The sequence below is a fragment of the Salarias fasciatus genome, chromosome 9 (genome assembly GCF_902148845.1).
Source record: "Salarias fasciatus chromosome 9, fSalaFa1.1, whole genome shotgun sequence".
NCBI lineage: Eukaryota > Metazoa > Chordata > Actinopteri > Blenniiformes > Blenniidae > Salarias > Salarias fasciatus.
Genome location: NC_043753.1, coordinates 4,093,054 through 4,237,232, shown reverse-complemented (window position 1 = coordinate 4,237,232; position 144,179 = coordinate 4,093,054). Strand labels below are relative to the sequence as shown.

General features: G+C 43.7%; 1 protein-coding gene and 2 long non-coding RNA genes across 6 annotated transcripts in view; all 3 read left to right on the top strand.

Moving 5' to 3' along the window:
- The first annotated feature begins 40,256 nt into the window (after window positions 1-40,256).
- On the top strand, window positions 40,257-79,901 carry LOC115393996 (uncharacterized). 2 transcript variants are annotated; one of them, XR_003931993.1, is made up of 3 exons: window positions 40,257-40,298; window positions 64,983-65,165; window positions 79,849-79,901. It is a non-coding gene; the product is annotated as an uncharacterized LOC115393996 (long non-coding RNA). The 2 variants fall into 2 exon arrangements; XR_003931992.1 differs by lacking the exon at window positions 79,849-79,901 and adding an exon at window positions 77,404-77,452.
- A 7,249-nt stretch (window positions 79,902-87,150) lies between these two features.
- LOC115393995 (uncharacterized) lies at window positions 87,151-91,058 on the top strand. The gene is made up of 4 exons (XR_003931991.1): window positions 87,151-87,331; window positions 88,140-88,230; window positions 90,725-90,835; window positions 91,005-91,058. It is a non-coding gene; the product is annotated as an uncharacterized LOC115393995 (long non-coding RNA).
- A 41,069-nt stretch (window positions 91,059-132,127) lies between these two features.
- LOC115393948 (uncharacterized) overlaps window positions 132,128-144,179 on the top strand; it is a 12,941-nt gene continuing 889 nt past the window's right edge. The window contains exons 1-10 of one of the 3 annotated variants that reach the window (XM_030099060.1): window positions 134,795-135,112; window positions 142,778-142,837; window positions 142,959-143,006; window positions 143,093-143,245; window positions 143,330-143,398; window positions 143,495-143,563; window positions 143,649-143,714; window positions 143,808-143,852; window positions 143,956-144,066; window positions 144,154-144,179. The exon at window positions 144,154-144,179 is cut by the window's right edge and continues 40 nt beyond it. In XM_030099060.1, coding sequence (XP_029954920.1) covers window positions 135,040-135,112; window positions 142,778-142,837; window positions 142,959-143,006; window positions 143,093-143,245; window positions 143,330-143,398; window positions 143,495-143,563; window positions 143,649-143,714; window positions 143,808-143,852; window positions 143,956-144,066; window positions 144,154-144,179 — 720 coding nt within the window. In that variant the 5' untranslated portion in view covers window positions 134,795-135,039. Of the gene's footprint in view, window positions 132,175-134,565; window positions 134,745-134,794; window positions 135,113-140,080; window positions 142,883-142,958; window positions 143,007-143,092; window positions 143,246-143,329; window positions 143,399-143,494; window positions 143,564-143,648; window positions 143,715-143,807; window positions 143,853-143,955; window positions 144,067-144,153 lie in introns of those variants that run through there. The other 2 variants (XM_030099061.1, XM_030099062.1) reach the window with 2 other exon arrangements.

The following is a 144,179-nucleotide window of genomic DNA, read 5'->3' as shown; positions in this document are numbered from 1 at the left end:
TTGGGTTTTTTAGCTAACAGAAAATATCGTGTATAAGAAAATGAAGACAAAAAAGCATTTTCCAGTAAGAAGAACCCAAGTTCTGATTCACACATTGCTCTCCAAGGAAACTGTTATATTTTTTTTATTCACACACAAAGCAACTTCCATCCATCGGAGTTTGATATACTGTAAAATAAAAAACAAAGAAAAAAAACAAAAAACAGAAAGGAAAATTGTACGTAGCCCAATGTAGTGTAAATGAAGCTGGAGTTTCACAGCTCACTTCTTCACTGGTCCCCCTCCTCACCCTCCTGACTGTCCTCCTCACCTTCATTCAAACACATCCATGTCTGGTATTCATGGTACTGAAGTGTGTTTTTGACTAATTTTGACAGCTGAACAGATGATTTTGCAGGTGGTGACTGATACAATGAAATCATGCCGATATGTTTTGGAGAGAACAACCATTAGACTGAGAATCGATCAATCAGTTTAGATCGACATGACATATTCACTTGGGAATTGTGCTAAATCTATCCTTACTGTGTTTAATCATTTGCAAAGATTTTCTGAGACATTGAGACATGTACTAAGACATTTTAAATGTGATGACATGAATGAAAAATGCCATTCTGTTGTGAGCAGTTACAGGGTAGTTTGGAGATTAGTCCATGTTGTTTTGAAAATGTAATTTTGGTTTTAAGAAATGAGCCAAACCAGTGGAGAAAAACTGTAAATGAAGCTCAAGTTTCAGAGCTCACTTCTTCACTGACCACCCTCCTCACCCTCATGCAAACAGATCCATGTCTGGTATTCATGTTATCGCAGTGTGTTCTGGACTCATTTTGACAGTTGAACAGATGATTTTGCAGGTGATGACTGATATAATGAAATGATGCTGATATGTTTTGGAGAGAACAAGACTGAGAATCAGTCAATCAGTTTAGATCAACATGTCTATTCACTTGTTGAATTGAGCCTTACTGTGCTTAATCAGTTGCAAAGATGTTGTGGGACATCAAGACATGTACTAAGACATTTCCAATGGGATTAAATGAGAAACACCATTCTGTTGTGAGCAGTTGAAGAGCAGTTTGGAGATTTGTTCTTGTTGTTTTGAGAATGTAATTTCTGTTTCAGAAAATCAGAGAAACCAATGGAAAAGTCTGTAATATCTTCAAGTGACATGAAGTTGATCTCTTTACTTTCTGTTTCACACTGCATCCAAAACACAGGATCTTATTCTGATAGGATGATCTGTGTCTCACACTTCCTGCACTGTGAGGCTGTGATTTCAAAGAAACACTGAGGAGGAGGAGCAGCTGCTCAACAGTCCAACCAGGAAACAAGAAGAGAAGAACTGAGGGAGTTCAGACTCTCAACTTCCAGTCGACTGTCAGATGAGGAGGAGCAGGTGAGAGTTTGTCCAACGTTTGTCTTCTAATGTCAAAATGTCAAAGTGTTGAGATCAAAAGCGACTCTGTGTTCGTGTGTGAAAATTGATCCAATGTGACCTGAACCAGCTCTGTCAGTTTTTACTCATGAGAAAAGTGTTAACCTTCAAAGTAGAGACTGTGTGAACCTCCATAACTGACACTGGAAGCTGGTTCCACATGAGAGGAGTCTGATCGCTGACAGTGAGTCTTCAACAGGTTTCACAGCTTTGTTCTTGTTGCTGGTTTCTCTCTCAGCCTGACTGAAGATGAGTGATGTGGGTGAAGAGGAGGACAGAGCAGAGTCTGTGGACAGGGAAGAGACGCCAGCTGCTCCTGCAGAGTCCAGGTACAGAATCCACAAAGACACCAAACACAAGAAGAGATGCAGCTCTCAGTGTTTCTGTTGGCTCAAAGTGAGCTTCACTCATTGGACGAAGTGGATGATATCAAGAAGATCTATGAATGTCTAGAAAATATTGGACTGACAGTCAACATGGAGGCTCTGATCACGGCAACACAAGAACAAACACTGAGCTCAAGAGCCACAGAGGAAAGAGTCGACCAGAGTAGATCAGATCCAAGGAGCAGCTGTGAAAAGATGCTCCACAGACAGTCTGGAACACAGTGGAGTTTTCTAAATGAAAGAAATACAACAAAACAAAGCAGTTCAGAGTCTTAGGACTGAAGGACACTGAGTTGTTGGTTATTTGACATATTAATAAACATCACAGAGAAAACCAGAGGGAGTCAGGATCTGGATCTCAACACCAAATAATCAGTAATCATGGACTTACCATGAGATGTTAGAATAAAACGATACGTCGGTTGTTGTGATGGAGAGTGAAGGCAAAGTGGGACCGGAGGAGGACCGGAGAACTGTGTCCTCTGCAAACTTCACCAGGAGACATCTGGGTTGTGTGGATCTGCACTCATTGGTCTGAATGAAGAGCAGGAAGGAGGCAACCCTGGGTGGAGCCTGTGGAGGTGGTGAGGACGTCAGAGAGGTTATTGTTAATCTGGACCTGCTGGGTTCTGTTAGTGAGAAAGTCCAGGATCCAGAGTGTGAGCTGGCTGCACATGTTGGAGTTCAGGTGAAGTCTTTCTGCAAGGATGTGGGGCTGCAGAGTGTTGGAGGCAGAGGAGAAGTCAGCAAACAGGAGCCTGGCAGGTGTGTCAGGAAGCTCCAGGTGTTTCTGGATGGTGTGGATGATGAAGGCTTTGGCATCATCATCACCTTTGTGTCTTTGATCAGCAAACTGGAGCGGGTCTGGCTGCCAGTCGGTCATGGAGAGAATGTGTTGTTAGACGAGCCTCTCCATGGCTTTCATCACCTGGGAGGTTAATGCAATGGGCTGGAGGTCATTCAAGGTCATGGGAGGGCTCACCTTGGGAACTGGGATGATGGTGGAGAGTTTCCACCACTTGGGGACAATTCCAGTGGAGATGGAGGCCTGGAACAGGTTCTGGAAAACACCCCCGAGCTGGTCGGCACAGAGTCTGAGAACCAGTCCACTGATGATGTCACCACCAGGTGCACTGTTGACCTTTGACCTCCTCAGAGCCTCCATGATGTCAGTGAGGAAGACATGAAGACGCAACAGAGTTAACACAGAGACTAAAAAGAGAGGAAATCTTCAGGTCTCTGGGAAGAAAATCTGTTCTGTGAAAAGCAGAAAGTAGTTGGGAGTAACTGGATGTGAGCCGAGGATTGAATATCTTTGTGTCCTGTTCTCCGCTGTGTTTTTACCTGATGGCTGCTCGTGTGCTGACAAACCCAGCTTCATCAATGTGCTCTGTTGCTGCAAAGAAATGTCTGTGTGGTCAAGATGGTATTGGTTTAGCTGTATTCTGTTTTGGTGTCTGATTTCTAGAAGGAATTTATTGAAAAATGGGTAAAAAAAACAATTATAGAAGAATTTGTGTTGAATGTAAAAAGAGAAAACGCTGTTATTGAGTGATGTGATATTTTAGCGCTGGAGTTTACACAGCAGCTATGATGGATGTGTCCGAAGAAGCTGATATTTATGAGAAAATGATTGAGGTTGTCCTGCTAATGCAGGATGTTTTTGTTTCTTATCACAGTTGTGGCTCCAGCGTGAGCTCACACTCAACACACTGAGCTCTCAGCTCTGCCTCACTGCCTCCGTTCACAGAGTCCCTTAATGAAGTCAAGACTGGACTTACACACAAGTTTCACCTTTTTTTGTTTGGGGGGGGGGGCTTCACTTTCATCTTCATTGTTTCATTGTAAGTCTTTCGCTGCCAGCTGGTTTCAGATCAGCCAAACCCTCAATTTTGACTCATGTTTCAAAACTCAGAATATTTGAGTTCCAGGATTGTGTAAACACTGAAACTATCACATGAAAGAGTAAACTCTCTTCTTTCATTAGAAAAACAGCTGGTTTGTACCTTTCAGTGTTCTTTAGTAATCATCAGTACAACATCGGGTGGTTTCACCAAAAACACGTCTCTCTGAGCAAAAAATGGAGAAAACAAGTTTTTTTCTGAAAAACACATTTGAAGTAAAACAGTGACTCTGTTGGTCATATTTTTTGATCTCGGGACGCTTCAATCATCTGAACAATAGTTTCCTTCTATAAAACAAGGAAACACCACAGAAAAGGAATTTGACAGCAAAATAATCATTTATTCACAGATATACATGACAAAAGTGTCACAACTTTTCAGTTTTTCATGTATGTGTTGGGATTTACATTTGGTTATTACTAATAAAAGCGTAAAAGTATGGATTACCACAGGTAGTTAATTACTTTTCGGAATTTTTATTAAATTTGAGTAAAATGTTATTTATTGGTTAATAACTTCAGATCATGTGCGTGTTTTTGTTTGTTTGTTTGTTTACAGAAGCAGACACACAGCAGAGTCTTCAGGATCCAGCAGGTTGTCTCTGAAGAGGGACTGGTCCAAACGTTTTCCACCAGACTTCAGTGTTGAACCTGGACCTTCAGACACAAAGTAAGAAACTCTTTGTTTCCTGTTGTTTCCTCCAAACCAGAGTGAGAGATGTTTTGCTGACGTTCAGATTCAGTTCTTTATTCTGAATCAGTGTGAGAGTTGAAGCTGGATCTCTGTGTCTCTGCTGTGTGTCGTGTTGCTCAGAGTAAATGTTTCTTGGTGTCCACAGAGAGAAGAAGAGCAGTGATGTCTGTGAGGAGCAGCAGGACCAGGGTTCTTCATCAGGACTGCAGCAGCTTCTAGAAGAACATAAGAAGAGTCTGAGGAGGAGATGTGAACGTGTGACTGAAGGAAGTGATGAAGCAGGAGGAGGAAGCCTCCTCAACAGGATCTACACTGAGCTCCACATCACAGAGGGACTCAGTGAGGAGCTTCAGAGGGAACCTGAGCTGAAGCAGCTGGAGACAGCTTCCAGGAAGGAGAGCCTCCATCACACTGCCATCAGGGTTCAGGACATCTTCAAAGCCTCGGCCCAGCAGCTCAGACACATCCGAGTGGTTGTGACCAGCGGCGTGGCCGGCAGCGGAAAAACCTTCTCGGTGCACAAGTTCACTCTGGACTGGGCCGAGGGCCTGGAGAACCAGGATGTCAGTGTGCTGGTTGTTCTCTCCTTCAGGGAGCTGAACCTGATCAGAGAGCGGCCGTACAGTCTTCTCACGCTGCTCCATGTTTTCCATCCGGCGCTCCAGAAGCTGACGGCAGAGGAGCTGGCTGTCTGCAAGCTGCTGTTCATCTTTGACGGTCTGGATGAAAGCAGACTTTCTCTGGACTTCAGCAGCAAACGGCGGCTGGTTGACGTCTCCCAGCAGTCTTCAGTCGGCCTGCTGCTCACTAACCTCATCCGGGGGGATCTGCTGCCCTCGGCTCGGGTCTGGATCACTTCCAGACCTGCAGCGGCCAATCAGATCCCTCCATCATGTGTGGACAGACTGACAGAAGTGCGAGGCTTCACTGACGCCCAGAAGGAGGAGTACTTCAGGAGGAGGCTGAGTGACGAGGAGCTGAGCAGCAGAATCATCTCCCACATCCAGACCTCCAGGAGCCTCCACATCATGTGTGGAATCCCAGTCTTCTGCTGGATCACTGCTACAGTTCTGGAGCACATGTTGAGCAGCGAGCAGAGAGGAGAGCTGCCCCAGACCCTGACTGACATGTACTCCCACTTTGTGCTGGTTCAGACACACAGGAAGAAGCTCAAGTACCATGAAGGACCTGAGACGGGTCCACAGGGGCTGACGGAGGCTGACAGGGAGCTTCTTCTGAAGCTGGGCAGGATGGCCTTGGAACATCTGGAGAAAGGAAACATCCTGTTCTACCAAGAAGACCTGGAGCAGTGTGGTCTGGATGTGACTGAGGCCTCGCTGTTCTCTGGAGTTTGTACTCAGATCTTCAAAAGAGAGTCTGTGATCTTCCAGAAAGCCGTCTACAGCTTCGTCCATCTGAGTGTTCAGGAGTTTCTGGCTGCAGTCTTCATGTTCCACTGTTTCACCAACAGGAAGACAGACGGACTGAAGACCTTCCTGAGAGAGGACTGGGAGCAGGACTGGGAACCAACGACTTTCTGTGGAAAAGTGTTCAAGTTCTTTGGATTTGATGGTTCTTTCCCATCTCTGGATGAGTTCCTGAAGAAAGTCCTGCAGAAATCCCTCAGAAGTCAGAACGGCCACCTGGACCTGTTTGTCCGCTTCCTTCATGGCCTCTCTCTGAAATCCAACCAGAGACTCTTAGAAGGTCTGCTGGGTCGGACAGAGATCAGTCCAGAAACCATCCAGAGAGTCATCCAGAACCTGAAGGAGATCAACAGTGATGAAACGTCTCCTGACAGAAGCATCAACATCTTCCACTGTCTGATGGAGATGAAGGACCTCTCAGTACATCAGGACATCCAGAAGTTCCTGAAGTCAGAGAACAGATCAGAGAGACTCTCTGAGATCCACTGCTCAGCTCTGGCCTACATGCTGCAGATGTCAGACCAGGTCCTGGAGGAGTTTCACCTGAAGGAGTACAAGACATCAGAGGAGGGACGACGGAGACTGATCCCAGCTGTGAGGAACTGCAGGAAGGCTGAGTGAGTCCACATGTCATCATGATCAATGTCTCAGTGATGTTTGTAGAAAGTAGTTCCTGTAGTTCCTGTGTGGAGATGTTCCTCAATCAGGGCTCCATATTCAGGCCTGTCTGATCGTCCTGGAGAACAAAATATGTCGATCAGCTTGTTCAACCAGAGAAGTTGATCGTGCTGCAGAAGCTCCTGATGCTGTTTGGTTTAATAAGACCAGAAGACAAGCTGAACGTGCTGCCATGTCTTCTTCGTGTATTTCTGTGGTAGAGTTACAGCGCCACCTAAAGGCCTGGTGTGTGTACTGCATTGTTTTTAGTTTTCATGATGTCCTGTGGATGAAGATACATGTAACCCCAACATTGTTCATAGTGCAGGTGAATTTTGGATGAAAGTTTTTTTATTCCTTTTTTCCTGACTAGAAATGACTCAGGCTTCTTCCAGAAGTTAGTTAGATGATGTACAAGATGCTCTGTTGTGGGAAAAATATTTCTCAGCTTTAACTTGGATTTGAACAAAAAGTGACATGTCCAAAATTATCCGTCCCCTTCTCAATAATCAATATAAAATCTTTTCTTAGCTATTACAGCAATCAAACTCTTCCTGGAATTGCTGAGCAGCTTGTTGCATGTCTCCACTGGGTTTTTTCCTCCATTCATTTTCAGCAGTGAGCTCCAACTCTTTCTGTTTGGAGGGTCTTTCCATCACTCTGATCTTTAGCTTCTTCACAGAATCTCAGTTAGATTCCAGTCAGGACTCTGGTGGGCCGCTGCAAAACCTTCATGTTTTGGTCCTCTCACCATTTAATCACCACTTTTTACTGAGATTTCTGGGTTGTTTTTGTGTTGAAATGTCCACTGGACATTACTGACAGACCACCTCAACTTGGTTCGCCACTGAATTTCTGAAAAGAAACTCGAAAAACGACTAAAACTTGAAGAAACTCGCTTGTATGTGTGGAAGAAATCTGGGGAAATATGCCACGAAAAATCGCTAAACCTGGACAATTACTGTTTTGTTGATAATGGAGTAGGACTGTATTGATGGATTGGTTTGGATGGCAGTGATCACTACAGGTAGTCGGGTAAGGACTTGAAGGATGTCGAAAATTGGATCTTAATGTTATTTATTAAACATCTGTTGCCAATCATGGTATCTGCATGAAATGAAATAAAGAGAATAACGGTACATTATTTATCTCTGCACATATAAATAGAAACAAAGTGTACAGCATTAATTTCTATAAGAAAAATAAACTACTAACTAATCATGAACTAATCAGTTGTGCAAATAACGGAATTAAATGATAAAACAGACAGAAATGAAGTGATCACAAATCTACAGTGAAATAATGGATAAGGTGCATGAACGCAACTCTTTAAAGAGTGCAGGTCAAAAACAAGAATGATCCAGGATATGGACATGAATAATAAACAACACTCTAACCATTAAATGTCATGTATGCAATATACAGTGAAAGGAGAAAACATGCACTGATAATAACTCACATTTGTTCTGCAGCTAAGCCACAAATATAAACAAAATATTATTTCTGAACTGACATTAATATGTCTATCATCCATAACAGATAGCTCTAGCAGCTGAGCTCCCAAACGAGTGGCATACAATACAATACACACGTGAGATATGTTCATCACAGCAGTCTGCCCACTGCAGCTAACCATCTACAAACCGACTTCGGAGCAACAACAACCCAACTTCAAGACAACAACAACCCGAATTCAAGGCAAGAAACACAGCATGCTCACATTAAATAATTAAACTTACGTTCTTTGGACGCATGAAGGCACAGAAGGAAACTTATGATCACTTGAGGTAATTAACGTGAGGCAGAACGATCTCAACACCGAAGGAGCAGCTTCGGCGGAGGAGCCGACAGGTCTGCAGGGAGACTCACTGCGTGACGGTAATGCATGCTTCTGATTGGATGATTGTCGCGCACACCCCCTGTTCACGTGAAACCCATGCAGACCCCCTCAGAAATCTGCGCACAGGCCTTGAATGAAACTGTGGACACAGGATTCTGAGTGGCTCGCAATAAGAGTGCACATCAGGTGAATAAATCAGAGTCCATTTCTGAACAATCACCATCGAAAGCAAAAGAGCAAAACCCCACTGCTCCGACTGATGCTATCTATGATACTAAAGACAGCCGCGAAGAGGCTGATACTAGCGGACCATCAAATGCAGAGATACTGAATGCAATTCGTTCGCTGAAACAAGACCTCGGCGATCAGTCAACCGGAGTGTTGGAGGCTATTAATAGCATCAAGGGAGATCTGTTATCCCATTCGAGGAGAATTGGAGAAATGGAGGAGAGAATATCACAAGCCGAGGATGATGTCATCGCCTTACAACAGAGAGTTAAACAACTGGAAGGAACAACGGAGATGTTGCGCAACAAAATTCAAGAACAAGAAGACAGGGCAAGGCGCTCTAATCTGAGAATGGTAGGCCTCCCCGAAAAAGCAGAAGGCACTGATATGTGTCATTTTTTGGAAAATTGGCTTCCCAAGCTACTGGGTGACACTCTCACGCCACCCCCGGTGATTGAGCGGGCGCACCGGGTCGGTCAAGCTAACACGAGCCGGTCTACAGCGCCCAGACCGATAATCATCAAATTTCTGAACTATAAAGACCGTGAAAATACACTGAGAGTGGCCAGAAGACAAGGGGATGTGCGCTATAATAACCAACGGATCAGCTTTTTTCCGGACCTGTCAAGTGAAACCCGACAGCGACAACGCCTGTTCGATGGAGTAAAAGCAAGATTTCGTGCCCTAAACATTCGCTATACGGGCTGCTCTACCCAGCTCACCTGGTGATCACCCATGACAGCAGGCGCCTCATCTTCAGATCCGTCACCGAGGCAGAGGATTTCCTTCACAACATTGAATCCACCGACACCGCTTCTCCATGAGAGCACTCCAGTGCCGAGAACCAATGACTATAGGTAACTTCTGTAAACATCTCGGTTATTTATGATGGGAGAACTGTGTCTCGGACAAGCCTTTCTCTCTTTCTTCTCTTCTCTCTCTCTCTCTCTCCCACTCTCTCTCTCTCTCTCTCTCTCTCTTTCTCTCTCCCTCTATTTATAATAGAGAGGCATCTAATTTAAATTTATTTTTTTTGAAGAAGAAGATTGGATATATAAATAATTGTTTTGAAATGGGTTAGGAAAAGGGAAAAATTGTAAGACACTTGCTCGAGAGATATATACCCGTCGAACCTCCTCAAATTGTTATTAGATGTAAATACTGTGTTAAAAGGATAAAAGTTAGTTAAAAGGGTGGCCAGAGTTAACTGTTCTTTTTCCTTCCACCGGATTTACCTATTTAATTTTAAATTTATCTTTAAACTTATTTCTGGTTGAACTCAGTCTTTCTTTTATATTTCAGTGAGCCTTATGATGCTGTATTAGCTCAAGAACATCGTTGCTCCTCATTTTGTGGATCAAACGATGATCATAATCGGAGTCATTTACTCTTTTTGTAATTTACATGTACTTCGTTTTGGGAAGTACATGAGGGTTTTGTGGGAGGGAATAAGATCTCGGTATTATGCTCGTCATTGTGTTTCTTTTTTTTTTTTCTTCTTCTTTTTTTCCAAGATTTTCGGGCATTCTAAACTCAGTTTTTAAACAAAGATGACTACTAGATTAGAGTTAAAAATCTCGAGCTGGAACACAAGAGGGCTCAATAAACTGGTAAAACTAAAACAGGTAATGAATAGGATAAAACAAATGAAGACCAATATAATTTTCCTACAACAAACTCACTTGATAGAAAAAGATATAAATAGAGTTAAAAAAAGGTGGCCGGGGCAAGTGTATTCTGCTTTTTTTTCATCTCATGCCAGAGGAGCCATGATATTAATTCACAAATCAATCCCTTTTCAATTAAGAAAAAAGCACATAGACCCATCTGGAAGGTATGTTATACTGAATGGGACCATAATATCCACCCAAGTCAGTTTAATATGTGTATATGCTCCTAATGGTGATGACCCCTCTTTTTTTCCAAATCTCTTTCTTTACGTTTCACCCTATCCTGGTCAATACATAATTGGCGGTGATTTTAATTGTGTGTTAAATCCAGCACTGGATCGCTCAACGGGCATTGATACCTCCCATCAACAAACGAGAAAAATTATCAAAGAATATATGACTGATCTAAACTTAATTGATATTTGGCGAAATCTTAATCCTGATAAAAGAGACTATTCATGCTTTTCAAGCACACACAAGACATATTCTAGAATAGATTATTTTTTGATTTCAAATGGATTCTTATCAAAAATGCGAGGCATTTAAGGCCTACTTAAGAGGCGAGATTATAAGTTATACTGCACATAAAACCAAAATATATTATTCACAGCTTAACACTCTCGAACAAAAAGTTAAAGAACTGGAGCAGAGACTTCACCATCATGACAGCCCAGGGAAAAGACATGAACTTCTTTTATTAAAATCCCAGTATAATGAGATAACCACCAATAGAATAGCATCCAGTTTGATGTGGCTGAAACAATCATACTATGACCAGGGAGAGAAAGCTGGAAAGCTGCTAGCTTGGAGGTTGAAAAAGATACAAACTGATAGATCTATTAACTCAATTAAGCTACAAAATGGACAATTCCCAATTGATCCATCTGAAATAAACTCAGCTTTTAAAGAGTTTTATGAGGACTTATACAAATCTGAATACAGCTCACCAAACACCTCAAAAAAACAAAAGGACTTTCTCGATAAATTACATTTTCCAACACTAACTGAAAAAGCAAAAGTCGATCTAGATAAGGGTTTGAGTATTGAGGAACTATTTGAAGCAATGAAAGGTTTGAGCAGTGGTAAGGCACCTGGGCCTGATGGGCTGCCCATCGAATTGTATAAAACATTCGCTGGTAAACTATTGCCTCATCTCTTAGAGGTGTTTAATGAATCATATGAAAAAGGAATACTACCCCCATCTTTAAGAGCTGCTGTAATTTCCCTCCTTTTAAAGCCGAGCAAATGTCCCTTTGAGAGAACATCATATCGACCCATATCTTTAATATCTTGCGACACCAAAATACTGTGTAAGGCTCTGGCCAGACGTATAGAACCAATAATACCTAACCTAATTCTCAATGATCAGAATGGATTTGTTCTTGGCAGACAAGGTTTCCATAACACACGGAGGCTATTGAATGTTTTATACGCTAAACAAAATGCCAGAGACCATGCAATCCTGTCATTAGATGCTGAAAAGGCATTTGATAGAATTGAATGGAGCTACTTGTTTGATGTCTTAAAAAGATTTGGTTTTGGAGAAAAATATCTTAGATGGATTCAACTATTATATACCGATCCGGTAGCAGAAATTGTGACAAACAACCAAATTTCAGAACCCTTTAATCTCAGTCGATCTACTCGCCAAGGCTGCCCTATGAGCCCCTTATTATTTTTATTTGCTATTGAACCTTTAGCCATGGCAATTCGCCAGTCATCTGACATTACAGGCATGACTATTGGGAAAACAGAACACCGTTTATCTCTTTTTGCAGATGATATTATTTTGTTTTTAACACAGCTAAGTTCCTCACTAAAGGCCCTTAACCATTTACTGAAGACATTTAGAGAATTCTCGGGTTTCAAAATTAACAACAAAAAAAGTGCCTTGTTAATTCTGAACAGGGAAGAGAGAGAACGATCACAGGTCCACACTGAATTTACTAATGCCCCAGAGCCCCAGAGGGATTTATTTACTTGGGTATTAGAGTATCACCTACGATCGAAGATATAATATCAATCAATTATGACCCACTGGTTAAAGCGATAGAAGAATCTCTAGAGAAATGGAGCTTAATGCCCATCTCTATGATAGGACGTATAAATATTATAAAGATGTCTGTCCTGGCTAAGTTTTTATATCTTTTTCAGGCAATCCCGCTTCCTCTACCAGTCTCTTTTCTCTGTTCTTAAGAAAAACTTCACCCGCTTCATATGGAACAACAAACACCCTAGAATACGTATTTCTCTTCTCGACCTGCCCTATGAACGTGGCGGGCTTAAGTTACCCAACATGAAATTGTATTATTGGGCTGCCCAACTCAGAACAGCCATGTACTACTTTCTTACAATGGACATTCCAGCCTGGGTTCAGATAGAAAACAATGCAATAGAACTCCCACTGTCTCAATACCTCTACTCAGCACAAGCCAAGATACTCAAAAAACACACAGAGAATCCATTCCTTAAAAATACTCTAACAATATGGCATGAAGCCCACACATTTTTAGATGACACACCCAAACTTTCTTGTTTCACACCTATATGGGGAAATGAAAACTTTACCCCTGGGAGGTGTGATATGGGATTCAGACATTGGATGGAGAAAGGACTAAGCAAAATAAAAGATCTGTACGATGAGGGCACTTTAATGTCATTCACACAATTAAAAGAAAAATTTAATTTACCTAGGGAGCATCATTTTAAATATTTGCAATTAAGAAGCTATATATATTCCCAAATTAAAACAACCTCAGAACCCTTGTCATCAACCATTGAAGAAGTTATGGTTAAGCGCGTACATAATACTGGTCAAATTTCCACCCTTTACAGTCTGTTATTAGCAACTTCTAAAGAGAACTCTCTTCCCTGTCTATCTGCATGGAAAAATGATCTACAGTCAGATATCAGTGTGGAGGATTGGGAGGAAACTTGCCTTCTAGCCCAAAGTCAAACAATAAATACAAGATGTAAACTTTTACAATATAAATGGCTGCTTAGGACCTATATCACACCTGTTAAACTACATCACTTTAATCCAAGTATTCCTGATCACTGCATCAAATGTACGGATGAAGCTGGTACGCTGTTACACTGCATGTGGAGCTGCCAAAACCTGCAGATATTCTGGAAAGAGGTACTCAACTTAATCTCCGTATTTACAGGAAAGAATATTCCAGTTGAAGCTAAAATATGCCTTTTGCACATATACCCTGAAGATTTTCCAGCAACTGTAAAGGAACGTAAATTAATCAATTTTTGTTTGTTACAAGCTAAACGTGCAATTGCTTTGAAATGGAAGGAGGTCCAGAGACCTACATCTGACCAATGGTTCGCAGAGATGTCATCTAATTTGGCAATGGAAAAATTGACCTATATAGCCAGAGGAAAGGTGGAAGATTTTGACAAGTTGTGGTCTTCTTTCCAAGACTTCATGAAGGGCCATCATGTGTAAATACATAGAACTGGACAAGGACTGTGGTAATTGCTTTTATAGCGCCATAATATTCATCCATTTTTTAGTTCCGGAGTTGGACTACTGATGAACCAGAACCAAAGATGAAGATGGTGACCGAACTATGGACTTAGAATGCAATGATCGACACATTTGTATACATTGTTTATTGAAATATATGTATGTTGAATACTCTATGCATATACTGATTTAATCAATATTTTATTTACCGCAGATCTTATTTAGGGTGTTTTTTTTTTCTTTTCTTCTTTTCTTTCTTTTTGCCTTTTGTGCTTTTTGTCTTCTTGTGTTTTCGTTTTGTTTTTTGTTTTGTCTTGTTTGTTTTAGATTATTCTTGTGTTTTTTGTGTTGTGCCTTACTTGTTTGTTGTCTGTCTGTTTCTTAAAATGGAAAATTAATAAACAGATTGTGGAAAAAAAAAAAAAAAAATGTCCACTGGAGCCCATGGCCAGGTTCCTCTGCAGACTGTCTGGTGATGTTGTTCAGAATCTTAATGTGTTGCTCTTTTTTCATGGTGCAGTTCACTGTGATCAGGTTCCCTGGTCCACTGGCTGAACCCCCCAGAGCATTCAGTTCCCTCCACCATGTTTATCAGTGAGGAAGGTGTTCTTTGGCTTGAAAGTTTCTCCTTTTTTCCACCAAATGAAAGATAACTCATTGTGGCCAAACGATTTTGTTCACACAGGAGCTTCTGGTAGAAGAAAGTTTGCGACCCCGGCACCCTCGTCGGGCGCTAACTTTCTTGGGCTGGGTGGCCTGCAAAGTCTTCTGTGATTGGTCAGATTTCCCTGGTTTACCTCGGCATTCCCAGGTAAACCAGAGGTCATCAGAGGTCAGTCAAATGGAGCTGACTGAAGAGACCGTGCTTTATTAAATGAAGCACAAAGCTGCACAGTTTTCCAACAATCACTCAGAAAGTCACCTGAATTCTTCTTCATGATTATTTAACTGTCCATGTGTCGATTTGTAAATACTCATGACATGAATGAATTCACATTTGTCAGCATTATTTATGAATTAATTACTTGTACCTCGTTTTGTTTCACCAAATGTTATTAATGTTCAATGGAGAAGAGCCTCTTTTGGTTATTTATACATTGAAAATTAATTCTGGATTTGGATCGTGTTTGCAGACTGATTTTGTTTCATGGCTTTGATAACGATGTTTTTCAAAGATATTGGCTCTATTATATATTGCAATAGATACCACAAACACTTTATATCGCCTGAAAAAATGTAAAATACGCTTGTCAAATCTCATCCGCACATCTGTCAAAGAAATGAATGAACCAGAATTAACTACTGAACAACTGCTTGAACAGAGAGGGGAAGCCTGGTGGAGGAGAAGCCATTTATGTGGACACAAAACTAAAACTAATGCATAAAGTGGTGCGAAAAATCACAACAGCAAGGAAGTGTGTGAATGCATAACAGTTGAAATCTACATGGAAAAGAAAAGAAAGTGACAGTGAGCTGCATTTATGGATCACCAGGTTCTAATATATATAAATGACATCTTCAAGATCTCCACAACACTTCATTTTGATTTATTTGCTGATGATACAAATATATTTTGAACAGGGGAGAACCTGGAACAACTCACAAAGGAAATGTCAGAATTAGATCAGTTGAAAAAATGGTTTGATACAAATAAAGTATCATTAACTATTTTCATTTTGTTTGGTTCCTGTAAAGGGAACAAGGACATTCAAGTTGTCATAGAGGATGTAGAAGTGGAGAGGGTGAAGGAAATTAAATTTTTCGGGGTGATAATCGACCAAAGCATTGGCTCTAAACCTCACCTCTGCCAAGTTCAAGTCAGCAAGGAGCTGAAAATGTTCCTGTCAAGTCCTGTCAATGATCTGTCCTGAAGAAACGTGGCTCAGCACTGTGTGTCAGGCTCTGGATGCACTGATCATACTTGATGAAGATCAGAGCTCAGTGACGGTTTATATCTCTTCATGAGCTCTGATTATTAGAAGAATCCAGAAAATGACCACAGATGATCATTTTGATTGAAGACTTTTGATTTGAACATTTTTAAACCAGAGAAAGAAACACACACACACACACACACACACACACACACACACACACACACACACACACACACACACACACACAGTCTTGTATTTCTATCCTTGCGGGGACCGTCCATTGACTCCCATTCATGTCTAGCCCCTAACCCTGACCCTTACCCTAACCCTAACCCACACCACAACAAAGCCTAACCCTAAAGAAATGTTTTTGCTCTTTTACTTTTTTCAGTAACAACAACATGGTCAAGAAAACACTGTTTCTCCTACTTAGGACCGGAAAAAGGTCCCCACAAGGCACGTTGATCCACGTTTTGGTATCCTTGTGGGGACATTTGGCCCCGACAAGGATAGAAATACAAGAACACACACACACACACACACACACACACACACACACACACACACACACACACACACACACACACACACACACACACAGTATTGGATTCAAACCCACAACCTTCCTGCTCTGAGGCACTAACCTCTGCTCCACCTGCGGCCCGTCAGTCTTCACTGCTCCATGACTCCAGAACTCCATGTTCTCTCCTTCATGTCCACATGAAGCCAAAGTCAAACCAGAGAAGAAGATCTGAAGATCTGAAGCTCTGATGTCAAACAGTCCAACAAAGTGTCCTCTCTCATAACGTCCTGTCCTCTCTGTGTCTCATTACAGACTTCCTGACTGTGGACTCTCTGATTCTCACTGTGAAGTGATCTCCTCAGCTCTGAAGTCTGACCCCTCCCATCTGAAACATCTGGACCTGAATCAGAACAAGCTGCAGGATTCATCAGTGAAGATTCTGTGTTCTGGACTGGAGAGTCCAAACTGTAACCTGGAGGCTCTGAGGTCAGTTCACTGTCTGAAGTTAGAATCTGTTGAAGTCAAATGACTGAGAGGAGTTTAGGAGGATTCCAGATGTTGGAGGGACAGAGAGTGGACTGAGCTCTGCAGCATGTTAGTGATCAGCATGTTGATGAGAGCTCTTCTCCTCCTGGAGGCTTCAGCTGTTTGGACTTTACATTTCTAAACTCTTCCAGTCTGAACCTTCTTCAGCTCTCAATGACTTCAACATCAGACTTTGTCTGTAATCTCACTTCTTTCTCTCTTTATTCAGGTTGTGGGGCTGCAGTTTGTCAGAGATCAGCTGTTCTTCTCTGATCTCAGCTCTGAAGTCCAACCCCTCCCTCCTGAAACATCTGAAACATCTGAACCTGGGTTGGAACCAGCTGCAGGATTCAGGAGTTGAGCAGCTGTGTGGTTTTCTGGAGAGTCCACTCTGCAGTCTGGAGGATCTGTGGTCAGTTGACTGTTAATGTTGTAGAAGGAGAAATGTTTGTCAGCAGCTGTGATCTGAGACTCTGATCCTGCAGTGAGAGAGTGGACTGAGCTCAGCAGCAGGTTACTGATGTGTGTGTGAACATGAGGAGGTGTGTGACTGTTGTGTTGACGTCGATCAGTCAAACTTTATTTATCAAACACTTTTCACACTTTAAGCAGCACAAAGTGCTGAAAACAAGCTCCAACCATGACGAGACGACAACTAAACAAATGAAAACCGAAACAGAGAACCCATCCCTTCAACACTACATATGCAGACACACGCAATTACACACACACACACACACACACACACACACACACACACACACACACACACACACACACACACACACACACACTCCACACACTAACAGTAGAGAGATACGGCATGGCACTGAGATCGTAGAAAACAGCACGGTTTGGTGTCGTCCTCACTGGGAGGGGTCACAGGTCATGACTGCCGGGGGCGTCTGCACCCGAGGTGGGGAGCCCCCCAACCAGCCGGGCCAAAGGGCCCCATGGACAGAACCCCCAGCAGCAGAGCTGATACAGCCACCAGTGTGGAGGACCTCCTGAGGAAACACTGGGGTTAAAAAACTATAGAAAGGAAGAAAAAATAGGATAAGAAATCTAAATGAAGAAAAATAAAATAAAGTGAGCATTTAAAAGAGTTAAAATACATCAATAAGATAGATACGATGTAAAACCTGAAATCGTAAAATTAACTATAATTAACATCAAAAATACAGCAAAATAAACAGCAATAATATGAACTCGGAAGAATTTAAAAGGTCAATTAAAAGCCTGTTTAAAAGGTGAGTCTTTCACCTTCTGTTAAAACTCTCAGCAGTCTCTGCAGTCCTGAGCTTCTCCAGCAGGCTGTTCCACAGATGGAGGCCATCGTGGCTAAAAGCTGCCTCACTGTGAGTTTTTGTTCTTCTTCTGATGTGGATCAGAGGAGCTGCTGGAGGAGCTCAGGATCCACGAGGGTCGATGTGGTCAAAGCTGATCAGATCAATAAGATGGAGCAAGGCCGTTAAGACATTTGAAAAGTAGTTAAAGAAGCTTAAAATCCACCCTGAAGCAGACAGGGAGCCAATGCTACGACTTTAAAGCTGGTGTCATGTGGACCCGCCCTCTGGTCCTCATCAGCAGGTGTGGCTGAGTTTTGCATGAGGATGATGTGAGTGATGAAGATCCACAACAACAGAACAGCTCATTGATCAGGACACAGTAATGTGGAGCTGCTCATTTCTCCATCAACACATCTGGTTGGTTCCTCCTCATTGATTCTGCTGCTTTCTCTCTTTATTCAGGTTGAGGAGCTGCAGTTTGTCAGAGATCAGCTGTTCTTCTCTGGCCTCAGCTCTGAAGTCCAACCCCTCCCTCCTGAAAAATCTGAAACTTCTGGACCTGAGTGAGAACCAGCTGCAGGATTCAGGAGTTGAGCAGCTGTGTGGTTTTCTGGAGAGTCCACTCTGCAGTCTGGAGACTCTGAGGTCAGACTCCATGTTTAGTTTGTGTTGTGTGAAAGTTGTGTTGACACTGAGGTTCAGACATCAGGCTGATGTGAGAGTGATCCACTCTGAGGATCTCCAGGAAAAACTGAATCTTCTTCTCAGAGCTTCAGTCCTGTGACTGTGGCAGAGCCGTGTGCAGCTCCACATTTCAAAGCTTGGTAGAAGAAGAAAGGATCTGCAGTGGATCATTGACTGAACCTCTGACACGCTCCATGTTGACCTTCAGCTTTCAAAGCAGGCTGATCTCTCCTGGATCAAACTGTCACTGATCTCCCAGCTGGAGCTCCAAACGGTCACAGACTCTGCAAACTCTTGACTTGTTGGCTTTGTGTCCAGTCACCTCGGCTGTTGACACGTCCTCCACTGGACTCTGCTTCTGTTTGGTGTTCACATCAGTTCAGCTCTCCAAAAGAACAAAGATCAAATCAGTCAGAATCATTTTGTTTCATCTATTTTTATTGGTAAGCTCACTAAAATATGAGAATACAATAGAATGGTCTTTAGAAATTTCACAGCACATAGATTTACAGGTGCTCGTAGGACAGAGGGCTTTGCAAAAAGTGATGAGAGGTGTAAATAACAAATAAGAATAAGTGACAGTGCAAATCGTTAATAAAAATCGAAAATAAAAAAAAAAGAAAAGATCTAACTTTACTGACAACATAAATCTTAAAATATAACAGGAACTATAAAATATACTAACACATACATTTATGTTTTTCTTGCAGCAGAATGAGTGGTGTAATAGTGTCAGTGATTTCTTATGGGGGTTATAAAGTCACGCTGACTGCAGGATATTAAAATGTCCAGGATTGTTGCACATATTCTACACCAGGGGTTGGCAATTAGCGGCCCGCGGGCCAAATGTGGCCCGCCGAACCGTCCAATCTGGCCCGCGAGAGGATCCCAACACGCGCACGCACAAACGCATTAACGCACTCATTACCCCGGGCCCTCGAGCGGACGCACGCACCCCTGTGACTGTGAGAGTGCAAAATCTGTCATTGTGTTGCAATAGACAATCTTCGAGGGATGTGTTGTTTTGTTGTGGTTGCCGGTTTGTCACTGAAAAATAAAGAGGAGTGGCGCCTCGTCTGGTGAACAGAGAGCGCAAGTGAGTGCGCTGCACCGAGCTCACTGTGTGTTTATTCTCCAGTTAGTTTGAGTGTGTGTTTCACAAAGTCAATGTAATGACGCGATTGTCGCTCAACCTTGAGCGGCGGACGGTGAGCGATGACGCGGTGAGCGGCCAGCGGCGAGCGTTTCAAGGGAAAAATCCGCGCACCCGTCGACTTGCATTGCCACTCGCTGCCGCCCGCCGCTCCATTGCTTGTCGCTCGAGTTGAAATAATTGAACCTTTCAAGCGAATTGGCGCCAGGACAGCCTATCAGCGAGGAGGTCTTCACGGACGTGCTGACAGAGGGCAGCAGGGCTCCGACCACGCAGAACAGTTGGCATGATGCCAAGGCGAGCGGCGTGCGCGATCTCACTTGTTCACCGCTTCTGGTGGAAACCGGGTCAGCCTGAAGCAGCGCTGGAACCGGCCGTCCGGGCGCAGCTCCTGCAGAAGACGGTGGAACTCACCGAGCTCAGACCGCCTCCGGAGCGCAGCAGGCAGCCAGAGGCGATGCCGCCGCCTCGCCGCAGCCGGAGGTGACTTCCTCATGTCAGATACAGAGCAGCGACGGTGGCAGGCGGAGCATCTCAGTCTCTATTTGTAAAAGTACTACTCGTTTTCATAAACGTGCTGAACAGTAAAAACAGTATTAAAAACAAAAAAGAACAAAACCCGCACCATCGATCAGTATGCACACACACACACACGTCACACACACAGCCGGGTGCACACAGGACTGTGGGACAAACCTCAGAAGAATCCTGACCACTGCTGCTGTGCAGGAGATGGTGATGAGGAGGCTGTGATGTTTCAGCAGGATGTTCTGTGTTGCATATTCGTACCAGCGTGACGCGTCCCGCGAATGAATTCACACACCAGCGAAAAGTTTTGCTTGTAGCGCGGCGCGGTGTCATTTGTTGCACAAATGCAGTCGTGTTAAATGCGTCCAGTGCCCCCCCCCCCCCCCGCTCTCCAGTCCGCGGATGGACGCGCGCGCGAGCCGGAGATCCCTTGGCCCGCGATTGAAGTGCCCCCAAAAAAAGTGGCCCGCCACCAAATCTAATTGCCAACCCCTGTTCTACACAGTGGAGTTTTCCAGTCTGACAGCGGTGGGGATGAAGGACCTGCTCTTTCCGGCACTGAGGGTGTCTCAGTCGGCCGCTGGAGGAGCCGCTGAGCTCCTCTACCGTCCGGTGCAGTGCATTATGGCACTGACATGAAATCACATCTGTACACCTGTCCTTTTTTCAAGTTTTATATATCGAGCAAATTGAAATTGAATAAACTCAAAATAAAACACAAACAAAAAATGTGCAATAAAAAGTGTCAAACATGGCCATAAGAACAAAATCTGTAAAATAACATGTTGTTGGCTCCATCGATCTCGAGACATCATGGGGGGGGTTTGTGCCGTGGATTTACAGTCAGGGAGCTGCAGCGCCGGGCGTGGCTGTAGAGGCCAATACGGGATCCGCAGATCCTGCCGCAGCCACTGCAGATGAACTCTTCGTGGTGTGGTTGAGATGTCAATGGTTTCCGCTGTCTGCGGTGTCTCTTCTCTCCCCAGCGGGTGTCTCTTCTCTCCTCTGCTTTCCTGATGACATCCTTGCTGGTGGTCCGCCAATCAGAGCGTTCGGACGTGGCTGACTCCAGGTCAGAAGGGTTGAAGCCTCCAGCTTTAAGGTCACGCTTGCAGACATCCTTGAACCTGAGAGCTGGTCGTCCCTTTGACCTGTTTCCAGTAGCCAGTTCCCCGTACAGTAGGTCTTTTGGGATGCGGCCGTTGTTCATTCGGGTGATGTGGCCAAGCCATCGCAAGCGTCTCTGGGTCAGGATGGCAAACATACTGGGAACTTCTGCTCTGGCCAGGACGTCAATATTGGAGACACGGTCTTGCCAGCTGATGCCCAGTAGTCTGCGAAGGCAGCGCTGGTGGAAAGCATTCAGCCGACGTTCCTGACAGGAGTAGAGGGTCCATGTTTCGCTGCCGTATAAGAGAGTGCTCAGTACGCAGGCCTGGTAGACTCTTATCTTGGTGTTGGTGGTTAGCATGGAGTTGTCCCAGACATGCTTAGCCAGGCGGGCCATCACTGTCGATGCCTTGCCAATGCGCGTGTCCAGTTCAGCATCATGGGAAAGGTTACTGGAGATGATCGAACCGAGGTAGGTGAACTTGTCCACTACCTCAAGGGTGTGGTCGCCGATGTTAATGCTGGGAGCACTACTGACATCCTGACCCATGACCTTGGTCTTTTTGAGGCTGATGGTGAGGCCAAACTCAGAGCAGGCATCAGCAAAGCAATTTATGAGACGCTGGAGCGCTTCCTCAGTGTGGGCGGCAAGACCAGCATCATCAGCAAAGAGCAGCTCCCTGATGAGAACGCTCCGTACCTTAGTCTTTGCTTTGAGGCGTGCCAGGTTAAAGAGGCCTCCGTCGCTCCTGGTGTGGAGAAAGACACCGTCTTCAGAGTCCTTGAATGCGTAGCGCAGGAGCATGGAGAAAAAGATGCCAAAAAGGGTTGGAGCAAGGACACAGCCCTGCTTCACACCATTCTTGATTGGAAAAGGGTCTGAGGATGATCCCCCAAACTGGACAACGCCGTTCATGTCCTGATGGAATGACTTGATCATGCGCAAGAGCTTGGGGGGGGCATCCGGTTCGCTGGAGGAGAGCAAACAGTCCATCCCTGCTGACCAAGTCAAAAGCCTTGGTCAGGTCGATGAAGGCCAGATATAGGGGTTGTCTCTGCTCCCGGCACTTCTCTTGCAACTGTCTCACAGAGAACACCATATCTGTAGTTGACCTGGCTGCTCTGAATCCACACTGCGCCTCTGGATATACGCGTTCGGCCAGTAGTTGTAATCTGTTGAGGACAACGCGGGCAAAGGCTTTGCCAACTGTGCTTAGGAGTGAGATGCCACGGTAGTTGTTACAATCGCTCCTCTCCCCCTTGTTTTTATAGAGGGTGATAATTTTGGCATCACGCATGTCCTGGGGTACAGCCCCTTCCTCCCAGCACTGCAGCAGGAGCTCATGAAGGTGTTTCAGGAGCGAGCTCTCCTTAGCGGTTTTGATGATTTCAGGGGGGATGTTGTCACTGCCCGGAGCCTTGCCGTTTGAGATGGAATCTATTGCCTTGCTGAGTTCCTTGGTGGTGGGTGGAGCGTCAAGCTCAGCCAGGATGGACAGTGAAGGGGTGTTCTCAAGGGCCGTGTTTGAGACGGTAGTTTCTCTTGAGTAGAGGTCTTGGTAGTGCTCAGCCCATCTCTTCATTTGTTTGCCACGATCCTTAATGACATCGCCAGCAGCTGATTTAAGTGGGGCGGTCTTGATGGCAGTGGGACCGAAAGCCTTCTTCATGCCTTCGTACATTTTGCGCACATTCCCAAGTTCTGCAGAGAGTTGTATGTCCCGGCAGAGGTTAAGCCAGTAGTTGTTGGCACAACGCCTTGCAATCTTTTGGGCATTGTTCCTTGCAGCGCGCAGTGCAGCGAGCGTTCGCAATGTAAAATAACATACAATAATAAATACTTGCAGGAGTGTGGGGGGAATGAAGCCTAAATATTAGCATAAAGTCAATAAATAGTTGCCGTTTCTTGTTATATTTGTTCAGCTCGCCCTGCCTGGAGAATCTCATTTTTTCTGAGAGTCTGGCAGGAGAAAAACATGTGAGTGAGGTTACAGGGTGAACCAGAACATCTGTCACAGACGTCGACTTTGTCAGGAGACATCTGAGCAAAGCCAGTTTTGGAATAAAGACATCTAAACACAACCTTCACCTGTATCAATGTCAGAGGAGCACAGATGGAAGTCTGATGAAAAACACTCCGAGCAGATTCCCACCATCGATCCTCAAAGACCAAACCCATCTCACACTGCCAGCCTCCTTTGTTCTGGTAGTTCAGTAACCATCATATGACTGAATGATTCTATACATGTTTAAATGAAAGATCTTTGCAGGGGATTGAATTGTGGAGGTTCCTCCTCATCTGCTCAGGTGGGAGTTTTGGAAAATGAGGAAATCAGACTTTTACCCAGTTCCTCACCTGGAGAAACCTAAAGAGATGGGAGGTTGAACTCAGTGGCCAAATCAACAAAAGAAGAGAAAATCCCATCTTTATAAAGATCCCTAAAAAATTTCAGTCCTTTATTGATCCATGAGGTGAAGGTGGGATCAGTAAACTCAGGTTGAATCACATGATTTCCCAACAGTGGAGCTGATATGGTGGAAGATCTAAATGTAAACTGCTTTCTAAAGTGAAACCAAATCTTTCATGTGGAAATGAGCAGCAGGTTTCCAGTAAAGCCAGAGGGGTTGACCAAGACTGATCCAGTTCATGAGGCCTGGAGGACGAGGGACAGGACTGAACACTGACTGATGCTTGTCTCAATGTCAGAGGAAGAAAGTAATTTGACAGAGATTCAACATGAACAGAATACAGTCTGGGAACCAGTTGGTGGCAAAATGCCTGAAAAAATTCCTCTGGGAACCCATCTGGTCCCAGAGCCTGATGATTCAGTGTGTTTTGTGGAGTCAGTTTAAGTTGAATTGAAGGTTCAGTGAAAAATCTCAGCAAACAGGGACGCCTCAGTCTAACTTGATGGTTGTTTCTCATGTGAGTCTCCTGCAAAAAGACAATTTCAGGCTTGAACTGCTTTAAATGAGAAAACACCCGACAGCGTTTAATCGCACTGCCCAAACTGTTAATAATCCAACTGACAAATCTCACATCTGGAGCTCTGATACCAGTCAGATTTAATTTACATACGAACGGGAACTGCAACCAAATTTTCGGATGAAAAAAAAGAAGAGAGAAAAAACACTGATGAAGAATTGATCTGCAGCAAGAATACCCAGATCCCCCCTCAGCGACCACAACCCCGTCCTCAAACAACAGGATACCAGAGCAGACTCCACCAGGAGCCAAGAACCAACTAACTTTCATGCTCCAAACGCAGCAGGAGCTCCTGCAACACAGACTGAATGTAGACAGAAACCACAGGATGTACATTCAGCAGATCAGTCCAACCTGAACATGTTATTAACTTGTTAGAGGATTAAAATATTCGTCCCACTGCCATTCATATATCAAACATTACATCAACACCACAGTGAAACTGTTTCAGTGTTTAAAGTCATTTTGTAGGCAGCTGGGTTGACATGCTGGATGTCAACCCACAGCATGAACAACACTTCAACACACCTGAAACTGATGTTTGTGTCAGTGGTGTATCCAGGACATTTTTACTGGAGTGGCCAGAATGGGACGCAAAGCTAGTCTGGGGTGGCCATGGCATCATGAAATTATACGCTCGCTCTCTCTGTGTCTCCCTCTCACACACACACACAAACACATTATATACATATATATATATATATATATATATATACACACACAATATGTGTGTGTATGTCGGGAGAGAAAGAGAGATAAGGGTCGTCAGTCATTGTACAGAGTAATCAGTCAGCTGTCACTTGTATTGTTACCTGGGTCTCATTACCAATGGAGGGGCCACCTTGTGGTTAAATTAAAACAGCAATGCAGGTCACAGAACAAATACTGAAAAATAGACCTTCTTAAAAACTTTCTGTACAAGGTAAACTAAGCTTTACATGTTTAGTGTGTTATCATTTATATTAACTATTGATTTTTAAAATATGTTCCTTACCATTTCTGGTTAAATAAAAACATACTGGCAAAAAGACAAAAAAAAACATAGTACAGTATCTTGTGGTTTGTGTACATGCACAAAATGTAGTTTTCAATCCAAACAGTATTCATGTTCATAGCCCTGATGAAGGCACACGTTGAAACGTCGGCTTTGATTCAGCATACAACAACTTTATTTCAGTTAAATTGTTAAGACTGCACCAAACAAACAGACAGACTATATACCAGGGGTTGGCAATTAGCGGCCCGCGGGCCACATGTGGCCCGCCGAACCGTCCAATCCGGCCCGCGAGAGGATCCCAACACGCGCGCGCACAAACGCATTAACGCACGCATTACCCCGGGCCCTTGAGCGGATGCACGCACCCCTGTGAGAGTGCGATATCTGTCATTGTGTTGCAATAGACAATCTTCGAGGGATGTGTTGTTTAGTTGTGGTTGCCGGTTTGTCACTGAAAAATAAAGAGGAGTGGCGCCTCGTCTGGTGAACAGAGAGCGCAAGTGAGTGCGCTGCACCGAGCTCGCCGTGTGTGTTTATTCTCCAGTAAGTTTGAGTGTGTGTTTCACAAAGTCACTGTAATGACGCGATTGTCGCTCAACCTTGAGCGGCGGACAGCGAGCCATGACGCGGCGAGCGTTTCCAGGGAAAAATCTGCGCGCCCGTCGACTTGCACTGCCACTCGCTGAAGCCCGCCGCTCCATTGCTCGTTGCTCGAGTTGAAATAATTGAACCTTTCAAGCGAATTAGCGCCAGGAAAACCTATCAGCGGGGAGGTCTTCATGCACGTGCTGACATAGGGCAGCAGGACTCCGACCACGCAGAACAGTTGGCATGATGCCAAGGCGAGCGGCGAGTGGCTTGCGGTGAGCAGTGTGGTGGTCTCACTTGTTCACCGCTTCTGGTGGAAACTGGGTCAGCCTGAAGCAGCTCTGGAACCGGCCGTCCGGGCGCAGCTCCTGCAGAAGACGGTGGAACTCACCGAGCACAGACCGCCTCCAGGGCAGCAGGCAGCCAGAGGCGATGCCGGCGCCTCGCCGCAGCCAGAGGTGACTCCTCATGCCAGATACAGAGCAGCGACGGTGGCAGGCAGAGCATCTCAATCTCAATCTTTCTTTGTAAAAGCACTTATCATATTCATAAAAGTGCTGAACAGTAAAAACAGTCATAAAAACAAAAAAGAACAAAACCCGCACCATCGATCAGTATGCGCGCGTGTCGCGGGTCCCAGCTTGGGCTCCGCAGGCAGATATATAGAAAACCGGCTGAACGGAGTGCCCTGTAAATAGTGAAAAGATTCCACAGGAATCAGCACACGACACATCTGTTGCTCCTTCTCCATTCATTCGGATTGTGACCGTTCGTTGCTCTGCACCGCTAAAATGGTCACTGAATGAATGCTCCCAGACGGTGCTGCCACCTTGTGTCCTTTCGGAGAACAGCATGTGATGCACTTCCATTTGTCTCTTAATAATCACCCGGATTACAGAAAAAATGACATTTTAACAGTGAAATAAACAGAAAGCAATAACCTCAACAAAACATTTCTTTTGTGAGTATCACATCCACCCCAACAAACAAAAATGGCTCCGGACATTTGTTACAACCAAAGAAAACTCTCATTTCTTCCTTTTTTTTCTTTTTCCTCTAATAAACTGGTGTGGTGTGTGGCATGTAATATGTGTACGGTATGTACATTTGTGGCATGTAATGAGCAGGTAGGACGAAATGCCTAGTCATGTGTGACACAAAAGGTAGGGGAGCTGAGGTAATCTGTGAGGAAACAGTTCACATGGGTTTGTAGTGAAGGCTGGCCCAGCGACTCGTAAGTGAGCACCGGCCTCGTTTTCCTCTCTCTGGCTGACCTTCTAACCTCTCTGTGTGCCTCTCCTGCAGGCCAAGTAGTAGGGAAATAACTTGGTCTTCGCTCCTGTACTTGTTCAGCATCAGCATGTGCATTTGGCTGTGAGTCATCCATGACTGATTCCACTTCTCTGTCCCCTGACTTCCGTTTATCTGGATTTACAGGGATGTTTTGTTCGTCCTCCATTTCAGGTAGGTTTGTGTCATTCATGGGTGTATTGTCTCTTTCAGATGTTCCTCGTTCGTCTGGTAAGTATGTGTTGACAGGGTCGGTTTCTCTCATGGGTAATGTCTCTGGACTGTCATTGAGGGCCATGGTAGGTCTCCTTGGAGACCGATCAAGCACTGCTGCAGGAGATGGTTTAGAGATCAAACCTTCTTCTCTCTCTGAGGCCACTGATCTGTCTTGTCCAGTTTCACCATTCTCCATCCTGACCACAGGTGTTCTCAGCCAATAACCTCCTGTCCACTCATCGTCATCGTCAGTGTCCAGTAGTCCATTATTGTCAGCAGAGCTTGCACTCAGTTGAGGTTGTTTTTGTCTCTGACGGGGTGTTAAGACAGTGTCAGCTGACTGTGCTGGACTCTCAACAGGCAAGTCATTTACTAACAGCAGCAAGTTTCTGTGCATGGTTCTGTTTCTCGCACTCGGGTCTCCCTCAGGATGAATGACATACACGGGATTGTCTGAGATTTGCTCTTTCACCACGTAAATCCTCTTCTCCCAGTATGAGCGCAGCTTACCGGGTCCACCTCGCTCACCCATGTTTCGAACCAGTACTCGATCACCTGGTTTGAGTACCATGCCCCTCACCTTTTGATCATAGTAGGACTTGTTCTTTTCACTTGATGACAGGCTGGATTTGTTTGCAATCTTGTACGCCTCTGTCATCCTCTTGGACCATTTCTCAACGTATCCCTTGTGTGTCACTGGTTCTGCGTTTCCCAGTAATCCAAACAAGAGATCCACGGGGAGACGGGGGTGTTGCCCATACAGCAGGTAATGAGGTGAGTATCCCGTGGCCTCATGGCGAGTACAGTGATATGCGTGTATCATTTGAGGTAAGTGTTCCTTCCATCTCTCCTTTTCCCTGTCTGTTAGTGTCTGTAACATTTGTAGCAGTGTGCGGTTGAACCGCTCAGCAGGGTTACATTGTGGGTGGTATGGGGATGTTCGTGAGTGTCCAACCCCTGACAGCCGTCCAAGGGTGCGGAACAGACCATTCTCGAATTCACGCCCCTGATCATGGTGGAGACGATTCGGATACCCAAAGCGAGGTATGTAGTCATTGTAGATCCTTTCAGCTGCAGTTTGTCCAGACTTATTTTTGGTTGGGTAAGCCTGAGCAAATCTGGTAAAATGGTCGATTACTACCAGAATATACTCGAAGCCTCCTTTGCTTTTCTCCAGATGTAAGTAGTCAATACAGACCAGATCGAGAGGGGAAGCAGAGGTCAGGCCACCCATTGGTGCACGTACATGTGTTGTGGGTTTCTTTTGTTTGATGCAACTGCACTTTCTTGTAACATACTCCTCTATACATCTCTTCATGTGTGGCCAATAGAAACGTTCTCTGGCGAGATGCAGAACACGTTCTGTGCCAACGTGTCCCATGTTGTCATGGAGATGTTTGAGGGCAAGTGACTGATATTTGCTGGGTAGGACCAGCTGTTTTCTCTCTGGTGTTTTACGGTGCAGAACTCCATTCTCTAAGTGGAGTTGGTTCCACTCATGAAAGAGTTTGCGAGTGAGCCCACTCATTGACCTTTTGACCTCATCAGTGATCACACAATTTGACTCTTTCAGTCTTATTATCTCACCTATCCCAGGATCATCTCGTTGGGCTTTTGCGAGCTCTTCTTGACTTATTTCGGGCAAGAGTGAATGCGGCTGTGGCAGTACATCAGCAGAGGTGGTGTAAAGTGCAGCTATCCATGCTATATCTTTCTTCTGGGCTGCTCTACCACCTTCCCAAGTCGCATGCAGCACATCATGAGACAGCTCCTCAGTGCACGTCGCTACATAGTTGTCAATATCAAGTGGAATGCGGGAGAGCGTGTCGGCGTCGATATTGTTTTTTTCCAGGTCTGTATTTGATGTTGAAGTGGAACTCTGACAATTCGCCGACCCAGCGGTGTCCAACTGCATTGAGTTTGGCAGTGCTCATGACGTAGGTGAGTGGGTTGTTGTCAGTGTAGATGGTGAAATGAGGCGCGTAAAAGAGATAATCTCTGAATTTTTCGCACACAGCCCACTTCAAAGCCAGGAACTCAAGTTTTCCACTGTGGAGTCGGTAGTTCCTTTCAGCAGGCGTCAGAGTTCGTGATCCATATCCTATGACTCGCATTTTTCCACTCTGTCGCTGATAGAGGATTGCGCCGAGCCCTTTCTCTGATGCGTCCGTGTGTAGGATGAATGGTTCTTCAAAGTTGGGGTATGCGAGGATCGGGGGGTTGATCAGCATATTGACAAGCCTTGCCAAGGTGTTTTGATGTTCTGCCTCCCACTTGATGGGTGTTCTGGATGGGAGTTGTGGACCCTTGGACTTACTGGGATGTGAAAGAGGCTGGGCCATGGAGGACTTAACTTGGAGCAGCTCATACAATGGTTTAGCTATTTTTGCAAAATCCTGTATGTAGGAGCGGTAATAACTCAAGAAGCCGAGAACCCGTCGGAGGTCACCAACTGTTTGGGGTGTTTTGGTCTTCAAAGCCATCACTGCCTCGAGGTCTTTGGGGTCAATTCGCACTCCCTCGGCTGACACCAAGCGTCCCACATAGCGAACCTCCTTCTGGAACATCTCACACTTTTCTGCCCGTAGCTTCACTCCATGGTGCTGCAGCGCTTGGAGGACCTTGCGCATTACCTCCACGTGGTCACTGAAGGATCTGGAGTAGCACAGTAGGTCATCCAGGTATGGAATGCAGCACTCGTCTCTCAGAGGGCCCAGCATCTCCTCCATGCTCCTCTGAAAAGCTGCAGGTGCATTAGAGAGTCCAAACGGGATTCGTGTCCATTCATAAAGCCCCCAGGGGGTGATGAAGGCGGTGACATGGCGTGACCCTTCTGCAATAAACCCCTGGTGGTAAGCCTTGCCTTGGTCAAGTATGCTGAACATTGAATATCCACCCAGAGTGTCAATCAAATCCTGTATTCGTGGCAGTGGGTGTCTGTCGGGCACGGTTTTTTGGTTTAGGAGACGATAATCTATGCAAAGTCGAAGAGAACCATCTTTCTTCCGCACGCATACAACTGGGGCCGAATAGGCAGACTTAGATTTCACTATCCACCCCTTTATGAGAAGATCTTGGATGTAATCCTTTACTTCTTTAAATAATGGTTTGGGAATGGATGTGTATGCTCTCTGCACAGGAACATCATCTTTGAGGTTGATTGCCATTTGCAGATTTGGGATACAGCCAAGGTCATTTCCATCTCTTGCAAAGGCGTTTGATTCTTCATGGAGCATCTTTCTCACAATCTCCTGCTGTTCTTCCTCCAGATGATCGAGGTTTACAGGTGGATGCCACGGAGGTGGATCTGAGTTGCTGATTTGAGTGGCGGTGACCTGGCTGGCAGTTGTTGTAGGTGATGGTTTGTCCAGGACATCTGCCTCCACAACATTTTCAGCATGCTGCAGAAACCCAAGAGCTGTTTTTCGTGGTATGGTAATGTCATGATTGGTATTGTTACCAACTGGGATGGCGACATAAGGCTTTGCTGGATTCTGGATTTCAACCAAACCTGGCCCCACATCCCACTGTCCAGACAACAGCGTGTCTTCATCTGTCTCGAACAATACCAACTGGGTAGAGACGTCCATGTTCAACGGAACCCGACACTTCACCCACGACACCTGACCAGCTGGGAGCACGATATCCTTGGCACCTGTCCTTAAGCGTCCCTGTTGCATGACTGGTTTTGTTGTTTGAATAAGGTTAACGAGAGTTTCGGCGGTTTCGTTAGGAACAGACATAGCATTGCTAAGAAGGCTAGCAAGTACTGGCATTAACCTCTCTGGTTGTCCACAAACTAACACTTCCAAAACATTAAAGCCAATCAATGGCCTATCCATGGGGTAGCTGCTGATGAGGAATGGGACGCTGATGGACAGATTGGGGTCCAAATTCCCTGGTAAGTTCACTGTAATAGCTACCCACCCATCGTATGGAATGAGACCACCATTTGCTGCACTAACCTTTAGTTCCTCCTCCCCTAAGATCTCTGAAACAGGGTGAATGCTGAGGTCAGGTAAGTACTCATTTTTCCAGGCACGGCTCACTATGCTGACTTGTGACCCAGTGTCAAGCAAGGAAGTGACTGCTAAGCCATTCAGATAGCTCTGAACAAGGGCTTTTTTTCCAATCAGGCCAGCAACAGCTTCAACTTTGGCTATAGGCAGTGACTGGGGAGAGGTCTGATCTGCTTGCTTACAGTGACTTTGTGTGCTTGTTATAGTTGGAGTTGGGGGTGAGAGAGGGCATTTTTTGTTCTTTCCTCTCTCACTTTCTGGTCGGGACTTATTTTCAGGCTCGGTCACTAGATGTCCCTCTCCAGTGGCCGACTGGAGTTTCCCCGCCTCTTTGGTCGTTGGAGACAACCCGCTGCACGGTGTCCTTCCTCTCCACATGTGAAACAGTGCTTACAGTCCTGTCTGCCCTGTTCCACGCAGCTTGGACAACCATAGGGTTTCCCACGTTTAGACTGTGACCGACTTTGACTGTACTGGCGTGCATCATGAGTTACCTGGGAGTTTTGTTTTTGCATGTTCTCAACCAGTCTGGTGAGTTCCTCCACTTTGGTTTGAGGTCTCTCAGGGGGTCTGGTGCTGCTTGTTTTGGCTTAGACTCAACGCGCTCCGCTTTGGTGCTAGGTTTCATTGCCAAATCAGACTCCAGCTGTGCAGAGTGGGTATTTGTTACAGTCTGCCGGCGGGAGGAGCCAAGTCTTTTCATTCTCTCATTTTCTTCACTGGTGATTTTCATCACATGACGAAGAATCATCTCATCAGTGATCCCCCTGTTTGTCAACAAAGGTTTGAGCTCTCTGCGTATGTCAGTATGTTTGTGTCCAAAGCCTTGGTACACTGTATGCAGGAAAACATCTTGCACTGTAGCTGCAGAGTATTTAATGTCAGTGTCAGTCAGTTTCGATGTCAGTAAGATGCGTTGCTTTAATCCAATCAAACGATAGAGAAACTGCTGTGGTGTCTCATTCTCTTCTTGTTTTGTACACATCAGTTCTTGAAACAACTCTGTGCTGTTTTTTTCTCTTAGGTGGGTCTGGAGAAACCCCTTGAGTTCAGTCACTGTCATGTCGTCTTTGTTTATCAACATTTCTTTGAATATGCCTGGTCTTATGATTTTCAGTACACCACGAACAATCTCTGAGTCTGAGAATCCTTCTCTGATTCCATCATCAAGTTGCCTGCAAACATTATTGTAGCTGATGTCTGAGGACTGATCAGCAATCTGACCGCCTTGCACTTTGAACTCTCTCCGAGGGAAGTAACTGAGTTCTCTTAATGACACCATCCCCTCACGAGCTGGCTGAACGGCAGGCTCACCCGCTGGCTTTTCTCCTGACTGACTGACAAGAACTGAAGATGGGGGAATATGTGTCTGTGGCGGTGAAGCATGTGCTGGCATACATTGCATGAGTTTCTTGCTCAGCTCTTCGTAGTTAGCGAGTACTTTAAGTAACTCAGTGTTTGCTGTATCAGGTGCATTTGTGGCCTGAGCTGAGCCTGAATCTGGTACTGCGCTACCCATAGGTGAGGTAGGACTGACTGAACCACCAGGAAAATCAACATGGTCATCAAGCTTACCAACACTCTGCCCAGCATATAACCCAGAATCACCCTTTACAGTAAGCAGTGACAGATCATCTTTGCGACATTTCACTAAGTCATCAATAGCATCTCTTAACATCAGTAAATGAGCCATTCCCTCATCCTCTGTTTCAAGTAGCTGCTTACTGTACATGTACGAGTTAATGTGATCGTAGTACTTCTCTGAATCTCCCTCGACGAACTCTGACTGGTCCACATCCGACCCCGTGTCCACCGCTCTGGTGACTTGAAGAAGCTCTTCAGCTGATAAGGTAAGTAGGCGCTTCCTAATGTCCCAAACTAGGTTTTTCCTCTCACCGCTTGACATGATGGCTCCTCGTTCCCCAACGGCTGGCACACAGTTCGATGATGGTGCAGTTGAGTCTGGATTACAGTAGTCCACGATCACGATCTCCTCAGCTGGACACGGCTGGTTGGTGGCTGGATGATGCAATCCTCCCTCCTAGTGGCTGGATAGTGCAGTCATCATTCGGCTCCCGATCCGATAGGTGGTGCCGAAGGATCCCGGACGAGCCCCCAAGAATCTGTAGCGGGTCCCAGCTTGGGCTCCGCAGGCAGATATATAGAAAACCGGCTGAACGGAGTGCCCTGTAAATAGTGAAAAGATTCCACAGGAATCAGCACACGACACATCTGTTGCTCCTTCTCCATTCATTCGGATTGTGACCGTTCGTTGCTCTGCACCGCTAAAATGGTCACTGAATGAATGCTCCCAGACGGTGCTGCCACCTTGTGTCCTTTCGGAGAACAGCATGTGATGCACTTCCATTTGTCTCTTAATAATCACCCGGATTACAGAAAAAATGACATTTTAACAGTGAAATAAACAGAAAGCAATAACCTCAACAAAACATTTCTTTTGTGAGTATCACACGCGCGCACACACACACACACATACACACAGACAGCTGGGTGCACACAGGACTGTGGGACAAACATCAGAGGAGTCCTGTCCACTGCTGCTGCAGGAGACGGTGATGAGGAGGCTGTGATGTTTCAGCAGGATGTTCTGTGTTGCATATTTGTTCCAGCGTGACGCGTCCCGCGAATGAATTCACACAGCGCTGCGCGGTGCCATTTGTTGCGCAAATTTGTTGCGCCCCCCCCCCGTTGCTCTCCAGTCCGCGGACGGAAGCGCGCGCAAGCCGGAGACCCCTTGGCCCGCGATTGAAGTGCCCCCCAAAAAAGTGGCCCGCTGCCAAATCTAATTGCCGACCCCTGATATATACAGTTAAAGCTGGTGTCCGGACTTTCCGTTCGTTTCCAATGTATGAATCATTTCTTAACAGAGCTTAAATGTGTCAGTCTGGTTCGATACTATCATATAATATTAGCATAAAGCAAAAAAAAATGTATTTATGAGCCCCGCCTTCGTCTCATAGACCCCCATGTTATCCGAAAAGCGCCGGTCAGCTTCAGCCAATAGATGTCGAGCTTCTGCTTTGTCATGCTGTCAATCAACGTGTGGAGCAGCCAGAGAGCACGGCCGCTCGCCCAGCAGAGGAGAGTTAGCTACGCAGCAGCCGCCCCGCTCACCTCGGATATATCCACTGTCTGCTGAACATCCACCGTAAACAGCTCAACATGGAGGATGCTGTAGGACTCGAAGGCTCTCATTTTCACTCCACAGGTAACGCACGTGCACAGGTAAAGGGGCGTGGCTTGGTCGCTCAAGAAAGCAGAGGGAGGGGGGAACCTTGAGATGTTGAATTAAAAAAAACTCATTCTTTCAAAACTCCGGACACAAGCTTTAAGAAATACACATTTAGAACACATCATAAATTTTGTGTTTATCCATCTTACATCAGATGAATTCTCCTGTTTTGATGGTTGGTAGAAAAAAACTTTCATAATCTTCTCCATGTCAAGTGACTTTGCTCTTCCCACCCAGGACACCCAGGCTGTCAATCTGTCATCAGTCATTGTGCACAAACGGGTCTTGATGAGTTTCAGAGCAGAGAAGCTCGCTCACATGCTGCACTGCTTACTGGGAAGGCTCTGGCTCTCCTGCACAGACGGAAAAACTCCTGAAAAACATATTGAGCCACATATTTTAATTGATTTTGTATTGAGACTTGCTTTGTTTGGGTCTGGGGTTTTCTATGTATTCACATATAAATATCTCATGTTACACAGTTGGAAATAAGGGGCCAACTTATCCTCCGTGGAACATATTTATTTTGCAAAAAGCCTGCAAAACAGGAAAAGATTTATTAGGAGTGCACTCGGTTCTTGATCTCACAGACTGCAGCATCAGACTGACTTCTTCTCCGCCAGCTCCAGAAAAATCAGAATGCAATGTACTTAATACTATAAAACAAAAACAACAGCAATCATGACACTCTTCTTCTAACAATAACTCTCGAGTCACATCTGATCACATATTTTACAGTCCTGAACTATCAAAATCACAATATACCCCTTTTATCAATAACAAAAACTCTTACTCAGCTCAAATTACACTTTTACAGTGCTTTTAACCCTTATTCCTATTTAACATTTTATTCTCTTACCTCTATCATTCCTATGAACTCTGTTTCTATACTAAATCTTTTTCAGATCAATTCTCCTAACTGTAACCCTGTTTTTACTGTAGATGAAATAAACACAGATCATGCTAACACTCTCTTATCACTGATGAAATACAAATGCTTCTTCAGTTCAAATACATATGTGACAATTAAGAGCTTTCATCTCAGTTTAACCATTGAATCAGCATCAATATTGAATCACAGAGATACTTTCAACACAGCTTTCCCACTGCAACAACTCATTCTACAAACACTTCACATGAAATGACACACTTATTCCACTCCATACCCGTTCTGATCATAAAATCATGCCCAAGCCACAGTTATGTGCATCTTTCATAAACTCACGTGTCAGCTAAACCTGAAATAAACATGAAACAGTTCTATGGCTCATTACAACACTTTGCAAGGACTACACGTCCGCCATCTTGCATGAAAACGTGGTGAGCTGCCTTTGCCAACTAAAATGTCTTAAATCCGGCTTCCAACTCAACATCTACAACATTCCAGGGCACCCAAGCTCACCCCCGACTGCTGTGTGTCATTTGTTTAAAGTTCAGAGGAGCTATATCATGCATAATCCACTTTTTTAAGGTTTTCAGCATGCCACAAAGTTGATTTCCCTTTTAAACCACCCCCAAAACGTTATTTGCCTTCATCCACGCATGTCTGAGTAATCTCTTTCAGTCTGCTGCTCTCTACAGCAGCCCCTCCCTTCGGGTAGAAAACAGCTCGTTTGAAACTCTTCAAACTTATGTATGTCACAAAAGTTGAACTCCCCCCCCCTCGCAATCTGCGTTGCCGCTTTTTGTATCTCTACCATCGTCTGAAAGCCACAATCAAGCAGGAGCAAGAGTCTGAAGGGTCTGCGCTCGGTGAGTTTCTAACAGGAAAAGACGTTTTCTCGTGTCTTTGCGTGTAGAGAAGCTAGAACTAAAGAGCGAAAGCTAACCCTTAGAGACGCTAACGCATGACGTATTTGTTTTGAAGCTCCGATTGGTTGAAGTACGCTGTCAGTCAAAGTCCACAGGGGGGGAGGCGGGATTTTCAGTGAAACAGAGGCTGTGTTCGAAACCGCATACTTACCTACTCCTCATACTAACTTACTGAGTATGCAGTGCGTTCACACTGGCAGTATTTGATTTTGAGTATGCAAGAAGTTCCCGGATGCATACTGCATTCACCAGAAATGTTGAGTATACATCGTGTGTTCACTACTCATACTGAAATTACCCAAGATGCAACGCGACGGACAGTGGTTGCGCCAGACAGAGCTTGCGCCACCTGGCGGCCGGCGGGTGTGGTGGGGGGACGGCTCGGGTTCATGTGTGCTCTGCTTCTCTCCCTGCTTCTCTGCTTCTCTGACACCTCGGTGCTGGCCCCGCGCTCTGGGTCCGGCCCCGGAGGGTGTGAGAAACTGCGCTCGCCGGCGGGCCCGCCTCACCGGGGGGCCCGGGGGTCGGCCGCCGGACCTCCAGAACCAACTCGGTGCGACGCCCAGGGCGGGCCCGCCCTGTCGGACCGCTGGGTGCAGGGCTTGAAGCAGGAAAAGATCACATGCCTGAAAATTTTTGGGGAGCGGGGGGGGGGGGGGGGGGGGGGGCCTACTCCAGGTGGCTCCACACTGGAGCCATGAATCACATTTCAACTCGGGGCAACACCCAAAAAAACCTGACAGCGCAACACATCCATCTGGAAATATTAAAGGATAACTTCGGTTTAAACAGTGTTGAACAATATACTCATATACGCAGGTGGCGACCAACAACTTTGGTGCATAGCTGGTTTTCAGGTTTGGCTGATCTGAAACCAGCTGGCAGCGAAAGACTTACAATGAAAACATGAAGATGAAAGTGAGCCCCCCCCGCCAACAAAAAAGGTGAAACTTGTGTGTAAGTCCAGTCTTGACTTCATTAAGGGACTCTGTGAACGGAGGCAGTGAGGCAGAGCTGAGAGCTCAGTGTGTTGAGTGTGAGCTCACGCTGGAGCCACAACTGAAGTCTTCAAAACTGAAGTCCTGTTCACACAGGATTAAAATTACCCCAGGACTCCAGGTAACATGTGAATTACCCTCCAATGTCCTTTCAGTGCATTCACACAGAATACGCAAACCCTTTTTTACTCTAATTTACAGACATCAGAGTCAAATACGATCCCAGATGGACGGAACTATTCTGATTAAAATATTGCTGTAATGGAATTTTATTATATAGATTTGTTGGATCTTAAGGCCCATTAACACTGAAGCCCGTGACTCCTCAGACTCCTCCAGTCTGTCCTCTGCCAGTCTCTACGTCCAGTGATATGCCCGATGAAAACACTCTTCTCCTCACAATAACAAAAATCAATCAATCAATCAATCAATCAGTCAATCAATAAAACCTGCATAAGCAGGGCAACCTCAATTATTTTCTCATGAATATCAACTTATTCAGATCTGGAAATTATTACTCAAAACAAACAGTCCAAACTAATGAATTTCACATTATCTTCAAGAATATCCACATTCATCATAGCTGCTGTGTAAACTCCAGCACTAACACATCACACAACTAAATAACAGCGTTTTCTCTTCTTACATTCAACACAAATTCTTCTCCAATTGTTTTTTTCCCCATTTTCCAGTAAATTCCATCTAGAAATCAGATACCAAAACAGAATACAGTTAAACCAATACCATCTTGACCACACAGACATTTCTTTGCAGCAACAGAGCACATTGATGAAGCTGGGTTTGTCAGCACATGAGCAGCCATCAGGTAAAAACACAGCGGAGAACAGGACACAAAGATATTCAATCCTCGGCTCACATCTGGAGCTGGAGAACTGGAGCTATGAATCACATTTCAACTCGGGGCAACACCAAAAAAACCCTGACAGCGCAACGCATCCATCTGGAAATTTTAATGGATAACTTCGGTTTAAACTGTGTTCACCTTGTTCATAGAACGAAGTAGAACAATATACTCATATAAGCGGGTGGCGACCAATAACTTAGGTGCACAGCGCCACCTACTATGTCTCTTGGTGAATGTACTTCGGTTTACATCCAAATCACCGTATTCACTTCAGAGATCTGTAAAACCACAACAGCACGTATCTGGCGACACCGGGCTGCGGTGGAGGAGTGGCGTGAGCGGACCAGGAGGAAATATTGGTGAAACTAATGAGTTTTTGGACGATTAAAGCCGTTTTGGGAGCTGGCGCCACACATGCCCCATTGGCTAACAGTATACGGACGTCTGCAGCTCCACTTTGGATCTAAATTTCTCCCGAAGCACTGTTCGGATCAGAAAAGCATTCGGGGTGAGAATATTGTTCTACTTCATTCGAAAACAGCGTGAAAACTGTTTAAACTGAACTTATCCTTTAAATCTTGTTGACAGCACTGCCAGGTCTTCATCTTCCCATTCAACCACCAGGCCCGCTCCAGTACTGATACAAAGTCTTCCCCAACAAGCTTGTAAAACAGTTCTAAAACCACTATATTCATTTTATAAAAGCGCCATAAAAATTCACGATAATAAAAAGCGTTCACACCACCACTGCTCAGTGCTTCAGAAATATAACATGTTGAGTCTTGAGAATATAATCATACATGCTAACCTCTGCCTGCTTTTTAAAGGTCTAATACACTATTTTCTCGAAAAGACGAAGCCCCACGTCTGTTACTCACTTTATGAACAACGCGCATGCGCCAGACCATCCGCCCGGCTCTCCTGCTTCTCCCAGGAAACGCGGAAGTGTAATCAGAGGATTAAATTAAAATATCGATCTGCAAGAATTAAGTATAATTACCGTGGCCGAATACACTATGCTGAAAACATGTAGGTGGTATATAAAATAAACAAACAAAACTTGATCATCGCATTTCCAAAAGTATTAAGTCCAAATATATTTGCTTTTTATTTATTTGCGTTTTGTTGTTGTTTTGTCAAAACTACGAGAACAATCTCTTGCTAAAACACTTATTTTGAGTTGTGAATCGTTACACTTTCTCCCATGTCCACCAACAGTCAGTATCACCGTCTCTAATGTAATAATTGCAGGTTGAGCGCATACAGTCTCCGACTTTCGGGGACCACGCCATCTTTAGCTCATGAAAAAGATTTCTTTTCACTCTCCTCAACACCAAAAGTTCTCCAGGTGAAATCGGCACTGTGACACATTCTGAGCATCATGAGATGAGTGACATGAGTCATGGCTCGGTCGTCACGTGACGCACTTTGCACCAATACTGTTCCTTCTTTCTGGACATGAACTTCATGCTCCGCATGTTTGTTGGAACAGCTGGACTCAGGAGGAGAAAACCAAGAGAAGTTAAGATAAGATAAAACTTTATTGATCCCACGGTGGGGAAATGTCACTGTTACAGCAGCCCAGAAGAAGAAGTATCACAGTATCAAAGTATAATTCTTCAGCTCTCAATGACTTCAACATCAGACTTTGTCTCTAATCTCACTTCTTTCTCTCTTTATTCAGGTTGTGGGGCTGCAGTTTGTCAAAGATCAGCTGTTCTTCTCTGGCCTCAGCTCTGAAGTCCAACCCCTCCCTCCTGAAACATCTGAAACATCTGGACCTGGGTGGGAACCAGCTGCAGGATTCAGGAGTTGAGCAGCTGTGTGGTTTTCTGGAGAGTCCACTCTGCAGTCTGGAGACTCTGTGGTCAGTTGACTGTCTGTTACTGTTGTAGAAGGAGAAATGTTTGTCAGCAGCTGTGATCTGAGACTCTGATCCTGCAGTGAGAGAGTGGACTGAGCTCAGCAGCAGGTTCCTGATGTGTGTGTGGACATGAGGAGGTGTGTGACTGTTGTGTTGACGTCGATCAGTCAAACTTTATTTATAAAACACTTTTCATACTTTAAGCAGCACAAAGTGCTGAAAACAAGCTCCAACCATGACGGGACGACAACTAAACAAAGGAAAACCGAAACAGAGAACCCATCCCTTCAACACTCCATATGCAGACACACGCAATTACACACACACACACACAGTGGGGAGATCTGGCAAGGCACTGAGGATTGTGGAAAACAGCACAGTTTGGGTCGTCCACACTGGGAGGGGTCACAGGTCATGACTGTCGGGGGCGTCTGCACCCGAGGTGGGGAGCCCCCCAATCAGCCGGGCCAAAGGGCCCCATGGACCCCCCAACATACTGGACCCCCTGAGGAAACACTGGGGTAATAAAAGTATAAAAAAACAAAGGACAAAATGAAAGACCTAAATTAGGATAAATAAATGGAAAACTGAAATAGTAAAATGACCTAAAATTTACATCAAAAATAAAGCAAAATATTCAGCAGCAACATAAAATAGGAATCATTTAAAAGGTCAATTAAAAGCCTGTTTAAAAGGTGAGTCTTTAACCTTCTTTTCAAACTCCCAGCAGTCTCTGCAGTCCTGAGCTTCTCCAGCAGGCTGTTCCACAGATGGAGGCCATCGTGGCTAAAAGCTGCCTCACTGTGAGTTTTTGTTCTTCTTCTGATGTGGATCAGAGGAGCTGCTGGAGGAGCTCAGGATCCACGAGAGTCGATGTGGTCAAAGCTGATCAGATCAATAAGATGGAGCAAGGCCGTTAAGACATTTAAAAAGTAGTTAAAGAAGCTTAAAATCCACCCTGAAGCAGACAGGGAGCCAATGCTACGACTTTAAAGCTGGTGTCATGTGGACCCGCCCTCTGGTCCTCATCAGCAGGTGTGGCTGAGTTTTGCATGAGGATGATGTGAGTGATGAAGATCCACAACAACAGAACAGCTCAGTGATCAGGACACAGTAATGTGGAGCTGCTCATTTCTCCATCAACACATCTGGTTGGTTCCTCCTCATTGATTCTGCTGCTTTCTCTCTTTATTCAGGTTGGATAACTGCAGTTTGTCAAAGATCAGCTGTTCTTCTCTGGCCTCAGCTTTGAAGTCCAACCCCTCCCACCTGACGTGGCTCGACCTGAGAATCAACAAACTGCAGGATCCAGATGTGCAGCAGCTGTTTGATCTTCAGCAGAGTCCAGACTGCAGCCTGCGGGCTCTATGGTCAGTAGATGGTTGGAGTGAGTCCATGCTGCTTTCAGCAGGTTTGTACTAAACACAGTCAGTGTGAGAACAAAGATCCAGTGTTTGACTCTCAGTGAGGCTGTGAGAGGAGAACGCTGAGCAGCTTCAGGATTGGACAGCAGAGGACACACAGTCAGCCAATCAGAGGAGCCACAGGCTTGTTGTGTTGGTGTGACAGTGGTGGTCCTTCATGAGCTCTGAGCTGCTGACTGCTGCTCTGAACAGGACTGAAGTCCTCGCTGCTTCACAGAGACTCTGATCATCTCCTCTCATCTCTCTGCAGGTGGAACTGAGAGCAGAGAGGAAGCTGTGTGTCCTGAAGATCTACTGAGGAGAGCAGAGCTTCATCCAGACTGAGTGACAGAGGAACCACCAGAAGATCTGCTGAGTGTCAGTGGAGCAGTGTGAAGAGCTGAGAGAGTCCAGCATCAAACCAGAGTTCCTCTGGATGTGACACAGAACCATCAGTGTGTGGACTGAACCTTCAGAGGACAATGGGACTCTGTAACCTTCAGAGAGTGAACTGGTCTGTGTGGAGTTTCTCAGCTTCTGTAAAGTGGACCAGGAGCTGCTCAACACTCCATCAAGCTGTTCACCACCTTCACCTCCATCAGCTGAGGATTTGTCCACAGCACAGAGAGTGAGCTGCATGAACAGAGACACTTCCTGTTCCGGTCGGCTCTGACTGTGTCTTGAAAGTGAAATGAATTCTCCGCTGTGTGTCGGTCACACTGAGCGATCTGCACCGTCACACACCGGTCAGCAGGCTGCTGCAGCTGCTTTGTACAGTGTGGCTGTGGCCGACTGGTCCCATCAGGACTCAACATGTCTCCTCTGAGAACCGTCCACAATTAATCGGGGAGGATCAGGTTGCTCCTGCTGCTGCTCAACATGATCTCAGGTGGTCCACACTGTACAGAGTTTGATAACTCAGCCTTTAAAACCACTTTCTGTCCTTCTGGTCTCTGTGAACTAATGTTTGGAGAATCTCAAGTCTTTGAAGTCATAGTAAGCCAAAAATCTTTAGTTTATTTTTCAGGATCACCTGAATTGTCACATTGTGTGTGCCACACACATAACAAACTTCACACACACCTATTTTAGCTCTCATCCTATTTCTAGTAGAGATGGTCTGATCTGAGATTCTGGATCAGTATCAGATCCAATATGGACCAAAACGGCTGCATCAGATATCAGAATGTTTGGTTCAGAAAATGTCTGAAACACTCCATGAGCCCAAACTGTCCAACAACAGTCCAACTTCACTTCGTTCCACATGGAAACACAGCTGAGCTGCTGTGAGCCTGAGTTTTCATCTCTGATCAGAACTGAGAGAAACTGATGTCTGCTGTGTGAATTATCTTGTCAGGATTTGGTCGGTTTTATGTTATCAAACAAAACATGACTCCACTTCTTTCATCAGATGTGTTTATGGGAGCCTTTTATGTTCACTGTTGGCAGGTCATTGACTTTTGTTAATATTTGTTGTTGCATTCTTTGGACACATGGTGGCAGTAATTAGACAGGTTGTACATGTGGAGGTCAAAGGTCACGGGAAGAGGAGGGCACACAGTTGTGACCAGAGCAGGAACAGACGACCAGAGCAAAGATTTCCAACTGTCTCCAGGAAAACCCCGGTATGATCATCATCTGCTTTCATCAAATAAACCATCAACTAAACTGCAAGTAGACTGACTGGAAGTTCTGGTTTTAGGTCTGTACTGGTTCACTGCTGCTCCACATGTGTAGTCATGGCAACAACTGGACTATGGAACATTGAGGAATACCGAGGAACCTTCAGCTCCTCCAAAGTTTCATCAACATGAAACCTTTTCTCATTGAAGTTTGAATGAAGGAAGCTGCAGAACCAGAGACCTCCTGCAGGGGGCAGCAGAGCTCCTGAACTGTGTTTTTAACATGCAGTCTGACAGTGACCCACAGGGGGCGCCCTCAGTATGCTGCAACCAGCAGCACGATGGGAAACCACAGTGGGAGGATGGATGGACAGATAGATGAATAAATGAAAATATTTTGATGAATCCTTCAAACAAATTAGTTGGAGAACAAAAGCATTTCCATGAATATTGACTGTGAAGACAGAGATACAGAGAAGGAGAAGCTCTGTGGTGCAGTGGTTCACTCTCCTCTCACACTGAGACTGTTCTGGGTTTGAGTCTGTCAGCCTGAAAGAGCAGCAGGAAATATAACTGTAGATAATATTGTGCGTGTTGTGATGAAAAATGTATCCCAGCTGTTTGATGCTGTTTTCAGAATTCATGGTTTCAAATCAATATTGTTTTATTTTTATAGTTTCTGCTGAAATGGTGAAAGTGACATTGTAGTAAAACACCCAAAAAGTATCTGATACTTTGAGAAAAGTCCTTTAATACTTGAATTTAGAGAAGCTCTGAATTTAGTTGTAATCCAGCAGAAGTCAAGTCATGCAACAGTCGTTGGACTTGAGTCCATTTTCATCTCTTTCATCTCAGAGTTTCATCAACAGCTGGATAAATGTAGTGATGATGAGTGACTGTAACCTCAGCTGTGGAAGGAACTCAACAGGTCTCACATTAATCCACTGCATTAATCACATTAATAATTGTTGGTTCCAGTTCTACTTTGACGCATTAATGTTACTGTTGTCAATTAAATGGACAGTGAAACTGCTGAAAATCTATATCTCTATTTATCTCCCTTTCCCTCTCTTTTTAAGCAAACTTCTACTGAAATGAACATGAAATTGGTTTAATTTTCATGAAAATTGTTTTTAATTTGATCACATCATATGATCCCACGATCCAAATGTAAGTAAATAGTTGTTGTCAAGTTATTAAATATTTGCTGAGAAGTTCATTATTTTAAACCTAAAAGAAGATTAATTGTGACAAAAGTCAAGATATTAGCCTGAACATTCATCTGAAGTTTGAGGAAAATTTAGCAAGAAAATATTTTTAAGTAATTTAAAAGTCACAAACACTTAGAATTTGTGAAAATTAAGTTTAAATAAATAACTCAAATGTTTTTTAATGTAGTTTGTTTCCTTTCAAATAGAGTAAAGGACCACAAGTTTGGAGGGCGGGGCTAGCCCATCGCTAGTTCCTGGTTCCTGAGCCAATCAGATGTGAGTTCCCAAGGTTGGTCAACAAGAAGCAGCGTTTGGTATTTGATGTCACCAACATCTTCAGCTCCAAACAAATTCACGATACTTTTGCAACTGGCTGCGAAAAACATCTTCACTCGACTGAGTGAAGTGAGATGAGTTTAGCTGGAGCTACGTTCTCCGTTCTCTTCTAAACTGGCAACCTGAGCAATACTCTCTGAAGGAGGGGTGGAGTCGGAAGAACAGTCTCTGGTTTTAAACTGGACTGAAGTTCTGATTTGAAACATTCTGAGTCAATAGAACCAAGAGCAGAACAAATCAGAGCGGGCCGGGTGCGAGGCAAATGACCGGGCCCTTTACCACAAATAATAAAGCTCATGATAACAATCATTTTCCAACATACACATGACCGCAACAGCAGGGCTGATGAACTTCAGCACCACGGAGAGCGACCGTATCATTTTGAAGTTGATCAAACGGAAATGAAGTCTAAAAAACCAAGAGAACAACAAAAACATGGTCACTAATGACAAAACTACACAAATTCACAGCAATTCAGCACCACGGACAGCGACCACATCATTCTGACACCCACTTTAACTGATTCAACTGAGAGCCTGTATCAGTCGCTGTAAAGTTTAATGAAACTGGCACAGAGGTCCACATGGTCGCTGACAGTTTCAATATGAAGAACTATCGACCTACTCACCACTATTTGAAGGTCATACAATGAGCCTTGCGCTCCGTGAACTCGTCCACGTTGCTCATATGTCCTTTTTCTTTGCTCTCTCATTCTCAAATCATGGGAGGGCCCGCCGTCTCCAGCTCCCTTGAGCCGTGGTGGAGGCCCGGCTCCCTTAAAGGAGCCAGATCATGCTTTTCTGAGCCTGCCAAAGTCAGCTACAGGCAATTATAGCCTATTTTAGCACCTGTGGTACATATACTATATAACAAAATATTATAAATTCTATATGCCTTGTTTTTAACACTGAAGTCCAAACAACTGGACTTCACTGAACCATGCCTCTCCACATATTGGTAACTCTCATGTTGTCATGTGATGAACTGGCAAGATAAACAGCATGTCCATGATGACCACAAATTTCAAGAGGAGAAATTACATTTCAGTAACTTTCTGGTTCAAATCGTTTCAGCAGTGCCTGTAAATTCACACAGTTCCAACTGAATTCTCTCCATATTTCCATATTTGATCATATCTGATGTGATGTTCGTGGTTTTATGTTTGTGGCTCTTTTCTGTCCTCTCCCTGCTCTGTGTGCTGAGATTTAGACATATGTTCTCATGTTTGAGGCTTTTGTTGCTCTGAAGCTTTAAAATCTCCAAAATGTTTCCACATGGGAGATTTTATTTTATTGTTTTTCAATCTGAATTCAACACATTTTCTGGACGTTTCTGATCTTTTTGTGGAAATAATCTACCTGTGATTGTAAATGAGCACATTTCAGATTTAATTTCCACTCTTTTCTCTGACATGATAAAACCTGATCATAATTCCACACAACAGAATTGACTTGATTTGCTGTCAGATTGTGTCCATTTTTATCCCTTTCCTCCACGACCAGCTCTGTGTCTTGTATTCTTCCGTCATATTTGTTCATCTCAGAGTCTCCCTGCAGCTTTAAAGCTCAAAAATCTTTCTCTGGGAATGAAGTGGATGTTTTTAATAACACATATTGACACTTTTATTCCATTTTTGGAGTCTTCTCAGGGACGTTTTCCATTCTTGGGCCCAGATTTCCACATTTCTAACCTACTTTTCCTCTGAATTCTGATCAAATCTGATAATTCTTGTGATAAAATACATCATACACCATCTGTTCACATCTTGGAGACTGTCTGCAGTCTTCATTGTGGACTTAAATATATCTGAAGCGTTTCTGAAGTCCTTTTAAACAAAGAAATGTCTTTTTAAGTTGAAATATTCTACTTGAAGTTGTAAATACGAACATTTCAGACTTCATTTGGACTCTTCTCTTCCTGATACAATTTAAATGTTGATGATGTTTTGTCAAGATTCCAGGAATATTCATGATTTGCTGCTTCACTATTGGACTTTTTTTCCATTTTTGGCCCGTTCAATATCATGTTTTCTCATGATCGAAGCTTTTTGGAATATTTTTGCTGCTCTTCCGTGCTCTCACTAGAGTGGTCACAGTTTGCCTCATCGCAGCTAAAAATGTTTTCATTGTGATCTCAGCTCTCCGATCTTGAATAATAAAAGAATGATGAGAAATTTGACGGTTTAAAACAGGAACTTGTATTTATTACAGGCTGTTACAATAATTTCTTTATTTACTGCTTTACTCTGTGGAGTCAAAAGCAACAACAACAAAAAAACAGAAAAGGAAAACGTTAATGAGCTGCATGAGGAAATACCTTCCACTAGCAGCCTGGAGTTAATGTGGCTGCTGTCTTTAATCACCAACTTGTTTCACAAACTGTCTTTTAAGGCAAATGTGTGTGAAATGTGGAAAGTAAATTCTCTGAAACTATTTTTCCGCTTTCCGTTATTTAACAACTTAGTAACATTTCAATTCTGTGAATCACTGCTTCTTCTTTGAAACGAACATGAAGAAGTGCTGACTGTGCATATTTATCAATGTTTGACGAGACCTCTGATCTGAAAAGAATGTCATTTTTACTCTGGGGCTCGAACGCATCGCGGCACAGAGCAGAGTGGTCAGCAGCAGCGTCCTTCACACTCCCGCTGTGAGCAACACAATCCCTGAACAGAAGGATGATGAGGAAACAAGACAAACGCAGAACAGTAAACAGCCACGCTGAACCCAGGAATCAAACCTACTGGAACAAAGCCGCTGATGGACATTTCCTCTCAGAACTGAACTGTCCGTCACTGACAGCCTCCCGTTCTGTCTGAGACGCTCAGCGGTTAAATCTCCTTTCCACCACCTCAGAAGTTGAGATTCTTGATGGTGGAGGATGAACCAATCGTCCAAAACTCACAAGTTCCCCAGTGGCTAACAGCTAAGCTAAGCTGACTGAGACACTGATAGCTAAGCTAACAGCGTCCCTGAAAGCAGCAGGATGCTCACACAGCACAACACAACAGGTTATTGACGGACTCAGAGGTTTTCAAACAGGTGATGAAGGAAGGTTTGAAGGACCTGGATAAAAGTCAATGGAGGATCTTACTGCCTCCGTGAAACAGCTGCTAATGATTTTCAAAATCATCTGGAGCGACAGATGTTATTGTTCACGGGCCAGTTTTGTCCCACCAGTTGCCGCCGCTGATTTATGTGATGCTGATGGACGGCATCATGTACAGTAATACTCACTGGGTTGTTTCGGGGATCTTTTCTGAGGAATACTCCCTGCGGTATCGGGCCTGATTGACCCGGTTCATTGGGTTTCTCAGTGGTTCGGTCCAGACTTTATGCTGGTCTGATGCTGGGTCCAGGTTGTTGTGTTGTTGACGTTGTCTGGTTTGGTTGTGTTTTCCTGGGTTGGGTCCAGGTTTCCCCCCTCGGACCCCCTGATCTGCAGGTTCCGGGCGACTCGGAGGCGCCTCCCGGCTGCTGTGTGGTGGAAGCACGGTGGGACGGACAGATCTGCTGGGTGTGTGTCGTTAATCTGAAGTGATCCTCTCTCCTCTGAGAGCGCTGACTCTGGAAATCAGCTGAAATACTCTTAAAATTGACGCCGTCTAATATTTTACTGCTCACATCAGCACTGCTGGCTTTTCTTCCTTTAAATACTTCCTCACTTTGAGTAAAATATCCAGTTTATTACAGAAAAACTGAAACAGAAACTGAGGGACAAAATTATGGGAACATTTACATCACTGTTGGATTATTTGAAGGCTTGAACGTTGTCTTATTAGAGGCTCAAGTGTCATTTATGCTGCAGACCTCAGGGATATATGAAGACTCTGTGTAACCGCTTCAGTAGAGCCTCTGCTAAATCCTCCACATAAACTCGAATTACCCATCCAAGGGAGCTGAACACAGAGAGAAGTGTTCAGACCTCCAGGGCTGTGATTGGTCCTCTGCTGCTTCATGTTCAGAAACTCCACCGGTGATCCAGATGATGGAGGAGTGAACGTGTTCAGTCTGCCCAGTCATAATGCAGTCGACCGATATGCAGGATGAAGTTTCTCTGATCAAAAGTGTTTCCCTGCTGCAGCGATGTGTTTACATATCTGCTTTCTCCCCAAATTAGTCCTTTTGTTCTGTCCTGTACATTAGATGTTGGTCTAGCTGTATTAACAGAGCTCCCTGACAATGTCTTTTCCTTCTCTTTATTTTGATAAAACATCATGTTGCACGGCGACCAGCCCACTAAATATATTGCACTGTAATGGAAAATATCAATCAATATATTTGGCAGTATATTCCCTATATATGAGGTTTAATACAGTAGTTTATATTTTCCAGTATGTTACAATATACTGAAATCAGAAATTATTTGTAGATTTTACAAGATTCAGATTCAAAGATTTATTGTCATATGCACAGTAAAGAAACACGTTTCCCTGGGCAATGAAATTCTTACTTTGCTGCCCACAGTGGATGCCGAAAGCCAAAGTAAATAAATAAAAATGAGCTTTGGAGATGAAAGATAAATAAAGAAAAAAATAAATAGAATATCTGTATAATAGACAGAAACACTATAAGTATGGGCTAAATGCTATGTGCATAAATACGGCACTATAAAAATGCGTGCAGTGTGTGAAGACGATTAATATGAGGTGCAACTGATTCACATAAATAGTAGCACAGAAATTATTCATGTGTGCAGATTGTGGGTCAATGCCCATGAGGGGGGGCTATTGCTCAGTGGTTCAGGAGTCTGATGGCCGTTGGGAAAAAAGAGTTCTTAAATCTTGTGGTTCTGCACTTCACACTCCTATACCTCCGACCAGAAGGTAGGAGTGTGAATAGTCCATGCTGAGGGTGTGTGGGATCCCTAACGATAGAGGCAGCTCTCCTGTGGACTCTGCGATGATAGATGCTCTGCAGAGAGGGTTGAGGAGTCCTGGTAATCTTTGTGGCAGTCTTTACCACTCTCTGCAGGCGTTTGCGGTCCTTCACAGTGGTGCTTCCATACCACACAGTGATGCAGTTAGTCAGAGTGGACTCAATAGTGCAGCTGCAGAAGTTGCTGAGGATTTTGGCTGACATACCAAATTTCCTCAGTCTCCTCAAGAAATACAGCCGCTGTTGAGCCTTCTTCACCACCTGTGTTGTGTTAAGAGTCCATGTGAGGTCGTCACTGATGTGAACCCCAGGTATTTAAAGCTGCTCACTCTCTCCACCTCAAGGTCCCGGATAAACAGTGGCTGGTGGGGTCTCCTCTTCTTCCTCATGTCCACTATCATCTCCTTAGTCTTGTCTGTGTTGAGGTTGTTGTCTCCACACCATGTCACCAGATTGTCCACTTCCCTCCTGTAGGCCGCCTCATCACTGCCTGTGATACAACCAATCACGGCAGTGTCGTCCGCGAACTTCAGGATGATGTTCTCTGGGTGGGATGTGACGCAGTCATGGGTGAACAGGGTGTAGAGGATGGGGCTGAGAACACAGCCCTGCGGGTTCCCAATGTCGGTGCTAATGCTAGCTGAAGTTCGGTTACCTATCCTGACATTTTGGGGCCTGCCAGTCAGGAAGTCCAGGAGCCAGTTACAGAGAGCGGGGTGTAGCCCGAGAGATAACAGTTTGTGAGTGAGTTTGTGAGGGATAACTGTGTTGAAAGCGGAATTATAGTCAATAAACAGTATCCTGACGTAGGAGTCTTTATTTTCCAGGTGGGAGAGGGAAAGATGGAGTGCGGCGGCGATAGCGTCAGAGGTGGACCTGTTAGGCCTGTAGGCATACTGCAGAGGATCTGTGGTGTCTGGAATGCTGCTCTGAATGTGAGGCAGTACCACTCTCTCAAAACACTTTATAATGATTGAAGTGAGTGCTACTGGCCTGTAGTCATTCAGGCAGGAAGGAGGATTCTTCTTGGGGAGGGGAACGATGGTGGTGGTTTTGTAGCAGGTCGGGACAGTGCATTGGCTGAGGGAGAGGTTGAAGATGGAAGTGAAGACATCAGCCAACTGATCAGCGCATGTTCTGAGGGCCCGCCCGGGATTACTGTCTGGACCTGGGGCTTTGCGGGGGTTGATCCTCCTCAGGGTTTTGAGCACCTGGGCTGATGAGATGATTGGCAGGGGGGAAGAGAGTTGAGTGTTTGAGGTCTGCATATGCTCTGTAGAAGTGAAGTTCGTGGTGTCCTCAAAGCGAGTGTAAAATGCATTGAGATCATCTGGAAGATTGTCTGATGATCTGATGGCGGTGGAGCTGGAGCTGGTCCTGAAGTCAGTGATGTGATCCAGACATTGCCACATCCTCCTGGAGTCGGCAGTAGAGTAGAAGCCCTCCGTCTTCACTCTATATTGCCTCTTGGCCGCTCTTATGGCCTTTTGCAGTCTGTACTGCGCAGCCTTGTACTCCGTCTCCTCGCCAGATCTAAATGCAGCAGAGCGAGCGCGCAGCAGGTGCAGTACTTCGGTGTTTATCCAGGGCTTCTGGTTGGGGAACTTCCTGACTTGTGTAGTGGGTATAATGTTCGAAACACAAGTGCTAATGTACCCACTCACATGGTCAGCATAGTCATCTATACTGACAGAAGAGTCCTCCCGAGTAGCTGCAGCTCGAAACACATCCCAGTTTGTAGTGGCAAAACAGTCCTGCAGAGTGCGCACAGCCTCTGGCGTCCAAAGTTGAACCTGTCTGATAACAGGATTTGACTGTAGTTTTTGTCTGTAGGCCGGGTACATGAACAGAGAAATATGGTCCGAGTCTCCGAAGGGGGGGCGGGGTGCTGCCTTGTATGCATATTACTGTAGACATGGTCCAGAATGTTCTTGCCACGGGTGGGGATATCTACATGCTGGTAGTATCCAGTGAGTACAGTCCGTAAGTTGCACTGGTTGAAATCGCCACCGACAATAAGAACAGCATCGGGATGAGCCGTCTCCAAGTCACTGATGATGCTGTGGAGTTTATTGAGTGCCGCCGTGTAGTCGGCCTGTGGGTGGATGTAAGCAGCGACCAGATACACACACGTGAATTCCAGAGGTAGATGAAAGGGACGACATCTTAATAGTAAAAACTCCAGATCTGGTGAGCAGTGTTTATCTACAGTCCGTACATCTCTACACCACGAGTTGTTTACAAAGATGCACACTCCGCCTCCCGTTGTCTTACCGGAGGCTGGAGTCCGGTCTCCCCTGTGCAGCGAATGCGTCTCCAGCTGAATGGCGGAGTCCGGGACGCTTTCTGACAGCCAGGTTTCAGTGAAGATATAAACGCAGCACTCTTTTATTTCCCTCTGCGATGTAGTCCTAGCTCGCAACTCGTCCAGTTTGTTCTCCAGGGATTGCACGTTCGCTAGCAGTAGGCTGGGTAGCGGTGGTCGGGTAGCGCGGGCTTTTAGCCTGGCGTGGAGCCCGCCTCTCTTGCCTCGCTTATGGCGCCGTCTGCGGCTCACCTTCCTGGGGTCGGCGTACTCGCTCGAGGTCGCTGCTTTGGGTCTTTCCTGGGTGTGGCGGCGAACAATGGACTCCAGGTCTGGCGGAATATTCCCATCAAACTTGAGATGGTGAAAGTTATGGATGTCCAGTAATGCCTGTCTGCTATATGTCTGCAGTGCATGGCATTTGTGCACTGCATCCAGGAAAAGCAAGAAAATAAAAAAGTGAAAAAAACGGCATCCAGGTGCGGAGCTCACAAACACGTCTCCCGCGTAGGGCGCCATGATAGCACAATATATTGTTTAGAAATACATTGGTAAATATGTTTTCCTTTCATTTGAGTAACTAAAACTGTTGCAAGGTCACAAACACCTGCAGAATAAAACACGTTGGCACCTGAAGATTGATAGAAATGTCAGGCGTATATCTTTACCAATCAAAACAGGATCGTAACAACCCACATTTAGTTTGATCAGTAATCTGATCGAAGGTAATCGAGGTAGTGGATAACCACAAATTTCTGGGTGTTCACCTAAACAAAAAACTGGACTGGACCGACAACACCCATGCTCTGTACAAGAAGGGCCAGAGTCGTCTCCATCTGCTAAGGAGGCTGAGGTCCTTCGGAGTGCACAGCACCCTCCTCAGAACCTTTTATGACTCCGTGGTAGCTTCTGCTATCTTCTACGCCGTGGTCTGCTGGAGAGGGGGCAGCAAGGACAGAGACAGGAAGAGACTCAAAAAACTCAACAGGAGAGCGAGCTCTGTCCTGGGCTGTCCACTGGACTCCATAGAGGAGGTGGGGGAGAGGAGGATGCTGAATAAACTGACATTTATCAGGAACAACTCCTCTCACCCCCTGCACAACACTGTGGGGTCTCTGAGCAGCTCCTTCAGCAGCAGACTTTTACACCCGCGGTGTAGGAAGGAGCAACACCGCAGGTCATTCATCCCAGCTGCTATCAGACTCCACAACAGCCAATTAGTCTGAAAATCTGGCACTTTAGTGTACTCAATGTGAAATGGCACCTAGTCACCTTGGCATTAATATGTGCAATATGAATCTATTTTTATATTTTTATATTTTTATATTCTATTTTTATATTCTGTCGTATGTTGTTTTTGAGCAATAGGATTATTTCAGTGTAACACTGCCTGAAATCGTTGCCCTTCTTGCTGCTGTATACATGTGAATTTCCCCGCTGTGGGGTGAATAAAGGCTAATCGTCATCATCATCATCATCATCATCAATCTGAGCTGATACCTCAACACGGACTTGTAGCTCCGCAGCAGTGAAGCACTTTCTATAGAGGACACTTCAACTGGACACCTGTCTCCTCTTCGTCTCCCACCGCTTCTGAGGACACAACAGCAGCTGACAGCCTCCTGCCATCTGTTTTTTTATATCATTTTCCTGCCTCCTTCTACCCCACAACCACTTCTGCTTCAGTCTCTGTTAAATTTTCCGTGTCTTCTCTGCCACGATTCATTGTAAGTCCATTGATCAGCAGGCAGAAGATTCAAGATTCAGGAGGTATTTCCATTGACCGAAGATGGTCGAGAGTGGGCGTGTCCAGGGCGGGACACAAGGAGAATCCATCAGCTGCTCTCCAAGCCAGCTGTGAGTTCTAAAGCGATGACCGTGAGCAGGAGGGCATGTTTTGTTTCTGAATCTGACTTTCTTTTGGCGGAGGTCGACTTTTCGTCTGCATCCTGCACCATGTTTTGGAAATGAGGCCCCAGGTGAGTTCCAAACGACAGGTGACGTGACGACAAGACGGAGAAATACTTCAGCATGAAAGACCTCCAGGAAGATTGAAACTGGATGTTTTCATGATGGCAAGAATGAAAACCAGCAAGTCAGGACCAGGAATGGTGGAGGAACAAGACATGCTGGGGTGGAAAGGACAACTGCTGCTTAAATGTTGGAAAATTGACTATAAATGTGTCAATTTTGTGTGAAATTGTATTGATATGGCCTTAAATAAATAAAATAAGAAAGAAAGAAAGAAATGGGAAAGGATCTAGTTTTCCCAGACGGACGCTCAACAAAGAGGTGAGCTGAGGACTTTGCATTTGACATCTGTGATTTTTAAAGAAAGAAGGTTCAGTTAGATGATACTGTTGACAGACGACATGAACAAACCAAACTGAAGCTGCTTTGATTTTACATTTACATGATAGAAGAATGTCATTTGATAGATCAGTCCTGAGAGCTACTTTGTGCCATGTGTGTGTTTTTTTCCACACTATTAAAATTTCTTGTGACTCATGTGTTTCTGACTGTGGTTTTATTTGTTGCTGCTGACGACAACATTAAAACCTTCTGTTTTTCTTATTTGTTCACAGATTCAACATAGATCTGAAAGACAAAGAGCAGTGTCTGAGACTGCAACAGCACAAGCTCCAGGTCGGTCACATCCCTCTCAATAAACCCCAACAGGCCAAAGGCAGGGCACAAACACAACCTCACCGGATCCCTTGTTTGAAACCACTGATGTGAGCGAGCAGCTCTCAGTCACTCCACACAGAAGCAGATGAGGCAGATTCAGTTCAGTGGGATGTGGAAGATGACCTTCGTGATGAGAACGTTGAGTAGATGGCCTCCTCTCCACAGTGAGGGCGTCACTCAGCTGATGTGAGAGCATAAGTCAGCAGAAGCATTTTGATCTAATTTAAGCAAATTTGGTGACTCTGATTTCTGAGTTCATCGTATTGTGGTGTGTGGAGGATGATGAGGTTTGACTTTCCTCACTCCTTCAGAGTGCAGAGGTGAATCCTCTGCAGGATTTCCATCTGCTGCTGCCTTCAGCTGATGACCTGACCACACTGGATGAACAGTCCACACACCAGGAAGCGGCTCAGACTGCACCAGTGAGATGAAACACACATGCTTTTATATCATTGTTAAAGCTGTTCTGATGTGGTCAGGATGGACTACTGCTTTTGAAATGAAAGCTTTTGTTATAAACTGGAGGTGTGTAGTTTGTGAGAAGGTCTCGTTTGAAAGCATTTTGGGTAAACAAAGGTTCCAGCTTTATTTTGGCCTTGACACAAACATGCTGAGTTTGGATTCTTTGGCTTCTTCTTCATTCACTGAGCCCTCTGTCTTGGTTGGATGTGTTTTGTTCTTCTAGCGTGGAAAGGAAAATACTCTGGATTTGTCCTCAAATTCAAGCAGCCATTTTTTCCCGTCAACCTCAACCAGCAGCCCAGGAAATCCACAGAGAGACGACGTGCTTCAGTCTGCAGGATGAAGGTTGTTGAAGGTCTTTTATCCGTATTCATGGACAGCAGCATCTTGAATCTGACTTTAAAAATGAACTTTGTAAATGAAGAAGCTGGAGAAGATGCTGGAGTATCAAGGGGAGTTTGCAGTGCATTCTGGGAGTGATTTCCTGAACAGTGTGAAGGGCAGATGGAGCGAGTTCCACGGCTGAGACCAGATGTCAGTGAGGCTGAGTGGGAAGCAGATGGGAGTGTCTGGGTGAGGGAGTGATCGGTCATGGTGTCCTGCCAGTGAGGCTTTCAGTGGATTTCAGTTCTTCCTGCATTAATGGAACTGACAGTGTTGATGTAGAAACTTTGATGGCATCATTTTCAACTATTTATCTCCTGTTGAGAGATCAGCTGTTGAGGAGGCTCTCCAGGATACAGTGGAGGAGGGTGATGATGAGGACAAGTTGCTCGTAAGTTTCAAAATGTCCAAAATGTTTCAGCAGAGGTATTTTTATCGTCTTCTCTGAATTCGACACATTTTCTGAACGTTTTTGGTCTTTTTGCGGAAATAATCAAGACTTTGAACACTTGGAGACGGATTCTACAATCTCATCAGCTGTTTGACCAGCCTGCTGGAACAAACAATGTTTTTAAATTACATGAAGTTCGTCTCTTCTCTTTATTTCACACTGCATCCAAAACACAGGATCTTATTCTGATAGGCTGATTCGTGTCTCACACTTCCTGCACTGTGAGGGTGTGATTTCAAACAAACACTGAGGAGGAGGAGCAGCTGCTCAACAGTCCAACCAGGAAACAAGAAGAGAAGAACTGAGTGAGTTCAGACTCTCAACTTCCAGTCGACTGTCAGAGGAGGAGGAGCAGGTGAGTGTTTGTCCAACGTTTGTCTTCCAATGTCAAAGTGTTTAGAACACAATAAATTGTCTGTGTGTGTTCTTGTACACACTCAATTGTGAGGACTAGAATGAGATTTTAACCAACAGAGTGAGGACATTGTTGACGGTCTTACTTTTCGAACGATCTTTTTGAGGGTGACGACTTGATTTTTGGGTTGGGGTTAGAATTTGTTTTAGGTTAGGTTTAGGGTATGGGTTGGGGTTTAGCTTTTATTTGTGATGGTCAAGGTTTGGGGAAGGGGCGAGGAAACGCATTATGTCACTGAGTGTCCTCACAACTACAGAAGTACAAAGTGTGTGTGTGTGTGTGTGTGTGTGTGTGTGTGTGTGTGTGTGTGTGTGTGTGTGTGTGTGTGTGTGTGTGTGTGTGTGTGAGCTTCAACTTTCAGACACAAAGTAAGAAATGTCTATTTCCCTTTTTCCTCAATCCTCAAAACCGCAGTGAGAGAAGTTTTGATGACTTTTGGATTCACTTCCTGTATTTTGAAGCTGGATGTTGTGAAACAAGCTGAGTGAGGAAGGAAAGAAGCCCCGTGTGGTCACAGTCTCCTGACAGAATAAACCTTTAACAGCTGATTAAGAAAATGCAACAATGTGACCTGAACCAGCTCTAATGGTCAGTTTTTACTCATTAGAAAAGTCTTAACCTTCAAAGTAGAGACTGTGTGAACCTCCATAACTGACACTGGGAGCTGGTTTCACATGAGAGAAGTCTGATCGCTGACAGTGAGTCTTCAACAGGTTTCACAGCTTTGTTCTTGTTGCTGGTTTCTCTCTCAGCCTGACTGAAGATGAGTGATGTGGGTGAAGAGGAGGACAGAGCAGAGTCTGTGGACAGGGACGAGACGCCAGCAGCTCCTGCAGAGTCCAGGTACAGAATCCACAAAGACACCAAACACAAGAAGAGATGCAGCTCTCAGTGTTTCTGTTGGCTCAAAGTGAGCTTCACTCATTGGACGAAGTGGATGATATCAAGAAGATCTATGAATGTCTAAAATATTGGACTGACAGTCAACATGGAGGCTCTGATCACGGCAACACAAGAACAAACACTGAGCTCAAGAGCCACAGAGGAAAGAGTCGACCAGAGTAGATCAGATCCAAGGAGCAGCTGTGAAAAGATGCTCCACAGACAGTCTGGAACACAGTGGAGTTTTCTAAATGAAAGAAATACAACAAAACAAAGCAATTCAGAATCTTAGGACTGAAGGACACTGAGTTGTTGGTTATTTGACAGATTAATAAACATCACAGAGAAAACCAGAGGGAGTCAGGATCTGGATCTCAACACCAAATAATCAGTAATCATGGACTTACCATTAGATGTTACAATAAAACGATACGTTGGTTGTTGTGATGGAGAGTGAAGGCAAAGTGGGACCGGAGGAGGACCGGAGAACTGTGTCCTCTGCAAACTTCACCAGGAGACAACTGGGTTGTGTGGATCTGCACTCATTGGTCTGAATGAAGAGCAGGAAGGAGGCAACCCTGGGTGGAGCCTGTGGAGGTGGTGAGGACGTCAGAGAGGTTATCGTTAATCTGGACCTGCTGGGTTCTGTTAGTGAGAAAGTCCAGGATCCAGAGTGTGAGCTGGCTGCACATGTTGGAGTTCAGGTGAAGTCTTTCTGCAAGGATGTGGGGCTGCAGAGTGTTGGAGGCAGAGGAGAAGTCAGCAACCAGGAGCCTGGCAGGTGTGTCAGGAAGCTCCAGGTGTTTCTGGATGGTGTGGATGATGAAGGCTTTGGCATCATCATCACCTTTGTGTCTTTGATCAGCAAACTGGAGCGGGTCTGGCTGCCAGTCGGTCATGGAGAGAATGTGTTGTTAGACGAGCCTCTCCATGGCTTTCATCACCTGGGAGGTTAATGCAATGGGCTGGAGGTCATTCAAGGTCATGGGAGGGCTCACCTTGGGAACTGGGATGATGGTGGAGAGTTTCCACCACTTGGGGACAATTCCAGTGGAGATGGAGGCCTGGAACAGGTTCTGGAAAACCCCCCCGAGCTGGTCGGCACAGAGTCTGAGAACCAGTCCACTGATGATGTCACCACCAGCTGCACTGTTGACCTTTGACCTCCTCAGGGCCTTCATGATGTTTCTGGTGAGGAAGACATGAAGACGCAACAGAGTTAATAGAGAGATATAAAAGAGAGGAAATCTTCAGGTCTCTCAATGTTGTAATGTCTGGATGGTCAAGATGATATTGGTTTAGCTGTCTTCTGTTTTGGTGTCTGATTTCTCGATGGGATTCACTGAAAAATGAGAAAAAAATTCAATTGGAGAAGAATTTGTGTTGAATGTAACAACAGAAAACGGGCATCACTTTCATCTTCATTGTTTCATTGTAAGTCCTTCGCTGCCAGCTGGTTTCAGATCAGCCAAACCCTCAATTTTGACTCATGTTTCAAGAATCAGAATATTTGAGTTCCAGGATTGTGTAAACACTGAAACTATCAAATGAAAGAGTAAACTCTCTTCTTTCATTTGGAAAAAAGCTGGTTTGTACCTTTTCGTGTTCTTTAGTAATCATCAGTACAACATCGGGTGGTTTCACCAAAAACACATCTCTCTGAGCAAAACATGGAGAAAACAAGTTTTTCTGAAAAACACATTTCAAGTTAAACAGTGACTCTGTTGGTCATATTTTTTTATCTCAAGACACTTCTAAACATCATCTCAACAGTAGTTTCCTTCTGTAAAACAAGGAAACACCACAGAGAAGGAATTTGACAGCAAAATCATCATTTATTCACAGATATACATGACAAGAATGTCAGAACTTTTCACAGTTTAGAAGCCTTTATGTGTTGGGATTTACATTTGGGTATTAGTATTACTAAAAGTATGGATTACCACAGGTAATTAATTGCTTTTATAAAATTGTTAATTTGAGAAAATTGTTCTTTAATGGTCATTACTTACCATGTGTATGTGTGTGTGTGTGCAGACCCACAGCAGAGTCTTCAGGATCCAGCAGGTTGTCTCTGAAGAGTGACTGGTCCAAATATCTTCCACCAACCTTCAGTGTTGAACCTGGACCTTCAGACACAAAGTAAGAAACTCTTTGTTTCCTGTTGTTTCCTCCAAACCAGAGTGAGAGATGTTTTGCTGACGTTCAGATTCAGTTCTTTATTCTGAATCAGTGTGAGAGTTGAAGCTGGATCTTTGTGTCTCTGCTGTGTGTCGTGTTGCTCAGAGTAAATGTTTCTTGGTGTCCACAGAGAGAAGAAGAGCAGTGATGTCTGTGAGGAGCAGCAGGACCAGGGTTCTTCATCAGGACTGCAGCAGCTTCTAGAAGAACATAAGAAGAGTCTGAGGAGGAGATGTGAACGTGTGACTGAAGGAAGTGATGAAGCAGGAGGAGGAAGCCTCCTCAACAGGATCTACACTGAGCTCCACATCACAGAGGGACTCAGTGAGGAGCTTCAGAGGGAACCTGAGCTGAAGCAGCTGGAGACAGCTTCCAGGAAGGAGAGCCTCCATCACACTGCCATCAGGGTTCAGGACATCTTCAAAGCCTCGGCCCAGCAGCTCAGACACATCCGAGTGGTTGTGACCAGCGGCGTGGCCGGCAGCGGAAAAACCTTCTCGGTGCACAAGTTCACTCTGGACTGGGCCGAGGGCCTGGAGAACCAGGATGTCAGTGTGCTGGTTGTTCTCTCCTTCAGGGAGCTGAACCTGATCAGAGAGCGGCCGTACAGTCTTCTCACGCTGCTCCATGTTTTCCATCCGGCGCTCCAGAAGCTGACGGCAGAGGAGCTGGCTGTCTGCAAGCTGCTGTTCATCTTTGACGGTCTGGATGAAAGCAGACTTTCTCTGGACTTCAGCAGCAAACGGCGGCTGGTTGACGTCTCCCAGCAGTCTTCAGTCACCCTGCTGCTCACTAACCTCATCCGGGGGGATCTGCTGCCCTCGGCTCGGGTCTGGATCACTTCCAGACCTGCAGCGGCCAATCAGATCCCTCCATCATGTGTGGACAGACTGACAGAAGTGCGAGGCTTCACTGACGCCCAGAAGGAGGAGTACTTCAGGAGGAGGCTGAGTGATGAGGAGCTGAGCAGCAGAATCATCTCCCACATCCAGACCTCCAGGAGCCTCCACATCATGTGTGGAATCCCAGTCTTCTGCTGGATCACTGCTACAGTTCTGGAGCACATGTTGAGCAGCGAGCAGAGAGGAGAGCTGCCCCAGACCCTGACTGACATGTACTCCCACTTTGTGCTGGTTCAGACACACAGGAAGAAGCTCAAGTACCATGAAGGACCTGAGACGGGTCCACAGGAGCTGACGGAGGCTGACAGGGAGCTTCTTCTGAAGCTGGGCAGGATGGCCTTGGAACATCTGGAGAAAGGAAACATCCTGTTCTACCAAGAAGACCTGGAGCAGTGTGGTCTGGATGTGACTGAGGCCTCGCTGTTCTCTGGAGTTTGTTCTCAGATCTTCAAAAGAGAGTCTGTGATCTTCCAGAAAGCCGTCTACAGCTTCGTCCATCTGACTGTTCAGGAGTTTCTGGCTGCAGTCTTCATGTTCCACTGTTTCACCAACAGGAAGACAGACGAACTGAAGACCTTCCTGAGACAGAAAAAGACTTTTCATGATAAAGTGTTGAAGTTATTAAGAAAGGATGATGGTGGTGATGATGCTCTGTCTTCTCAGGATGAGTTCCTGAAGAAAGTCCTGCAGAAATCCCTCAGAAGTCAGAACGGCCACCTGGACCTGTTTGTCCGCTTCCTTCATGGCCTCTCTCTGAAATCCAACCAGAGACTCTTAGAAGGTCTGCTGGGTCGGACAGAGATCAGTCCAGAAACCATCCAGAGAGTCATCCAGAACCTGAAGGAGATCAACAGTGATGAAATGTCTCCTGACAGAAGCATCAACATCTTCCACTGTCTGATGGAGATGAAGGACCTCTCAGTCCATCAGGACATCCAGACGTTCCTGAAGTCAGAGAACAGATCAGAGAGACTCTCTGAGATCCACTGCTCAGCTCTGGCCTACATGCTGCAGATGTCAGACCAGGTCCTGGAGGAGTTTCACCTGAAGAAGTACAAGACATCAGAGGAGGGACGACGGAGACTGATGCCAGCTGTGAGGAACTGCAGGAAGGCTGAGTGAGTCCACATGTCCTCATGATCAATGTCTCAGTGATGTTTGTAGAAAGTAGTTCCTGTAGTTCCTCTGTGGAGATGTTCCTCAATCAGGGCTCCATATTCAGGCCTGTCTGATCGTCCTGGAGAACAAAATATGTCGATCAGCTTGTTCAACCAGAGAAGTTGATCGTGCTGCAGAAGCTCCTGATGCTGTTTGGTTTAATAAGACCAGAAGACAAGCTGAACGTGCTGCCATGTCTTCTTAGTGTGTTTCTGTGGTAGAGTTACAGCGCCACCTAAAGGCCTGGTGTATGTACTGCAGTGTTTTTAGTTTTCATGATGTCCTGTGGATGAAGATACATGTAACCCCAACATTGTTCATACTGCAGGCAAATTTAGGCTGAAAGTTACTTTTATTCAACCAGCAAGTGTCTTTTTTTCCTGACTAGAAATGACTCAGGCTTCTTCCAGAAGTTAATAAGATGATGTACAAGATGCTCTGTTGTGGGAAAAATATTTCTCAGCTTTAACTTGGATTTGAACAAAAAGTGGCATGTCCAAAATTATCCATCCCCTTCTCAATAATCAATATAAAAACTTTTCTTAGCTGTTCAAGCAATCAAACTCTTCCTGGAATTGCTGAGCAGCTTGTTGCATGTCTCCACTGGGTTTTTTCCTCCATTCATTTTCAGCAGTGAGCTCCAACTCTTTCTGTTTGGAGGGTCTTTCCATCACTCTGATCTTCAGCTTCTTCACAGAATCTCAGTTAGATTCCAGTCAGGACTCTGGTGGGCCGCTGCAAAACCTTCATGTTTTGGTCCTCTCACCATTTATTCACCACTTTTTACTGAGATTTTTGGGTTGTTTTTGTGTTGAAATGTCCACTGGAGCCCATGGCCAGGTTCCTCTGCAGACTGTCTGATGTTGTTGTTCAGAATCTTGATGTGTTGCTCTTTTTTCATGGTGCAGTTCACTGTGATCAGGTTCCCTGGTCCACTGGCTGAACCCCCCAGAGCATTCAGTTCCCTCCACCATGTTTATCAGTGAGGAAGGTGTTCTTTGGGTTGAAAGTTTCTCCGTTTTTCCACCAAATGAAAGATAACTCATTGTGGCCAAACGATCCAGTTTTTCTTTCATCTGACCATAAAACAGAAGAGCAGCAGTCTTCTTTGTCCGGAGGAGCATTTCCAAAGGCCAAGCAGGCTTTTGTGTGTCTTCTGGTTCATTCATAATCCACGTGAAGCCGAGCAGAGTTCAGCAGCTCGGGGTGTCCTCGAACAAAATGACATTATTTTGTTCACACAGGAGCTTCTGGCAGAAGAAAGTCTGCGACCCCGACACCCTCGTCGGGCGCTAACTTTCTTCAGCTGGGTGGCCTGCAAAGTCTTCTGTGATTGGTCAGATTTCCCTGGTTTACCTCGGCATTCCCAGGTAAACCAGAGGTCAGCAGAGGTCAGTCAAATGGAGCTGACTGAAGAGACCGTGCTTTATTAAATGAAGCACAAAGCTGCACAGTTTTCCAACAATCACTCAGAAAGTCACCTGAATTCTTCTTCATGATTATTTAACTGTCCATGTGTGGATTTGTTAATACTCAGGACATTCATTCCATTCATGAATTCACATTTGTCAGCATTATTTATGAATTAATTACTTGTACCTCTTTTTGTTTCACCAAATGTTATTAATGTTCAAAGGAGAAGACCCTCTTTTGGTTATTTATACATTGAAAATGAATTCTGGGTTTGGATCGTGTTTGCAGACTGATTTTGTTTCATGGCTTTGATAACGATGTTTTTGAAAGATATTGGCTCTATTGTATATATTGCCAAAGATACCACAAACACTTTATATCCCCTGAACAAAATGTAAAAATACAGTTGTCAAATCTCGTCCTCACATCTGTCAAAGAAATGAATGAACCAGAATTAACTACTGAACAACTACTTGAACAGAGAGGGGAAGCCTGGTGGAGGAGAAGCCATTTATGTGGACACAAAACTAAAACTAATGCATAAAGTGGTGCGAAAAATCACAACAGCAAGGAAGTGTGTGAATGCATTACAGTTGAAATCTAGTTGGAAAAGAAAAGAAAGTGACAGTGAGCTGCATTTATGGATCACCAGGTTCTAATATATATAAATGACATCTTCAAGATCTCCACAACACTTTATTTTGATTTATTTGCTGATGATACAAATATATTTTGAACAGAGGAGAACCTGGAACAACTCACAAAGGAAATGTCAGAATTAGATCAGTTGAAAAAATGGCTTGATACAAATAAACTGTCATTAAATTTGGATCAAACATTTCATTTTGTTTGGTTCCTGTAAAGGGAACAAGGACATTCGAGTTATAATAGAGGATGTAGAAGTGGAGAGGGTGAAGGAAATTAAATTTTTCGGGGTGATAATCGACCAAAGCATTGGCTCTAAACCTCACTTCTGCCAAGTTCAAGTCAGCAAGGAGCTGAAAATGTTCCTGTCAAGTCCTGTCAATGATCTGTCCTGAAGAAACGTGGCTCAGCACTGTGTGTCAGGCTCTGGATGCACTGATCATACTTGATGAAGATCAGAGCTCAGTGACGGTTTATATCTCTTCATGAGGTCTGATTATTACAAGAATCCAGAAAATGACCACAGATGATCATTTTGATTGAAGACTTTTGATTTGAACATTTTTAAACCAGAGAAAGAAACTCAGAACGCTGTGAACAGAGATCAGTTCAGTCAGAATATTGAACACACACACACACACACACACACACACACACACACACACACACACACACACACACAGTATTGGAGTCAAACCCACAACCTTCCTGCTCTGAGGCACTAACCTCTGCTCCACCTGCGGCCCGTCAGTCTTCACTGCTCCGTGACTCCAGAACTCCATGTTCTCTCCTTCATGTCCACATGAAGCCAAAGTCAAACCAGAGAAGAAGATCTGAAGCTCTGATGTCAAACAGTCCAACAAAGTGTCCTCTCTCATAACGTCCTGTCCTCTCTGTGTCTCATTACAGACTTCATGACTGTGGACTCTCTGATTCTCACTGTGAAGTGATCTCCTCAGCTCTGAAGTCTGACCCCTCCCATCTGAAACATCTGGACCTGAGTTACAACGAGCTGCAGGATTCATCAGTGAAGATTCTGTGTTCTGGACTGGAGAGTCCAAACTGTAACCTGGAGACTCTGAGGTCAGTTCACTGTCTGAAGTTAGAATCTGTTGGAGTCAAATGACTGAGAGGAGTTTAGGAGGATTCCAGATGTTGGAGGGACAGAGAGTGGACTGAGCTCTGCAGCATGTTAGTGATCAGCATGTTGATGAGAGCTCTTCTCCTCCTGGTGGCTTCAGCTGTTTGGACTTTACATTTCTAAACTCTTCCAGTCTGAACCTTCTTCAGCTCTCAATGACTTCAACATCAGACTTTGTCCTCTATTCTCACTTCTTTCTCTCTTTATTCAGGTTGAGCAACTGCAGTTTGTCAGAGATCAGCTGTTCTTCTCTGATCTCAGCTCTGAAGTCCAACCCCTCCCTCCTGAAACATCTGAAATATCTGGACCTGAGTTGGAACAAACTGCAGGATTCAGGAGTTGAGCAGCTGTGTGGTTTTCTGGAGAGTCCACTCTGCAGTCTGGAGGCTCTGTGGTCAGATTCCATGTTTGAGTTTGTGTTGTGTGAAAGTTGTGTTGACACTGATCAAATCAGTCACAATAATTTTGTTTCATCTATTTTAATTAGTAAATTCACAGAAACATTCTGGCACTTACAAGAAATCACATCTGTACACATCCTTTTTTCAAGTTTTTTATATCGAGCAAATTCAAGATGAATAAAACACAAACAAAAAATGTGCAAAACAAAGTGTCAAACATGGCCCTCATAACAAACTCGGTAAAATAACATACAATAATGAATAATTGCAGGAGTGTGGGGGAATTCAGCCGAAATATTAGCATAAAGTCAATGAATAGTTGACATTTCTTGTTACATTTGTTCAGCTCGCTCTGCCTGGAGAATCTCATTTTTTCTACTTTTTAAAAAACATCACCTCATTGGTCCAAAGTGTATTGGATGGAGCATTTTGGGATTTCCAATAAAGGAGGAGATGGCGTCTCGCTATCAGCGAAGTGAACGCCAAAACCTCAAACTGCTCAGATGAGAAGTGAGAATGTTCTTCAGGAAACCCAAAGACAGCCATATGAGGAGAAATGTCAGTTGTTCTGAAAGTATCTGAGACATGATGTTAAAGATTGACGGGCAAAAATTCATAAGAGTGAACAAGAGTGGAAGTCTGATGAAAAACACTCAGAGCAGATTCCCACCATCGTTCCTCAAAGACCAAACCCATCTCACACTGCCAGCCTCCTTTGTTCTGGTAGTTCAATAACCATCATATGGTCATTGAAGGGCAGCTGTGGTTCAGTGGGGAGAGCAGTCGTCTTGCAATCGGGAGGTCGTTAGTTTGATTCCTGTTTCCCCCTGTCTACATGTCGAAGTGTCCTTGGGCAAGACACTTAGAGCCATATGAAATCCGTGTTCACGGAATCGCGGAAATGACCAATTAAAATCAGAATTGGAATAAAACGCGGAATATTGCGGAATTGGCCCTAATGTGGCCTGAAATTCAGTTTTCGGGAGAAAATGGAACCTTATAGTGCAAAGCAAACATTCCAGAGGGACCGCCCGAGCTGCTGCAACGTGTACGTCACTTCCTCAATGCTGCTAACATGCTAACGCTCACAACAACAACACGATGTCCAAGCGAGCTGCACCCTCCCCTCTCAAACAATCAAAAAAGTTACGAAACTCGATGCTAAATGCTAAATACAGAGCAGAGCAATACACAGACTTTTATGCTTCAGGGGAGAAGCTTTTTTGTAAATGCTGTCAACGCACCGTGGACTGGACTCGCAAAGATACATGCGACGATCACATAGCCTCCAGAATCCATGTGAGGAACAAGGAAAAGGAAAAGCACACCGGCTCTGCAAACTACCATAACTGCAGGTACCTCTTCAGCAGACACAAGGCGAGAGTTTGTTCAAGACTTTGTGGCTGTTTGCGCCGAATCTGACATCCCTTTGCACAAGCTAAAGAAGCTACGGCCGTTTAGTGAAACACTGCAGGCAGGGGGAGTGCTGCCCGAGAACGAAACAACCCTTTGTCAAACGCATCTGCCCCGGGTGTTTGACCAACATATGAATGCTGTTTTGGAGAAACCACGTGGGAAGAAGTTGGCGCTGGTTGTCGACGAGACAACTGATACTCGGGACTGCAGCGTTCTGAACATCGTCATTGGTGAGAGCTTGAGAGCTACTTAACAGCCTATTAACATAACGTTTAAACAGCCTACATTCTTTTACATGCTGCAGTGCGCATTGTTCACATGCAAAGTGTGATAACGATGATCAGTGATCACAATAGATACAACTAAAAGGCTAATCACTTCCACTATTTTGATTACTGTAAACAGGGCCGTAGCACCATATTCTGGGCCCTGTACACTCTGTGTCGGGGCCCTTATTCATGACAGTGCCCGAGGTACGTGAGAAAAAAGAAAAAGCAACAAAAAGGGTATATTTATTAAAAAAAAATAAAATAAAAGGAGTGTACAGGGCCCAGAATTTGGTGCTATGGCGCTGCTACTGACATTGTCATATTAGTAGTATCTATCTATTGTTTCACTTGAAATGTGAGTGACGTTTTTATTTTGTCACACTATTATTTGTCTTAAATATAATTATGTTTTGCCTTTGTTATCTTTCATTGCAGGTGCTGAAAACCAGTACTATCTGGTGGATGTGATTTTCATGGAGCGATGCAACCACTCAACAGTTTCCCAAGCCGTCATACACTCTGCACAGCAATAATCTGGACCTGAATGATGTCTGGGCAGTGGTCACAGATAATGCTTCCTACTGTCTGAAGGCATAATAATCAAATCATAAAGTATATTATTGTATTTGTTATATTTACTGAAAGTAGTTAAAGGCCACTTTTAACAATTGATTGTGTAAACAAATAAAATAATGTATAATAACTGTGTGTGTGTGTGTGCGCGCGCGCGCGTGTGCACAGGGAGATTCTCCAGGGAGTGATGCCCAACAGTGTCCATGTAACCTGCCTCTGCCATATTATCAACCTGGTGGGTGAGACTTGGCAGCACTACAACTACTTCTCTGACGCTGCATCACTTGTGTCAGCGATGAGATCTGTCTTCTGAAGCCTGCTTCAAGAAGCCTGCTAGAAAGAGAAGATGGGTGAGCTTTCTCGTCAACAAGGAGTTTGTGCACACCAAGGCTCCTCCTGAATCAGTGGGCACCAGATGGAACAGCTGGTTTGAGGCAGTGCAGTACCACGCAGATCATGTTCATCTGTGCAAAGAGTTTTTGTTGGCAGAAAATTCATCCTCCCAAGCAGTCACAAACATCATCAGCCTGCTGGAAACAGAGGAAAAGTTGAAGACCCTCACTGTGAAGCTAACCTTCATCTCAGAGGGCTGCTCCAAACTGATGACAGCTGTGACCATCCTGGAAGGAACCCACCAACCCACAGCAGTGTCTGCATACAACATCATGGAGGACCTGGGCTCTTACCTAGTGAATGGAACCGCAAAAACATGCGGGTTTGGTGCCAAGACAGATGAGCTGCTGAGGAAGGCAGGTGTTCAAGAGAGGAAGCAGGTTCTTGACAATCTCCATGATGCCTTCCACTTGGCCTTCACAAAGTTCTCCAAGCACTGGGACACTCACCCAGCCAGAGAGGTCTTCCAGCTCATTAGAGTGTTTGATCCAAGGCAGGCACCATCCATGGGGAAGCAGATTCAAGCCTATACTGCACTCAGAGCCATGGCAGAGCCATCACCTGAGCTCACTGAGCAATGGATTGCCTACCACCACCGCACAGAGCGCCTGGAAGCTGATGTCACGCTTGCTGATTACTGGAAGGGCATGAGTGTGAGATTCCCAAAGGTTGCAGAAGTGGCAGTGCCTTACATCTGCTTTCCTGTCAGCTCAGTTGACTGTGAGAGGAGCTTCAGCAAGTACAAGAGTCTCCTTACAGACAAGCGAGAGGCACTCACCGAGCTCAACACCACAAGGCTGACCATCATGTACTTCAATGGAGATGTCTCTGATAGATGGAATGAATGGAAAGCAAGTTAAACGGATAGACAGGAGCTAATAAGGAGTAGTAACTAAGTACTAGTAGTCAGTTACTATGCTGTTACAGGGAAACAAACACTTGACTTGTGATGTGACACACGTTTTATTGTTTCAGTTTATCCCACAGTTCAGGTTTTGATTAAAAATTCTTCTGGTTTGTTAAGGAAGTTCAAGTTGCTGCATTGTTAGTATCTGATGCATTATTTTTCATTTATAATGAAGCTTAAAAGCACTTTATTTTTTTGTAACAGAAAAACTCTGAGGTGGAGTGTTTATTATTTACATTGTAATTTATTATTTCTCTTGAAAATTCAATTGAAAAGTATTTTTTGTTGCAGCACTTTAAGCATTAAATGGGCTGTTAAATCCTATTAAATTGTGGACATTTATTCATTTCCACTTACCAGACACCTTTTTTATGGTAAAAATGAGCATAAAACGCAAAATACCGAATTCAGAAATATTAAAACGGAAAAAACGGAATTTGGGAAAAAATAAAACGGAATTGGGAAAAAAATAAAACGGATTTCATATACCTCTAAAGACACTGAACCCCAAAGTGCCCCCAGTGGGTGGCCTGAGCGCCCTGCATGGCAGCCGCCTCCACTGGTGTGTGAATGGGTGAATGTGTTAATGCAGTGTAAAGTGCTTTGGGCTCTGTCAATGCAGTGCACACAATATGACTGAATGATTCTATACATGTTTAAATGAAAGATCTTTGCAGGGAATTGAATTGTGGAGATTCCTCCTCATCTGCTCAGGTGAGAGTTTTGGAAAATGAGGAAATCAGACTTTTACCCAGTTTCTCACCTGGAGAAACCTAAAGAGATGGGAGGTTGAACTCAGTGGCCAAATCAGCAAAAGAAGAGAAAATCCCGTCTTTATAAAGATCCCTAAAACATTTCAGTCCTTTATTGAGCCATGAGGTGAAGGTGGGATCAGTAAACACAGGTTGAAACACCTCCAGGTCGGTGGAGAGACTCTGGCCCAAGTGGAGGAGTTTAAGTATCTTGGGAACGACCCCACTCATGCGGTCGTTCACGAGTGGGGGACGGATGGAGCGTGAGATTGACAGGCGGATCGGTGCAGCGGCTGCAGTGATGCAGTCGTTGTATCGGTCCGTTGTGGTGAAGAGGGAGCTGAGCTGAAAGGCTCTTCTCTCTCGATTTACTGGTCAATCTTCGTTCCCACCCTCACCTGTTGTCATGAGCTTTGGGTCATGACCGAAAGGACAAGATCCCAGATAAAAGCAGCTGAAATGAGCTTCCTCCGTAGGGTGGCTGTGCGCTCCCTTAGAGATAGGGTGAGGAGCTCAGTCACCAGGGAGGAGCTTGGAGTAGAGCCGCTACTCCTCCGCATTGAGAGGGACCAGCTGAGGTGGCTCTTCAGGATGCCTCCTGGACGCCTCCCTTGGGAGGTGTTCCGAGCATATCCCACGGGGAGGAGACCCCAGAGAAGACCCAGGACACGCTGGAGAGACTATGTCTCTCGGCTGGCCTGGGAACGCCTTGGGATCCTCCCGGAAGAGCTGGAGGAAGAGTCTGGGGACAGGAAAGTCTGGGCATCTCTGCTTGGACTGCTGCCCCTGGACCCGGTCCTGGATAAGCGGTGGAAAATGGATGGATGGCTGGAGAGTTACAAAACCTCCAGGGGTCGATGTAGCCATTATTAGACATAGAACTGCAGAGAGCTTCAGCCATTTGGGACTGGATTAATCCAGGTTTGGAACAATCCAGTTGAGAATTCAGAGCACAGTTCATGTCCCCGCCAAAAATAATGTTTCATTTAGAGATGGTCAGTTTTCAAAAAATTCGTTCATAAAACGAGGATCATCAAAATTTGGTGCATAAACACTGACAAGTAAAACTGGAAGAGGGAATATAGTCCCTGAAAGAATCAAATACCTGCCGTCCTGATCAGAAATTATTTCAGTTTCTGTAAATAGAGGTGATTTATAAATCAGGATTTAACTTATATTAGAACGTGAACTTCAACCAAATGTTTGAATGAAAAAAATGAAGAGAGAAAAAACACTGACTAAAGAGTTGATCAGCAGCAAGAATACCCAGATCCCCCCTCAGCGACCACAACCCCGTCCCCAAACAACAGGATACCAGAGCAGACTCCACTAGGAGCCAAGAACCAACTAACTTTCATGCTCCAAACACAGCAGGAGCTCCTGCAACACAGACTGAATGTAGACAGAAATTACAGGATGTACATTCAGCAGATCAGTCCAACCTGAACATGTTATTAACTTGTTAGAAGATTTAAATATTCGTCCCACTGCCATTCATATATCAAACATTACATCAACACCGCAGTAAAACTGTTTCAGTGTTTAAAGTCATTTTGTAGGCAGCTGGCTCTTAAATCAGATCTCCAAGGTCCATTTAAACGCCTCATCTTCCTGTTTCTATCAACAGAAAACAATCAAATACCTGCTGGAGACATTGTAACCATCATGCACAGACAAAATGAGATCACAAGCGCTTTTGTACAGCAGCGTTTACTGTCCCTGCCTGCATGGGACATTCCTTTGTATGAAGGTGATCCACTCCAGTACCAAGCTTTCATAAAACATTTGAACAAGGTGTTGAGGACAAAGCCAGTAGAGCTGACTGCTTGTACTATCTGGAACAGTTTACAGCAGGACTACCTAAGGAGCTGGTTCGAAGCTGTCAGCACATGGCTCCTGAGCGTGGATACATCGTCGCGAAAGCTATGCTACAAGAACATTTTGGCAATGAATATAAGATTGCAAGAGCGTACATTGAGAAGGCTCTGGCCTGGCCAGCTATAAGAGCTGAAGATCGCAAAGCCATGCAAGCTTATGCCATGTTCTTGCGTGGTTGCTGTAACAGGATGGAGGAGCTGGATTACATGATAGAGCTGGACATGCTGACCAACATGAAACTGCTTGTGTCAAAGCTACCATTCAAACTCAGGGATCAGTGGAGATGCAAAGCACTTGATATTTTTGAGGCCACAAATGACAGGGCTCATTTTGTGGATGTGGTTTCCTTTTTGGAAAGACATGTAAAAATTCTGTCTGATCCGATCTTTGGAGATCTGGAATATGCATCAAAACCCACAGTTGGTGTGAAGAATCTCAATATGAAACCACAGTCAAGGATAAAAATGAAAGGAAGTACCTTTGCTGCTACTGTGGAAGCTGTGGATGAGAAACTGGTTACAAATGTCAAGAAAAAGGAGGTCTTGAGTTGTCTTTACTGTTCACGTGCTCATCTGTTGGAGAAGTGTAATCAATTTAGGAACAAGAAGCACAGAGAAAAGATCCACTTCTTAAAGGAAAAGGGAGTGTGTTTTGGGTGTCTGTGCTCTGGCCACTTAAGCCGTGAGTGTACCAAACGCTTGTGCTGTGAGGTCTGTGAACAACAGCATCCGACTCTGCTTCACATCGAAAAGCCAAGCAAACAGTGTGAACAAATAACTGGTTTATCAGAGACAAAATTACAGGTTCCTCCTCAGCTGTGTGGTCGTACAGGGGCTGGTCAAGAGCGATGCTTATTTTCCATTATTCCAGTACAGGCTAAATCAGCAAAGGGAAATGAGATTATAAAGACTTACGCCTTTTTAGATCCTGGCAGTATGGCAACCTTTTGTTCTGAAAATCTCATGCGACGGTTGAAGATAACGGGAACAAAAACTCATTTTCTGCTAAAAACCATGGGACAGGAAAAGCTAGTTCCGTCCTATTCTTTGGTCGGACTGGAAGTGTCGGCCCTGAAAGCTAATAATTTCTATTCTTTGCCAGAAGTCCTCACACAGAAGCAAATACCAGCCTCTCCAGATAACATCGCCACCACTGCTGACTTAAAAAGATGGTCTTACATGTCTAAGATACATATCCACAACATAAACGCTGATGTTGACTTGTTGATAGGAACCAATGCTCCCAAGTAATTGGAACCATGGGAGATTGTCAACAGCTGTGGAGATGACCCATACGCTATAAGAACAGTGTTGGGCTGGGTCATTAATAGTCCTTTAGGTGATAATGGAGAAAGCAGTAAAGCAAAACATTCTTTGGTTGTTGTCAACAGGATTTCCGTGACGACGCTCGAACACCTGTTGAGCAATCAATACAAACATGACTTCAATGAGAGGTCATCAGTTGACACAGAGATGTCTAGAGAAGACATCAGATTCATGGAGATTATGGAAACCTCTGCAGTGGTGCAGAATGAGCGGTACTACTTGAAGTTACCATTTAAAAACCCTGAAGTTCAACTTCCAAATAATTTTGCAGTGGCAAAACAGAGATTGCTGGGACTGAAGAGAAAGTTTTTGAAAAGTCCACAACTGCATAAGGAGTACTCAACATATGTCAAAGAAACAATTGACAAAGGATATGCTGAACCAGTACCTCAGGAGCAGTTGCAGGGAGTTAGTGGAAAGGTGTGGTACATTCCAAACCACAGTGTTTATCATCCCAGAAAAGGTTCTATCAGAGTTGTGTTTGATGGGGGTGCCACATGTCAAGGTACGTCATTGAATAATGAATTACTGCAAGGTCCAAACCTTACAAGCTCGCTGTTCGGTGTTCTCACTAGGTTCAGACAGCAGCCGGTGGCCTTCATGGGAGACATACAGGCCATGTTCTTTCAAGTGAAAGTACCAGAGCAAGACAGAGATGTTCTTCGTTTTCTCTGGTGGCCAGATGGAGACTTCGGTAAAGAGCTTAAGGAGCACCGTATGACAGTTCGGTGCTGTTTCATCTCCAAGCTGCGCTAGTTATGCACTCAGAAAGACCGCAGATGATAACAAGTATGATTTTCCTGAGAAGATTGTCCATGCAGAGAAAAGAAACTTTTATGTTGATGATTGTTTAATGAGTGTGGACTCTGAAGATGAAGCCATAGAGGTAGTTCAAGATCTCCAAAATCTCTGCAAGAAAGGTGGTTTCGTTTTGGGAAAGTGGGTCAGCAACAGTCGAGCTGTCCTGCAAACCATCCCAGAGAACCAAAGAGCAAAAGATTTGAAGGAGCTCAATCTGGATAGAGATGATCTTCCTATCGAGAGAGCTCTGGGTCTGCTTTGGTGTGTTGAGTCAGACACCTTTAAGTTCAAAATGGAGGTCAAACATCAGTCTCCAACTCGACGTGGCATGCTGTCTATGACTAGCTTAGTATATGACCCCTTGGGTATTGTTGCACCAGTCACTTTGTCTGCCAAGATGTTGCAACAAGAACTTTGCAGGAGAAACTGTGGCTGGGATGATGTCATACCAGCAGACATCTTAAAGCTCGTGTCCGGAGTTTTGAAAGAGAGAGGTTTTTCCCCCTCCCTCTTCTTTCATGAGCGACCAAGCCACGCCCCTTTAATCATGCACGCGAATTATCTGTCGGGTGAAAATGAGAGCCTCCGAGTCCTACAGCATCCTACATGTTTAACTGTTTACAGTGGATGTTCAGCAGACCATGGATATATCCGAGGTAAGCGGGGCGGCTGCTGCGTTGCTAACTCTCCTCTGCCTGGGCGAGTGCGCGTGCTCTCTGGCTGCGCGCACATGTTGACTGACAGCACGAGAATGCGGAAGCTCGCATTCTATTGGCTGACGCTGACTGGCGCTTTTTCGGATAACATGGGGGTCTATGAGACGAAGGCGGGGCTCATAAATAAATTTTTATATTGCTTTATGCTAATATTCTATTGTAGTATCGAACCAGACTGACACAATTAAGCTCTGTTGAAAAAGGATACATACGTTGGAAACGAACGGAAACTCCGGACACGAGCTTTAAACCAATGGGAGAGGTGGTTACAAGATATTGATTTACTGACTTCAGTCAAGACGGACAGGTGTTTAAAGCCAAAGGGCATTGGAGAGATTGCACAAAGCCAACTTCATCATTTTGCTGATGCAAGTAAGGATGGTTATGGTACTGTGACTTATATCAGGCTGATTAATAACAAAGATGATGTTCATGTTGCTTTCGTATTGGGGAAAGCTAGAGTAACTCCTTTAAAGTCTGTAACCATCCCATGACTTGAACTAACAGCTGGTGTGTTAGCTGTCAGAGTGGATGTCATGTTAAAGGCAGAGCTTGAACTTGAACTCAGCCAATCTGTGTTTTGGACTGACAGTACTTCAATGCTGAAGTATATCGCGAATGAAGACAAACGTTTCCTCACGTTTGTAGCAAACAGGGTTTCAGCTGTACGAGAGGTTTCGAGTCCTTCCCAGTGGAGGCACGTTGGTTCCAAGGAAAACCCTGCCGATATGGCATCCAGAGGAGTCAGGGTCTCTGACTTTCTGCAGAGTTCAAGTTGGTTTGAAGGTCCAAGCTTTCTATGGCAGCCAGAGAAAGACTGGCCAACCAACAACGAGTGTGACATCACAGTGGATTGTGATGATCCAGAAGTCAAAAAAACTGCTTTGGTTAATGTGGTTACCAAAGCACCACTTAATGCCACTGATTATCTCTTGACCTACTTCTCAGATTGGAAAAGACTCAAGGTGGCAGTAGCGTGGTTTCTAAGGTTAAAGGCAGTTTTGTTGGAACTGAGTCATGGGAGACAGCATGGAAAGGTAGATGGGAAGACAGGACCAAGTACAGCCACCACTCCGAGGAGTAACATATTGACCCCAAAGGATCTGCTGGAGGCAGAGCTGTCCATCATTCCCTATTGTCAGCAGCAAAGATTTGGCAACGAGATTTCCTGCTTGTCATCAGGGAAAGGAACAGTTAACAGGCAAAGTTCCATTTACAAACTGGACCCAATGTTGGAGGATGGACTTTTGAGAGTTGGAGGGAGATTAAGCAAAGGAGCAATGCCTTCAGAGGAGAAACATCCACTCATTCTCTCTAAAGACCAACACGTATCAAAGTTGATTTTAAAACATTATCATCAGCTCTTGGGTCACAGTGGTCGAAATCATACACTCTCTGCGATGAGGAGGAAATTTTGGATAAGCAATGCTACTTCTGCTGTGAGGAAGGTTTTATCTGAATGCACCCTTTGCAGACGTTTCAAAGGAAAACTGATGGAGCAAAAGATGGCAGACCTTCCAAAGGAGAGAGTAATTCCACTAACGTTGGCATGGATTACTTTGGGCCAATCGAAATTAGACGGGGTAGAGCTATCTGCAAGCGTTATGGTGTAATATTTACCTGTTTGGCAAGCAGAGCCATTCATTTAGAGGTGACAAACTCAATGAATACTGAAACATGCATAAATGCCCTCCGCCGATTCATCAGTAGAAGGGGTCAAGTCTGTCACATTATATCAGACAAAGGAACTAACTTCGTTGGTGCAGAAAGAGAGCTGAGGGAGGTTCTTGCTGAGCTAAACCACAAGCAAATTCAAGGTGCTCTGACTCCCTTTGGAGTAGAATGGAGTTTTAATCCACCAGCAGCATCCCATTATGGTGGCATCTGGGAGCACATGATACGCATTGTAAAGCGTACTTTGGGTTCAGTTTTACGCCAGCAAGTGTTGGATGATGATGGACTCAACACAGTAATGTGTGAGGTGGAGGCCATACTTAATGATCGTCCTTTGACCAAACTTTCTGATGAGCCAAATGATTTGGAACCCCTCACACCAAATCACCTGCTTCTCCTGAAGGGGAAGCCAGCTTTGCCCCCTGGACTTTTTGAACCTTCGGATATGTACGTGAAGCGTCGCTGGAGACAAGTGCAGTACATATCTGATCTGTTTTGGAAGAGATGGGTCAGAGAATATCTTCCATTGTTACAAGAAAGACAAAAATGGAATCTGAGGAAGAGAAGTCTTGTTGCTGGTGATGTTGTCGTCATCATGGATGCCTCAGTTCCACGTGGTGCCTGGCCTCTTGGCAAGGTGCTGCAGGTTTTTCCTGACAAAAAGGGTCTGGTGCGCTCTGTCAAGTTACAAACGAAAACTAGTGTGATGGAAAGACCTGTGACAAAGCTGTGTTTATTGCATGAAGTGTAAACAACGATGGTTTGTGTTATGATTTAAGTTGTTTTATGTTATGGCTCCTTTAATAATTTGTGTTAGATGTTTATGCACCAGTAACAACTAGGGGCTGGTGTGTAGGAGCCAATTAGCACCAGATGTGTTCAATAGGAAGTGATCGTGGCCTGACAGGTGTTGCTGCCCGTGAGAGGAAACACGGTTTTGACCGCTGTCGCTGCTGCCTCGCCATCACTGTGCGATTCGTGTCCTGTGGTAAAATTTGTGAGTAGTGGAAATAAATTGACATATTTCTATGAAGTAAACAATCGCCTCAGCCACTTCATTCACTCATTTAAATTCCAGCGTGTCGGCCGAAAACTCTGGGTAGAAGCCGTAGGGGTTTCAAGTATAGGCTTAGCCCCGACAACACTGTTTGTTTTAGGGCGGTTATTCCCGTCACTGGAGATCTCCCCTCTAAATCTTCACATTTATTCTCAAGAGCTCAAACCTGAGCAGAAAGTTTCTCCTCTTTCTTCTGGAGCTCCACCACATCATGTGTCCAGGTTGATAGTGATCCCTCCGTCTCAGTCACAGTGGCCTTCAGCTCACTCAGTCTGACTCGCTAGCTGCTACGCTAACTGTCAGTTCTGTCACTTGAACAAGTTTCTAAAAAAAAGAGTGTGTGTGTGTGTGTGTGTGTGTGTGTGTGTGGACTGAGCTCTGCAGCATGTTTGTGATCAGCGTGTTGATGACTCAATGACTTTAACATCAAACTTTGTCCTCTAATCTCACTTCTTTCTCTCTTTGTTCAGGTTGAAGAAATGCAGGTTGTCAGAGATCAGCTGTTCTTCTCTGGCCTCAGCTCTGAAGTCCAACCCCTCCCTCCTGAAACATCTGAAACTTCTGGAACTGAGTGAGAACCAGCTGCAGGATTCAGGAGTTGAGCAGCTGTGTGGTTTTCTGGAGAGTCCACTCTGCAGTCTGGACATTCTGGGGTCAGTTGACTGTCTGTTACTGTTGTAGAAGGAGAAATGTTTGTCAGCAGCTGTGATCTGAGCAGTTGCAGGCTAACAAATGGTTGCATAATACAGATTAAATAGTTAACAGAGTTGCAAAAGCAACATCACCTATGATACACAGTTACATCAATTACAGGTTCACTATATTTTTTTCGTGCTTTACATCAACTCTCTCTCTCTCTGTCTCTCTCTCTGTCTCTCTCTCTCTGTCACATGCACACATTTACACACTACAGACATGTTCCAACCCAACTTCAACGACTGCCCACAGATAGCCTGCTACACCTGTCTTAATATTACAGCTGCTTGGTGACATGTAGCCAAACACGCCTTCAGTACAGCAGCTAACCTCAGCAAAAACAAGGCGTCACAGTCTTTAGGTCAGCATGGGCCTACCTTATTTGAAAAGAAGCTCACATCGATGCCTTTCTGGGACAGACAGGTTAATCACCATGTCGCTGAAGAATGGTGATTTTTGGAAGAAGTCCGTCTCGATACAGTGTGGCAAGTGCATTCAATCGGTCCAAATAATTGAATTATCCAAAGCAAATAGTCCACCTCGTTCATGCTAACGCCGCCATAGCTGAACTTTTTCTCCCTCCTTCCCAACTCTGGCACAAACAGCAGCACTGCTGCGTTAAATCGCCGCTATTGGTCAAAAGTCAGTGGCCTGTGCGCTAACTGAAGTTAGCCCAAAATACTTAGTAAACCACGGGGGGCGGGACATGACACCTGTCAATCACATACAAGAGCGAAATGAATTTATCTGCTGGGGCTGTAAAAAACCAGCCAATTTAGAGATATTCTATATTTTCCTTTAGACTAATTGGTGCTGTTGCTACCTTTGGTTTTATCTAAACTGAAAACAATCTGTTGTAAGTTACTTAAAAAATAAGTTTCTCGACTTTTTTGTATTAGCTGTCTTTTTGTGCTGGGAGGGCTTAGCAGCCCTGTTAGCCCATTTATACCAGCCGTCCCTGGATCTGAGACTCTGATCCTGCAGTGAGAGAGTGGACTGAGCTCAGCAGCAGGTTACTGAAGTGTGTGTGGACATGAGGAGGTGTGTGACTGTTGTGTTGACGTTGATCAGTCAAACTTGATTTATAAAACACTTCAAACTTTAAAGGACCTATATCATGCAAAATCCATTTTTTAAGGTTTTAGCATGCCCCAAAGTTGAATTCCCTTAAAAACCACCCCCAAAAGGTTATTTGCCTTCTTCCACGCATGTCTAAGTAATATTTTTCAGTCTGCTGCTCTCTACAGCAGCCCCTCCCTTCGGGTAGAAAACAGCTCGTTTGAAACTCTTCAAACCTAAGTACGTCACAAAAGTTGAACTCCTCCCCACCACTCTTCTCTCACCCCACCCCCGCGCAGACAATCGGGCTCGAAAGGACACGTGATATCTCGCAATGCATTGTGGTCAATGTGGGCGGTATGCGGTAACGTCTGTTTACACCAGCTACAGGCAAGACGCTGTGCTCGTGTTGCTCTTTTAATTTTGTTTGGCAAGTTTTGTTATGCTAAAAGCATAAAAAAAACGATAAAGAACAGAATGAAAGACCTAAATTAGGATAAATAAAATAAAGTGAGCATTTAAAAGAGTAAAAATACATCAATAAAATGGAAAACTTAAATAGTAAAATTATCTAAAATTGACAAAAAATCCAGCAAAATAAGCAGCAGTGACATAGAATCGGAACAATTTAAGAGGTCAATTAAAATCCTGTTTAAAAGGTGAGTCTTCAACCGTCTTTTAAAACTCTCAGCAGTCTCTGCAGTCCTGAGCTTCTCCAGCAGGCTGTTCCACAGATGGAGGCCATCGTGGCTAAAAGCTGCCTCACTGTGAGTTTTTGTTCTTCTTCTGATGTGGATCAGAGGAGCTGCTGGAGGAGCTCAGGATCCACGAGGGTCGATGTGGTCAAAGCTGATCAGATCAATAAGATGGAGCAAGGCCGTTAAGACATTTAAAAAGTAGTTAAAGAAGCTTCAAATCCACCCTGAAGCAGACAGGGAGCCAATGCTACGACTTTAAAGCTGGTGTCATGTGGACCCGCCCTCTGGTCCTCATCAGCAGGTGTGGCTGAGTTTAGCATGAGGATGATGTGAGTGATGAAGATCCACAACAACAGAACAGCTCATTGATCAGGACACAGTAATGTGGAGCTGCTCATTTCTCCATCAACACATCTGGTTGGTTCCTCCTCATTGATTCTGCTGCTTTCTCTCTTTATTCAGGTTGAGCAGCTGCAGTTTGTCAGAGATCAGCTGTTCTTCTCTGGCCTCAGCTCTGAAGTCCAACCCCTCCCACCTGACGTGGCTCGACCTGAGTGAGAACCAGCTGCAGGATCCAGATGTGCAGCAGCTGGTTGATCTCCAGCAGAGTCCAGACTGCAGCCTGCAGACTCTGAGGTCAGTAGATGGTTGGAGTGAGTCCATGCTGCTTTCAGCAGGTTTGTACTAAACACAGTCAGTGTGAGAACAAAGATCCAGGGTTTGACTCTCAGTGAGGCTGTGAGAGGAGAACGCTGAGCAGCTTCAGGATTGGACAGCAGAGGACACGCAGTCAGCCAATCAGAGGAGCCACAGGCTTGTTGTGTTGGTGTGACAGTGGTGGTCCTTCATGAGCTCTGAGCTGCTGACTGCTGCTCTGAACAGGACTGAAGTCCTCGCTGCTTCACAGAGACTCTGATCATCTCCTCTCATCTCTCTGCAGGTGGAACTGAGAGCAGAGAGGAAGCTGTGTGTCCTGAAGATCTACTGAGGAGAGCAGAGCTTCATCCAGACTGAGTGACAGAGGAACCACCAGAAGATCTGCTGAGTGTCAGTGGAGCAGTGTGAAGAGCTGAGAGAGTCCAGCATCGAACCAGGGTTCCTCTGGATGTGACACAGAACCATCAGTGTGTGGACTGAACCTTCAGAGGACAATGAGACTCTGTAACCTTCAGAGAGTGAACTGGTCTGTGTGGAGTTTCTCAGCTTCTGTAAAGTGGACCAGGAGCTGCTCAACACTCCATCAAGCTGTTCACCACCTTCACCTCCATCAGCTGAGGATTTGTCCACAGCACAGAGAGTGAGCTGCATGAACAGAGACACTTCCTGTTCCAGTCGGCTCTGATTGTGTCTTGAAAGTGAAATGAATCCTCTGCTCCCCCAATCCTGTCAGGACTCTGTCAACGTGGACGGCGTCAAATCCTTCCAGCTGAAAGTCCACATCTTTAGCCTCTTAAAGCAACAGATACTGGCTCATTGAGCATCAAACATGAACTTCATTCATGTCAACTTTTTGCCTTTACGTCAAAAAAAAAAAAAAAGTCTATATATATATATACATATTTGTGTGTGTATTTTTTGTCTTTTGATGAACTTAAAGGTCCATGTTGCTCTTTTGTTCTGCAGCTTGCAATCCTGAAGAGTCTTCAGCAATCCTCAGTCAGCCTCTTCATCCTGGAACAACAGGAATCTTCAAACCTGCTCCGACTGAGAGAATACACACTTGAAGACAACAAAAGACAGATCGCACAAGATCTTCCTCTTCTGATCTTACAGTGTGTGGTGTGTTCCAGAGTGCTGATGTTAGCAGCTGGGAAATAACGCTCAGTTCCTGCTACAACATCTGGGAATAAATGGGTGATTCTGCAGAAAATTTTTTGAACAAACCTCTTAGAGGGGCTGAAGAATATTGCTGTTTTTCACAATGTCAAGTCCTCCAAGTTTTTGTGCTGCTCTGGACTTGAAAAGAGCGTTCTCTTCGTATGGATGTGGCAGGATTCCACTCAAAGAAGAAGAATAATTCAAAGTTTTCTTTTTCCAATTCTTTTATTGTTGATAAATCTTTGGATCTGATTTTATTTTATTTTAGCTAAACCTTTAGCTGGTTTTAGTTCCTTTGGGCTTCTTATTAGGCTTCTCTTTAGGTGAAAAACCTTCAGGAAAACAAATTATACCAATTACTCCTGGGAGTAGTATTTAGACTTTTTCACAAAAGTAATGAACTAACAATGATCTGGCCACAAAGTACCAAGCAATCCTAACAAAGGTAGATTCTGAATATTAAATTTACTTATCAGTTTAAGGTAGCAAATAAATCAAATGCTTTTCCTCACAATACATTAACTTAGTTACTTTTCAGTGAATTTTAACTTAAACTTCATCACCTCAATTAAATATTAATGAAAAGAAAACATTAAACTTAAAGTTCTCGTTTGCAACTGGAGAGTCCCAGGCGCTTCTGCATGCAAACATTTCTTCTTGAAACAGTCACTGTTCTGCAGCTCTTACCGGCTGTCCATCCAAATTGAAGAGTTGTTTGCACAAGGTGAAATCCAAGGAAGAGCAACTTTCCTGATCATTCCCAGAGAGCTGTGCTCTCCCCTGGTCCGTCTCCTGCTCCAAGCAGGAAGGCTGTGAAGCAGGTCGTCTCTCCACCCAGCTGGCCAGGGGCATCAATCAGGTGATAGGAATCACCTGCTCCCTCTCCTTCCCGATGGGGGATGGGAGGCGGAGCCAGCTCGCAGCCAGTTTTGACAGAACACACAATGATTCTTTCTTTGTGTTTTTGTCCCGACTTGTTTTGGTTTGGGGTTACCAGAACTTATTTGGGTCTTCTTGTTTTCTTTTCATCTGTCTTTAAATGAGCTATATTGTGATTTTTGGGGACTGTCAAAGACAGCTTCAGGCAGTTAGAGGCTATTTTAGCAGCTGTGGCACCTTGGATTATTTTTGTGTTATGAAATATCAGTAATTCTACACATCAACACAGAGGTCCAAACGACTCGACCTCACTGAACCAGGCCTTGGAATTCAGTATGGAGAAGTTCCTGATTGCAGCCTGCAGGTTGGACTGACTGGTAGAGTCTGTCCATCTGGGGTCTTTAGTGTCGGAATCGCACCACTTTTAAGAATCAATCTCACAGAATCCACATTGAAACTGGTCATGATTTGTGAGGCAGGACAGAGTGAAATGTTTGTCAAACCAGAAGGAAAAATAGGGTTTCTTGTGGTATACTCTGCAATTAAAAAAATCTGACCGCTTTTGAAGAAAGTGCTTTTCTTTTGGAGGGGAAAACAAATGTGTGTATTTGGCACCTCATTGTTGGTGGCAGACATTTGAAGGGAGGGTCGAGCTTGGACTGAATATTCATATAGTTTACTCAAATATATGTGAATGAAGAGAAATATTAACTTAAGTTTTTCTGAAGAGTTGAGAGTATTGAGTCGAGTATTAAACAGAGTTGATGTCTGTTTCCATTCTGAAGATAAATCATCTTGTATTGAAGCTTCATGTTTCTCTGTACATGTAAAGGTGCATTAAGGAGTTTTTCAACTTGAAAAATACTTATTTTCCACCAATAAATATGTTGCACATTTTTAATGATGTGTACAATGTGCCCTGACATATTCATTACAAGTGCCTCTAACAGCGCTAAATTGTCACTTGAAAGTTGCAGTGCCGGTCCGGCACCAGAATTTTTATGTGGAGAATTTGAAAGGAATGACGTAATGCACGCTCCGGCTGGTTAGGTTTCGCTTTGTCCGCCATTACTCCGCCAGATGCTCAGTGAGCAACAACTGAGCAGGAGCTTCCAGAAAGTAAGAACAGACTGGCTTCTAGCACTGCCACAGCTCCACACAGACTCCACCAGGTAAAAGAAACTTAAATCTTACTCGAGCGCTACTAAAACAGCGAGGAAGGAGTTCCTCTCTTCCGCGCACACGAGCCACAGGGACGAGTTTTTCACTAAGCTGCATTACGCCCAAGGCCTGCAGGGGGCGCTGTTTCGCATAAAACGTGCAAACTCCTTAATGCACCTTTAAACAAGTTTTATCTCCGTTTATTGTTGCATTTTTTTTTCACTTTGTTCTGGTTTCACGAGCTTTGGATCTCCTGTAATGAGCATGGAAATAATGACAACAGAAAACGCAAATATCTTTTTGTCCAAAATCATGGTGTTAATGCTTTACAGAAACAAAGTTTTTTTCTTTGACATAAAGTCATGAGAATCTGTGAAGTGATGAAAGTGAAACTGATTAAATGGAAAAACTGCTTTAATTTTTTTCTGTCAAGACAAAAGGTTGTGAACTGCTGCTGCACAGGAAGCATGTATAATGTGTTAAAGTATGGACCCAAACACAGAACCCTGCAGAACTCCATTTAGTCTGAGCTGAAGAGTCATCAGCATGAAGGAAGTGGAATTTTGTGAGACAGACCAAACAAAACAAGCTAAAAACAGGAATACAACTGTGATTGAACTGAACTGTGGAACGTCTTGGTCTGGGGATGCTCTGGTCCTGGTCTTCACTGCAACATGAAAGAGGATTCTTCCTTTGCTTTTGTTTTTCTCAGGAGAAAACCTCAGACCACTAGAGGGCGTCAGAGTCCTGGACTTCACAAGGTGAGATCAGTTACTGAAACTCCACTGATATGTCAGGATGTGTGTGTTCTGGCCGGTCCCTTCAACACCATGAAACTCGGACGCGGAGCTGTCTGTGGTGCTGAAACGTCTCTCTCTCTCGTCCACACCCGAGATCCACGTTTCATGAAACAAAACCTGAAAGCAACAACCAAACAAACTGAAACAGGCCTATTCTCAATGCATGACTTCACCTTTGTGCCCTTTATTCATGGCATTCACACGGTTATCTGGTGGAAGTTGAGTGGCCAAAAGGCATTGTGGGACATGTTCCGTAGGGGAAGTTGTTCTCTTGGTTTAAAAGTAGGGCTGTCAAATGATTAAAATTTTTAATGAGATTCATCACAGCTTTCAAATTAATTAATCATGATTAATCACAAATAATCGCAATTTCCAACTATGTGTGAAATATACCCTTTTTCCTGTATTGCATTAACAAAAAAACGACAGGACATGATTATATATATATTTAACACGTGTTTTATATTTAAGGCTCCATATAAAATAAATATTCAAAAAACTAAAACATGCACACCATAACATATTGTCTGTGTGTAGAGCTCCCTCTGCAGTCCCTCTAAAGTTGGCTTTTGGCAGGAGTTACATTTTAAGGTCTGTAACAAATGCAGTACCACAAGAAAAGTAAAACTAAGAGATACCACACTTTATTCTTACACAATTAAACAGGGCATTCTTAGCCAGTGTTCCTTTTTGTGCGGAAAACAGAAAACTGCTTCAACATTTTTTAATCAAACAAGTAGAATCCCTGAGGCCAGCCGGCTTATCTCCCTCCATGTTGCTTTCTTCTTCTGTTTTGATAAATTAACTGACGCCAGGCCTCCTCTGCCTCCTGTCTGCTGCCCGTCCATGCTTCACATGTCCGCGTGGGTGTGCGCTGCGCGTTGGTCCGCGTGACGTAAACATCGTCATGAATTCCTGTCAGCGAGGGTCCGCGGACGTCCGCGCAGCAGCCAGATTGCAGTATGCACTGCACTGGCTGCTGTGGCGCGCGGACCAATGGCGCGGACACTCCAAAGCTACGCGGAAACGCGTACATGTGAAGCGTGGACGAGCTGAGGCTGAGGTGAGGCTTCTTCTTTTGTTGCTGGCAGCTTGCAGGCAGCTTGCATTCCATGCGGGTGCACTACCGCCACCCGCTGGTAGAGGTGAGGCTTGTCATGATGCGCATGCGTTAAACTGCGTTTAAAAATTTTTTATTGCATTAATTACATAAATTAATTAACGCAATGAATGCGTTATTTTTGACAGCCCTATTTAAAAGCAATTGTTTTATCGTTCTTAAGTTGTTGTTTTGTGTCATGATCAGTTAAGTTATTCAGCGTTTATTGAGTTACTTTGGCCGGGTTCTGTGGTTTATGTTGTACCGGGACTGATGGTTGGTGCTGCTGCTGCACAAGAGGCTGTGTTGGTGATGCGTTTGTGTTCCTGAAATACAGTTGGAATTGCGAAATTTCAAAGCGCTCCTGATTTCACCTGCACCAACAGTACAGTTTATTAAACTAGTATAAAACAGTGCACCATGAAGACATGAGCAGATGGATGACAACAGGCGCACAAGTATGACAGGCAGTGAAAGACAGAGTTAAAAAATTGTTTTTATGGAAATGTCTGATCACCTGCTTTTCTTCTGAGCTTAGATCCAAGTAGTTCAACAGTAACTGAAAGGCTGTTCAGGAGGGCAGGTGGGATAGAAGTGAGAGTAACACATACAGTGTTACTCTATACTCAGCATTTATGTGACAGAATAGGTACAAGCAATGTTGCCACATATTTCTACAGTCTTGAATAGATCATCCTGTATTGTCATTTTAATGTTTTTCCAATGTTTAATGCTGTGACTTGCTATATAAACTTGTTCCACACCAACTACTCTTTTCCACAAATACTTCCTGATCACTGGCCCCTCTATAAACACTCATGTTGTTGTTTTTTTATATTTGAATGTATGGATGATATTAAAACTAACACATTGGTGTTGTGAACACACCATGATGTTATCAAGTACGCTGGTTCCAAGTGTGCATTAACTTCCATGCAATGTCGCCTCGCCACAAGTCTGTGCTCGAACTACGACGAGCAAGTGTGTTCTCGCCAAGTAGTGAGAATTGAGAAACGGCCTGTGTCTGGCACCGCACTGTATCCATATTCGGATCAGAGAACTGAATCCTTTCGTGGTTGCTGATAAACTTTTGTTAAATAGAGTATCCAAACCAACGTTGAGGCGAATAGCGCCACCCAGTGTATCAGAATGTGTTCACAAGCTCTTCAGCAATCTATTATCTGGAATCGATTTGCCTTGACTTGATGGAAGGGTAACCAATCAGGTGTTAGAATCCACCCACCGACTTTGACTGGAAGGTTGACAGACAAAATAAATTCATGATCCACTGCAAAACATTAAAGTAATAGTGAAATAATCACATGATTTTTTTTACATAAAATGAATTGGTATTTTAATAAATTGATGAAACATATAACAACACATTTATTTATTTTATCCCACCTCAGTAATTAATGACATATTTCATAATTATTCAATTAATTCAGGAATTATTGCTTATTGTTTATTATTATTTAATTAATTATTCAATTAATTATGTATTCATTTATTTAATTTTGGCCCTTTAAGTCCTCCAGAGTTTGACCAGCCAGCTGTAAAGATTCATGTTTTGAAGTGACATGAAGTTCATCTCTTTACTTTCTGTTTCATACTGCATCCAAAACACAGGATGTTATTCTGATAGGCTGATTCGTGCATGGTGCGAACTGCGAGGGAGCCAGGGGGGTCTCAGCCCCCCTTGATGAGACATGAGCCCCCCCCTGGAAACATGATTTGTGATTTTTTTTTTTTTTTTTTTTTTTTTGCAGGGGGGTATAAATATTGGCAAAATGTTGTTTTCCCTGTGTATTTCCTTTATTTTCATATTATTATTTTTGTATGATCATAATCATGGATCATATGCACTATCACTGCTTCACTTCAATAAAGATGTCGACCTGCATGCAGTACTTGTCCTCACCATTGAAGCGTGGGGGCGCTATGCCTTAACCGTCACTTTAAGCAGACGCTCTCGCTGTGAGGCACGCGCACCGCCCCGCCGACAGCCGCGGAAGAGTTCGCACACTGGATTCGTGTCTCACACTTCCTGCACTGTGAGGGTGAGATTTCAAAGAAATACTGAGGAGGAGGAGCAGCTGCTCAACAGTCCAACCAGGAAACAAGAAGAGAAGAACTGAGTGAGTTCAGACTCTCAACTTTCCGTCGACTGTCAGAGGAGGAGGAGCAGGTGAGTGTTTGTCCAACGTTTGTCTTCTAATGTCAAAGTGTTTACAACAAAAATCACTTTTGGATTCACTTGCTGTATTTTGAAGCTGGATGTTGTGAAACGAGCTGAGTGAGGAAGGAGAGCCGCTCAGAGCGGTGATGGTCTCCCAGCAGTTCAAACAGTTTAACAGCTGATTTAGAAACTGATCCAAGGTGACCTGAACCAGCTCCAGCTGTCACTTTATATTCATTAGAAAAGTCAAAACCTTCAAAGTAGAGACTCTGTGAACCCCCATAAAGCCCGTTTTGCGCTTTCCGCTACGCGCACCACGTTTCCTGTCGTGCGACATTTGCTTTTCATGCGCACTGATCCACGCATCCTTGGGCGCTCCAGACTGTTTATCTGCTCTTTTATTGCAGATTATTGATAGAAATAAAGCACATACATCAACAGTGTTTTATCGTTTAGTATTAGAGTTCATGTCGCCTTGTTTTTTTTTTTCTGTTTCTCCATCGGGGGCGCGCCCTGAGCGATCACGGAGATACTTTCACTTTCGTCTCCAGACCTTCTCCTCCCTCCAGACAGTCTGCTCTCTCCGTCCTCCAGTTTTTCTCTATCTGGATGTCTCTGTAGTCTCATGGCTTCACACTGTCACTTTTCAAAGTTCGTGTCCGTCATGGTTTGTGTGTGGCGCTTTAAGCGCACGAGCAACTGGCGCGCACGCCCAACTGGCGCGCACGCCCAACGCGGACACAGAGGAGTCTGATCGCTGACAGTGAGTCTTCTACAGGTTTCACAGCTTTGTTCTTGTTGCTGGTTTCTCTCTCAGCCTGACTGAAGATGAGTGATGTGGGTGAAGAGGAGGACAGAGCAGAGTCTGTGGACAGGGAAGAGACGCCAGCTGCTCCTGCAGAGTCCAGGTACAGAATCCACAAAGACACCAGACACAAGAAGAGATGCAGCTCTCGGTGTTTCTGTTGGCTCAAAGTGAGCTTCTCTCATTGGACGAAGTGGATGATATCAAGAAGATCTATGAATGTCTAGAAAATATTGGACTGACAGTCAACATGGAGGCTCTGATCACGGCAACACAAGAACAAACACTGAGCTCAAGAGCCACAGAGGAAAGAGTTGACCAGAGTAGATCAGATCCAAGGAGCAGCTGTGAAAAGATGCTCCACAGACAGTCTGGAACACAGTGGAGTTTTCTCAATGAAAGAAATACAACAAAACAAAGCAATTCAGAATCTTAGGACTGAAGGACACTGAGTTGTTGGTTATCTGACATATTAATAAACATCACAGAGAAAACCAGAGGGAGTCAGGATCTGGATCTCAACACCAAATAATCAGTAATCATGGACTTACCATTAGATGTTAGAATAAAACGATACGTCGGTTGTTGTGATGGAGAGTGAAGGCAAAGTGGGACCGGAGGAGGACCGGAGAACTGTGTCCTCTGCAAACTTCACCAGGAGACATCTGGGTTGTGTGGATCTGCACTCATTGGTCTCCAGAATGAAGAGCAGGAAGGAGGCAACCCTGGGTGGAGCCTGTGGAGGTGGTGAGGACGTCAGAGAGGTTATTGTTAATCTGGACCTGCTGGGTTCTGTTAGTGAGAAAGTCCAGGATCCAGAGTGTGAGCTGGCTGCACATGTTGGAGTTCAGGTGAAGTCTTTCTGCAAGGATGTGGGGCTGCAGAGTGTTGGAGGCAGAGGAGAAGTCAGCAAACAGGAGCCTGGCAGGTGTGTCAGGAAGCTCCAGGTGTTTCTGGATGGTGTGGATGATGAAGGCTTTGGCATCATCATCACCTTTGTGTCTTTGATCAGCAAACTGGAGCGGGTCTGGCTGCCAGTCGGTCATGGAGAGAATGTGTTGTTAGACGAGCCTCTCCATGGCTTTCATCACCTGGGAGGTTAATGCAATGGGCTGGAGGTCATTCAAGGTCATGGGAGGGCTCACCTTGGGAATTGGGATGATGGTGGAGAGTTTCCACCACTTGGGGACAATTCCAGTGGAGATGGAGGCCTGGAACAGGTTCTGGAAAACCCCCCCGAGCTGGTCGGCACAGAGTCTGAGAACCAGTCCACTGATGATGTCACCACCAGGTGCACTGTTGACCTTTGACCTCCTCAGGGCCTTCATGATGTTTCTGGTGAGGAAGGCATGAAGACGCAACAGAGTTAATAGAGAGATATAAAAGAGAGGAAATCTTCAGGTCTCTCAATGTTGTAATGTCTGTGTGGTCAAGATGGTATTGGTTTAGCTGTCTTCTGTTTTGGTGTCTGATTTCTCAATGGGATTCACTGAAAAATGAGAAAAAAAATCAATTGGAGAAGAATTTGTGTTGAATGTACCAACAGAAAACGGGCTTCACTTTCATCTTCATTGTTTCATTGTAAGTCTTTCGCTGCCAGCTGGTTTCAGATCAGCCAAACCCTCAATTTTGACTCATGTTTCAAGACTCAGAATATTTGAGTTCCAGGATTGTGTAAACACTGAAACTGTCAAACGAAAGAGTAAACTCTCTTCTTTCATTAGGAAAACAAGCTGGTTTCTACCTTTTAGTGTTCTTTAGTAATCATCAGTACAACATCGGGTGGTTTCACCAAAAACACGTCTCTCTGAGCAAAACATGGAGAAAACAAGTTTTTCTGAAAAACACATTTGAAGTAAAACAGTGACTCTGTTGGTCATATTTTTTTTATCTCAGGACGCTTCAATCATCTGAACAGTAGTTTCCTTCTATAAAACAAGGAAACACAACAGAAAAGGAATTTGAATGCAAAAATAATCATTTATTCACAGATATACATGACAAGAATGTCAGAACTTTTCACAGTTTTGCATGTATGTGTTGGGTTTGAAGGGTTTTCTCTGTCTGGGAGAGGATGAAATCAGTCGGAGCCAAAGTCCAGCAGAAAGGATGTCTTTTATTACAAGATGTGCAGTCAGGGAGCAGATCACAGTACAGAATCTGGAAGTGATAAGTCAACGCTTTTCCAGTTCATCTCTGTTTTATGCTTTCCCTGAGGTGTGGTCACTATTACATCAGATGCCAGGAATCTTCTGAAGAGCAGTGTTAAGCAAAACAAATTCCTTATAAGGCGGCCTGGGCAGAGGTCATTAATCTGACCCGTACCAGGTTCGTGCAGACACCGCATCCCAGCAGGATCCATCAGCAAGCAGAAACCTCTCATTAACAGTGCAGAGTATCACCAGTGTATTTTACCCTTCAGGTTTTACATTTGGTGATTAGTAATAAATGACGAAAAGTATGGATTACCACAGGTAGTTATTACTTTGCGTGATTTTATGAAATTGTTGGTGTGTGTGTGTGTGTGTGTGTGTGTGTGTGTGTGTGTGTGTGTCTGTGTCTGTGTCTGTGTGTGTGTGTGTGTGTGGTGTTTACAGGAGTAGATACACAGCAGAGTCTTCAGGATCCAGCAGGTTGTCTCTGAAGACTGACTGGTCCAAAGGTTCTCAACCAAACTTCAGTGTTGAACCTGGACCTTCAGACACAAAGTAAGAAACTCTTTGTTTCCTGTTGTTTCCTCCAAACCAGAGTGAGAGATGTTTTGCTCGCGTTCAGATTCAGTTGTTTATTCTGAATCAGTGTGAGAGTTGAAGCTGGATCTTTGTGTCTCTGCTGTGTGTCGTGTTGCTCAGAGTAAATGTTTCTTGGTGTCCACAGAGAGAAGAAGAGCAGTGATGTCTGTGAGGAGCAGCAGGACCAGGGTTCTTCATCAGGACTGCAGCAGCTTCTAGAAGAACATAAGAAGAGTCTGAGGAGGAGATGTGAACGTGTGACTGAAGGAAGTGATGAAGCAGGAGGAGGAAGCCTCCTCAACAGGATCTACACTGAGCTCCACATCACAGAGGGACTCAGTGAGGAGCTTCAGAGGGAACCTGAGCTGAAGCAGCTGGAGACAGCTTCCAGGAAGGAGAGCCTCCATCACACTGCCATCAGGGTTCAGGACATCTTCAAAGCCTCGGCCCAGCAGCTCAGACACATCCGAGTGGTTGTGACCAGCGGCGTGGCCGGCAGCGGAAAAACCTTCTCGGTGCACAAGTTCACTCTGGACTGGGCCGAGGGCCTGGAGAACCAGGATGTCAGTGTGCTGGTTGTTCTCTCCTTCAGGGAGCTGAACCTGATCAGAGAGCGGCCGTACAGTCTTCTCACGCTGCTCCATGTTTTCCATCCGGCGCTCCAGAAGCTGACGGCAGAGGAGCTGGCTGTCTGCAAGCTGCTGTTCATCTTTGACGGTCTGGATGAAAGCAGACTTTCTCTGGACTTCAGCAGCAAACGGCGGCTGGTTGACGTCTCCCAGCAGTCTTCAGTCAGCCTGCTGCTCACGAACCTCATCCGGGGGGATCTGCTGCCCTCGGCTCGGGTCTGGATCACTTCCAGACCTGCAGCGGCCAATCAGATCCCTCCATCATGTGTGGACAGACTGACAGAAGTGCGAGGCTTCACTGACGCCCAGAAGGAGGAGTACTTCAGGAGGAGGCTGAGTGATGAGGAGCTGAGCAGCAGAATCCTCTCCCACATCCAGACCTCCAGGAGCCTCCACATCATGTGTGGAATCCCAGTCTTCTGCTGGATCACTGCTACAGTTCTGGAGCACATGTTGAGCAGCGAGCAGAGAGGACAGCTGCCCCAGACCCTGACTGACATGTACTCCCACTTTGTGCTGGTTCAGACACACAGGAAGAAGCTCAAGTACCATGAAGGACCTGAGACGGGTCCACAGGAGCTGACGAAGGCTGACAGGGAGCTTCTTCTGAAGCTGGGCAGGATGGCCTTGGAACATCTGGAGAAAGGAAACATCCTGTTCTACCAAGAAGACCTGGAGCAGTGTGGTCTGGATGTGACTGAGGCCTCGCTGTTCTCTGGAGTTTGTACTCAGATCTTCAAAAGAGAGTCTGTGATCTTCCAGAAAGCCGTCTACAGCTTCGTCCATCTGAGTGTTCAGGAGTTTCTGGCTGCAGTCTTCATGTTCCACTGTTTCACCAACAGGAAGACAGACCGACTGAAGACCTTCCTGAAACAGAACAAGACTTTTCATGATAAAGTTTTGAAGTTTTTCAGAAAGCATCATGTTGATGATGCTCTCTCATCTCTGGATGAGTTCCTGAAGAAAGTCCTGCAGAAATCCCTCAGAAGTCATAACGGCCACCTGGACCTGTTTGTCCGCTTCCTTCATGGCCTCTCTCTGAAATCCAACCAGAGACTCTTAGAAGGTCTGCTGGGTCGGACAGAGATCAGTCCAGAAACCATCCAGAGAGTCATCCAGAACCTGAAGGAGATCAACAGTGATGAAATGTCTCCTGACAGAAGCATCAACATCTTCCACTGTCTGATGGAGATGAAGGACCTCTCAGTACATCAGGACATCCAGAAGTTCCTGAAGTCAGAGAACAGATCAGAGAAACTCTCTGAGATCCACTGCTCAGCTCTGGCCTACATGCTGCAGATGTCAGACCAGGTCCTGGAGGAGTTGAACCTGATGAGGTACAAGACATCAGAGGAGGGACGACGGAGACTGATCCCAGCTGTGAGGAACTGCAGGAAGGCTGAGTGAGTCCACATGTCCTCATGATCAATGTCTCAGTGATGTTTGTAGAAAGTAGTTCCTGTAGTTCCTCTGTGGAGATGTTCCTCAATCAGGGCTCCATATTCAGGCCTGTCTGATCGTCCTGGAGAACAAAATATGTCGATCAGCTTGTTCAACCAGAGAAGTTGATCGTGCTGCAGAAGCTCCTGATGCTGTTTGGTTTCATAAGACCAGAAGACAAGCTGAACGTGCTGCCATGTCTTCTTCGTGTGTTTCTGTGGTAGAGTTACAGCGCCACCTAAAGGCCTGGTGTATGTACTGCATTGTTTTTAGTTTTAATGATGTCCTGTGGATGAAGATACATGTAACCCCAACATTGTTCATACTGCAGGCTAATTTAGGCTGAAAGTTACTTTTATTCAACCAGCAAGTTTCTTTTTTTCCTGACTAGAAATGACTCGGGCTTCTTCCAGAAGTTAATAAGATGATGTACAAGATGCTCTGTTGTGGAAAAAATATTTCTCTGCTTTTACTTGGATTTGAACAAAAAGTGGCATGTCCAAAATTATCCATCCCCTTCTCAATAATCAGTATAAAATCCTCTCTTAGCTATTACAGCAATCAAACTCTACCTGGAATTGCTGAGCAGCTTGTTGCATGTCTCCACTGGGTTTTTTCCTCCATTCATTTTCAGCAGTGAGCTCCAACTCTTTCTGTTTGGAGGGTCTTTCCATCACTCTGATCTTTAGCTTCTTCACAGAATCTCAGTTAGATTCCAGTCAGGACTCTGGTGGGCCGCTGCAAAACCTTCATGTTTTGGTCCTCTCACCATTTATTCACCACTTTTTACTGAGATTTTTGGGTTGTTTTTGTGTTGAAATGTCCACTGGAGCCCATGGCCAGGTTCCTCTGCAGACTGTCTGATGTTGTTGTTCAGAATCTTGATGTGTTGCTCTTTTTTCATGGTGCAGTTCACTGTGATCAGGTTCCCTGGTCCACTGGCTGAACCCCCCAGAGCATTCAGTTCCCTCCACCATGTTTATCAGTGAGGAAGGTGTTCTTTGGCTTGAAAGTTTCTCCTTTTTTCCACCAAATGAAAGATAACTCATTGTGGCCAAACGATCTAGTTTTTCTTTCATCTGACCACAAAACAGAAGAGCAGCAGTCCTCTTTGTCCGGAGGAGCATTTCCAAAGGCCAAGCAGGCTTTTGTGTGTCTTCTGGTTCATTCATAATCCACGTGAAGCCGAGCAGAGTTCAGCAGCTCGGGGTGTCCTCGAACAAAATGACATTATTTTGTTCACACAGGAGCTTCTGGCAGAAGAAAGTTTGCGACCCCGGCACCCTCGTCGCTAACTCGCTAACTTTCTTCGACTGGGTGGCCTGCAAAGTCTTCTGTGATTGGTCAGATTTCCCTGGTTTACCTCGGCATTCCCAGGTAAACCAGAGGTCAGCAGAGGTCAGTCAAATGGAGCTGACTGAAGAGACCGTGCTTTATTACATGAAGCACAAAGCTGCACAGTTTTCCAACAATCACTCATAAAGTCACCTGAATTCCTCTTCATGATTATTTAACTGTCCATGTGTGGATTTGTAAATACTCATGACATTCATCAATTCATGAATTCACATTTGTCAGCATTATTTTATTTATTTTATTATTTTAATTATTTAATTATTTTATTAATTTCTTGTACCTCTTTTTGTTTCACCAAATGTCATTAATGTTCAATGGAGAAGTGCCTCTTTTGGTTATTTATACATTGAAAATTAATTCTGGATTTGGATCGTGTTTGCAGACTGATTTTGTTTCATGGCTTTGATAACGATGTTTTTCAAAGATATTGGCTCTATTATATATTGCCATAGATCCCACAAACACTTTATATCGCCTGGAAAAAAATGTAAAAATACAGTTGTCAAATCTCGTCCTCACATCTGTCAAAGAAATGAATGAACCAGAATTAACTACTGAACAACAACTTGAACAGAGAGGGGAAGCCTGGTGGAGGAGAAGCCATTTATGTGGACACAAAACTAAAACTAATGCATAAAGTGGTGCGAAAATGACAACAGCAAGGAAGTGTGTGAATGCACAACAGTTGAAATCTACATGGAAAAGAAAAGAAAGTGACAGTGAGCTGCATTTATGGATCACCAGGTTCTAATATATATAAATGACATCTTCAAGATCTCCACAACACTTCATTTTGATTTATTTGCTGATGATACAAATATATTTTGAACCGGGGAGAACCTGGAACAACTCACAAAGGAAATGTCAGAATTAGATCAGTTGAAAAAATGGTTTGATACAAATAAACTATCATTAAATTTCGATCAAACATTTAATTTTGTTTGGTTCCTGTAAAGGGAACAAGGACATTCAAGTTATAATAGAGGATGTAGAAGTGGAGAGGGTGAAGGAAATTAAATTTTTCGGGCTGATAATCGACCAAAGCATTGGCTCTAAACCTCACCTCTGCCAAGTTCAAGTCAGCAAGAAGCTGAAAATGTTCCTGTCAAGTCCTGTCAATGATCTGTCCTGAAGAAACGTGGCTCAGCACTGTGTGTCAGGCTCTGGATGCACTGATCATACTTGATGAAGATCAGAGCTCAGTGACGGTTTATATCTCTTCATGAGGTCTGATTATTAGAAGAATCCAGAAAATGACCACAGATGATCATTTTGATTGAAGACTTTTGATTTGAACATTTTTAAACCAGAGAAAGAAACTCAGAACGCTGTGAACAGAGATCAGTTCAGTCAGAATATTACACACACACACACACACACACACACACACACACACACACACGCAAACACAGTATTAGATTCAAACCCACAACCTTCCTGCTCTGAGGCACTAACCTCTGCTCCACCTGCGGCCCGTCAGTCTTCACTGCTCCATGACTCCAGAACTCCATGTTCTCTCCTTCATGTCCACATGAAGCCAAAGTCAAACCAGAGAAGAAGATCTGAAGCTCTGATGTCAAACAGTCCAACAAAGTGTCCTCTCTCATAACGTCCTGTCCTCTCTGTGTCTCATTACAGACTTTCTGACTGTGGACTCTCTGATTCTCACTGTGAAGTGATCTCCTCAGCTCTGAAGTCTGACCCCTCCCATCTGAAACTTCTGGACCTGAGTTACAACGAGCTGCAGGATTCATCAGTGAAGATTCTGTGTTCTGGACTGGAGAGTCCAAACTGTAACCTGGAGACTCTGAGGTCAGTTCACTGTCTGAAGTTAGAATCTGTTGAAGTCAAATGACTGAGAGGAGTTTAGGAGGATTCCAGATGTTGGAGGGACAGAGAGTGGACTGAGCTCTGCAGCATGTTAGTGATCAGCATGTTGATGAGAGCTCTTCTCCTCCTGGAGGCTTCAGCTGTTTGGACTTTACATTTCTAAACTCTTCCAGTCTGAACCTTCTTCAGCTCTCAATGACTTCAACATCAGACTTTGTCCTCTAATCTCACTTCTTTCTCTCTTTATTCAGGTTGTTTGACTGCAGTTTGTCAGAGATCAGCTGTTCTTCTCTGATCTCAGCTCTGAAGTCCAACCCCTCCCTCCTGAAACATCTGAAACATCTGAGCCTGAGTGAGAACCAGCTGCAGGATTCAGGAGTTGAGCAGCTGTGTGGTTTTCTGGAGAGTCCACTCTGCAGTCTGGAGGCTCTGTGGTCAGACTCCATGTTTGAGTTTGTGTTGTGTGAAAGTTGTGTTGACACTGATCAAATCAAATGGGGCGACAGTAGCTCAGTTGGTAGAGCGGGTCGTCTTATATACGGAAGGTTGGCAGTTCGATCCCCGCACCCGCAGGCATAAAACTGGCGTTGTGTCCTTGGGCAAGACACTTCACCCACCTTGCTGAGTATGAAAGTTGTGAGAGTGAGTGGTCGGAGGGGCCGATGGTGCAGATTGGCAGCCTCGCTTCCGTCAGTCTGCCCCAGGGCAGCTGTGGCTACAGTAGGAGCTTACCACCACCGAGTATGGTGTGAAAGACTGATGTGATATTGCAGTGTGAAGCGCTTTGGGCTCTGTCATGCAGGGTAAAAAGCGCTATACAAGTGTAGTCCATTTACCATTTTACCAAATCAGTCAAAAATAATTTTATTTCATCTATTTTAATTAGTAAGTTCACAAAAACATTCTGGCACTTACAAGAAATCACATCTGTACACATCCTTTTTTTAGTTTTATATATTGAGCAAATTAAAGATGAATAAAATAAAACACAAACAAAAAATGTGCGAAACAAAGTGTCAAACATGGCCCTCGTAAGAAAATCTGTAAAATAACATACAATAATGAATAATTTCAGGAGTGTGGGGGAATTAAGCCTAAATATGAGCATAAAGTCAATTAATAGTTGACATTTCTTGTTACATTTGTTCAGCTCGCTCTGCCTGGAGAATCTCATTTTTTCTACTTTTTTAAAAAACATCTCCTCGTTGGTCCAAAGTGTATTGGATGGAGCATTTTGGGATTTCCAGTGGAGGAGGAGATGGCGTCTCGCTATCAGAGAAGTGAACATTAAAACCTCGAACTGCTCAGATGAGAAGTGAGAATGTTCTTCAGGAAACCCAAAGACAGCCATATGAGGAGAAATGTCAGTTGTTCTGAAAGTATCTGAGACATGATGTCAAAGTAAGACGTCCTAATCCTGAATCAATCAGGGCTGGTTCCTCTACCAACACTCCCGACCCGTCTTTAATGTGAGGTATTGATCGTGAGGCTGCTTGGCGACATAACAGGTGAGCTGATAACCTTCCAGGATTTTCCCCAGATTCATAATATCTAGAAGGAGAGTGTAGTGAGAGACGTTCTGCCTGGTTGGTTGTAATCAGGTCCAGCTCTGTTTTTAAAGCCACACGTCGCTTCAACAAGTCTGGAGAAGGAGTGTCGGCCAGCCGTTGATCTACAGATTCTAGATCAGCTGAGAGCTTTTGAGAGTTTGAAAGATGAATATTTTCACATGTGCAGAATAAGAAATAATGTGACTCTGTAAATAAACCTTTAAAGACTCCAACAAGAGCACAGTTGAAACAGGCTCAGACTCAGATTGGTTCAAAGAGATTAAATCTTCAGCAGAGTTTATAATAAACTTATGAAATTGATCATCAGATAAAAGTGAAATGTTAAATCTCCACTGAGTGGGATGTCGAGATTCAGGTGAAATTTGAATGTCCAGGGATGAAGGAGCCTGATCTGAAACCAGAATAGGATGAAATACAATATCAGTCACTTTGAGCATCAGTCTGGTGTCAATAAAACAATAATCTATGCAGGAAAATGTTTGGTGGCCATGTGAATAAAGGAATATTGCCTCTCAGTACAGTTACAAAACCTCCAGGGGTCGATGTAGCCATGATTAGACATAGAACTGCAGAGAGCTTCAGCCATTTGGGACTGGATTAATCCAGGTTTGGAAGAATCCAGTTGAGAATTCAGAGCACAGTTCATGTCCTCGCCAAAAATAAAGAATGTTTCATTTAGAGATGGTCAGTTTTCAAACAGCTCGTTCATAAAAATATGGTTATCAAAATTTGGTGCATAAACATTGACAAGTAAAACTGGAAGAGGGAATATAGTCCCTAAAAGAATCAAATACCTGCCGTCCTGATCAGAAATGATTTCAGTTTCTACAGCTGGAAGTGATTTAAATCCGGATTTAATTTATATTAGAACAAGAACTTCAACCACATTTTCGGATGAAAAAAAAGAAGAGAGAAAAAACACTGATGAAGAGTTGATCAGCAGCAAGAATACCCAGATCCCCCCTCAGCGACCACCACCCCGTCCCCAAACAACAGGATACCAGAGCAGACTCCACTAGGAGCCAAGAACCAACTAACTTTCATGCTCCAAACGCAGCAGGAGCTCCTGCAACACAGACTGAATGTAGACAGAAACTACAGGATGTACATTCAGCAGATCAGTCCAACCTGAACATGTTATTAACTTGTTAGAGGATTAAAATATTCGTCCCACTGCCATTCATATATCAAACATTACATCAACACCACAGTGAAACTGTTTCAGTGTTTAAAGTCATTTTGTAGGCAGCTGGCTCTTAAATCAGATCTCCAAGGTCCATTTAAACGCCCCATCTTCCTGTTTTTCTTCCTCTCCTCCCAACAGCCACACCTGCTAACTCACAGCGCCCCCCCACGGCCATTTCTGAACATAGACATGCTGGATGTCAACCCACAGCATGAACAACACTTCAACACACCTGAAACCTGATATCTGTGTCAACTGAACTTTAACATTTGCATCCTCATTTTCATTCTTACAATTTCCTGATTATTCTGATGTTATTTCTGTGAGATCTCCAGTGTTGGGAAGTTACTTTATAAAAGTAATTAGTTATAGTTTCAAGTTACTTCTTAGAAAAAGTAACTGAGTAACATTTTAAAAGTAACTAATGACTAGGCAAGGTCACTGTTGTGTTACCTTTACTAAGAAATGTTTATATATGTCAATTTGGATTCCCTCTCAGTGAAACTTGAAGTTCAATTATTTCTTCTAAAGCTGAATCTATGATGAATGAAATAAATGGACACTTGACAGAATAAATTACAAACAGGAAACACTACATTAATCTAAATTATTCAAACGTTGCTGTGTGATAATATGAGACAAGACACCAATCAAATGTGATTAGTAACTGCAGATAGCATTTCTACATTTCTAAAAGAATAATCAAACACAGTAGATGTGTGTCAACAGATGTCTGTCCTTCCATTAAAAGCTGCCTCTGAATGATCGGGGCTCTCTGGCTGTATCTCTGTCTGCTCTGCCCTGTCATGTCCGTGCCTCACTGAGGAGCTGTTTGTGTGTTAACATCCGTCCCGGTCTTCCTCTGGTTGGTTTACGATCACAGCGACTATCGTCTGATCTGGCTCCGACTTTCGGGGACCACGCCATCTTTAGCTCATGAAAAAGATTTCTTTTCACTCTCCTGAACGCCAAAAGTTCTCCAGGTGAAATCTGCACTGTGACACATTCTGAGCGTCATGAGATGAGTGACATGAGTCGTGGCTCGGTCGTCACGTGACGCACTTTGCACCAACACTGTTCCTTCTTTCTGGACATGAACTTCATGCTCCGCACGTTTGTTGGAACAGCTGGACTCAGGAGGAGAAAACCAAGTTAAACACAGTGAATTATAGTAACGGACCCACGCAGAATTTTATTGTCAGGAACAGAAAGTCCTTTTCAACACTGGAAAAAGTAATTAGATTACTTCTTATTAAAAATAGTAACACTGTTTATTTTCAGGCCGTTATTCCCGTCACTGGAGATCTCCCCTCTAAATCTTCATATTTATTCTCAAGAGCTGAAACCTGAGCAGAAAGTTTCTCCTCTTTCTTCTGGAGCTCCACCACATCATGTGTCCAGGTTGATAGTGATCCCTCCGTCTCAGTCACAGTGGCCTTCAGCTCACTCAGTCTGACTCGCTAGCCGCTACGCTAACTGTCAGTTCTGTCACTTGAACAAGTTTTAATAAAAAGTGTGTGTGTGTGTGTGTGTGTGTGTGTGTGTGTGTGTGTGTGTGTGTGTGTGTGTGTGTGTGTGTGTGTGTGTGTGTGTGCGTGCGTGTGTGTGTGTGTGTGTGTGTGTGTGTGTGTGTGTGTGTGTGTGTGTGTGTGTGTGTGTGTGTGTGTGTGTGTGTTCTTGTATTTCTATCCTTGTCGGGGCCAAATGTCCCCACAAGGATAGCAAAACGTGAAACGACGTGCCTTGTGGGGACCTTTTTCCGGTCCTAAGTAGGAGAAACAGTGTTTTCTTGACCATGTTGTTGTTACTGAAAAAAGTAAAAGTGCAAAAACATTTATTTAGGGTTAGGCTTTATTGTGGTGTGGGTTAGGGTTAGGGTAAGGGTCAGAGTTAGGGGCTAGACTTGAATGGGAGTCAATGGAAGGTCCCCACAAGGATAGAAATACAAGACTGTGTGTGTGTGTGTGTGTGTGTGTGTGTGTGTGTGTGTGTGTGTGTGTGTGTGTGTGTGTGTGTGTGTGTGTGTGTGTGTGTGTGTGTGTGTGTGTGTGTGTGTGTGTGTGTGTGTGTGTGTGTGTGTGCGCGTGTGTGCTGAGCTCTGCAGCATGTTAGTGATCAGCATGTTGATGAGAGCTCTTCTCCTCCTGGAGGCTTCAGCTGTTTGGACTTTACATTTCTAAACTCTTCCAGTCTGAACCTTCTTCAGCTCTCAATGACTTCAACATCAGACTTTGTCCTCTAATCTCACTTCTTTCTCTCTTTATTCAGGTTGATTGACTGCAGTTTGTCAAAGATCAGCTGTTCTTCTCTGGCCTCAGCTCTGAAGTCCAACCCCTCCCTCCTGAAACATCTGAAACATCTGGACCTGGGTGGGAACCGTCTGCAGGATTCAGGAGTTGAGCAGCTGTGTGGTTTTCTGGAGAGTCCACTCTGCAGTCTGGAGGCTCTGTGGTCAGTTGACTGTCTGTTACTGTTGTAGAAGGAGAAATGTTTGTCAGCAGCTGTGATCTGAGACTCTGATCCTGCAGTGAGAGAGTGGACTGAGCTCAGCAGCAGGTTACTGATGTGTGTGTGGACATGAGGAGGTGTGTGACTGTTGTGTTGACGTCGATCAGTCAAACTTTATTTATCAAACACTTTTCATACTTTAAGCAGCACAAAGTGCTGAAAACAAGCTCCAACCATGACGGGACGACAACGAAACAAAGGAAAACCGAAACAGAGAACCCATCCCTTCAACACTCCATATGCAGACACACGCAATTACACACACACACACACACACACACACACACACACACACACACACACACACACACAAACAGTGGGGAGATCTGGCAAGGCACTGAGGATCGTGGAAAACAGCACAGTTTGGGGTCGTCCACACTGGGAGGGTCACAGGTCATGACTGCCGGGGGCGTCTGCACCCGAGGTGGGGAGCCCCCCAACCAGCCGGGCCAAAGGGCCCCATGGACAGAACCCCCAGCAGCAGAGCTGATATAGCCACCAGTGTGGAGGACCTCCTGAGGAAACACTGGGGTTAAAAACTATAGAAAGGAAGAAAAAATAGGATAAGAAATCTAAATGAAGAAAAATAAAATAAAGTGAGCATTTAAAAGAGTTAAAATACATCAATAAGACAGATACGATGTAAAACCTGAAATCGTAAAATTAACTATAATTAACATCAAAAATACAGCAAAATAAACAGCAATAATATGAACTTGGAAGAATTTAAAAGATCAATTAAAAGCCTGTTTAAAAGGTGAGTCTTTAACCTTCTGTTAAAACTCTCAGCAGTCTCTGCAGTCCTGAGCTTCTCCAGCAGGCTGTTCCACAGATGGAGGCCATCGTGGCTAAAAGCTGCCTCACTGTGAGTTTTTGTTCTTCTTCTGATGTGGATCAGAGGAGCTGCTGGAGGAGCTCAGGATCCACGAGGGTCGATGTGGTCAAAGCTGATCAGATCAATAAGATGGAGCAAGGCCGTTAAGACATTTAAAAAGTAGTTAAAGAAGCTTAAAATCCACCCTGAAGCAGACAGGGAGCCAATGCTACGACTTTAAAGCTGGTGTCATGTGGACCCGCCCTCTGGTCCTCATCAGCAGCTGTGGCTGAGTTTTGCATGAGGATGATGTGAGTGATGAAGATCCACAACAACAGAACAGCTCATTGATCAGGACACAGTAATGTGGAGCTGCTCATTTCTCCATCAACACATCTGGTTGGTTCCTCCTCATTGATTCTGCTGCTTTCTCTCTTTATTCAGGTTGAGGAACTGCAGTTTGTCAAAGATCAGCTGTTCTTCTCTGGCCTCAGCTCTGAAGTCCAACCCCTCCCTCCTGAAACATCTGAAACGTCTGAGCCTGAGTGGGAACCGTCTGCAGGATTCAGGAGTTGAGCAGCTGTGTGGTTTTCTGGAGAGTCCACTCTGCAGTCTGGAGGATCTGAGGTCAGACTCCATGTTTAGTTTGTGTTGTGTGAAAGTTGTGTTGACACTGAGGTTCAGACTTCAGGCTGATGTGAGAGTGATCCACTCTGAGGATCTCCAGGAAAAACTGAATCTTCTTCTCAGAGCTTCAGTCCTGTGACTGTGGCAGAGCCGTGTGCAGCTCCACATTTCAAAGCTTGGTAGAAGAAGAAAGTTGCTGCAGTGGATCATTGACTGAACCTCTGACACTCTCCATGTTGACCTTCAGCTTTCAAAGCAGGCTGATCTCTCCTGGATCAAACTGTCACTGATCTCCCAGCTGGAGCTCCAAACTCTCACAAACTGCAAACTCTTGACTTGTTGGCTTTGTGTCCAGTCACCTCGGCTGTTGACACGTCCTCCACTGGACTCTGCTTCTGTTTGGTGTTCACATCAGTTCAGCTCTCCAAAAGAACAAAGATCAAATCAGTCAGAATCATTTTGTTTCATCTATTTTATTGGTAAGCTCACTAAAATATGAGAATACAATAGAATGGTCTTTAGAAATTTCACAGCACATAGATTTACAGGTGCTCGTAGGACAGAGGGCTTTGCAAAAAGTGATGAGAGGTGTAAATAACAAATAAGAATAAGTAACAGTGCAAATCGTTGTCAGAACAAAAGAAAATTAAAAAAAGAAAAGATCTAACTTTACTGACAACATAAATCTTAAAATATAACAGGAACTATAAAATATACTAACACATACATTTATGTTTTTCTTGCAGCAGAATGAGTGGTGTAATAGTGTCAGTGATTTCTTATGGGGGTTATAAAGTCACGCTGACTGCAGGATATTAAAATGTCCTGGATTGTTGCACATATTCTACACAGTGGAGTTTTCCAGTCTGACAGCGGTGGGGATGAAGGACCTGCTCTTTCCTGCACTGAGGGTGTCTCAGTCGGCCGCTGGAGGAGCCGCTGAGCTCCTCTACCGTCCGGTGCAGTGCATTATGGCACTGACATGAAATCACATCTGTACACCTGTCCTTTTTTCAAGTTTTATATATCGAGCAAATGAAACTTGAATAAACTCAAAATAAAACACAAACAAAAAATGTGCAATAAAAAGTGTCAAACATGGCCATACGAACAAAACCTGTAAAATAACATACAATAATAAGCAATTGCAGGAGTGTGGGGGAATGAAGCCTAAATATGAGCATAAAGTCAATAAATAGTTGCCGTTTCTTGTTATATTTGTTCAGCTCGCCCTGCCTGGAGAATCTCATTTTTTCTGAGAGTCTGGCAGGAGAAAAACATGTGAGTGAGGTTACAGGGTGAACCAGAACATCTGTCACAGACGTCGACTTTGTCAGGAGACATCTGAGCAAAGCCAGTTTTGGAATAAAGACATCTAAACACAACCTTCACCTGTATCAGTGTCAGAGGAGCACAGATGGAAGTCTGATGAAAAACACTCCGAGCAGATTCCCTCCATCGATCCTCAAAGACCAAACCCATCTCACACTGCCAGCCTCCTTTGTTCTGGTAGTTCAATAACCATCATATGACTGAATGATTCTATACATATTTAAATGAAAGATCTTTGCAGGGGATTGAATTGTGGAGGTTCCTCCTCATCTGCTCAGGTGGGAGTTTTGGAAAATGAGGAAATCAGGCTTTTACCCAGTTCCTCACCTGGAGAAACCTAAAGAGATGGGAGGTTGAACTCACTGGCCAAATCAGCAAAAGAAGAGAAAATCCCATCTTTATAAAGATCCCTAAAACATTTCAGTCCTTTATTGATCCATGAGGTGAAGGTGGGATCAGTAAACTCAGGTTGAAACACAGGATTTCCCAGCAGTGGAGCTGATATGGTGGAAGATCTAAATTTAAACTGCTTTCTAAACTGAAACCAAATCTTTCATGTGGAAATGAGCAGCAGGTTTCCAGTAAAGCCAGAGGGGTTGACCAAGACTGATCCAGTTCATGAGGCCTGGAGGACGAGGGACAGGACTGAACACTGACTGATGCTTGTCTCAATGTCAGAGGAAGAAAGTCATTTGACAGAGATTCAACATGAACAGAATACAGTCTGGGAACCAGTTGGTGGCAAAATGCCTGAAAAAAATTCCTCTGGGAACCCATCTGGTCCCAGATCCTGATGACTCAGTGTGTTTTGTGGAGTCAGTTTAAGTTGAGTTGAAGGTTCAGTGAAAAATCTCAGCAACCAGGGACGCCTCAGTCTAACTTGATCGTTGTTTCTCATGTGAGTCTCCTGCAAAAAGACAATTTCAGGCTTGAACTGCTTTAAATGAGAAAACACCCGACAGCGTTTAATCACACTGCCCAAACTGTTAATAATCCAACTGACAAATCTGACATCTGGAGCTCTGATACCAGTCAGATTTAATTTACATACGAACGGGAACTGCAACCAAATTTTTGGATGAAAAAAAGAAGAGAGAAAAAACACTGATGAAGAGTTGATCAGCAGCAAGAATACCCAGATCCCCCCTCAGCGACCACAACCCCGTCCCCAAACAACAGGATACCAGAGCAGACTCCACTAGGAGCCAAGAACCAACTAACTTTCATGCTCCAAACGCAGCAGGAGCTCCTGCAACACAGACTGAATGTAGACAGAAACTACAGGATGTACATTCAGCAGATCAGTCCAACCTGAACATGTTATTAACTTGTTAGAGGATTAAAATATTCGTCCCACTGCCATTCATATATCAAACATTACATCAACACCACAGTACAACTGTTTCAGTGTTTAAAGTCATTTTGTAGGCAGCTGGGTTGACATGCTGGATGTCAACCCACAGCATGAACAACACTTCAACACACCTGAAACTGATGTTTGTGTCAGTGGTGTATCCAGGACATTTTTACTGGAGTGGCCAGGATGGGACGCAAAGCTAGTCTGGGGTGGCCATGGCATCATGAAATTATATGCTCGCTCTCTCTCTGTCCCTTTCTCTCTCTCACAAACACACACACACACACACACGTATGTATGTGTATATATATATATATATATATATATATATATATATATATATATATATATATATATATATATATATATATATATATATATATATACACATACAATATGTGTGTGTGTGTAGGGAGAGAAAGAGAGATCAGGGCAGTCAGTCATTGTACAGAGTAATCAGTCAGCTGTCACTTGTATTGTTACCTGGGTTTCATTACCAATGGAGGGGCCACCTTGTGGTTAAATAAAAACAGCAATGCAGGTCACAGAACAAATACTGAAAGATAGACCTTATTAAAAACTTTGTGTAAAAGGTAAAGTAAGCTTTACATGTTTAGTGTGTTATCATTTATATCAACTATTGAGTTTTTAAAATATGTTCTTTACCATTTCTGGTTAAATAAAAACATCCTGGCAAAAATACAAAAAAAAAAAAAATCATAGTACAGTATCTTGTGGTTTGTGTACATGCACAAAATGTAGTTTTCAATCCAAACAGTATTCATGTTCATAGCCCTGATGAAGGCACATGTTGAAACTCGGCTTTGATTCAGCATACAACAACTTTATTTCAGTTAAATTGTTAAGACTGCACCAAACAGACAGACAGACTATATACAGTTAAAGCTGGTGTCCGGAGTTTCTGTTCGTTTCCAATGTATGAATCATTTCTTAACAGAGCTTAAATGTGTCAGTCTGGTTCGATACTATCATATAATATTAGCATAAAGCAATATAAAAATGTATTTATGAGCCCCGCCCTCGTCTCATAGACCCCCATCTTATCCAAAAAAGCGCCGGTCAGCTTCAGCCAATAGATGTCGAGCTTCTGCTTTGTCATGCTGTCAATCACCGTGTGGAGCAGCCAGAGAGCACGGCCGCTCGCCCAGCAGAGGAGAGTTAGCTACGCAGCAGCCGCCCCGCTCACCTCGGATATATCCACTGTCTGCTGAACATCCACCGTAAACAGCTCAACATGGAGGATGCTGTAGGACTCGAAGGCTCTCATTTTCACTCCACGGGTAACGCACGTGCACAGTTAAAGGGGCGTGGCTTGGTCGCTCAAGAAAGCAGAGGGAGGGGGGAACCTTGAGATGTTGGATTAAAAAAAACTCTCATTCTTTCAAAACTCCAGACACAAGCTTTAAGAAATGCAAATTTAGAACACATCATACATTTTGTGTTTATCCATCTTACATCAGATGAATTCTCCTGTTTGATGGTTGGTAGAAAAAAGCTTTCATAATCTTCTCCATGTCAAGTGACTTTGCTCTTCCCACCCAGGACACCCAGGCTGTCAATCTGTCATCAGTCATTGTGCACAAACGGGTCTTGATGAGTTTCAGAGCAGAGAAGCTCGCTCACATGCTGCACTGCTTACTGGGAAGGCTCTGGCTCTCCTGCACAGACGGAAAAGCTCCTGAAAAACATATTGAGCCACGTATTTTAATTGATTTTGTATTGAGATTTGCTTTCTTTGGGTCTGGGGTTTTCTATGTATTCACATATAAATATCTCATGTTACACAGTTGGAAATAAGGGGCCAACTTATCCTCCGTGGAACATATTTATTTTGCAAAAAGTCTGCAAAACAGGAAAAGATTTATTAGGAGTGCACTCGGTTCTTGATCTCACAGACTGCAGCATCAGACTGACTTCTTCTCCGCCAGCTCCAGAAAAATCAGAATGCCATGTACTTAATACTATAAAACAAAAACAACAGCAATCATGACACTCTTCTTCTAACAATAACTCTCGAGTCACATCTGATCACATATTTTACAGTCCTGAACTATCAAAATCACAATATACCCCTTTTATCAATAACAAAAACTCTTTCTCAGCTCAAATTACACTTTTACAGTGCTTTTAACCCTTATTCCGATTTAACATTTTATTCTCTTACCTCTATCATTCCTATGAACTCTGTTTCTATACTAAATCTATTTCAAATCAATTCTCCTAACTGTAACCCTGTTCTTACTGTAGATGAAATAAACACAGATCATGCTAACACTCTCTTATCACTGATGAAATACAAATGCTTCTTCAGTTCAAATACATATGTGACAATTAAGAGCTTTCATCTCAGTTTAACCATTGAATCAGCATCAATATTGAATCACAGAGATACTTTCAACACAGCTTTCCCACTGCAACAACTCATTCTACAAACACTTCACATGAAATGACACACTTATTCCACTCCATACCCGTTCTGATCATAAAATCATGCCCAAGCCACAGTTATGTGCATCTTTCATAAACTCACGTGTCAGCTAAACCTGAAATAAACATGAAACAGTTCTATGGCTCATTACAACACTTTGCAAGGACTACACGTCCGCCATCTTGCATGAAAACGTGGTGAGCTGCCTTTGCCAACTAAAATGTGTTAAATCCGACTTCCACTTCAACATCTAGTATGGACAGTATGGGTATGGAAGTATGTAGTAGGCAGTATGCGGTTTCGAACACAGCCACAGACTGCAGCATCAGACTGACTTCTTCTACTCCAGCTATAGGGGTGGGCGATACTCCAAATTTTGGGATTGATCCGATACCAAGTAATTACTGGGCCAGTATCGCAGATACCGATACCGATTCCGATACTTTTCACTACGTTTTTTTAAAAAAAAATTTTTGTATTTTTAAGTTTATTTTTCAAACATCACAGGTAGCAGTAACGCTGTTTGACGCTGTAAAGAAGCTCCCAACAGTTCCTGCTCCTCTTCCTCATCTTAACATTGCCTTAATAAGCCAGTCTGTCTGTCTGATCAGCAGGAGGCGAGCTGCACTCTGAGCCTGAGTGAATGACCTCACCTGGACAATAAAACACAGGACCAAGATTTTAACCAAATAAAAGAACAATTTTTATTAACCAACAGAAGAATACTACAACAATGTTATATCCTGGAAGTTCTCTGTCATACTCTATCTTATGTTATCTTGAAATGGCTTCCAATAAAGATAATTAAGGTCTCTTGTTTTGCCCTAGGTATCGTGAGTAGTTATACTACAGTAAATAAATACATTTTTAAAAAAAACACCTGAAAATGCACAACAAATAACACGATAAACAAAACTTTCTAAACACATATGCCAAGACACAGCATCTGGTTCAGTCACATGCTGAAACCACATTAAGCTAAGGTCGATCTTGGAAAACTAGCATGTAGCACGAACGTAGCATCTCCCCAAGGCTCCGCCCAGCTCCCACCTCATTGGAGGAGCTCCCGTTGGGAGCGAACGCGCTGGACACTGAAGCGCCGCGCACGGAGTTTGTGATCGCCTCCAATGTTATTAACCTTTCTGACTGCCGCACACAACGTGCATAGGAGCGCAGCGCGCCGCTCCGCTTCCTTCTATTTTTCTCGCGAGCCGCGAGCGCCGAGAGCGGTCCACACTGTCCTTTGGCCGCTACAGTTGTCAGATTCTTCCTGCACCTTTTTCCGTCCACATAATGTATTGACTTCTCCCAGGGGGCAAGGAGCATTTCACTCAGTATGACAAAAAGTGCTTTTGGACAACATCGTCTCCCCGAGCTTTAAACAACTCCAGTCATCAGTGTAAATATACTGTAAACTATAGCTTGCTGTCATTCACCACCACCTTTGATATGTTATATATATTTTGTAGCTCCATTAACACAATCAGGATTTAATTGACTAAATATATGAAAATAGTTTAATCACTGCTGAAATGACATCTTTGACCACCAATTGAAAAGCAACATCAAATTATGCTGAAAATACCAAAATCTTAACTTGACTTCTCTAAAACACTCCTGGATGTTCTGGAGGCTTCTGTTGAAAAGCCTCAGGCAGAGACCTCTGTGTGTGTCGGGGTCTGGTTAATCGGGGCCCTCAAATGGTTTATCAATTATCTTCAGAACAGGGTGCAATATGTCTTATATAATGGTTATTCTTCAAAGAGCTCAAAACTTTTCTTAGGCGTCCCCCAGGGTTCAATTTTGGGACCGCTGCTTTTTTTGATTTATGTAAACGATTTAGCCTTCTCATGTGAAAGATTCTTTCCCATATTATTTGCAGATGACACAAATCTTGTTGCTACCCATAATAACTTTAATATATTGATTGATCAGGTGAATAAGGACTTACTCTCGGTTTCAAAATGGTTTCAACTCAATAGGCTTACAGTAAATGTTAAAAAAATGCAATTTCATTGTGTTTTGTAACACAAACAAGGTTTACTCCAAGGAATTAGCCAAAGTTTTCATAGATGGTCTTGTGATAACACAAGTACAAACCGTAAAATTCCTTGGGGTAATGATAGATGAAAGGCTAAATTGGGCAAATCATATTGATCATGTTTGTAAGCGGTCTATGAAAATGCTTGGGATATTTGGGAAGATTTATCATTTGACACTTCCTACAACACATTTAACCCTTTATTATAGTTTTATATTCCCGTATCTGAACTATTGCAATATCATCTGGGCATCTACTTATCCTTCATATCGAAATAAGCTGACAGTCATACAGAAAAGATTTTTGAGAATCATCTCAAACTCCAGCAGATATGCACCATCTGCACCACTTTTCAGAAAATACAGCGTCTTGCCCATTGACAAATTGAACATTTATCAAGTCTGCTTATTTCCACACAAATTCATTTACAATAAAAGTGAGCTCCCAGACTCATTTCATAATTTTTTCACTCACACATCTAACATACACTCATATTCAACTGGACAAAGTATTAACAATAATCTCCATTTACCTCACACAAGAACATCTCTTCAACAACACGATATTTCCTACAGAGGCCCCAGGCTCTGGAATGCTCTTAGTCCTACACTTAGCTCTGTAACCTCATACTCACTCTTTAAGAAACAGTTAAAATTATCTCTAGTATTCCCATAAAATCTTACTAAAGCATCCTCAAAAGCATTTGGTGTTATACTTTGTTTGTTAAATTATGTATTTTATTTCTATCACTCCATATATATATATATATCTATCTATCTATCTATATATATATATATATATATATATATATATATATATATATATATATATATATATGTATATATGTATATGTATATAGACACATTTTTTTCTTTATGATTTTGTTTTGATAATGCTCTTTATATAAATTTTCATAATCAATTTATTATGATTTTTTTAAATTCCTTTTGTATTTCTACTTTTTGTTTCTAACTTTTCGTTCTTTACTCACGTTGTATTGTTACTTGATTTGCACGCTATTATTGGTTGTATTGGTGTCGTGCTGCAACTCATTAGATAATCAAGAAATTTAATTACTTGGAATTGGTCCTTATGATATATATTTATGTCTATCAGTAAGAAATGTATATTTCATAAGACTGGAAGAGTATAAACTGATCGATGTTGTGGCATTACTCCTCATTTATATTTGTCAGCTTATTTGTCATTGGAAATAAGTCAGGGAGAGGAACTCTGTACAAGCCCTTTGGGCTTCGTTCCCTCCTTGCACTGCCTTAATTGTGTTGTGCTGAACAAATAAACTAAAACTAAACTCGCTCAATGCTAACCACGAATGGAAAGCCAAAACACATACCAGGTTAAAGACTTACTGTAGATGGCATCCAGTTTAGTTTTGTCCAGAGGTAGACAAGCATCTCCTCTGCCTCGTTTCCCGCCACGACGACTGCTCACCAGCAGTATCTCCGTTGGGAGGACTGCAGTCAGCAGACGCCTCACAAATACTGCAGCCGAATTAGCATTAACTGCGTAGGCCCAGGCCAGTTTCTCTGTCATGACTCCAGTCCCAGGACGGATCTCCACCTGTTTAAACAAGGAGACATAGTGAGTATTTAGGGTTTGAATAAAATTTGACTTGATTTAAGACATTAAGACAAAAATTACATCGTCCATACTCATACATGTACATCTAAGAAGCAGTAGATGATGAAGTAGATTTATTTATTTTTTACAAATCAGTTACCTTGGACAACTGGGAGTCCCTTCTTGATGGAATAACAGACTCTGATGTGGAGCTGGACGGTGACAGCAGTGAATCTGCAGATGATGAACCGGGCCTGGACAGCGAAGAACTTTGGGGGGGCAGTGGTGGTGTGCTCAGCTCCAGACTGGATCTCTTTGCAGTTTCTCTACTGCATTTAAGCAAAAGCGTTGTACACTGGGGTCCTCTGTGGACTCACTCAGCCTTCATGTTTGAAGATTTCAACGGTTACCTTCTAAAACAAGTAAAAAGTAGTCAAGCTGTTCCACAACAAATATGCAAACAAGTGGCATTATCCCGTGCTTTCCCCTGTTTAGCAAAGCAGTTCTTGACAAATGCACCAGCAGAAGTTAAAGATTTCTGCAATGAAATGAGACAAGGACCCCAGCATGCCAAGGGGTATAGAAGGTTCACTGAGGTGACTGCCCTTGGTCCACCCAATGTGGGATTCATATCTCTTGGTGACCAAGCTTCTAATGTAATCTGCTGATCTTGTGCAAAACTAAAAATGTTTCTACAGGAAGAATGGAATGAATATTACTGGATATAATTGCTCATGAAATGTTGTAAAAATGAAAGACTTAACAAAAAAAAAAAAAAAAGGAAGTCCATTGTCATGATGAGCTGGAAACCTGCTTTTATTCAATCATGTGTTTTCCTGTAATTTCATTGTTGAATCATGTTGTCTATTTAAATGTCTCACATTTGTTGCACCACAAGTACAATTTGTAAATATTTCTGATAATATTTGCAACAGTTCAGTTTCCATGATGATTAGGTTGATATTACATTTTCCTACTAAGAATATTGTACGTAACATTACTGTCATATATTGTTCTGATAAATACCCAAATCATACAATTTTCATTTTGTTCAAATTTACCAAGGATCTTATATCTGGTTTCACTATTGTATGCTTTACATACAAGTTTCAGACAAAGGAGATAATTTTTTTTTTAATCAGATTTATCTGTATCTTTTCCATGTGGGCTTCCTCTGGTTGGTTTACGATCACAGCAACTATCGTCTGATCTGGCTCCGACTTTCGGGGACCACGCCATCTTTAGCTCATGAAAAATACTGTTCCTTCTTTCTGGACATGAACTTCATGCTCCGCACGTTTGTTGGAACAGCTGGACTCAGGAGGAGAAAACCAAGAGAAGTTAAGATAAGATAAAACTTTATTGATCCCACGGTGGGGAAATGTCACTGTTACAGCAGCCCAGAAGAAGAAGTATCACAGTATCAAAGTATAATACCAGACGATTCCCGCGGAAATTGTGACTTTGTGCCTGCAAGCTGCTGCCGTGTGTGTGTGTGTGTGTGTGTGTGTGTGTGTGTGTGTGTGTGTGTGTGTGTGTGTGTGTGTGTGTGTGTGTGTGTGTGTGTGTGTGTGTGTGTGTGTGTGTGTGTGTGTGTGTGTGTGTGTGTTCTCGTATTTCTATCCTTGTTGGGGCCAAATGTCCCCACAAGGATAGCAAAACGTGAAACGACGTGCCTTGTGGGGACCTTTTTCCGGTCCTAAGTAGGAGAAACAGTGTTTTCTTGACCATGTTGTTGTTACTGAAAAAAGTAAAAGTGCAAAAACATTTCTTTAGGGTTAGGCTTTATTGTGGTGTGGGTTAGGGTTAGGGTAAGGGTCAGGGTTAGGGGCTAGACATGAATGGGAGTCAATGGACGGTCCCCACAAGGATAGAAATACGAGACTGTGTGTGTGTGTGTGTGTGTGTGTGTGTGTGTGTGTGTGTGTGTGTGTGTGTGTGTGTGTGTGTGTGTGTGTGTGTGTGTGTGTGTGTGTGGACTGAGCTCTGCAGCATGTTAGTGATCAGCATGTTGATGAGAGCTCTTCTCCTCCTGGTGGCTTCAGCTGTTTGGACTTTACATTTCTAAACTCTTCCAGTCTGAACCTTCTTCAGCTCTCAATGACTTCAACATCAGACTTTGTCCTCGAATCTCACTTCTTTCTCTCTTTATTCAGGTTGAGGAGATGCAGGTTGTCAAAGATCAGCTGTTCTTCTCTGGCCTCAGCTCTGAAGTCCAACCCCTCCCTCCTGAAACATCTGAAACTTCTGAGCCTGAGTAGGAACCGTCTGCAGGATTCAGGAGTTGAGCAGCTGTGTGGTTTTCTGGAGAGTCCACTCTGCAGTCTGGAGGATCTGTGGTCAGTTGACTGTCTGTTACTGTTGTAGAAGGAGAAATGTTTGTCAGCAGCTGTGATCTGAGACTCTGATCCTGCAGTGAGAGAGTGGACTGAGCTCAGCAGCAGGTTCCTGATGTGTGTGTGGACATGAGGAGGTGTGTGACTGTTGTGTTGACGTCGATCAATCAAACTTTATTTATCAAACAATTTTCGCACTTTAAGCAGCACAAAGTGCTGAAAACAAGCTCCAACCATGACGGGAGGACAACTAAACAAAGCAAAGCCGAAACAGAGAACCCATCCCTTCAACACTCCATATGCAGACACACGCAATTACACACACACACACACACACACACACACACACACACACACACACACACACACACACACACACACACAGTAAGGAGATCTGGCATGGCACTGAAGATCCTGGAAAATGCTAAGATTTGGGTCGTCCACACTGGGAGGGGTCACAGGTCATGACTGTCGGGGGCGTCTTCACCCGAGGTGGGGAGCCCCCCAACCAGCCGGGCCAAAGGGCGCCATGGACCCCCCAATATACTGGACCCCCTGAGGAAACACTGGGGTAATAAAAGTATAAAAAAACAATAAAGAACAGAATAAAAGGCCTAAATTAGGACAAATAAAATAAAGTGAGCATTTTAAAGAGTGAAAATACATCAATAAAATAGATATGATCTAAAACTGAAATACTAAAATTACCTAAAATTGACATGAAAAATACAGCAAATAAGCAGCAATAACATAACATCGGAAGACTTTAAAGAATTTAAAAGGTCAATTAAAAGCCAGTTTAAAAGGTGAGTCTTTAACCTTCTTTTAAAACTCCCAGCAGTCTCTGCAGTCCTGAGCTTCTCCAGCAGGCTGTTCCACAGATGGAGGCCATCGTGGCTAAAAGCTGCCTCACTGTGAGTTTTTGTTCTTCTTCTGATGTGGATCAGAGGAGCTGCTGGAGGAGCTCAGGATCCACGAGGGTCGATGTGATCAAAGCTGATCAGATCAATAAGATGGAGCAAGGCCGTTAAGACATTTAAAAAGTCGTTAAAGAAGCTTAAAATCCACCCTGAAGCAGACAGGGAGCCAATGCTACGACTTTAAAGCTGGTGTCATGTGGACCCGCCCTCTGGTCCTCATCAGCAGGTGTGGCTGAGTTTCGCATGAGGATGATGTGAGTGATGAAGATCCACAACAACAGAACAGCTCATTGATCAGGACACAGTAATGTGGAGCTGCTCATTTCTCCATCAACACATCTGGTTGGTTCCTCCTCATTGATTCTGCTGCTTTCTCTCTTTATTCAGGTTGAGCAGCTGCAGTTTGTCAAAGATCAGCTGTTCTTCTCTGGCCTCAGCTCTGAAGTCCAACCCCTCCCTCCTGAAGGAGCTCGACCTGAGTAGGAACCAGCTGCGGGCTCCAGATGTGCAGCAGCTGGTTGATCTCCAGCAGAGTCCAGACTGCAGCCTGCAGACTCTGAGGTCAGTAGATGGTTGGAGTGAGTCCATGCTGCTTTCAGCAGGTTTGTACTAAACACAGTCAGTGTGAGAACAAAGATCCAGTGTTTGACTCTCAGTGAGGCTGTGAGAGGAGAACGCTGAGCAGCTTCAGGATTGGACAGCAGAGGACACACAGTCAGCCAATCAGAGGAGCCACAGGCTTGTTGTGTTGGTGTGACAGTGGTGGTCCTTCATGAGCTCTGAGCTGCTGACTGCTGCTCTGAACAGGACTGAAGTCCTCGCTGCTTCACAGAGACTCTGATCATCTCCTCTCATCTCTCTGCAGCTGGTGGATCTGAGAGCAGAGAGGAAGCTGTGTGTCCTGAAGATCTACTGAGGAGAGCAGAGCTTCATCCAGACTGAGTGACAGAGGAACCACCAGAAGATCTGCTGAGTGTCAGTGGAGCAGTGTGAAGAGCTGAGAGAGTCCAGCATCGAACCAGGGTTCCTCTGGATGTGACACAGAACCATCAGTGTGTGGACTGAACCTTCAGAGGACAATGAGACTCTGTAGCCTTCAGAGAGTGAACTGGTCTGTGTGGAGTTTCTCAGCTTCTGTAAAGTGGACCAGGAGCTGCTCAACACTCCATCAAGCTGTTCACCACCTTCACCTCCATCAGCTGAGGATTTGTCCACAGCACAGAGAGTGAGCTGCATGAACAGAGACACTTCCTGTTCCAGTCAGCTCTGACTGTGTCTTGAAAGTGAAATGAATCCTCCGCTGTGTGTCGGTCACACTGAGCGATCTGCACCGTCACACACCGGTCAGCAGGCTGCTGCAGCTGCTTTGTACAGTGTGGCTGTGGCCGACTGGTCCCATCAGGACTCAACATGTCTCCTCTGAGAACCGTCCACAGCTGATCGGGGAGGATCAGGTTGCTCCTGCTGCTGCTCAACATGATCTCAGGTGGTCCACACTGTACAGAGTTTGATAACTCAGCCTTTAAAACCACTTTCTGAGGTCAAATTAAGTCAGACAGCTTTTTTTTTTCAGGACCACCTCAATTGTCACACTGTGTGTGCCTCACACACATAACAAACTTCACACACACCTATTTTAGCTCTCATCCTATTTCTAGTAGAGATGGTCTGATCTGAGATTCTGGATCAGTATCAGATCCAATATGGACCAAAACGGCTGCATCAGATATCAGAATGTTTGGTTCAGAAAATGTCTGAAACACTCCATGAGCCCAAACTGTCCAACAACAGTCCAACTTCACTTCGTTCCACATGGAAACACAGCTGAGCTGCTGCTGTGAGCCTGAGTTTTCATCTCTGATCAGAACTGAGAGAAACTGATGTCTGCTGTGTGAATTATTTTGTCAGGATTCAGTTGGTTTTATGTTGTAAAAAGAAACAAAACATGACTCCACTTCTTTCATCAGATGTGTTTATGGGAGCCTTTTATGTTCACTGTTGGCAGGTCATTGACTTTTGTTAATATTTGTTGTTGCATTCTTTGGATACATGGTGGCAGTAATTAGACAGGTTGTCCATGTGGAGGTCAAAGGTCACGGGAAGAGGAGGGCACACAGTTGTGACCAGAGCAGGAACAGACGACCAGGACAAAGATTTCCAACTGTCTCCAGGAAAACCCCGGTATGATCATCATCTGCTTTCATCAGATAAACCATCAACTAAACTGCAAGTAGACTGACTGGAAGTTCTGGTTTTAGGTCTGTACTGGTTCACTGCTGCTCCACATGTGTAGTCATGGCAACAACTGGACTATGGAACATTGAGGAACACTGAGGAACCTTCAGCTCCTCCAAAGTTTCATCAACATGAAACCTTTTCTCATTGAAGTTTGAATGAAGGAAGCTGCAGAACCAGAGACCTCCTGCAGGGGGCAGCAGAGCTCCTGAACTGTGTTTTTAACATGCAGTCTGACAGTGACCCACAGGGGGCGCCCTCAGTATGCTGCAACCAGCAGCATGATGGGAAACCACAGTGGGAGGATGGATGGACAGATAGATGAATAAATGAAAATATTTTGATGAATCCTTCAAACAAATTAGTTGGAGAACAAAAGCATTTCCATGAATATTGACTGTGAAGACAGAGATACAGAGAAGGAGAAGCTCTGTGGTGCAGTGGTTCACTCTCCTCTCACACTGAGACTGTTCTGGGTTTGAGTCTGTCAGCCTGAAAGAGCAGCAGGAAATATAACTGTAGATAATATTGTGCGTGTTGTGAAGAAAAATGTATCCCAGCTGTTTGATGCTGTTTTCAGAATTCATGGTTTCAAATCAATATTGTTTTATTTTTATAGTTTCTGCTGAAATGGTGAAACTGACATTGTAGTAAAACACCCAAAAAGTAACTGATACTTTGAGAAAAGTCCTTGAATACTTGAATTTAGAGAAGCTCTGAATTTGGTTGTAATCCAGCAGAAGTCAAGTCGTGCAACAGTCGTTGGACTTGAGTCAGTTTTCATCTCTTTCATCTCAGAGTTTCATCAACAGCTGGATAAATGTAGTGATGATGAGTGACTGTAACCTCAGCTGTGGAAGGAACTCAACAGGTCTCACATTAATCCATTGCATTAATCACATTAATAATTGTTGGTTCCAGTTCTACTTTGATGCATTAATGTTACTGTTGTCAATTAAATGGACAGTGAAACTGCTCAAAATCGTTATCTCTATTTATCTCCCTTTCCCTCTCTTTTTAAGCAAACTTCTACTGAAATGAACATGAAATTGGTTTAATTTTCATGAAAATTGTTTTTAATTTGATCACATCATATGATCCCACGATCCAAATGTAAGTAAATAGCTGTTGTCAAGTTATTAAATATTTGCTGAGAAGTTCATTATTTTAAACCTAAAAGAAGATTAATTGTGACAAAAATCAAGATATTAGCCTGAACATTCATCTGAAATTTGAGGAAAATTTAGCAAGAAAATATTTTTAAGTAATTTAAAAGTCACAAACACTTAGAATTTGTGAAAATTAAGTTTAAATAAATAACTCAAATGTTTTTTAATGTAGTTTTTCTCCTTTCAAATAGAGTAAAGGACCACAAGTTTGGAGGGCGGGGCTAGCCCATCGCTACTTCCTGGTTCCTGAGCCAATCAGATGTGAGTTCCCAAGGTTGGTCAACAAGAAGCAACGTTTGATATTTGATGTCACCAACATCTTCAGCTCTAAAACAAATTCACGATACTTTTGCAACTGGCTGCGAAAAACATCTTCACTCGACTGAGTGAAGTGCGATGAGTTTCGCTGGAGCTACGTTCTCCGTTCTCTTCTAAACTGGCAACCTGAGCAATACTCTCTGAAGGAGGGGTGGAGTCGGAAGAACAGTCTCTGGTTTTAAACTGGACTGAAGTTCTGATTTGAAACATTCAGAGTCAATAGAACCGTGAGCAGAACAAATCGGAGCGGGCCGGGTGCGAGGCAAATGACTGGGCCCTTTACCACAAATAATAAAGCTCATGATAACAATCATTTTCCAACATACACATGACCGCAACAGCAGGGCTGACGAACTTCAGCACCACGGAGAGCGACCGTATCATTTTGAAGTTGATCAAACGGACATGAAGTATAAAAAACCAAGAGAACAACAAAAACATGAGGCTGCATGGTCACTAATGACAAAACTACACAAATTCAAAGCAATTCAGCACCACGGACAGCGACCACATCATTCTGACACCCACTTTAACTGATTCAACTGAGAGCCTGTATCAGTCGCTGTAAAGTTTAATGAAACTGGCACAGTGGTCCACATGGTCACTGACAGTTTCAATATGAAGAACTATCGACCTACTCACCACTATTTGAAGGTCATACAGCGAGCCTTGCGCTCCGTGAACTCGTCCACGTTGCTCATATGTCCTTTTTCTTTGCTCTCTCATTCTCAAATCATGGGAGGGCCCGCCGTCTCCAGCTCCCTTGAGCCGTGGTGGAGGCCCGGCTCCCTTAAAGGAGCCAGATCATGCTTTTCTGAGCCTTCCAAAGTCAGCTCCAGGCAATTCTAGCCTATTTTAGCACCTGTGGTACATATACTATATAACAAAATATTATAAATTCTATATGCCTTGTTTTTAACACTGAAGTCCAAACAACTGGACTTCACTGAACCACGCCTCTCCACATATTGGTAACTCTCATGTTGTCATGTGATGAACTGGCAAGATAAACAGCATGTCCATGATGACCACAAATTTCAAGAGGAGAAATTACATTTCAGTAGCTTTCTGGTTCAAATCCTTTCAGAGGCGCCTGTAAATTCACACACTTCCAACTGAATTCTCTCCATATTTGATCATATCTGATGTGATGTTCGTGGTTTTATGTTTGTGGCTCTTTCTGTCCTCTCCCTGCTCTGTGTGCTGAGATTTAGACATATGTTCTCATGTTTGAGGCTTTTGTTGCTCTGAAGCTTTAAAATCTCCAAAATGTTTCCACATGGGAGATTTTATTTTATTGTTTTTCAAACTGAATTCAACACGTTTTCTGGACGTTTCTGATCTTTTTGTGGAAATAATCTACCTGTGATTGCAAATGAGCACATTTCAGACTTAATTTCCACTCTTTTCTCTGACATGATAAAACCTGATCATGATTCCACACAACAGAATTGACTTGATTTGCTGTTAGATTGTGTTCATTTTTATCCCTTTCCTCCACTACCAGCTCTGTGTCTTGTATTCTTCCATCATATTTGTTCATCTCAGAGTCTCCCTGCAGCTTTAAAGCTCAAAAATGTTTCTCTGGGAATGAAGTGGATGTTTTTAATAACACATATTGACACCTTTATTCCATTTTTGGAGTCTTCCCAGGGACGTTTTCCATTCTTGGGCCCAGATTTCCACATTTCTAACCTACTTTTCCTCTGAATTCTGATCAAATCTGATAATTCTTGTGATAAAATACATCATACACCATCTGTTCACATCTTGGAGACTGTCTGGAGTCTTCATTGTGGACTTAAATATATCTAAAGCGTTTCTGAAGTCCTTTTAAACAAAGAAATGTCTTTTTAAGTTGAAATATTCTACTTGAAGTTGTAAATACGAACATTTCAGACTTCATTTGGACTCTTCTCTTCCTGATACAATTTAAATGTCGATGATGTTTTGTCAAGATTCCAGGAATATTCATGATTTGCTGCTTCACTATTGGACTTTTTTTTCCATTTTTGGCCCGTTCAATATCATATTTTCTCATGATCGAAGTTTTTTGGAATATTTTTGCTGCTCTTCCGTGCTCTCACTAGAGTGGTCACAGTTTGCCTCATCGCAGCTAAAAATGTTTTCATTGTGATCTCAGCTCTCCGATCTTGAACAATAAAAGAATGATGAGAAATTTGACGGTTTAAAACAGGAACTTGTATTTATTACAGGCTGTTACAATAATTTCTTTATTTTACTGCTTTACTCTCTGGAGTCAAAAGCAACAACAACAAAAAAACAGAAAAGGAAAACGTTAATGAGCTGCATGAGGAAATACCTTCCACTGGCAGCCTGGAGTTAATGTGGCTGCTGTCTTTAATCACCAACTTGTTTCACAAACTGTCTTTTAAAGGAGCATTAAGGAGTTTTACAACCTTAAAAATACTTATTTTCCACCATAAATATGTTACACATTTTAATGATGTGTACAATGTGCCCTGACATATTCATTACCAGTACCTCTAACAGCGCTAAAATGTCACTTGAAAGTCACAGTGCCGGTCCGGCACCAGCATTTTTTTGGGGAGAATTTGAAAGGAATGATGTAATGCACGCTCCGGCTGGTTAGGTTTCATTTTGTCTGCCATTACTCCGCCAGATGCTTAGTGAGCAACAACTGAGCAGGATCTTCCAGAAAGTAAGAACAGACTGGCTTCTAGCACTGCCACAGCACATCGCATAAAACGTGCAAACTCCTTAAGGCACCTTTAAGGCAAATGTGTGTGAAATGTGGAAAGTAAATTCTCTGAAACTATTTTTCCGCTTTCCGTTATTTAACAACTTAGTAACATTTCAATTTTGTGAATCACTACTTCTCCTTTGAAACGAACATGAAAAAGTGCTGACTGTGCATATTTATCAATGTTTGATGAGACCTCTGATCTGAAAAGAATGTGATTTTTACTCTGGGGCTCGAACGCATCGCGGCACAGAGCAGAGTGGTCAGCAGCAGCATCCTTCACACTCCTGCTGTGAGCAACACAATCCCTGAACAGAAGGATGATGAGGAAACAAGACAAATGCAGAACAGTAAACAGCCACGCTGAATCCAGAAATCAAACCTACTGGAACAAAGCCGCTGATGGATATTTCCTCTCAGAACTGAACTGTCCGTCACTGACAGCCTCCCGTTCTGTCTGAGACGCTCAGCGGTTAAATCTCCTTTCCACCACCTCAGAAGTTGAGATGGCGTCCCGATTCGTGATGTTGGAGGATGAACGAATCGTCCAAAACTCACAAGTTCCCCAGTGGCTAACAGCTAAGCTAAGCTGACTGAGACACTGATAGCTAAGCTAACAGCGTCCCTGAAAGCAGCAGGATGCTCACACAGCACAACACAACAGGTTATTGACAGACTCAGAGGTTTTCAAACAGGTGACGAAGGAAGGTTTGAAGGACCTGGATAAAAGTCAATGGAGGATCTTACTGCCTCCGTGAAACAGCTGCTAATGATTTTAAAAATCATCTGGAGCGACAGATGTTATTGTTCACGGGCCAGTTTTGTCCCACCAGTTGCCGCCGCTGATTTATGTGATGCTGATGGACGGCATCATGTGCAGTAATACTCACTGGGTTGTTTCGGGGATCTTTTCTGAGGAATACTCCCTGCGGTATCGGGCCTGATTGACCCGGTTCATTGGGTTTCTCAGTGGTTCGGTCCAGACTTTATGCTGGTCTGATGCTGGGTCCAGGTCGTTGTGTTGTTGACGTTGTCTGGTTTGGTTGTGTTTTCCTGGGTTGGGTCCAGGTTTCCCTCCTCGGACCCCCTGATCTGCAGGTTCCGGGCAACTCGGAGGCGCCTCCCGGCTGCTGTGTGGTGGAAGCACGGTGGGACGGACAGATCTGCTGGGTGTGTGTCGTTAATCTGAAGTGATCCTCTCTCCTCTGAGAGCGCTGACTCTGGAAATCAGCTGAAATACTCTTAAAAGTGACGCCTTCTAATATTTTACTGCTCACATCAGCACTGCTGGCTTTTCTTCCTTTAAATACTTCCTCACTTTGAGTAAAATATCCAGTTTATTACAGAAAAACTGAAACAGAAACTGAGGGACAAAATTATATTAATTACTTAAATTCTCCAAATAAACTGGAAATACCCATCCAAGGGAGCTGAACACAGAGAGAAGTGTTCAGACCTCCAGGGCTGTGATTGGTCCTCTGCTGCTTCATGTTCAGAAACTCCACCGGTGATCCAGATGATGGAGGAGTGAACGTGTTCAGTCTGCCCAGTCATAATGCAGTCGACCGATACGCAGAAGCAAAAAGCCTGGATGGGCCTTCACGACATTCTGTGGAGGGGCGCACTGTGGGACCGTCTGGGGCCTCATTTACAAGTGTTGCTGCCGCCTGCGCTGAATGGGTCCTGAAAGTGGTGTAAACCACTCCCTACGCCAACGATGAGATTAAAAAAAAAGACTGGATGTGATCATGAGCACAACGCTCTGTCAGTTGTAACTCTGGAGCATGGTGATTTCAGACACAGGACGAGCCGACTGCACTGATGGTGAGGTGGAGGATTGAAGCCAGATTCATCTCATACACTGAGTTTCATCACTTATCAGACTTTCAAGGTTTCACGCAGCTTCTACAGTCAGACAGCAGCATGTCTATTTTTAACAGCATCTTTAATGAAGCTGCATTTCCAGACAGAGATCACACACTACTCATCGTGGCTTCACTGATTTGTCAGAGTCTGCAGCTCAGTCTTGGTCAGGATACGGATTCTTCAGGTTCTCCATGTTCTCTGGATGCACTGGTGCAGGGAGGTGACAGGAGACAACGTGCCGCTGTCATGATGAAGTTTCTCTGATCAAAAGTGTTTCCCATATCTGCTTTCTCCCCAAATTAGTCCTTTTGTTCTATCCTGTACATTACGTGTTGCTCTTCTGTATTAATAGAGCTCCCTGACAATGTCTTTTCCTTCTCTTTATTTTGATAAAACGTCATGTTGCATCAGCCCACTAGATATATTGCAGTATAATGGAAAATATCATTTAATACAATCTAAAGTATATTCCCCATATATGAGGTTTAATGCAGTAGTTTATATTCTCCAGTATATTACAATATACTGAAATCAGAAGTTATTTGGAGATTTTACAATATATTGCTTAGAAATATATTGGTAAATATGTTTTCCTTTCATTTGAGTAACTAAAACTGTTGCAAGGTGACAAACACCTGCAGAATAAAACACGTTGGTTCCTGAAGATTGATAGAAATCTCAGGCGTAGATCTTTACCAATCAAAACAGGATCATAACAACCCACATTTAGTTTGATCAGTAATGTGAGCTGATACCTCAACACGGACTTGTAGCTCCGCAGCAGTGAAGCACTTTCTATAGAGGACACTTCAACTGGACACCTGTCTCCTCTTCGTCTTCCACCGCTTCTGAGGACACAACAGCAGCTGACAGCCTCCTGCCATCTGGTTTTTTATTGTTAGTGATTCCACTGTCTTCACCAAATATCATTTTCCTGTCTCCTTCTACCCCACAACCACTTCTGTTTCAGTCTCTGTTAAATTTTCCGTGTCTTCTCTGCCACGATTCATGATCAGCAGGCAGAAGATTCAGGAGGTATTTCCGTTGACCATATATGGTCGAGAGTGGGCGTGTCCAGGGCGGGACACAAGGAGAATCCATCAGCTGCTCTCAAAGCCAGCTGTGAGTTCTAAAGCGATGACTGTGAGCAGGAGGGCGTGTTTTGTTTCTGAATCTGACTTTCTTCTGGCGGAGGTCGACTTTTCGTCTGCATCCTGCACCATGTTTTGGAAATGAGGCCCCAGGTGAGTTCCAAACGACAGGTGAAGTGACGACAAGACGGAGAAATACTTCAGCATGAAAGACCTCCAGGAAGATGGAAACTGGATGATTTCATTTTGGCAAGAATGAAAACCAGCAAGTCAGGACCAGGAATGGTGGAGGAACAAGACATGCTGGGGTGGAAAAGACAACTGCTGATTAAAGCTGGGGTCGACGATCTTGGAAAACTAGCATGTAGCACGAATGTAGCATCTCCCCAAGGCTCCGCCCAGCTCCCACCCCGTTGGAGGAGCTCCCGTTGGGAGCGAACGCACTGGACGCCGTGCACGCGGAAGCGCCACACGCAGGGAGTTTGTGATCGCCTCCAATGTTATTAACCTTTCTGACTGCCGCACACAACAAGCAGAGGAGCGCAGCGCGCCGCTCCGCTTCGTTCTATTGTTCACGCGAGCCGCGAGCGCCGAGAGTGCCTTGGCAACGCGCGCCTGCACTGAACCAGGGCCAGTGCACGCCATTGAAATGTAGGCGCAGGGGGCTGGTAGAACAGAGAAGGGATTTGATTGGTTCCTGAAGAGCGGTCCACGCGATACGATTGGTCGGCGTTTTTACAGTCCTGTGGCGCCACAGTGGTCAGATTTTTTCAGCACCTTTTTCCGTCCACATAATGTATTGACTTCTCCCAGGGGGCGAGGAGCATTTCACTCAGTATGACAAAAAGTGCTTTTGGACAACATCGTCTACCCTAACTTTAAATGTTGGAAAATTGACTATAAATGTGTCAACTTTGTGTGAAATTGTATTGATATGGCCTTAAATAAATAAAATAAGAAAGAAAGAAATGGGAAAGGATCTAGTTTTCCCAGACGGACGCTCAACAAAGAGGTGAGCTGAGGACTTTGCATTTGACATCTGTGATTTTTAAAGAAAGAAGGTTCAGTTAGATGATACTGTTGACAGACGACATGAACAAACCAAACTGAAGCTGCTTTGATTTTACATTTACATGATAGAAGAATGTCATTTGATAGATCAGTCCTAAGAGCTACTTTGTGCCATGTGTGTGTTTTTTTCCACACTATTAAAATTTCATGTGACTCATGTGTTTCTGACTGTGGTTTTATTTGTTGCTGCTGACGACAACATTAAAACCTTCTGTTTTTCTTATTTGTTCACAGATTCAACATAGATCTGAAAGACAAAGAGCAGTGTCTGAGACTGTAACAGCACAAGCTCCAGGTCGGTCACATCCCTCTCAATAAACCCCAACAGGCCAAAGGCAGGGCACAAACACAACCTCACCGGATCCCTTGTTTGAAACCACTGATGTGAGCGAGCAGCTCTCAGTCACTCCACACAGAAGCAGATGAGGCAGATTCAGTTCAGTGGGATGTGGAAGATGACCTTCGTGATGAGAACGTTGAGTAGATGGCCTCCTCTCCACAGTGAGGACGTCACTCAGCTGATGTGAGACCACAAGTCAGCAGAAGCATTTTGATCTAATTTAAGCAGATTTGGTGACTCTGATTTCTGAGTTCATCGTATTGTGGTGTGTGGAGGATGATGAGGTCTGACTTTCCTCGCTCCTTCAGAGTGCAGAGGTGAATCCTCTGCAGGATTTCCATCTGCTGCTGCCTTCAGCTGATGGCCTGACCACACTGGATGAACAGTCCACACACCAGGAAGCGGCTCAGACTGCACCAGTGAGATGAAACACACATGCTTTTATGTCATTGTTAAAGCCGTTCTGATGTGGTCAGGATGGACTACTGCTTTTGAAATGAAAGCTTTTGTTATAAACTGGAGGTGTGTAGTTTGTGAGAAGGTCTCGTTTGAAAGCATTTTGGGTAAACAAAGGTCCCAGCTTTATTTTGGCCTTGACACAAACATGCTGAGTTTGGATTCTTTGGCTTCTTCTTCATTCACTGAGCCATCTGTCTTGGTTGGATGTGTTTTGTTCTTCTAGCAAGGAAAGGAAAATACTCTGGATTTGTCCTCAGATTCAAGCAGCCATTTTTTCCCGTCAACCTCAACCAGCAGCCCAGGAAATCCACAGAGAGACGACGTGCTTCAGTCTGCAGGATAAAGGTTGTTGAAGGTCTTTTGTCCGTATTCATGGACAGCAGCATCTTGAATCTGACTTTAAAAATTAACTTTGTAAATGAAGAAGCTGGAGATGATGCCGGAGTATCAAGGGGAGTTTGTAGTGCATTCTGGGAATGATTTCCTGAACAGTGTGAAGGGGAGATGGAGCGAGTTCCACGGCTGAGACCAGATGTCAGTGAGGCTGAGTGGGAAGCAGATGGGAGTGTCTGGGTGAGGGAGTGATCGGTCATGGTGTCCTGCCAGTGAGGCTTCTTCATTCTGAGCTGCATTCTTAATCCACACTTACATTTAGACAATGTGCAAGCGCTTGTTACGGACAACAAAAGAAACAAAAAATTTAATCGACAAAATAAGGACAAATTAAGTATTTCAAAAGAAGATAAATACCAACTGATCTCAGATAGATTAAAATAATTAAAGAGACAAAAGTATTGCATGTCTGGCAGGATACACTTGTTCTTAATGACAGCAGCGATCAACATGGAGGTGGGTGTGGTAAAGCGTGATGGAAAAACACTGAAACAACCTGTTTTCCTCACAGAACCTGCTACTGGCTGGTTAACGTTTTAACAGCAGATAGAACACGTAAACAGCAACAGGAATTATCTGTCAGTTCATACTTAAAATCACAGCTCATCTGACAGGTTTGTGTAGTAATCTGTTCAGTCACACACCGGTGTGTGTGCTTCTTGTAATTCCAGCCCAAAGAATGATTTCACTGTTAAAAGAGGACTCAAGCGCGGCTTCACAGAATTTATTTACAACCAGTAAAATTGTGGTGAAACACATGCAAGAATAAATGAAAAGATACCTGCATCTTTCCCCGCTTTAAGCTGCACCCCAGCTGTGTTCACCAATCGTGAGCTTCGTGGGGGGCGTGGTCCGTCAGTCAGTCCTCTTATCCACAGTCCCCAGCATGCATTGTGCCTTCATTCATAAAACCAGTCTCAAACAATCACTTGATACAAACTCCAATGAAACATGCGTCTAAAATAAGGCATATCGTGCAGTGGCATGAAGACATCTCACTGACGTTTTCCCTCCATTAACAGTCGTCGTCCTGACCAGTGACTCACTGTGACTCCTGACCGGAGGTAACCCAAAGTGAGGTCGCTGGGAGTGATGGAGGTGGTCAGGCTCTCCATTGGGGGTTCTTCTGGAGGCTCAGGTGGTTCGGCCGGAGCTGGGTCTCTTGGGCTGCTGGCTGCTGAGTAGAGTTCATAATGAGGCCTGGAAGCCACCAAGTAGGTGTTGATGGCTGGTTTGACTCTCCGGCTCCCTTTGGTTCCATCTCCTCAGCTTGTTCCCTGCTGTCCTGTAACACATCTAGTGGACGTGATCGCAGAGATTATGACGGTGCAGCATGTGTGTTGGTGCTTCCTTACCCTCCAGCAGAGGGACAGAGACTGGCTGGTCTTCCTTCAGCCGCTTGACCACAACAAAAGGTTCCAGAGACCATCTGGGGGGCCAACGTTCCTCTGGCCCTCCAGCAGAAATTTCGGGTGATCACCTGCTCACCTGGGAGACGTGGTGCCAGCTTTGCTCGGCATTTATAGCGAATTGGGGTCCGTTTCACAAAGTAGGCTTTGGGAGAACTCTGAGTCCGTTCACCCTGAAATGAGGGAAACAGTTTTCCATTTCACTGTGGAAGCTAACTCCAACCAGAGAAGGTAAATCTAACCTGTTTCACAGAGAGAGGGAAATAAACCTCTCAGTCAGTCACTGCAGTGACAGACTGAAACTAACCTGGTCCGGAGCAGGTTTCCCCCCCAAAACTGACTCCGCCCACTTTCAGCAACACACACTGCTTGATTTCTTCATTCATTCATTCAGCTGGAGAGTTTAGAGGAGCATAGTTTTGGTGTTTCTTCTGTAAAACAATCATTTAAAGAAAAAAAAAGTCAGTCTTGCTGCCGGGGGCGTCTGCACCCGAGGTGGGGAGCCCCCCAACCAGCCGGGCCAAAGGGCCCCATGGACAGAACCCCCAGCAGCAGAGAAGGTGAACAGTTAAGAGTGAAAATACATCAATAAAACAGATATGAAACAGTAAAATAGATTAAATGACCTACAATTCACATGAACAATGCAGCAAAATAAACACGTATAAAATAGGAATAATTTAAAAGGTCGATTGAAACCTTGTTTAAAAAGGTTTTTAACTTCTTTCTCTTTATTCAGGTTGTGGAACTGCAGTTTGTCAAAGATCAGCTGTTCTTGGTAAATGGTAAATGGACTACACTTACATAGCGCTTTTTCATCTGCATTTTGCAGAGACCAAAGCACTTTACACTGCAGGATCACATTCACCCATTCACGCACACATTCACACACCTTCACCATCTTCTCGTTCTTCTCTGGCCTCAGCTCTGAAGTCCAACCCCTCCCTCCTGACGTGGCTCGACCTGAACCAGCTGCAGGATCCAGATGTGCAGCAGCTGGTTGATCTCCAGCAGAGTCCAGACTGCAGCCTGCAGACTCTGAGGTCAGTAGATGGTTGGAGTGAGTCCATGCTGCTTTCAGCAGGTTTGTACTAAACAGTCGGTGTGAGAACAAAGATCCAGGGTTTGACTCTCAGTGAGGCTGTGAGAGGAGAACGCTGAGCAGCTCAACAAGCTCTCAGGTGGTACGCTGCAAGCAATTTCACCACTGAGGCTTTAAAACCAGTGTTTGTCCTTCTGGTCTCTGTGTATCGTTTTACTAAAACATAGATTATGAAATTTTCAATATTTTCACACTGCATCAACTCAGGGACTGTTCCTGTCGATGTTTCAGTGAAAACTTTGAATGTTTTTCTTGCATTAACCTTTTCAAATTTGACAAAGTTCTTCAAAAACCACCTGTGTCCAACTGGAGTCATGGCAGCCTTGTGGTGTTGCTGGAAGCCCCTCTCATCAGTGAATTACTGCCCCCTGTTGGATTATCTGTGCACTGCACGTATCTGATTGCATACATCTGGTTTATCAGGGGGAAAAAAATATCACACTGCTCATGTAGAAGGCTGAAAAACTCATGAATCAAATCTGATTCGTTTGGCGTTATCGGGTCAGAATCTCAAGTCTTCAAAATAAAATCAAGTCATTCATGTTTTATTGTTCAGAACAACCTCAATCGTCACATTGTGTGTTGGAATGATGTCAGATGAGTGTGTAGATAGTTTGAGTGTGTCATGGGGATATTGTCTTTTCTGTTTTAAGGCCCACTTTTATTCCCTGGCTTTTAACACCACGTGAGTTGTGTGGTCCTCTGTGTCTTTTCATTTGTTTCATCTGTTTTAATTATCTTTTTATTATTTTTTAATTCTAGGTTTTTTTTTAATGTTTTATTCATTTTATGGTTTTACTCTCTGTATTTGCTTGTACTTTGTTCTTTGAGTGCAGCACTTTGTAGACATTTGTCTTTTTTCAAAATGTGCTCTATAAATAAAGTGGATTTGGATTTTTGGGATTTTTCCAATTTGTACTTGAATGCATCGGGAAATTAGGCAGCTCCTGGCATGGCCCAACCAGAGAGTATTTAAAGCTCGTGTCTGGAGTTTCTGCTCGTTTCCAATGAATGTATCATTTTTTAACAGAGCTTAAATGTGTCAGTCTGGTTCGATACTACAATATAATATTAGCATAAAGCAATATTCACATTTATTTATGAGCTCCGCCTTCGTCTCATGTTATCCGAAAAAGTGCCGGTCAGCTTCAGCCAATAGATTTTGAGCTTCCGCTTTGTCATGCTGTCAATCAATGTGTGCCTGCAGCCAGAGAGACTTTACGCTAACCTTGGATAAATCCACTGTCTGCTGAACATCCACCGTAAACAGCTAAAAACATGGAGGATGCTGTAGGACTCGGAGGCTCTCATTTTTACTGCACAGGTAATGCGCGAGCACAATTAAAGGGGCGTGGCTTGTTCGCTCATGAAAGCAGAGGGAGGGCGGAACCTGGAGACGTTGGATTTAAAAAAACCTCTCTCTTTCAAAACTCCGGACACGAGCTTTAAGGCACCTGTGCCAGCATGGCATGGCTCTGAGGTCGGGCAGCTTTTAGGACTATTTTAAGGAATTCATATGTTTTCAGGAGTTCCTTTAATATGCACATTTTGAAAACGTGCCTTGGACAGTCTGGTTTGCTTGATACTGGTGTCTGTTGGGCAGACTGTGGGATGTCAGGTACAAAACATATCAAGGTGTGGCTTATATCGCGCCATCAATGGTTCTTTTCTTAATGTGTAATGTCCTTTCTTTTGTAGAGTTTCTCTGCTGCTGTTTCGTCTTGGTTTTGCCTTCATTTTCTTGTTTCTTCAGTTTGATTTAGTTGTTTTTAAACATATATTAAGTTTAGAACTTGAGTCAACTGGTTTAGTGACGGTCATCAACAGTGGAGAAGGTTACCGGCTGGGAGAGGTTCGGCCTTTGTGTGGTTTTCCTCCTTCACCGTTTGTCGTGGTTTACTTGGGACCTTATGAGTGCTGCACGGTGGCAGTGGAGCAGTGATTAGCGCTCTTGCGTCACAGCAAGAAGGTCCTGGGTTCAAGTACCGGCTGGGGCTCGAGGCCTTTCTGTGTGGAGTTTGCATGTTCTCCTCATGTGTGGTGGGTTCCCTCCGGGCTCACCAGCTTCCTCCCACGGTCCAAAAACATGCATGTCAGGTTAATTGGTCACCCTCTAAGTTGCCCCTTGGTGTGAATGGTTGTCTGTGTGTTGGCCCTGCGACAGACTGGCGACCTGTCCAGGGTGACCCCGCCCTCACCTGAAGTAGCTGGGATTGGCTCCGGCCCCCCGCGACCCTGGAAAGGACAAGTGGCAGAGAGTGGATGGGTGAGTGATTGCTGTGTGGTAATCCCGGCATTTAATTGGCCACCGTGCCCCATGCAGCTTCCATCCACTCGGACCTCCTTCGACGGTCACCGTATTCCTGGACCTGCCTGCAGTGGAATGGTTTTAATGTTAACAGCATTGAAGTGATTCAGTAAATAGTTGTGCACCTCGCTGCGATTCACTGTCTTTCTTTTAAGGTTGATTCCTCAGCACTCCAGGGATTCATCAATTTAATTGTTGATTCTAATCTATTTAATTATTTAATAAATGTTATTGATTTCAGTTTGAGCCACGTCTCTTCCTGAAGCAACTGAACCTGTGTGATCTGTTGGAAATTGGTATTTTCCTTCCTGGGGTGGGACTCCTCAGGTGGCGTTGTCTGCTCTATTTTTGAGGTTGGTTTGTTTCCACCCAGTTCTCAACCCTCATCCTTGAGTGAACCTCACCAGAAGTATCGACAAAAACAACAGAGATGTTTATTTTCACTTAATTTAAAATAAATAAACAAGTGTTTTTCACTTTTCAATGTGTCTCTTTGCTTTGAGGATGGAAATAAACATGTGAACAAATACAAAAACAATTTCACAGATTATTGATTAGAGTCGGCTGCCTCGTCAAACCCGAAATATCATCTGCTCCAAGTGAAGCGGAGTCACTCAGGTGTTTATATGAGACTTTTACAATCAGCTTCCAATCTGATTATTAGGAGGATTTTTGACCCATGTAAACGTGGCCATTGAGACTGTTCTGGATTTGAGGCTTGCAGCTGATTGGCTGATTCGTGTCTCACTTCCTGGACTGTGAGGGTGTGAGCTGCTGTGTTCAGGTGATCCAGGTGAGTCAGAACTGAGTGAGTTCAGACTCTCAGCTTCCAGTCGACTGTCAGAGAAGCAGGTGAGTGTTTGTCCAACTTTTGTCTTCTGATGTGAAAGTGTTTGGATTAAAAGTTGTGTGTGTGTGTGTGTGTGTGTGTGTGTGTGTGTGTGTGTGTGTGTGTGTGTGTGTGTGTGTGTGTGTGTGTGTGTTCACTTATTCTTCCTCACATGTCTTAACATGAAGAACTGAGGTTTAATTTTCTAATCAACTGTAAATACCATCAATATTTCATAGAAATCAGGAAGACATTTCATGGACAGAGCAAATGAATCTGCTCCCAGTAATTCCACTGTTTGCTGAATCGTGTATTAAGAAAGTTGATTACTTTCTTTATGATGAAATAATCCAAATGCTGTTCAGAGCAAACTCACTTCCAGATTCTGTTCAGGAGGAGTTTTGATAGAGACTCAGTCTGACCTGTGAGCTGTTTCCAAGTTTGTTCTGCTTAAAGCGAACAAAGGTGTTGGAAGGAAATGTTTCTTCACTGGAGTTAAACTATGGAATGATGTGACATTTGATTTAAAAATGTGTTACTCATTTTTGTTTTTCAAAAACATTCTTTGTAAATTATTTTTTTCTTACAAATTCTGAATCATTTATTTTGCTGGCTCTCCCTTTTTTTTAACCATGATCAGTTTGACTCTTCTTCCATATTTAAATCTCTGAGTCACTGAAAACAGTGAAGTGTTTCTATTGGCCTCAATTCAAACTCTTGACTCATTGTTGAGCAGCAGAGGTCCAAACAGGTTTGGGAGGAGTGTGATTCTGCCATTCAGTGAGGTCAGGATGTTTTCAGTGCTTCAGGAAGAAGTCGGAAAGAATTTCTTGTGTGATACGAGTGTGGCTTTGATAAAAACTGGTGACTTGGAATGACGTTTCAACACATTGAACACTCAGAGATGAATTCCACAATCTAAAATCAGCATCAAAGAGTTCAAATTAGGACTGAAGGTCTCTGAGTTGTTGGTTGTTGTTGTTGAACTTTGTAGTAACTGCTGTCAGGGAGCCTCTGTTATTCATCCCTGGTCCTGATCTTCATGTTGAACTGCATTCCTGAGCTGCTCAACATTTCCTCGTTCTGAAGCAGTCGTGATTCTGAGGCGTGTCGGCTGTTTGACCAGCCTGCTGCAAATATGACAGTTGTTCTTCATTAGTTTGGCTCATTTCTTCAAACACAAATTATGTTTTCAAAACTCTGAGATCATTTGGCAAAACAGTCTTACTTTCAGCACAAAACCATAGTTCACTTGTAAAAGCTCATCTCTCTCCCAAAACTGTCCACTCATGTTTCAATGATAAATTTCTTCTCCATGTAAACAGTCAGAGCCTCCAAAATGTAAAGATCCTTCTCAGTTGCTTTGGTTCATTTCTCAGAACAGACCAGACGTTCTCAAGACTCTCGGTTCTCTTGTCAAAAACAACCTGGATGGTTCAGCTCAACACCACAGTTCACCTGTCAAAGCTCAGATCTCTTATAAAACTGTTCATTCAGGTGTCAAAACTAAATTTCTTTCTCAAGCTAATGGTCAATGCCCTCAAAATTCTTTGTCCTTTTGGCATCATGTGAGCCCGAACAGTCAAAATGTTTAGATGCTTTATCATTAAGGCTGAAGAATTCTGAAATATCCCTCATCTCCCTTCCTGTCTGAGTCCTTCATTCACAATGGTTACTGTACTGTTTTTTTTTTTAGCTAACAGAATACAAATTGTATAAGAAAAAGAGAAAATTGTTTTACAGTTAGAAAAACCTTCAAGTTTTGTTTTGACACATTGCATTCATACTGCCAAGGAAATTGTTTTTTTTTATTCACACACAAAGTATCTTCCATCCATCAGAGTTCAACATACTGAAAGAAACACAAACAAACAAAAAAAAAAAGGAAAGATGTATGGAGCCTACAGTGCTTTAACTGAAGCTCAAGTTTCAGAGCTCACTTCTTCACTGATCACCCTCCTCACCCTCATGCAAACAGATCAATATCTGGTATTCATGTTATCGCAGTGTGTTCTGGACTCATTTTGACAGTTGAACAGATGATTTTGCAGGTGATGACTGACATCATGAAATGATGCTGATATGTTTTGGAGAGAACAAGACTGAGAATCAGTCAATCAGTTTAGATCAACATGTCTATTCACTTGTTGAATTGAGCCTTACTGTGCTTAATCAGTTGCAAAGATGTTCTGAGACATTAAGACAAGTACGAAAACATTTCCAATGGGATTAAATGATAAACACCATTCTGTTGTGAGCAGTTGCAGAGCAGTTTGGAGATTTGTTCTTGTTGTTTTGAGAATGTAATTTCTGTTTCAGAAAATGAGAGAAACCAATGGAGAAATCTGTAATATCTTCAAGTGACATGAAGTTCATCTCTTTACTTTCTGTTTCACGCTGCATCCAAAACACAGGATCTTATTCTGATAGGCTGATTCATGTCTCACACTTCCTGCACTGTGAGGCTGTGATTTCAAAGAAACACTGAGGAGGAGGAGCAGCTGCTCAACAGTCCAACCAGGAAACAAGAAGAGAAGAACTGAGTGAGTTCAGACTCTCAACTTCCAGTCAACTGTCAGAGGAGGAGGAGCAGGTGAGAGTTTGTCCAATGTTTGTCTTCTAATGTCAAAATGTCAAATTGTTGAGAACAAAAGCAACTCTGTGTGCATGTGTGAAAATTGATCTCATGTGACCTGAACCAGCTCTGTTAGTTTTTACTCACTGGAAAAGTCTTAACCTTCAAAGTAGAGACTGTGTGAACCTCCATAACTGACACTGGGAGCTGGTTCCACATGAGAGGAGTCTGATCGCTGACAGTGAGTCTTCAACAGGTTTCACAGCTTTGTTCTTGTTGCTGGTTTCTCTCTCAGCCTGACTGAAGATGAGTGATGTGGGTGAAGAGGAGGACAGAGCAGAGTCTGTGGACAGGGAAGAGACGCCAGCTGCTCCTGCAGAGTCCAGGTACAGAATCCACAAAGACACCAAACACAAGAAGAGATGCAGCTCTCAGTGTTTCTGTTGGCTCAGAGTGAGCTTCACTCATTGGACGAATGAATGAATGAATGAATGAATGAATGAATGAATGAATGAATTTATTTATTTATTTCAAACATGCAAAAGAAAACGAAAAATTGGTCGTCACCAGAAACAAACACATGCATAGTAAAATTAAAAGAAAACGAAGACTTCAGCAACAACCTGCATGTGTTACCGATCTGCATGTTCGAAATGGAGTAGGAAGAAGTTACTTATTAAATCCTACCCCTTTTATCCACACCCCCTACAGTGATTACATTTACATATTTATACTTTTCATACACAGTCACAGCATAACATTTCCCCCAAATAATACTTAATTTCTGTATATAATCTGCCTCTACTTAATCATTTTGAAGTGTTTTTTCGCGCATATTTTAACATACAGACATACATCAGGAATTATACTTATGCATATACATATATATACATGCACATATATACATATTAAGGCTGTCAAAAATAACGCGTTAATTGCGTTTATTTATGTAATCAATCTCATTAAAATTTTTAACGCAGTTTAACGCATGCGCATCATGACAAGCCTCACCTCTACCAGCGGGTGGCGGTAGTGCCCAGCTGCCAGCAACCGAAGAAGAAGAAGCCTCACCTCAGCCTCGGCTGATCGAGAAGCTTTTTCGGCACTACAGACTGTTTATCTGCTCCTTTATTACGGATTATTTAGAGAAAATTAAGCACATACCCTGTCAGTACATTATCATTAAGTATTAAAGTTTATTTAGCCTTTTTTTTCTGTTTCTGAATCGCGGGGCGGCGCCGGAGCGATTATTTACTTTCACTTCTGTCTGCAGACCTTCTCCTCCCTCCAGACAGAGTCTGCTCTGTCTTTCCACGAGTTTTTCACTCTTTCCGTGTCTTTCAGTGGAGCCATCAGGCTGCAGCTCCGTCTACTTTCACTTTTTCCGTCATGTTTTGTCTGCTGCGCGGACGTCCGCGGATCGGTCTGCGCGGACCCCAGCGGACAGGAATTCATGACGATTTTTACGTCATGCGGACCAACGCGCAACGTGCACCCACGTGGACATGTGAAGCATGGACGGGCAGCAGACAGGAGGCAAAGGAGGCCTGGTCAATTACAGTTTTTCTCCATTGGTTTGGCTCATTTCTTGAAACTGAAATTACATTTTCAAAACTCGAAGATCATTTGGCAAAATGGTCTCACAGTTCAGCTCAACACCATAGCTCACTTGCAAAAACTCATCTCTCTCTCAAAACTGTTCACACATGTTTCAAAGCTTCATTTCTTCCCCATATAAACAGTCAGAGCCTCCAAAAGGTAAAGATCCTTCTCAACAGCTTCGGCTCATTTTTCAAAACAGACCAGACGTTCTCAGTTCTCTTGGTTCTCTTGCCAAAAACAACCTGGACGGTTCAGCAGAACCACGGTTCACCTGTCAGAGATCAGATCTCTTCCAAAACAGTTCACTTAGGCAGAAAAACTAAATTTCTCTCTCAAACAAAAGGTCAATGTCCTCAAAATGCTTTGTTCTTTTGACATTGTGTGAGCACTGACAGTCAAAATGTTTACATGTTTTGTCTTTAAGCGCAAAGGACCACTGAAATATTCCTCATCTACCTTTCTACCTGGGCCCAGTCCTTCATTCATAATGGTGACTGTCATAGTTTTTATTTTCTTCTTTGGGTTTTTTTATATATCAGAAAATATTGTGTATAAGAAAATAAAGACAAAAAGCATTTTACAGTAAGAAGAACCTTCAAGTTCTGATTCACACATCGCTCTCATACCTCCAAGGAAACTGTTAGAATTTTTATTTACTCACAAAGCAACTTCCATCCATCGGAGTCGATATACTGTAAAATAAAAACAAAGAAACAAAAACAAAAAACAAAGAACTAGAATCTGACACTCAGAGAGGCACAGGCGCAGACCTCCGCCACAGCTCCAATCAGTCACCAACAACAATAAGAACACCATATGTGATGAAAAAAAAAAAAACAAAAAAAAAACATTGTATTTCTCCCCAACACAAACAATATCTGGGAGAAAGCTGTTTGTTGCATGTTCATATCTCAGTGTGTTTCCTCACAGTGACTGACACTCCCGAATCCCCCTATTTTTGTCTGTTCTGGATCCTGGTATCCGGAATACTTCCTGATCTGGATCAGCAGCTGATATCTCTTAGAGTCCTTGAAGATCTTACTGTAATTTTTTGCTGAGCCCCCTTGTCATTTATTGTTGAGTTATGCCCAACTATGTCAAAGACTGTCCTATCTCTCAATGATAAAGAATCCTTTAAAAAATTCCTGGATCCAGACAGTGATCCGGATCGTCACCAAAATTTAATGGATTCTAAGTTAGCCCAAGACCCACCTTTCCACAAAGTTTCATTGCAATCCGTCGATAACTTTTTCCGAAATGTTGCTCACAAACCAACCAACCAACAAACCAACCAACAAACCGATGTGATTACATAACCTCCTTTGTGTAGGTAACAAAACAAAAAGGAAAATTGTATGTAGCCCAATGTAGTGTAAATGAAGCTGGAGTTTCACAGCTCACTTCTTCACTGGTCTCCCTCCTCACCCTCCTGACTGTCCTCCTCGCCTTCATTCAAACACATCCATGTCTGATATTCATGGTATTGAAGTGTGTTTTTGACTAATTTCGACAGCTGAACAGATGATTTTGCAGGTGGTGACTGATACAATGAAATTAGGCTGATATGTTTTGGAGAAAACAACCATTAGACTGAGAATCGATCAATCAGTTTATATCGACATGACATATTCACTTGGGAATTGTGCTAAATCTATCCTTACAGTGCTTAATCATTTGCAAAGATTTTCTGAGACATTGAGACATGTACTCAGACATTTCCAATGTGATGACATGAATGCAAAATGCCATTCTGTTGTGAGCAGTTACAGCGTAGTTTGGAGATTTGTCCATGTTGTTTTGAAACTGTAATTTCGGTTTCAAGAAATGAGCCAAACCAGTGGAGAAAAACTGTAATTTATCAAAACAGAAGAAGACAGCAATATGGAGGGAGATAAGCCGGCTGGCCCCATGGATTCTACTTGTTTGATTAAAAAAATGTTGAAGCAGTTTTCTGTTTTCCACACAAACAGGAACACTGGCTAAGAATTACCTGTTTAATTGTGCAAGAATAAAGTGTGGTTTCTCTTAGTTTCACTTTTATTGTGCTACTACATTTTGTTACAGACCTAAAAATGTAACTCCTGCCAAAAGCCAACTTTAGAGGGGCTGCAGAAGGAGCACTGTACACACAGACAATATGTTATGGTGTGCATGTTTTAGTTTTTTGAATATTTATTTTATTTGGAGCCTTAAATATAAAACACATCACGTGTTAAATATATATAATCATGTCCTGTCGTTTTTGTTAATGCAATACAGGAAAAAGGGGTATATTTCAGACATAGTTGGACATTGCGATTATGTGTGATTAATCATGATTAATTAATTTGTAAGCTGTGATTAATCTGATTAAAAATTTGAATCATTTGACAGCCCTAATACATATACATATATATATACACACACACACACACACATATATATATATATATATATATATATATATGTGTGTGTGTGTGTGTGTATGTATATGTATGTATACATACATATACATACATATACACACATGCACACTCACCCATACACACACACACATATATATATATATATATATATATATATATATATATATAAACAGAATAGGATATTATATGTCAAACGAAAGATTTATGGCCCCCAATAAACCCCTCCCCTCGCCATATGTCCACCATTTGTCCAGCGTATGTCCACTGCGCATTTGTCCCCCCCCCCCCCAAACTTCCTTCCGTCTGAGGTCTTTTGAAGTTTTTACGACGGGTTAGGTGTTGACACATCTGAAGGGATGAGAAGGAGCCAGACAGTCGGTTAGAGGGGGTGAATTTATATTGTACCCGGAGATGGCGGAGAAACGTGTCATGAAGACGCAGCCGGAATCTCTCATCAGCGAAACTCCTGTCACAATTTTTAATGAATTTTCAATGTTGGGCACTACGCCGAAAAAGAGCGTTATATACCTTTACCGGACTCAGATGCCCCCGGAAGAATTGTTACATGAGGAATGGTCTCTATCCTCATACGGCGTTGGAGGTAGCTGGGGATTTTTCTTCAAATATGACATTGGCGAACTCTGTCTTTATCAGTTGGACGGCAATGAGAAATTTGGGCCTTTTTCGTCTCAGACAGCTGTCTCATCGAACGATTGGGGTGTTCTGACGATGCTGCTTGACAGGTATCACAGCTGGTGTACGAGGGATAAAGATTCAGGAGACTGTGCCCGCTTAACACAGTCTCCTGATTCACAAATTGATCAGCGAAAGATGAGATTCTGTGCTGTATGGCAGACTAAAACAGTGGCGTGCGGTCGGTGGTTTTTCCGTGCGAGCATGCAATCGTCAAACGACGAACGGCCGACAGATAGTTTTGTTTTGGAAACCTTTAACAGTGAGTGCGGAGTATACAGAAAGATTCTTGACTTACCATTTGATGCAATGATAGAGAAGATGAAAGAAAATGGTGGAAAAATAACCACTCTGTTTCACAACTCGCGTGATTGGAGAGACGTGGTTAGCGTGAGAAGAACACTTACGTTTTAAACCACGCCTTCTGCCTCGTACATGTCGTCGAGGACTATTTATTGAGAGGTGGGAGAAGTTGTGGCGTCAGTACATCTGTTATTTTTTTCTTCCTCGACATATAAAAAGGAGCTCTCTCTCGACTTCAGCCATGCAGAAGTACAGCAACAGGAGATTTTCTGCCGGGTTCAAGTGTCCTCATCCGGGGTACCCTGATCTGCTGAGTGAGGACTCTCTGTCTTTATTTTCTGAAACCCTCAGCCAGGAAGAAGAACAAGAAGACTTTCAAGCGTTTTCTCCATCATTGTTATCATGCTCTCAGAACCCGAATATTTCTGCATACGGACCATCCTCTGTCCTGAACGAGGATGAGCTGACGTGCGACTGTCCTCATGCCCTCAGCCACGAGGAAGCTGTTTCATCATCATCATCATCATCTTCGTTGTCTCCCTGTTCTCACCCGACAACCGGCTTCAACAACGAGGAACTGGCCTGCAATTGTGATTTTGAAACTCTTCATCAGCGCAGTCTGGTGCAGGCGGGCAAGGCCGCTCCTGTGCAAGCGGAGGAGGGGGAGGAGGAGGCTGCCCCGGTCTTGGTCAAACCCGGGGGAGGTGCAGGGCCTACATCGCCAAGTGCTGGAGAATCTGGAGAGGATGATGTCGACGGCTGGATCTCAGCTGGTCTGATCGGTACAGTGAAACTGGGTTTGCTTCACCTGCTGAACCTGGTGATAGGCAGATACCAGAAGGAGACCTGTTACGGGTGCAGAACCAATCACCCTAGTCAGAAGCATCATCCGTGTCTTGATGTTGAGACAGATGGCTATTTTTCGGAGCATTACGACCGCTTGATGGCCAGACTTTTCACACCCAAGCTGTTCCCATCCATACAAAAGCTGTTGATCCTCAGGAAAATCCGTTCCGACGAGGAGAGAATCAGAGCGATCGTGGAAACCCTGATCTTTGAGGTCAAATCTGTTCGGAGAGTGGCAGAGCTGATCTGCGACTTTTACGACTCTGATGTCGGACAGTCCGTGACCACTGATCAACTCTCTGCTGTGAGTGACTGCTGGAAGAGTGAGTGAAAAACAAGAAGAAGAAAAAAAAGAAGAAGGAGGAGGAAAGATGGGGAATTTGTTAAGTCAAACTATCGAGCTAGATGATGTTATTTCTCAGCTGAAGAGACTTCTAACCAATGTTATCTGTAAGAGAGTCCTGGGTTGTGCATACAGTATGATTACCGATGCTGAAATTCAACGCATGGAAAAAATTCATGCTCAAGTCCGGTCGTGTCGGGGAGATGCAGCATGGTGGGTTATGGTGCAAAACACTATAACGAGTGCTTCCGATTCCAGTCTGTCCTCTGTATTTGCGGGAATTGTACACGAATTGTCTAAAGATTCTCTTTCTACAACTAAGTACCACATAATATCTTTGTACACGCTATTTGTCGATGCCGTCTCACTTTCCATTCAATGCGGGCTCGGTCTCAGTCCTTCGGATGAAGTGGACAGACTTCATTCTGCTTTGCAGATGAATTTGGATTGTTCTATTCTGCGTAATGTGTTGGTGATGATAAAGCCGTATTATTACTAGTCAGTAGCGATTGATTTCACTCTTGTAGAAGTATTTCTGATTAAACTATGCCTCGAATAATAAAAATACTGTTGAAGTCTTCCCCCTCCGTCTGTCTGACTGTTTGATCGTTTACGACCCTACTGTAAGGGTGTGAGTGTTTGAAGCTAGCTACAGCTGCAGATTCTGGGTAGAAAACAAGACCTCACCATACAGAGACGCATAGGGTGTGCCTGATTTAAGGAAGTAGAAGGAAGTCACATCCGAGCGAGATGTCTGGGTGCGAGGATGGGAGCGGGGTGGGTTCTGATCTGAGGAAGTCAGGCATCCTCCGTAGGTGAAGAAAAAAGAAGGGATCATAAAACGGGGGTAATCTAGTTCGACAGGTCTACTTCAAAGCTTTTATCAGATAGCATACGAGCAGGGGACGTCTGGGAGTAGATTGTGGGAACAGCATAGGAAGTTGTCTTATGAACAGGGTCACTCTGATAGAAAATTTAAAAAAAAAAAGAGTTTGTTTAGTTCAGATACAATATTTATATGCTATTCTTAGAAGAAAATTGATTGTGAGCAGGTCAAAACTTTTCTCAGAAACAAACTATGATACCTGTGTCCGAAGGATAAAAAAAAAAAAGATCTTTAAGTTTTCGTCCTCTACTTTTTCCACTATTTCAACAGTCACATTCAGGAAGACATTACAAAGTACCACAACCCCATAAAAAATGTTTTATTCCTCCTGAACAAAAGAAAAATAAGACAGAGAGTTCTACATATTTATTTTATCCGCTACTGTTCTCTCAACATCTCTTTACCCGTGAGCATGCGTCTTAGCATGTTTGTGTAATTATATTTTATTGGTGGATCCTATCAAAGAAGAATTTCTATCACCACCATGGACAGACAATAAGTCTATCTTTCTTCTATCTTGTATTGTTTGATCCGTGATCAGTTTCTCACAAAGAGTAAATCCGGTCTAATTTTAATTCGTACAAGAATCTTTGGGCTTCTCTTCACACCCTACTACACTTCCCCTCAGAAAGAATATTCACTTCCTCCAAGACCCAACCTCTCTCTAACACCTCATGCCGATCCTGTGATCTTATTGGAAGGATCAAAAGTCATAAAAACCACCAAAAAACAAATGCAAATGCAAAATAGCTAGCTAGCATGGATATAAGTGACAGTCAGTCACTTCAGCTTGCAACAGGCAGAGCGAGGAAGGAGAGAGAAGAAGAAGAAGATCACTGCTTGAGAAAAAAACCAAACACCCCGTCAATAACACCGCAAGATGGCCGGTAGGACGAATGGACTGGAAAATTATTTTCTCTTTGAAAAAGTGTGAGAGCGAGAAAACAAAGTGCATTTTAATATATTTTTCTAGACAAGACTAATTTCTTCGGTGAATCATCATCATCCACAGAGCCGACGACCCATTCTCGATGTAAGTACCATGGTTTTTAAATTTCATGTTATTTGATCAGACAAAAATGGATTTCTTTTTTTTTTTAAAACATGTTTTTACCCCTGTTTAACTAATTTTTTTTTTTTTTTTTTTTTTTAAGTTGAAGAAGAAGAAGAAGAAGACTTTAACCTGACCCGGGATGATTTTGGTAAATTGTTAAATCAATCCTGTATTTAATTGAGAATAATCGTCTATGGGATCTAATGAGGTTTGTTTTGTTTTTACGATTGACAGATGAGCTGGACAGGCTCGATAATCAGACTCGAAATCTGACCTCGACAGCCAGTGAAGCCCCAGGACCTTCAAACACAGGCCGTCAGAATCTGACAAGAAATAGGTCAATTATCACGGATTCTCTACAAGAGTTATCCTCTCTCCGTACCAGGGGTAATTTTTTTTTTGTTTTTAAATCTTCAGAGATCTCAAGACATTATGGAGGTCTCACTATCTCTGTTTTATTTAAATTTCCAGTTTTTCCTCCAAATCGAGAAGACACTCCAGGGACTTCTGGTTCTGCAGTAAGAGCTCGCTTTTCCCGGGGTAGGTTTATCTGATCTGATTCATACCTGGTTGTACATATGAGTATATATATATATATATATATTTTTTTTAAAGTAATTATTTGATGTCTCCTAGCTCTGAGCCGTTTCGACGACATTGATCACACTCAAGTCTCGGGAGACCTCAACAACCTCTGTACTTCCGGTAAGTCTTTTTTTTTTTTTTTAAAGTTTATTAAGTTTGTTTAAAATAAAAAATAAAACTTCTGACGATCGTCTTCATATTAAAGATCTCCTGTTCGCACCTGGTCGAGTAGAAACCGCTGTCAATACAAGCGAGGTGGTCGATCTCACTGGTAAGATTTTTTTTTTTAAATATTGATGGTGGGATAAAATAATAATGTCATGCATGTGTGTAACCTTTTCTTAAATTATTCCTGTATTTTAAGGGCCTACGCAGACCGAGCCTCCTACTACAATCCAGGAGCTCAGAGGCATGTATTTTATTCTTTCTATATTCCTTGTTTATTTATTTACTCAGTCTTAAATGATCCATTGATTAATTTTATTTATCTGTTTATTTATTTATTTTTTCAGCTCTCGTTCCAAGAACACCATCTCCACCGATCGCTGATCACGACCCCGAAACTGTGTCTGAGCCTGAGGCTGATCCTGGACATGACAGCGAGACTGACGATGATCTGAGGGGTAGGTTTTACGACTGAGATGTGGAGAAAAACTTTATATTTATAACATGTATATATGTATTCAATTTTTTTTTCTTTTCATTTAAAGGCCCGGCTGAGGTACCACCACCACCA